At 45.9% G+C, this 121,896-nt stretch overlaps 3 protein-coding genes across 8 annotated transcripts in view; 1 reads left to right on the plus strand and 2 right to left on the minus strand.

Annotated features, from left to right (window-relative positions):
• Positions 1–18,638, plus strand: part of MXD4 (MAX dimerization protein 4) — a 20,990-nt gene extending 2,352 nt beyond the window's left edge. For both annotated transcript variants that reach the window (XM_077930713.1, XM_077930712.1), the window contains 4 exons: positions 6,824–6,853; positions 10,397–10,511; positions 10,834–10,993; positions 16,690–18,638. In XM_077930713.1, the coding sequence (XP_077786839.1) occupies positions 6,824–6,853; positions 10,397–10,511; positions 10,834–10,993; positions 16,690–16,832 (448 nt within the window). In that variant the 3' untranslated portion in view covers positions 16,833–18,638. The remainder of the gene's footprint in view (positions 1–6,823; positions 6,854–10,396; positions 10,512–10,833; positions 10,994–16,689) is intronic.
• An 18,148-nt stretch (positions 18,639–36,786) lies between these two features.
• On the minus strand, positions 36,787–88,540 carry NAT8L (N-acetyltransferase 8 like). 4 transcript variants are annotated; one of them, XR_013393316.1, is made up of 6 exons: positions 86,280–88,539; positions 67,492–67,656; positions 52,813–52,999; positions 52,507–52,559; positions 51,767–51,898; positions 50,963–51,245 (listed from the first exon to the last, which is right to left on the minus strand). XR_013393316.1 is itself a non-coding variant. In XM_077930714.1 (3 exons), exons 1-3 carry the CDS (start codon positions 86,644–86,646, stop codon positions 39,178–39,180), a joined length of 900 nt encoding a protein of 299 aa, XP_077786840.1. In that variant the 5' UTR covers positions 86,647–87,167; the 3' UTR covers positions 36,787–39,177. The 4 variants fall into 4 exon arrangements, 2 of the variants coding, with proteins under 2 accessions (XP_077786840.1, XP_077786841.1); XR_013393315.1 differs by having other exon boundaries at positions 51,751–51,898; XM_077930714.1 differs by lacking the exons at positions 50,963–51,245; positions 51,767–51,898; positions 52,507–52,559; positions 52,813–52,999 and adding an exon at positions 36,787–39,545 and having other exon boundaries at positions 86,280–87,167.
• A 12,548-nt stretch (positions 88,541–101,088) lies between these two features.
• On the minus strand, positions 101,089–119,636 carry NICOL1 (NELL2 interacting cell ontogeny regulator 1). Of its 2 annotated transcripts, none has more exons than XM_028728865.2 (4): positions 119,532–119,636; positions 116,765–116,906; positions 110,233–110,321; positions 101,089–104,682 (listed from the first exon to the last, which is right to left on the minus strand). In XM_028728865.2, exons 1-4 carry the CDS (start codon positions 119,577–119,579, stop codon positions 104,611–104,613), a joined length of 351 nt encoding a protein of 116 aa, XP_028584698.2. In that variant the 5' UTR covers positions 119,580–119,636; the 3' UTR covers positions 101,089–104,610. The 2 variants fall into 2 exon arrangements, with proteins under 2 accessions (XP_028584698.2, XP_028584697.2); XM_028728864.2 differs by having other exon boundaries at positions 116,765–116,911; positions 119,516–119,626.
• Positions 119,637–121,896: the final 2,260 nt, after the last annotated feature.

Here is a 121,896-nt window from a genome sequence, read left to right on the forward strand (position 1 = left end):
CGAGGTACCACTGTACTTGCACTTTGACGTGCTTTCAAACTGCTAGGTTGGCAGGAGCAGGGACCAAGCAACGGGAGCTCACCCCGTCGTGGGGATTTGAACCGCCGACCTTCTGATCGGCATGTCCTAGGCCCTGTGGTTTAACCCACAGCGCCACCCGCGTCCCTATCCTGGTTTATAATGACACATGATTAAAAGTGTATCCTGGGGGCTCTGGATGCTTTACCCTGAGCTTTCCTGCTCTGCTTAACTGGATGTGTGCCTGGATAGAGTGGGATGGTGCCTTTATTCTTTGCTTGTTCAATATACAGTAAGTGTTTGAAAAGGGAGTTTCATCTGGCCGTTTATACTGGTTGTTGAAGAGAGCACCACGGAGGCCTTGGAAGCAGGAACTTGTGAAGCACAAACTACACACACACACACCTTCAAATCCCACCCCCTTGCAGGGACTCCTGTCCTAATGATCAGCTGATTAGGATTGTTTTGCAGACTCAGCAGATTTGTCTGGCTTGCCCCAAACAAAGTCCAGGACACCCCTGCGTGTTAAAGAACGTGCCTGCTTCTTCCTTGACTTCCTGAAATACCCATTCATTGTTCTTGATGCCCTCCTTTGCTTATCCTTCTCTTTGTTCATGCAAAGTGTCATCTTGGAGTGAGAGAAAAAAACTACCTACAAAGGAATCTGAAATAATCGCAAGCGCTCGCCATATCAGACAAGCTTCTCAGTCGCTTGCAGCTAAGAAAACATTGCAGTATAACTGAAATCAGGAATGAGTCTAGTGACATTTCAATGCATTTTTATTACTATAGCCAATTAGATACTTAAGGCACCACAATATATCTGTATTGCAACATTTAATATACAATTAAATGCAGGGCTCCTTTCAACTCATACGAGCCCTGTCGCATTATATCACAGGCCTCTCTGGTCCAGATCCTGTTTCTCACATTAACTACCCAGATGACTCTAAGAAGCCTACAAAAAAACTATGAAAGCACTTGTTGTTGTTTAGTCATCTTAGTCGTGTTCAACTCTCCATGACCTCATCAACCAGAGCATGCCTTGGAAACTCTCACTTTCTTCTCAAAGCTTCTCCTTTTTTATGTCCATGGAGTTTTCTTGGCAAAATACTGGAGTGGATTGCCAGTTCCTTTTCCGGGTGGATCACATTTAGTCTAAACTCGCGGCTATGACCTGTCCGTCTTGGGTGGTTCTGCACAGCATAGCTCATAGCTTCTCTGAGTTATTCAAGCCCCTTCGCCACGACAAGGCAGTGATCCATCCCCTAATATTGCCCCTCCCAGAATCAAAATTAAGTACCCAGTTTTCTTAACCTTGTCACAAACCATCTCTGGGTTCAGGGGTGCCAACTATGGGGGCTCTGGATGTCTGAGCCCCCACAAAATTTTGTAGTGGATGCTCAGGTACCCACACCTTAGGGTTACCTGTGCAACTTCCAAGGTCTCGCACTGGGCACCCGTAACCTGGGACCCAAGTCAGCTCCCCTGTCTGGGTTCAAAGACACAGCAGCAGATGGAAGTTTTAGCCATCGGAAAGGAACGTTGTTTTTTACTTTGTAGTTGGATCAACTCAAAAAATCTGATGTCGAATTTTGTTTCTGGAAGTCCACCTTGTAGATGCTGGAAGACTTTAAAGGAAGAACCCTGGGAGCGAACTCTCCTCAGCCGCAGCCAGCATGGCAAATGGTCAGGGTTGGCAACAGTTGTAGTCCAGCAACAGTTCAGTCACCCTGATACAGACAACCTTCCTCCAGTTGTTTCACTTTCAAGAAATAGTATGCACAGCCTCAAGAAATTCGAAGTCTCTTCTGTGCATTGCAGGGTCACCGTTTCAGATTAGGGAGGTGGGTGGAATTCTCGGCAGGCAGGGTTTTCAATATATTCAGAGTTAAATACCCCGTTATAAGAGGATCTGTTGCATTTTTGTGCTTCATCAAAGCGGTAGCGGTGTAATAATGTCAAACGCATAATTTAGATGTTCCGTATAGATCCATAAAAGGTTGCCCCAATGTACCTTCATAAAAAGAAAAAAACTGCTACGAGAGGGACTGAACAAAATGGGTGCACTTCTTCCTGCTTCAAATTAATCTTTCCAGCTCTTAATTAATCTGCATTATTTGCAGAGGTGGGGGGAAGAAATTTCCCCTAAAATTTCCTTTCCCCAACAGGTGCTCAACACCGGTGCATGCAAGAAATTGTTGCTTGGGGGCCAATATTATTCATTTAGCAATACTGAAGAAGAATAAGCCCTACCTTTCGTTTCCTAACACAAAACACTCGAGGCGGCTAACATCACAAGGAAATGCAAGGTTGAGAACCTCATCCTTCATTTGCAAATGCCACGTTTGCTTCTTTCGTACACCATTTTGTGGAGCTAGAAGACTAGGGTAGGAATAACCTCACCGTGTGAAATTTCTCATGGGAAGTCGCTGAGTACAAGGGTCCCCTCATGGTCTGCAACCTAATAATCCTGAAGAGGCAGAGCAGCCATGGGATTGCCCAGGTAGAGCGATGGAAGCTATATATAACAAACAAATCTGAATTAAACCGCAGTAGGATGAGGGTTCATGCAAATTCATCATGCGAAAGGCTGGGCTGGATGAATCCCAAGCTGGAGGTAAGATTGCCGGAAGAAATATCAACAACCTCAGATATGCAGATGACACAACCTTGATGGCAGAAGGTGAGGAGGAATTAAAGAACCTTTTAATGAGGGTGAAAGAGAAGAGCGCAAAATATAGTCTGAAGCTCAACATCAAAAAAACGGAGATCATGGCCACTGGTCCCATCACCTCCTGGCAAATAGAAGGGGAAGAAATGGAGGCAGTGAGGGGTTTTACTTTCTTGGGCTCCATGATCACTGCAGATGGTGACAGCAGTCACGAAATTAAAAGATGCCTGCTTCTTGGGAGAAAAGCAATGACAATCCTAGACAGCATCTTAAAAAGCAAAGACATCACCTTGCCAACAAAGGTCCGTATAGTTAAAGCCATGGTTTTCCCAGTAGTGATGTATGGAAGTGAAAGCTGGACCATCAAGAAGGCTGATCGCTGAAGAATTGATGCTTTTGAATTATGGTGCTGGAGGAGACTCTTGAGAGTCCCATGGACTGCAAGAAGATCAAACCTCGCCATTCTTAAGGAAATCAGCCCTGAGTGCTCACTGGAAGGGCAGATCGTGAAGTTGAGGCTCCAATACTTTGGCCACCTCATGAGAAGAGAAGACTCCCTGGAAAAGACCCTGATGTTGGGAAAGATGGAGGGCACAAGGAGAAGGGGACGACAGAGGACGAGATGGTTGGATAGTGTTCTCGAAGCTACCAGCATGAGTTTGACCAAACTGCAGGAGGCAGTGGAAGACAGGAGTGCCTGGCGTACTCTGGTCCATGGGGTCACAAGAGAGTCGGAGACGACTAAACGACTAAACAACAACAGGATGAGGGATGCAGGTTAAGCAGCAAATCATGGGCTAGGTATTCCAGTCCTCACCCATCAAAGAAATTGAAATGTCATTGAAGAGGCAAGGCAAGCTCATTGGCAGTAGGTTGAGCACCCGCAGCAGTATTGTTCTCTGTGTTACACAATTTGCTTTTCTGCCTTTCTAACTTGGGCGAACACAGTTCACACATCCGATGAAGCTGACTTCAATTCAAAAAAGCTTCCGCCATATTAAATTTGGCACCACCAGACTGTTGTTTCTGCTGCAGCGACCTAACAAGGCTACCCCTCTGGAAAGCATATTTCTGCCAGCCATGGAGCTTTTAAAGACACAGGAGCGCTGTCGAGAAAAAGGAGGCATTTCTCAGAATAGGAATAGGGGACTTCAGATCCAGCGGCCAATTGTGGCCCTCCAGGCCGCTCTGTCTGGCCCTCTGAACCCACCCTTCTGAAACCCACTCCTCCCCAGCCCTGCATCCGCCTTGAGTGTTTTCCCCTGGCCGGGTTTCATCCTTGGACCTCTTCTCTGCCTGGGTAGTGCACAGAAACAGGTATGCGGTCGTGTAGAAACAAGCTTACTCTGCAAAGATAACCTTCTGCATTCATTGCTCTGCCCATTTTTGGCGCTTTGGGTTAAACCACAGAGCCCTAGGACTTGCTGATCAGAAGGTCGGCGGTTCGAATCCCCGCAACGGGGTGAGCTCCCGTTGCTCGGTCCCTGCTCCTGCCAACCTAGCAGTTCGAAAGCACGTCCAAGTGCAAGTAGATAAATAGGTACTGTTCCGGCGGGAAGGTAAACGGCATTTCCGTGCGCTGCTCTGATTCACCAGAAGCGACTTAGTCATGCTGGCCACATGACCCGGAAGCTGTACGCCGGCTCCCTTAGCCAATAAAGCGAGGTGAGCGCCGCAACCCCAGAGACGGCCACGACTGGACCTAATGGTCAGGGGTCCCTTTACCTTTAATGGCATGGAAGGTTGCTGAGAAGGTTTCAACCCTCAGGTTAAAAAGGTTTCCCCTACCTTGGAGTAAGCTAACCACAGGAAAACAAGCAAGGGAGAAAGAGGCAGATACTACTACTACTACTATTATTATTATTATTATTATTATTATTACTACTACTACTACTACTATTTATTTATTTATTTATTTATTTATTTATTTATTATGGAAAGCACTCAGCTGAACGCATTTTGGTGAGACTCATGCTCTGTCTCATAATACATTGATGTTCCAGACTATATAGCTCAGGCATTTCTGCATTTTCCTACAAAATTAACAATGTTGACTCTCCTCCCTTGATAGGTAGCAGCCTTATAAAGTTGCACCGATAGAATAAGGCACTGGCTTGCTAACGGAGAGCTTGAGGCTAAAGCTGTGTTTTATATTGTAAATTGCTCTGTGATTTTCGGGCGAAGGGTGGTATCAACTTTTTATGCCGTGATTTTTAAAATTAAAAAACAAATCCTTATTGTGACTTGAGAGGTCTTATTATTTTATTTTATTTTTATTTAGGTCTTCAATGATCTAAGTGTGCAATAACATGTGGAATCAGTAACAGTCTTCAGACCCTTGAGATTTTCAGATAGTGGCAGACTTAGTTACTAGCCGATACTAATAATACGCCACTAGATTTTGTGACTGTCACGAGCTGCGGTCGTAAAGAACCTCCTGGCATCTGTTTACTGAGTTGATGTGGAGGGGGAAGACAGGATTAACAAAGCATGGTGGACAGGTTAGACTAAGCTCTTGCAATGTCTGAGGAGAAGAGCTAAATGTTTCGACAGGATGGATAAAGGAGTAGGGACAAAATCCGGGACTTGAGCAAATAAATGTTTGGCAGACAGGGCCAAAGGGGTGGCCAAAGAAAAGGTGAGATGGGGACTAGCTTACACATGGTTAGGGTTAGCGATGTCGCTGCTCGGCTTGTGTGCCAGTAAAAGTTTTGTATAATACTCAGCTGCTCTGCTGCCGCCTGTGTCCTTCGCAACAGCCTGACCCAAAGAATTTGCCTTTTAAATTTCTTAGCCACCTTTCTCAGAAACCACCCAAGGTCAGATTACAGGAAGATAAAATACTGAAAACATGCAATCTTTAAAACCACAAACGGTAAAAATAACAAATCCATATGATACTAAAAGGACACTTCCCCGTCAAAGTTAACGAAATCAAAACCAGCAGAATATACGGTTAACCAAAACAAAACAGAAAAAAATTAATGGTCTTTAAAAACAACCCCAATCACTTGCCTTCACATGCCTGGTGCTGAAGAGACACCTGGTGGGCTTTGCTGGGAGAGCATTCCACAGACTAGTGGAGGGGCCACAACCCAAAAGCCCCTGCCCCCCTGTTGCCGCTCCGTGAGCCTCTCTGAGGTAACAGGCGAAAGTGGGAAGCTTCTCCCAGCCTCTCTCTTAAACTGTCCTGTTTTGGAACTGTGAAATGATGGGCCTTCCCACCATAACAGGGCAAATGTTCTCTTGATAACAGTTGCAGTGATATAGGCTGCGTCTTGTACCTCTTGTCCAAAGTAGGATCTGCCACATAACAGGCTCACATTGCCAGCCATTAGTTCATCTGTTCCCAAAGGAACATGAGAGCATTCTTCTGCTGATCATACGGCTTAAGTGTACTACATTTGGCATTTATTGTAGAAAACATGGTGCCCCCCAGATGCTGTTGGGAAGCAGCTTCCATCAGCTCTGACATTGGTCATGCCGGCTGGGTCCAAAGGCAGCTGTGGTCCAGCAACATCTGGGGGCACCATTGCTCCTACAATAGCTAACTGCCATAAGCAATACAGTGGTACCTCGGGTTACATACGCTTCAGGTTACAGACTCCGCTAACCCAGAAATAGTGCTTCAGGTTAAGAACTTTGCTTCGGGATGAGAACAGAAATCGTGCTCCGGCGGCGCGACGGCAGCAGGAGGCCCCATTAGCTAAAGTGGTCCTTCAGGTTAAGAACAGTTTCAGGTTAAGAACGGACCTCCGGAACAAATTAAGTACTTAACCTGAGGTACCACTGTAGTGCTGTTTAAGAGACATGTGGCCTGCAGACTTCAGTCCTACAAAACCATCTTCCTTTTTTTTTTTTTTTTTAACTATTTTTGTATGCGGAGGGGTTATTTAATTTTGTGAAGTGTGAAATATAAAAATCCCAACCAGATTCAAGGTTGAGCCTTGGGGGAGAAAATAAGATGTGCTAATAGTGTTCTGGATATGTCAAAATAGGTCCCTAAGATATTTTTTTTAATGGATTTCTGACAGGAACTGATTGAAAGTGCATTGTTTTATTTGAATTTCGGGTTATTAGCAAGTAAAACTCTATAATATATCATACTTTCTGTTGTTGTTGTTTCTGTAGGTCTTCACATAATGAACTAGAAAAGCATAGGTAAGTAGTACGAATCAAACAGAACCAGTACGGACACTATTATTCTGCCATGGCACAATCCTGCAAGAGAAACATTTTTAAATTGGAAATAACAGGGAATTATATCTGTTTAACTCGTGTTTATTTTATGAAAGTGTTTGCTGTCAAGTTCCAACCACTCGTTTTCAGAAACAGGCATCTAAACGTTGAACTATACTATGTGAATAATGCTGTTTATACTTAAGGTTTCAATGACATTAAAATATTTCTGAATCTGTCTACTGTAGCTCTTAACGGGCACGTTCCTGGCTAATAATTGGCAGCTCTGTTGCTTGCTGGAGCATCAGAAACAAATGGCGCCTTTCCACAGACACTAGAAAAGTAAGGCAGTGCCTAGCGACTACAGAGAGCCGAGAGAGAAATTGCACATGGTTTCTCACCTCTGACAACAGAACCTCCTACAGGCTGTCTATAGAAGCACCAGAAAGTTTGAGCAGTTAACAGGGTAGGCAGACAGGGCATTTGCAATGCATTCTTCCAGCAAGGGCAGACATTGAGCTGGAGAAATAGGGCTGGAGTGAGGAGAAAAGGAGAGAATCAGTGCAACAAATTGCCTCCCCGTATTGGTGCTGGGCTCCTGGATGTAGGGGCACACACAGTAGAGAATGGAATTTCGCTCCAGCAACTTGATTTCCCCCTCCAACTTAGTGCTAGCGCCCATGCTCCCCCCCCCCCAAACACATGGGTCCCAGATTAAATAAACCAACCTGCTGTTCGTTGTAGTTGAGTCGTTTAGTCATGTCTGACTCTTCGTGACCCCATGAACCAGAGCATGCCAGGCACTCCTGTCTTCCACTGCCTCCCGCAGTTTGGTCAAACTCATGTTCGTAGCTTCGAGAACACTGTCCAAACATCTCGTCCTCTGTCGTCCCCTTCTCCTTGTGCCCTCCATCTTTCCCAACATCAGGGTCTTTTCCAGGGAGTCTTCTCTTCTCATGAGTTGGCCAAAGTATTGGAGCCTCAGCTTCAGGATCTGTCCTTCTAGTGAGCACCCAGGGCTGATTTCCTTGAGAATGGAGAGGTTTGATCTTCTTGCAGTCCATGGGACTCTCAAGAGTCTCCTCCAGCACCATAATTCAAAAGCATCAATTCTTCGGTGATCGGCCTTCTTTATGGTCCAGCTCTCACTTCCATACATCACTACTGGGAAAACCTGCTGTTCACTGGAGCTCAAATAAAAAGGCACCAGTAGGCTGGTGCTTGTGTGCTGGCTGTCTCACTCACTCACTCACTCACTCACTCACTCACTCACTCACAACTCTTTCTGTTTCAGCAGGAGGCAGGGCCAAGGCAGCAGCAGACAGTGCACAGAAGGCATGCTCCGAACAAGAGCGGAGCCTCCTGCAGCCTGGATCTCAAAGCCTGCTGCTGTCAGTCTGTGCAAGCTCAGTGGAGCAATAGCCAAAGGCATGGCCCGCTAATTGGAATGCCGTGACCCTCACCCTGTTCCCTATGTTCAGTGTGTGGCTATCTTAGACGCTAATCCTTGCATCCTGATGGGGTTGAAATGCAAGTCTGCAAGATCGTAGGGTCCAGATGCCCTAGAAAAACGCTATTTTTGAAAAGCAAAACATCTGTCTGGAGATGGGTGGAAAGGACCAGGCCATAACATTGTTCTGTGATTGATTGATTGATTGATTGATTGATTGGCAGATATAGAGAGTTTCTAGGTGGAAATCGAAGGCTATCGATCAGGGCCGTCTTTAGCATATGTGCTGCTGGTGTGCAAAGATGCGCCTCCAAATGTAGTTTAAGGTAAAGGGGACCCCTGACCATTAGGTTCAGTCGTGACCAACTCTGGGGTTGCGGCGCTCATCTTGCTTTATTGGCCAAGGGAGCCAGTGTACAGCTTCCGGGTCATGTGGCCAGCATGACTAAGCTGCTTCTGGCGAACCAGAGCAGCGCACGGAAATGCCGTTTACTTTCCCGCCGGAGCAGTACCTATTTATCTACTTGCACTTTGATGTGCTTTCGAACTGCTAGGTTGGCAGGAGCAGGGACCGAACAACGGGAGCTCACCCCGTCGCGGGGATTCGAACCGCTGACCTTCTGATCAGCAAGTCCTAGGCTCTGTGGTTTAACCCACAGCACCACCCAGTTTAGCTGCCCCCAAATTAACTTTTATTGAGCTTTTTTTGGAATGGGGGAAGCCAAAGTTGTTGAGCTTTGGGGAGAGGGGAATTGCTCACCTGTAACAACGACGCAGCGAAAAAATTTTGATATTTGATGCTACAGACTAACAGAGCGACGGAGGAGGGGAGTGGGGACTTTTGCTCCGTTGCTTTTCACTGCTGCCAATTGGGAGGGACCAGTATACAGTAGGTATATAATTGGCGCCCACCAGAATTTGGCACCCGGGTGCGCTGCACCCCTTACACCCCCTGGTAAAGACGGCCCTGGTATCAGTGTAGGAAGGGCAGGAGAGAGTGGCTTTGAGATTTGGGGTTAATGCTTAGCGATTTCCCCCTGGGCTCTGCCCTGTTGTTGTTGTTGTTTAGTCGTTTAGTCGTGTCCGACTTTCGTGACCCCATGGACCAGAGCACGCCAGGCACCTCTGTCCTCCACTACCTCCCGCAGTTTGGTCAAACTCATGCTGGTAACCTCGAAAACACTATCCAACCATCTCGTCCTCTGTCGCCCCCTTCTCCTTGTGCCCTCCATCTTTCCCAGCATCAGTGTCTTCTCCAGGGAGTCTTCTCTTCTCATGAGGTGGCCAAAGTACTGGAGCCTCAGCTTCATGATCTGTCCTTCCAGTGAGCACTCAGGGCTGATTTCCTTAAGAATGGATGCGTTTGATCTTCTTGCAGTCCATGGGACTCTCAAGAGTCTTCTCCAGCACCATAATTCAAAAGCATCAATTCTTCTTCGGCGATCAGCCTTCATTATGGTCCAGCTCTCACTTCCATACATCACTACTGGGAAAACCATGGCTTTAACTATACGGACCTTTGTTGGCAAGGTGACGTCTCTACTTCTCAAGATGTTTTCTAGGCCTGTCATTGGCTCTGCCCTAGCAACCCCAATAAGTCTTCACTGATACCAATCAATTTCTGAGCAGTCGGGGGGTCTTCACAGGTTCTTATTATAACTGTCAATGTGTCATTTAGCTTTTAGTCCAGGGGAAGCTTCCAACCGTGGAACAAGCCCTTGTTGCATTGTCTCCTCTGCCTCTTAACATTCTGTGTCCTTGTAGTGTGTTGAGTCTTTTACATGGTGCCAGCTGCCCTGGAAATCAAAACAGGATCCAAATGTGTTAAAACAAAGAGTGTGACAATTGGGGGCGGGGGGGGGACTATGACGAGAAAAAGTGGGTTTGATGCTTTGAACTTTGTTCATCAGATCTTTACAAGGGTTGTCATTTTAGTGCTGGGATGAATGTCCTTTTTGCTTGTTTGAAGGTAGCATTGTGCAGAAATCCTAAAGTTATATGCTATCTATTGCACTCTAGTGAGCTAAAGTGCACTGTAACAACACTAAATGTGTTTGGTTTTTTTTTCATTTCAGACGAGCTAAACTACGACTATATTTAGAAGAGTTAAAACAACTTGTCCCTTTGGGAGCAGATAGCACTAGACACACTACACTCAGTCTGCTGAAAAGAGCCAAGATGCATATTAAGGTAAAAAAAAAGCAAGTTACCTTTTATTTTGTTTTACTTAAACAACAATCTGACACGCACACACCCTTTTCTTTTTAGTGAGAGGGCGGGATTGCAGATTTCCTAATTTAAAAGGTGCTGCTCTTACTTAATGGTATACTTTTTTCAGTCTTCGATGCTGATGTGGTAGGTTAAAACCCAAATACTTTAGTGAATGGAGAACTTATCCACTTTTTAAACAGTTTTTTTGTTTTTGTTTTTTAATGAGAGCACCGGATACTCAGTGCAGCCAGAACACTGTTTTTACTGTTAAATTACTGTTAAAATTATTCTAACTCCATAGAAATTGGAAGAACAAGACCGGAAAGCTCTAAATATTAAAGAACAGTTACAGCGAGAACATCGATACCTCAAGCGCAGATTGGAACAGCTCTCCATGCAGGGCCTGGAACGAATTCGCACAGACAGCCTGGGATCAACAATATCTACGGATTCTGAGCAAGGTAGGGGGGGGGGGCTAGAAGTCACCATGGGACTGTTAACTAAACGTAGGCTGTATATTTCTCTAGGGTATATACTGGGCATCCCAAAACAAGCATGTATGTTAGAATGTCCAGCGCCGGAAGTAGAGACAGTTCAAAGCATAATAGTCAATTCTTTAAAAAACAATAAATCAGGGGAATGCTGTGGATGTACTGTAACTTGACTGCAGTAAGGCTTTTGACAAAAGTCTCCTATTATATTCTTGCAGAGAAGCTGGTAGAATGTGGGCTGGACAAGGTAACTGTTAGGTGGATTTGTAGCTGGTTGACTGACTGAACCCACAGAGTACCCATTAATGGTTTCTCGTGACAAGTGGGGTGCTGCAGGTTCTGTCCTGGGTCTGTTATTGTTCGACGACTTTATAAACGACTTGGGTGAAGGTATTGAGGGGATGCTTATCAAATTCACAGATGACACCAAACTCGGAGGGGTAGCTAATGCCGCAGAAGACAGAATTGGGATTCAAGATTACCATCACGGATTGGATTACTGGGCCCAAACTTAACAAAATGAATTTCAGCAGGGACAGGTGACAGGTTCTGCACTTAGGCAGGAAGAACCAGCGGCCAAATGTAAGATGGAGGTCACCTGCAGTGCCAGTAGTACATGTGAAAAGGATCTAGGGGTCGGGAAGAAGATACTATAGCCATATTCATATCTATATATATATATATATTATTAATTTTAACATATTGATTATCATACATACAACAAAACTTCACTTCTTATTATACAATCTTTTTGGACTTCCATCAGCACCTCTGATGATCCACCATTCTTATCACTTCTTCTGCATTTCTTAAATTCATATTGCCTTTAATTATCTTAACTAACAATTCTCCTCTTTACCATTTTTGCAATGATTCAAATAATTCACCTTACAAAACTTCTTGCAAACCTACAAGCGTAATCTGATCGTCACAATTCCTTTTCAAATAGTCCGTAAATTTACACCAGTCTTCTGTGAATCTCTGGTCCCGCAGGTTTCGAATTCTTCCTCTTAATTTGTCTAATTCTGCATAGTCCATCAGTTTCATTCTCCATTCTTCTTTTGTCGGTAGTTCTTCTTGCTTCCAATTTTGTGCCAATAATATTCTCGCTGCCGTCATTGCATATAAAAATAATTTACAATCCTTTCTATTTATATCATCTCCTACAATGCCAAGTAAAAATGCTTCTGGTTTCTTAATAAATGTATATTTCAACATTTTTTTCATCTCATTATATATCATTTCCCAGAAGTTTTTCACTTTTTTACATTCCCACCACATATGATAAAAGGCTCCTTCTTTTTCTTTACATTTCCAACATTTATTGCTCACTTTATACATTTTAGCTAATTTAACAGGTGTAATATACCATCTATACATCGTTTTCATCACATTTTCTTTTAAGGCATATTCAAATATATAAAGGGCTGTCACACGGAGAATGGAGCAAGCTTGTTTTCTCCTGCTCTGGAGGCTAGAGCTTGAACTGAAGAAGCAGAGATTCCAACTAAACGCCAGGAATAACTTTCTGGTGGCAAGAACAGTTGGACGATGTAACAGACCCCCTCTTGAAGACTCTCCTTCCTTGGAGGTTTCTCAGCAGAGGTTGGATGGCCATCTGTCATGAACACTTTAGTTGAGATTCCTGCATTGCAGGGGGTTGGACTAGATGACCCTCAGGGTCCCTTCCAACTCTACAATATACGTCAGTGACGTATCCATCCGATTCTGAGCACAGGTATTTTCAACTTCTGAGCCCCTCTGGGCCAAAGGCAGAAAGCCCAGCCAGCAGCCAAACGTAGCCTCCAGCTGTGGTTCCCACAGCGCAGCAACCCGGCAAAGGGGATGCAGCAAGGAAAACCACCGTCACCTCTCTGCTGGGAAGCGCTGAGCAAAGGCGAGTCCCCAGGCAACGCAGCCGATTTGATCGAGGCATGCAAGCTCCACCTCCCAGTCGTTCTTAGACTCCTTATTGGGTGAGCAACGCAGCCAAGCAACACAGTTGGAGCCTCCCTCCTCCCTGGCCGGCAGGGAGGGAGGAAGAGGAGCTGCTTCCTTTGAAACCCGGGAAATTTAAGGGACATCATCAATAAGGGACAGCAGTGGGAAACGGCACTGGGATAAGGGAGTTTCCCGCCAAGTAAGGGACGGTTGACAGCTATGGACCAGAGGGGGCTTGGAACAGTTTTGTTTCTTGGTGTTCATGGGAAGTCAGAGCTTTGAGAGGGACTTGGAACGAACCATTTCGGAAAGTCCTGCTGTATAGTTTGCAACCATTTTATTAACTGGCTTATAAGTGTAACTGGTCAAAATCCAGAATCAAATATTTAAGGATGTAAGATGAAAACAATGTGGCTTCAAAATAATAATAAAATTTTTTTGTGGAACACTTTTAAGCAGGCAGAAGACGATTGCCAGTAAACTGTCAGTCACTTTGTCTTTTATATTTTGCTTGGGCCAGTCAGCAATTTGGTGTAGGATGTTAGTCATAACGAAAGTAAATATGTGGGAGGATGTATGCAGCAGATGAAATATACAGTGCTTAAATTTGGATCCTGGGTTCTAACAACACATATCAAGTTGCTTTGTAATTACGAACAAAGCTTTTCAGCCCCAAATAGTCAACAAAAAGAGACCTGAATCCCAGCTGGCAGTAAGCAGGATTCTTGATATCATGGTAGGATTTACCAACCACCACTTCTTCACCTCCATATTTGGCAAATTTCTGTATACAGTGGCACCTTGGTTCTCAAACTTAATCCGTTCCGGAAGTCTGTTCCAAAACCAAAACGTTCCTAAACCAAGGTGCGCTTTCCCATAGAAAGTAATGCAAAACGGATTAATCCGTTCCAGACCTTTAAAAACAAACCCTAAAACATCAATTTAACATGAAATTTACTATTTAACAAGACGACTGAACTAGAAAATGAAAGCAATAATGAATGTACTATAAAATAAATAAGACAGTATTGTAGATGATAAAATTAAAATTAAAAAAAATTCTTATCTGCACTGATGATAGTCATCGCTTTTATCCATTGCCGCAGTCACACAATCAATCAATCAGTAGCTGAACTGGGTTCCACACAGTCACAAAAACAAATCAACCGAAAAAGCCTCAAAAACAAAAACAAAAAAAAATAGCAAAAACAAAAGCGCCAAATACAGTTTTTGAACTTAATCCATTCCAGAAGTCCATTTGACTTCTGAAATGTTGGAAAACCAAGGCGCAACTTCTGATTGGTGCAGGCGCCCTGGAAACAATAGCTGACAGCTGCATTGGACATTCAGCTTCCAGAAAAACGTTCGAAAACTGGAAGATTCTGGGTTTTCGGAGTTTGAGAACCAAGGTACCACTGTATTTTTATTGCACCTTCTCAGTTTTTAACTTGCCTTGCCTTTCTATGTAAGTTTTGGTGTGTCTTTTTGGTTTTGTTTGTTTTAAAAAGAAGTGCTTAAACTAATGTAATTTGAGTATCTGAATGGAGACATGACCTATTACACAGGAAAGAGATATGGTATGTGGTTGTGTCTAAGAGACTGAGCTCCGGGTTGGCAAGCCCCTGGTTTGAATCTCGCTCTTCCTGTGAACTTGGAAAGGTTCCTTAGACAAGCCCTTTTCTCCCTGCCCCTGCAAATGCACATTTGCATCGTAGGAATAATAATGACCCATCTTGTTGTTGTTGTTTAGTCATTTAGTCGTGTCCGACTCTTCGTGACCCCCTGGACCAGAGCACGCCAGGCCCTCCTGTCTTCCACTGCCTCCCGCAGTTTGGTCATGCTGGTAGCTTCGAGAACACTATCCAACCATCTCGTTCTCTGTCGTCCCCTTCTCCTTGTGCGCTCCATCTTTCCCAACATCAGCGTCTTTTCCAGGGAGTCTTCTCTTCTCATGAGGTGGCCAAAGTATTGGAGCCTCAGCTTCACGATCTGTCCTTCCAGTGAGCACTCAGGGCTGATTTCCTTCAGAATGGATAGGTTTGTACTTCTTGCAGTCCATGGGACTCTCAAGAGTCTCCTCCAGCACCATAATTCAAAAGCATCAATTCTTCGGCGAACAGCCTTCTTTATGGTCCAGCTCTCACTTCCATACATCACTACTGGGAAAACCATAGCTTTTACTATATGGACCTTTGTTGACAAGGGGATGTCTCTACTTTTTAAGATGCTGTCTAGGTTTGTCATTGCTTTTCTCCCAAGAAGCAGGCGTCTTTTAATTTCGTGGCTGCTGTCACCATCTGCAATGACCCGCCTTACAAAGTTGTAAATATTGCTACAGTGGTATCTTGTTTCTCAAACTTAATCTGTTCTGGGAGTCCGTTCGACTCCCAAAACCGTTTGAAAACCAAGGCGTGGCTTCTGATTGGCTGCGGGAGCTTCCTGCACTCAAGCAGAAGTCGCGGCGGACGTTCGGCTTCCGAAAAAGGTTCGCAAACCGGAACACATACTTCCGGGTTTGCGGCATTCGGGAGCCGATTTGTTCGACAACTAAGCCGTTCAGGAACCAAGGTCCCACTGTGTAGGAAGCCCTCTGAACACTCTATTTTTATTTTTTTAAAAGTTTTTATTATTAAACTAATTCAGCATTAATACACACATATTGCGAATATACAAGCATACAAACATACATTTCATAGAATCCTTAAATATATACAAACATACCTACATTCAGTCCCACAGATAATTCCTTTTCCCCTCACCATCCACCACCCCTCACCCCACCTTTGTGTTAGACTTCCAATCTACTCAATTGCCATTTCTTTCCACTTCTGTTGCTTTCTTTCACACACCTTTAACCTAATTTCATGCTTCTTTTTCTATTACACATTGTTATCCATCTTATTTAGTATTTCAGTATTTAAAACGGAACTTGTTTATTCTAATAGGATGGTTTTGCAAGTATCCTTTAAACACCTTCCAGTCCCTGTCTATCTTCTCTTTTGAGATCCTTCCAATTTCTCCCATTGTTTTGGATATATTGTAATACTCCAATAATTTGGCAAGCCACTCTGTTTTTGTTGGTATAATACCACTTTTTCAATTTTTCGCAATCAGTAGCCTTGCGGCTACTGTTGCGTATAAATATAATGTCTTGTCTTCTTCCTGGTACTATTCCCAATAGAAAACCTTCTGGTGTCTTCCTAAATGAATATCTGAACATTTTTTTCATTTCGTTATATATTGTTTCCCAAAATTGTTTGATGTTTAAACAATTCCACCATATATGCATCATAGTACCTTTTCCAATGTTGCATCGCCAGCAAACATCGGTACAATTTTTATTCATTTTTGCTATTCTTTCAGGTGTTAAATACCGTCTATGTTGTATTTTGAGGTAATTTTCTTTCAATACATAACACATAGTGAATTTCATATCTTCTTTCCACAATTTTCCCCATTCTTCAAACATAATATTTTTCCCAATATCTTGCGCCCATTTAATCATGGATTCTTTAACCAGTTCATCCTTTGTTTACCACTCTTAAGATCAGATTATACAATTTAGATTTATTTTTTATTTTTCTTGTATTAAGTATTTATCGAATTTTGATATTTCTTTTTCAAATCCTAACTTGAACGCTCTAAAGCACTGTATGAACATCAGATGGTTCGGTTCGGCTTATCACAGTTTTGAAACTTCCGTCTTCTCTCCCGTTTCAATTTAGAAGTAGACATCGAAGGAATGGAATTCCCACCAGCTGAAATGGACAGTAGCAGAAGTCCCAGCGATGCGGAAGACAGTTTGCAAGGGAGCTCGAGCGACAGCGGCTACACACATTCGCACAGACTCAATGCCAGGCTTCTGTAGCATCGAAGGGCACCGCTCAACTCAGGACGTTCTGACTAAAGCACTTACACAAAATATGCCGGACTGCCATTCTTCCAGAAAACCTCAGCCCACAGTAATCTGAAAGGAGGTTTCGTGCCCAGGGTTCGCCGAACGACGATTGGTATATTCAATAAATTGCAAATCATGTTTTTTTTCTACAAAATGTGATTAGATACACTTGCGGCTTAAAGTCCTTTATTGTAGCCATTGTACACACTGTTAGTTCTGGGTGGGTGGGTGGGTGCTTTTAAAAAATACTTTAAAATACAAAGTGGGCATAGCAAATATTTACACACGAAGATGGAGATTTTCTGTTAGCCACTCAAAAATGGGTTTGTCTCTGGCAATAGGAACTTCTGTAGCCGAAACGGCGCGTTAAAAGGCTCGTCCACAGTTCTGCTTGCCACAACAGTCTTTCCCAGGAAAACCTGCTTTTTACCGCTGAATCTGATTGGGATTTCTCTGAATTAAGAGTGGGTTTTCCAGGAGAAAGTGGCATGGCAAAGGCAAAACTGCTCAGACCCTCGTTCTTTGGATTTTGGCTATAGTGGACCAAGGATTGAAAAGTTAGTGGGGAGGATATACTTTTTTAAAAGTACATTATCATTTTACCCCAAAAAAAACCCAACAACTTTGGTTAGCAAATATTCCTATAGGAGAAGTTCTTTCGATATTTTTGAGACACACACACACACAAAATGTATATTCTCTTGATTTATCATCAAGTGTACTGTTCATCTTCAAAAGATGAGGGGAAAACTGATTCTAATCAGGACTTAATGTGCAATGACCCTAGCTTTCTATGTTTTTATATAGTGACTTAACTCCGGAAGAAAATAAATCGTGTTTGCTTGCACATGTAAAAAAACAAAACACTCTGCTAACTTTTGAGGGTCAGGATTATTGTGCACAAAGATTAATTGCCTCTCATTTGGTGATTTTTAGCAAGGGTTGTTTATTGTACTCATGTTTTTACTCTCCACGAAATGCTTTGACCGCGTATGTAGCACTCGGCCCTCAGGATTTTCATTTTTTGTATTTGCATTTATTCTTCCCGCCTTCTCAGACCGTGATTCTGATGATTGTGCCACATCCAAATGAGTGAATGTCAATTCAGCGGAGGAGGCCCATGTCTGCAGCTGTTACATATCATATATTATGATGCTTATCTAGTTCCTGTTTTAACTGATGGAAGTGTCAGGTGTACATTGCATTATGCATCTCCATTCAGGTCATTTAAGTCTCACGTAGTCAGATGGGACAAGCTGGATTGGGGCCAACACACTCTTTTTTTTCTAATTGATTTTAATGTTTACCATTCAATATTTCAGTATTCTTTGTGAAGGATTCAGAGCTCGAATGAACCAGAGCTGGATTATCAAATAGTTGTTCAGAAGAAAGCAAAACTGTTTGCTTAAGTTTTTTTTAAAAAAAATATTATATTGCTTTCTGCAGCTGCAAATACACTTAAATGGAAGGCATGGCTTTAAATTACAGTATTCATATTAAACCTTTTTCTTTCTTTCTTTTATATGCTATCATTGAAATTTGAATTCCTTACAAAATGCAAAGAAAACGCTGTAAAATTGCATCGTTTATTTAGCGTTCATCAATATGTTTAGAATATAATTACCCCGATTGTAGCAATACTGCAACCTTGCCTTTTAATACACTTTAAGCTTAGTGAAGTCATTAGAGTTTGGCTTGCTGGTAATTAAAAATGGACCAATCTTTGCATCGCTACTTTAAGGTCTTTTTTAAATAAACAAAAAAGATTGAAAGCTATATAGACTTTAGACATGTTATATTGCCTGTAAATACATTTCCTATTAAATACTCTGTATTATATTTTTCCTAACTCTTCCCATTTGCTCATCTAGAGAAAGGGAATAGTTACATACCTGAATCGGAGTCTCAGGGACTCTTCACCTTAGTCAAATTGTGCCTTGGTGACCATTGATCTATTCCTTTTCCTTTCCTTGTTTTTAAACCTTAGTGTGGTTACTTCAGAAGCCCCAGTCAGCATGTTTGAGTACAGTGGTGCCCCGCAAGACGAATGCCTCGCAAGACGGAAAACCCGCTAGACGAAAGGGTTTTCCGTTTTGGAGGTGCTTCGCAAAACGAATTTCCTATGGGCTTGCTTCGCAAGACGAAAATGTCTTGCGAGTTCCTGCAGGGTTTTTTTCTCCCCCCCCCCTTTCCCCAAGCCGCTAAGCCGCTTATCAGCTGATCCGCTAAGCCGCTTAACAGCTGATCGCTAAGCCGCTAATCAGCTGATCCGCTAAGCCGCTTAACAGCTGATCCGCTAAGCCGCTTATCCGCTAAGCCGCTAAGCCACTTATCAGCTGATCCGCTAAGCCGCTAATAGCGCTAAGCCGCTAATGGGCTTGCTTCGCAAGACGAAAAAACCGCAAGACAAAGAGACTCGCGGAACAGATTCTTTTCGTCTTGCGAGGCACCACTGTATATCATCTTGCTGAACGTGAAGCTCTGAGACCTCTTTTTTTTTCTTTAAAAAAAGATACTTTTAGTGCAGGGAAAATAATCATTCCAACGCCTATACCCAATAATTTAACCCCACTTTAAAAATGTGTAATATTCTCTGATCAGTGGCTTCCAAGAAAGTCATATAAACCCTGTTCCAGAAGTCCATGTGTTCAGATGCACATAAGGATATTTTCTGCTCCTGATTTAAACGGAGAGGGGTCACTCTGTGAGAAAACTATTCTGTCCGTTTAAATTAATTGGGAGACTTGCTCTAGTGACAGGGATCTACTGAGTAGACCGCAGGATCAGGGCCATGCTGTCAGCTGCTACAACCTAAGGCTGCAATTGAATGGTTTTAGCGTTGAACTAAATTTTATACGGCAACGAACTGGTGAGAAGGACGAAACAAAATATTTTGGGTGCCTTTCTCACATCCCAGAGGCACCCTAGGGCAAGACCTGCCCCCATCACTGCCAGTTCCTGCTTCTGAGCATCAATAAACCTTTCCCCTTTCCTTCCTGCTATTTTCAAACTGGGGGTTAACAAGTGGGAATTTTAATATTTTTTAAATCAGGCAGCCTAGACATAGATGGAGGCAGGCATGCTGGTGTTCCGCTCTTCGTTCTGCCAGCTCAAGTCCCAGCAGGATGTAGGGCAAAGCATTTTCCAAACACACCTTAAGATTGCAGCCTTTGCTGCTTCCTTTAATACTCAGCGTATTATTTTCCCCGTGGTGCTCACAATGCAGAAAACAAAAGGTCGGCTATACTTTTGGCAGCTTACAGACCTTGTTAGCCCGGAACTTGCTAACCAAACCAGGCTGCTTCAAAAGTCATCCCTCCTTTAACCAGGGGGAAGACGCCTAAAGCTATAAACCGGCAGCTAAATTGGAAATAAACCTCTGTTAATGCTCTTGCATTGTACACTTTGCATAGGATTAAAACCTTTCGTGAGAAAAGATACACAGCAATATAAGCATTGTGTGTAGTGGAAAGCAGCATTAATTACTAGCTCCTCTTGATTGCATTTAATGTTGAAAATCATGATCTATATTTTTTAGAAGTTTACTTTAACTGTTACTGGGGAAAACAGTTGCGTTGTTGTGTTTCTTTTACTATATAATGAATGGATTCATGGCTTGTAAAATGTTGGCTTTCATGAAAAAGCAGCTCTTGCACAGAACATTTCAAACATAAAAATCTGAGCGAATGGAAAAGAGATCTCATGTCAAACATTGTTGACTTTATGCTACTCTTTAAAAATAATAATGAATGTGTATTAATGAACTCTTCCATGCTGGGTATAAGTGGCTTTGTATATCTTTTATATTTTCAATAAAGATTACTCCAGTATTCTAAGTTGCATATAAAAATGTTTTCCTGGTTTCTCCTTGTTCAATCATTGCTGTGATAACTTCTAGCAAAGCCAAGGCATATTCAGAAATCCCCTAAACGTTTTCAGGTAGCAAAGCTTAACTTAGGACACAGAGTTGCAAAGCCTTCTGTGCACAAGTGGAATTTCCTAAGGAACACTTCCCCAAGATGTTGTGATACTGCCATCATTCCCAGCCACCATGGCCTGTGGTTGCTAAGGGCAGGCGAATCTTGTCCATTTTGGTTTCTCACCATGTCTCAACACCACGTCACTCTAAAGTTCCGTTCTTGACATTTCCACATCAGTGCGAATTTTTCAAAGGTACAGGTAGGTAGACGTGTTGGTCTGCCATAGTCGAAACTAAATAAAAAAAATTCCTTCTAGTAGCACCTTAAGGTGGCCGACTCTGGGGTTGCGGCGCTCATCTCCCTTTATTGGCCGAGGGAGCCGGCATACAGCTTCCGGGTCATGTGGCCAACATGACTAAGTCACTTCTGGCGAACCAGAGCAGTGCAAAGAAACGCCGTTTACCTTCCCGTCGGAGCAGTACCTATTTATCTACTTGCACTTTGACGTGCTTTCGAACTGCTAGGTTGGCAGGAGCAGGGACCGAGCAACGGGAGCTCCATTGTGGGGGTCCGAACCGCCAACCTTCTGATCGGCAAGTCCTAGGCTCTGTGATTTAACCCACAGCACCACCTGCGTCCTGACAGCGCCACCCACCTCCCAGTAGCACCTTAGTAAAGGTAAAGGTACCCCTGCCCGTACGGGCCAGTCGTGTCCGACTCTAGGGTTGTGCGCCCATCTCACTTAAGAGGCCGGGGGCCAGCGCTGTCCGGGGACACTTCCGGGTCATGTGGCCAGCATGACAAAGCTGCTCTGGCGAGCCAGCACCAGCGCAGCACACGGAAACGCCATTTACCTTCCCGCTGGAGCGGTACCTATTTATCTACTTGCACTTTGACGTGCTTTTGAACTGCTAGGTTGGCAGGAGCAGGGACCGAGCAACGGGAGCTCACCCCATCACGGGAATTTGAACCGCCGACCTTCTGATCGGCAAGCCCAAGAGGCTCAGTGGTTTAACCCACAGTGCCACCCACGTCGAGACCAACTAAGTTTGTTATTGGTATGAGCTTTCGTGTGCATGCACACTTCTTCAGATGCACTGAAACAGAAGTCACCAGACCCTTATATATAGTGAGAGGGTGGAGAGGGGTATTACTCAGAAGGGTGGTGGGAATGGGTGATTGGCTGATAGGTGTGGTAAAACTGTTGACCACTGTTAACAACTGCATTTGGTCTTACAGGAAAAAGCAAGAGGTGAAATGGCTAAAAATAGCTTTATCGTGTATAATGAGATAGGAATTCAATGTCTCTATTCAGACCAGGTCTCTCCATGGTTTTAAGTTTGGTAATAAGTTGCAATTCAACTGCTTTTTCCAGTCTATTTCTGAAATTCTTTTGTAATAAGACAGCTACTTTGAGATCTTGTATAGAATGTCCTGGGAGACTGAAGTGTTCTGAAGGCAGCCCTGTTTATGGAAGCTTTTAATGTTTGATGTATTATAGTAATTTCATATTTTTTTGGAAGCCGGCCAGAGTGACTGGGGAAGCCCAGCCAGATGGGCGGGGTATAAATAAATTTTATTATTATTATTATTATTATTATTATTATTATTATTATTATCCTACTGGTTTCTCTGTCTTGTGATTCCTGAATTTTTCAAAGGAAATCTTCATGAAAACTCAAAAGCATCTTAGCGGTAATTTCTCTTCATGGCAGGTCTCCTGTGGTGCCATTTCCCCTCATATACACATTTATTTCCCCTAAAACAGTGCGTTTTGGGATGTCTTCAACAATGCATTTTACGTGGCTGGAAAACGATTGCAAAAATTCAAATGTCAAAGGATGGCTGTGTTTTGGTTCTTGTTCAGGAAAGTGCTGGTTAGGCAAGTCTGCCTTAAGATGCGAAACGAAATGAATTTCCTCTCCCGACCGGTGGTGCTTCGTGAATTCAACAGGATTTCTTCATGCCGATAGAGGTTCTGGCAGCAGCTCTGAAAACCATGGTTCTAAATTGCATGGGGAATCCTCAACCTCTCCCTTGATTGTTTACTTAATCTAAAATAAGAGCGCCTGCAGAGGGCTTGTCTTGCAGAGGGCTTGTCTTGCACTTAAATCTCTAGAAATCTTTTGTGTGCTTTATAAACAACAGCTAGCAAAAGCCCACTTCTATGTGACTTCAAGGTTGATGAATCCTTTTGGAGCCTTGGCCTAATCCCCTTTTGTCTCCCTGACCCACAGACTCCTATCTCCCAAACTTCCATGGTCTTTTTACTTCTCCCATGTCTGTCCAGTATGAAGTTGTGACCTGGCTCTGCTTCCTCCTTAGGTCTCCTCCATCTTTGTCCCAACCACACCTTTTCCCCTCAGGTTCTTTGCCCCATTTCCCTTAGCTGCTGGTTTTGGCCAGGGCTTTCCCAAGATGTTTTGGCACCTGAAGTCGAAATCAGTATGGACCAATGCAATGTGCTCTACGTGGGGCTACCTTTGAAGGTGACCCGGAAACTACAACTAATCCAGAATGCGGCAGCTAGACTGGTGACTGGGAGCGGCCGCCGAGACCACATAGGACCTACATTGGCTCCCAGTACGTTTCCGGGCACAATTCAAAGTGTTGGTGCTGACCTTTAAAGCCCTAAACGGCCTCTGTCCAATATACCTGAAGGAGCGTCTCCGCCCTCATCGTTTAGCCCGGACACTGAGGTCCAGCGCCGAGGTCCTTCTGGTGGTTCCCTCCCTGCGAGAAGTGAGGTTACAGGGAACCAGGCAGAGGGCCTTATCGGTAGTGGCACCCTCCCATCAGATGTCAAGGAAATAAACACTTTTAGAATACATCTGAAGGCAGCCCTGTTTAGGGATGTTTTTAATGTTTGGTGTTTTTAATATCCTGTTGGAAGCCGCCCAGAGTGGCTGGGGAGGCCGGCCAGATGGGCGGAGTATAAGTAATATTATTATTATTATTATTATTATTATTATTATTATTATTATTATTAGTGCCCCACAAAGTGGTGCCTCCCCTACCCCACCCCCAGCCAGGGAACAAGGGGTGAGTGAAGATCTACACCAAGAACAAGGAGGGAATGAGGCCAGCAGGACCTCCTCTTTGCCAAAACCCTCTGTAGATATGGCATTGGACGGCTGCTAAGGAGAAGGAGGCAGAGGGGCAGCAACAGTAGCAGTGGGCAATGCATTCCTTGGAGACAGGATCTGCTGCCCCTGTGGATCCTGCCGCCTGAGGCAGTTACCTCACCTTGCCTCATAGGTGAGCTGGCCCGGGTCCTAGCAGTACTGTTGCCCCACCAGTTTCTCCTACTTGTGCAGTGTTATGTACTGAGTTGAATAGGATCCAAAAGGCAGCAGTCTGATTGGTCCTAGAACAATGCAGCAGTCTGATTGGTCCTAGAACAATGCAGCAGTCTGATTGGTCCTAGAACAATGCAGCAGTCTGATTGGTCCTAGAACAATGCAGCAGTCTGATTGGTCCGCAGGAGCCACCCAATCCAGCTCCAGGTGGAAGTGAATCTGCAACCTGTTTGGCCTACAGGAGAATCCCGGAATTAGCCAATCACGTGCAGCCCATTGTGTAAATAATGTATATAAAGCAGATATTGTGGGGGAACTTCCATTCCTCCTCACCACTATGAGCTGAATAAAGAGCATGAAATCCACTCTCGACTCCAAGTATATTTCATGCAGTCTAACCGAACAACCGTCTCCTTCAGCTCCCAGTTCTCCTCAACAGCCTGCCTGGCGTTCCTCTCTTCCCACCTCCCCTGCGAATGAACACCCTGTGAATTTCACATATTGATTTCGACCAGCCAACCCAATCGTCGTTTGTGTAATCCTTAGGAAATCAGGGTGATGTACTTCAGGCAGAGATAAATTTCCTTATTGGCTGGTGCTGATTCCTTACCGAATTGCTAGGCAACAGCTCTCGGCAGGACCCATAATCCCCTGCATGTGAATTTTCAAACTTAATTCCACTTCCCTTGGTTCCAAGCCAAAGGTCGTAGCATTTCGCTGCAGCCAGAGCAATTAGCAAGGAGCTGCTTCCTCACGCGGCTGAATTACAGCAAGCGATAAATGAAAAATTACCATATCGACCCCTTGGCAACACAACCAATCTAAGTAGAACGGCCATTAAGACACATCTTTCCTGAGGCTCCTAAGCTTTCTCAGTATCTTGTTTCATGCAATGAAAGGCAATACTGAAACAAGCCGGGCAAAATAATTATTACTCGTCGTTTAATATACATGGGGCTTCCCCCTCCTCCCCATAGTGCTGAAAAGCTCGGTACAAACATGGTGGAATGCCCCAGGAAGGGAGGGAGATCTGTCATGATGCTTCAAATTAAGAAGACAAAACACATGCGGGAAGGGACTGAGGGGGAAGGCAGAGAAGGGAGATCATAGAATCATAGAATCATAGAGTTGGAAGAGACCACAAGGGCCATCGAGTCCAACCCCCTGCCAAGCAGGAAACACCATCAGAGCACTCCTGACATATGGTTGTCAAGCCTCTGCTTAAAGACCTCCAAAGAAGGAGACTCCACCACACTCCTTGGCAGCAAATTCCACTGTCGAACAGCTCTTACTGTCAGGAAGTTCTTCCTAATGTTTAGGTGGAATCTTCTTTCTTGTAGTTTGGATCCATTGCTCCGTGTCCGCTTCTCTGGAGCAGCAGAAAACAACCTTTCTCCCTCCTCTATGTGACATCCTTTTATATATTTGAACATGGCTATCATATCACCCCTTAACCTCCTCTTCTCCAGGCTAAACATGCCCAGCTCCCTTAGCCGTTCCTCATAAGGCATCGTTTCCAGGCCTTTGACCATTTTGGTTGCCCTCCTCTGGACACGTTCCAGTTTGTCAGTGTCCTTCTTGAACTGTGGTGCCCAGAACTTGACACAGTACTCCAGGTGAGGTCTGACCAGAGCAGAATACAGTGGCACTATTACTTCCCTTGATCTAGATGCTATACTCCTATTGATGCAGCCCAGAATTGCATTGGCTTTTTTAGCTGCCGCGTCACACTGTTGGCTCATGTCAAGTTTGTGGTCAACCAAGACTCCTAGATCCTTTTCACATGTACTGCTCTCAAGCCAGGTGTCAGCCATCTTGTATTTGTGCCTCTCATTTTTTTTGCCCAAGTTCTTCAAGGCCAGAATAAAGGGGCGAGCTATTTCCTGCATTGCTGGGGGTTGGACAAGATAATAATAATATTTCAACATTTCAAATATACATTTTTTAAAAAAACAGAAGCTTTTTTATTGGGCATTGTAGGGGATGATATAAATAGAAATGACTGTAAGCTGCTTTTATACGCAGTGACGGCAGCAAGAATATTATTGGCACAAAAATGGAAGCAAGAAGAATTACCGAGGAAAGAAGATTGGAGGATGAAATTGATGGACTATGCAGAATTAGATAAACGAACGGGAAGAATTCAAAACCGGCGGGACCAGAGATTCACAGAAGATTGGCGTAAATTTACGGACTATCTGAAAAGTAATTGTGATGATCAGATTACATTTGTAGGTTTCCAGGAAGCTTTGTGAGGTGAATAATTTGAATTATGGCATAATTGGATGAAAAGGAAAACATTATATAAGATAATTAAAAGCAATACGAATTTAAGAAATGCAGAAGAAATCATAAAAATGGGGGATCATCAGAGCTGCTGATGGTAGTCCAAAAATTGTATAAGATGTGAAATTTTGTGGTATGTATGACAATTAATATGTTTTGAAACGAATAAAAATTATTTTAAAAAAGATAACAACAACAACAACTAATACCCCGCCCTCCCCAGCCAGAACCGGGCTCAGGGCCGCTAACACCAGTAAAATTACAGTAAAAAATAATAGGGGAGGGCACCAATTTAAAATACAGGTTAAAATGCAATTTAAAATGCAGTCTAATTTTAAAAGTAGCCCATAGATCAAAACCATAAGGGGAGGGAAACATAACGGTCAGACTGAGTCTTGCAGGCCCTGTGGAAAGATGTCAAGTCCCAAAGGACCCTAGTCTCTTGTGACAGAGTGTTCCACCAAGTCGGGGCCAGTACTGAAAAGGCCCTGGCCCTAGTTGAGACCAATCTAACCACCTTGCGACTTGGGACCTCCAAAATGTTGTCATTTCTGGACCTTAAGGTCCTCCACGGGGCATACCAGGAGAGGTGGTCCCGTAGGTACGTGGGTCCTAGGCCGCATAGGGCTTTAAACGTCAAAAACCAGCCTTAAACCTGACCCTGACCCTGTACTCCACCGGGAGCCAACGCAGTTGGTAAAGCACTGGATGAATGTGATCCCTGATGTCCTTCAGGATCCCCCTCTGACCCTACAATGTTATCATTCTATTATTCTAGGTCATTTACGAAAAGGCCACACAAACCCCCAAGCGAGCGGCAAGAAAAGCAGACATATGAACCTCAACATTATACCTGTGGAACTATTAATTTGGCATTGATGTGGTGTATAAGTGTGCTAAATTTCCAGCCAATCCTGATCAGAATCGCCACCACCAGTAAAAGGCAGTTAAAATGTGCTGATAAGCGACACATTTACTTTATGTGAACGGGCACACCGATTTGGGCGAAAAAGAGCGATGTCCGTTAATTGAGCTTGTCAAAGAAATCTTTCATTGATGTGGGCATGCTCCGAACCATGGCTCAGGTGTTATGATGGTTTTCCTGACCCATGAATGCCTATGACAAAATTAGGCAGTGTGCGCGCAGATGGATGAGAACGTGAAAAGATGCGCAAAATGTAAGAAATGGAAATGTCCTGCAGAGTTATTTGCTTAATTGATATGCAGACATAATTGACTGATAAACTTCCATTCCCACTGACTCGTGTATCTAGATTTAGTTGCATAGGTCTGAAATGTGCAGAGCAAAAGGCGCTGCCTTTCTTTTGTATGCCACAACTGCTGCAAGGATTTTACTAGCAAAAAAATGGAAAACACAAGAACTACCAATGGTAGAAGAATGGCAGATGAAGATGATGGAATTTATGGAGCTGGCTGATCTCGCTGGGAGAATCTGCAACCAGAAAGAAGAGGAATACCAAGAAGATTGGAAGAAATTTAAAGACTATTTGAATAAATATTGTAATATTAAAGATATGTAATCACTTGAAAAAACTAATTAGGCCTAGGATTAAATTAGGATTAAATATATAAATAAGAAAATGTACGATAAGAAAAGTCAGGAAATTGGAATATGACTGTAATGTTGTTTTAGGAAATGATGATATTGTAAACTGTTACATTTAATTACAAGGAAATTCAGATGGATGAGATTAGAGGAAGTCAAGCAATATGTTTATGAAGATGGATTTCAATTAACTAATTGAGTTTTGTTTTTTTGATGTTATGGAATATGGGATGCTGGATGTATTTTAAGCTCTTTATTCCTTCTTTTTCTCCCCCCCCCCTTGTTATTGTATATTTTTTTTTATGTTATGTTTATTTATGAAAATCAATAAATATTATTGGGGGGGGAACCGCTGCCTTTCTCTTACGTGGAGGTTAGGAGGTCCATGTGATTGGGGAACAACACACCCCCCCCCCATTTATGCCAGTGCTTGTGTGTTCGGCTTACTTTTCACACGAGCACCACATATAAGATATGTTGGGGGGCCAGCCCCTGTCGTTCCTCTTTGCTCCCTACAAGCAAGCCATGCGTGAAGGACAAGAGTTTTCTGTCTATTGAATGGAAGATGCCCCCAAATTAAGCCAACAACCGTCTCCATACAAATTCCATAGAGTTCTGCTGTAGCTGTGTTCCTTCCCATGGCTTTGTTGTTATTTATTTTTTGTTCCTTTTCCAGAAGTTTTTCTTTATGGCAGTTTTTGAGTAATACAATTCAAGTAACTTATGAACAAAAATATATATAAAGGGGCAGCCAAAAGAGGAAAGGGGGAACATGGGTTAAATGTGTTTTGGACCATATAAACTGTTGATACAAATATTCTGGACGGCTGACAATGCTACGTATTTCTCAAGAAAAGCCAAATGAGGTTCTATTCCTCTTTGTGCTCAAACAAGAACGGTTAACAGGAATAATCAATTCACTGTTACATGGAAGACCATTACTTCTTCCAGTGTCAAAGCACCAAGTCAGGCTTCCTCAACCTCGGCCCTCCAGATGTTTTGAGACTACAATTCCCATCATCCCTGACCACTGGTCCTGCTAGCTAGGGATCATGGGAGTTGTAGGCCAAAAACATCTGGAGGGCCGAGGTTGAGGAAGCCTGCACCAAGTGCTTGGCTGCCCCACTGCACTCAGGACCTGTACTTCATGGTCTGGTGGTGCATTCAAAATAGTTGGAATCAGTGTTATTTTTGTAGAAAAAGAGGTGCTGGAACTCACCATGAACGCCTCCCTTGTTCTCTTGGAATGGCAATGATGCCCACCTGAGAGGTGCTAGAATTGAGTTCCGGCTGGGGAAAAAAGCCCTGGTTGGAATGCAATTTAACGAAAGATGCCGAACTTCTTAAATGTAGTGCACATTCCAGGACCAAGCCTTCACCAGATAATGGGCCTACAATGAGGTAAAGGTAAAGGTAAAGGGACCCTTGACCATTAGGTCCAGTCGTGGCCAACTCTGGGGTTGCGGCGCTCATCTCGCTTTATTGGCCGAGGGAGCCGGTGTACAGCTTCCGGGTCATGTGGCCAGCATGACTAAGCCGCTTCTGGCGAACCAGAGCAGCGCACGGAAACACCGTTTACCTTCCCGCCGGAGCAGTACCTATTTATCTACTTGCACTTTGACGTGCTTTCGAACTGCTAGGTGGGCAGGAGCAGGGACCAAACAACGGGGCTCACCCCGTCGCAGGGATTCGAACCGCCGACCTTCTGATCGGCAAGTCCTAGGCTCTGTGGTTTAACCCACAGCGCCACCCGTGTCCCTCCTACAATGAGGTAGCTAGTCTTAAAGATAAATTATAACCAATATTCCACGAGCTTTCTGCAAGTTTCATTGTTATATCGTCTCCTCTGTCTTGACCCTGGAAGAGCCCTGAATAGCCATAATACGGCTTTAAGACCAATGCACAGGTTGCGCAATGGAACGTGTCACAAAAATATTGCAAGAAATCAGATCTGGAACAAAACAGGAAATTGTTCAGGAAACATGGGAATGCAAACGGCTAACGGGTGCTCCATTAAAAATGATGGCAACAAAGGATGGCAATTAGCCCTCAAAGGGATTGTGTGGGGAAATCCCACTGCGATGGAGAATTTGCCTTCTGTAAGTCATCGAAAGATCCTGAGCCTCACAAGGAATATAGGGATTTGAGTTTTGTAGGAAGTTGGAAAGTGGTCCACTTCAACCATAGGACAATATGTAAGAAATTAAATTTCCGTTATGATGAAACAGCAAACATTAATGTTTAGTTATGGATACGTTTGCCAAAGACAACTGTCGTCTTTTATAACTCTGCAAGACTCAAGTGTCTGTCTGTTTTCAAAATACAGGAGTGTAAAGTTTACCAGTTTCTTGCACACAGGTTTCCAAGTGCATTCACCTTCCTGACATTAGAATGCTATAAAGGTATTTTTCTACCTTAATTGTGTGCTCAGCCGCCTGGTGAAATGGCCAGGAAGTTCTCCCAAATTTTTGCTCTATAGGAGGAGAGTCTTCATTGCTTGAAGGCATTTCAAACACAACAGAGCCAGCAAGCCAGTTTTAATCCACAATACGAAATAAGTTTTTTTTAAACAAGTGATGCTGAGGAAGATTTTGGTCTGGAATGTCGCAATTATAGAAGATGTGACGTTGACAAAAATGCATTCAAAAATCAAATGGACTTTCTAACGCACCTAGGCCTTACATTATTGGTGCGAGGAATGCAAAAGCCAATGTAAGTGTTGCTTGTGAAAATATAGCCTTGAAGCGCAGTTGCTCTTGGCAATAGCTAAACATTAAAAGCTTCCCCAAAGAGGGTTGCCTTTAGATGTCTTCTAAAAGACTGGTAGTTGTTTTTCTCTTTGACATCTGGTGGGAGGGCGTTCCACAGGGCAGGTGCCACTACCGAGAAGGCCCTCTGCCTGGTTCCCTGTAACTTGGCTTCTCGCAGCCAGGGAACCGCCAGAAGGCCCTCGGAGCTGGACCTCAGTGTCCGGGCAGAACGATGGGGGTGGAGACCCTCCTTCAGGTATACTGGACTGAGGCCATTTAGGGCTTTAAAGGTCAACACCAACACTTTGAATTGTGCTCGGAAACGTACTGGGAGCCAGTGTAGGTCTTTCAAGACCAGTGTTATGTAGTCTTGGCGGCCGCTCCCAGTCACCAGTCTAGCTGCCACATTGTGGATTCGTTGTAGTTTCCAGGTCACCTTCAAAGGTAGCCCCACGTAGAGTGCATTGCAGTAGTCCAAGCGGGAGATAACCAGAGCATGCACCACTCTGGCGAGGCAGTCTGCAGGCAGATAGGGTCTCAGCCTGTGTACCAGGTGGAGCTGATAAACAGCTGCCCTGGACACAGAATTGACCTGCGCCTCCATGGACAGCTGTGAGCCCATAATGACTCCCAGGCTGCGCACCTGGTCCTTCAGGGGCACAGTTACCCCATTCAGGACCAGGGAGTCCTCCACACCTGCCCACCTCCTGTCCCCCAAAAACAGTACTTCTGTCTTGTCAGGATTCAACATCAATCTGTTAGCCACCATTCATCTTCCAGCTGTCTCCAGACGCTCACAAAGGACCTTCACCACCTTCACTGGTCCACTGAACAGACATAAATCCATCCAATATTGTCCCCTCCACACATCACTGGAGAAACGCAGATGGTGGAAGACAGCAGCCTTTGAATTCAGCATATTCTCAGTTTTGGAATATGCCTGGAAGATCTGTTAACGTAAACTGAGAATGCATGCTAGAGGAAACATTGGCAAAAGAGGATAAGCTGTCTTTCTTGCAACTTCTCTGCCTGCCACTAATCATCTGATTGTGGATCTCTTCGTAAGTTTGTGTTGAACTCCCAGTTGGGTCTGAACAATACTACTGGAAATGTGTTAAATCACATATCTAACAGACTTAATACAGAATAGAAAAACATAAGCATTTCTGGTATAACCCTCTAATTTTACTGGTGATTTAAAATATCAAAACAATGTTTGCTCTCCTTTTTTCGTCTTCAAACACAATGACATGATCCTTTTTCTACGTGGGCTTTTTCACTACTCCCCAGAACGTGTGAACAGGTGTGAATTCAATAGTTGTGATAATAGCAGCTCTTGGGGGGTGTATTTGCTTTGGGAAACTCATACATGGGGAACAGGTTACATGCCATGACCCCCGTGCAAATCAGACAATCTGTGACTGCTTTTCAGAAAAGTATATCAGAAGATCCAGGCACAGATGTTAGATGCATTTGGCCCTCACTGTAAGACTTCAAAGGTTTAAGTAAGAAAGAATGAGGTGCGAAAGGAGGCAATTTGCTACAGGTTGTCCCTGCGAGCCTGAAGTGTTTGTTTTTTGTGATTTCAGAAGTCAATGCACTAGTTGTTCGTTGACAGTGGAATTATAGGAGTCGCCGTTTGCCTAAAGCAGAAATATAAAATTATTCCTAACTGAGGATCAAAACTGTAGACCTATGAAATGAGGTTCAGCAATAACGAAAGAGGAATAGTCTGGCAAAGGTGGTTGTGTTGGAGATTTGGAAGAATGGCAAGCGGTATTATGGGGAGTCTGTAAAGATGGGAGATTGTGAAAGGCAGTTCCAGCTCTCATTCGTAGAAAGATTCAGCCTTCTGTTTTGTTATTTGGGCATGCACATATTTGTAAGCAAGATAGGGCCAAGTTTAGAAACCATCTAAGCTAGTGGCAACCCCCGTATTTTGTGATTATGATTTCCGTATTCCAATTCTGCTTCACATGAAGCTCTTCCTTTTGAGTCCTTAAAGGTAAAGGTACCCCTGCCCGTACGGGCCAGTCTTGACAGACTCTAGGGTTGTGCGCCCATCTCACTCAAGAGGCCGGGGGCCAGCGCTGTCTGGAGACACTTCCGGGTCACGTGGCCAGCGTGACATCGCTGCTCTGGCAAGCCAGAGCCGCACACGGAAATGCCGTTTACCTTCCCGCTAGTAAGCGGTCCCTATTTATCTACTTGCACCCGGGGGTGCTTTCGAACTGCTAGGTTGGCAGGCGCTGGGACCGAGCAGCGGGAGCGCACCCCGCTGCGGGGATTCGAACCGCCAACCTTTCAATCGGCAAGCCCTAGGCGCTGAGGCTTTTACCCACAGCGCCACCCATGTCCAAGCCCTAGGCGCTGAGGCTTTTACCCAAACTACAAGAAAGAAGATTCCACCTAAACATTAGGAAGAACTTCCTGACAGTAAGAGCTGTTCGACAGTGGAATTTGCTGCCAAGGAGTGTGGTGGAGTCTCCTTCTTTGGAGGTCTTTAAGCAGAGGCTTGACAACCATATGTCAGGAGTGCTCTGATGGTGTTTCCTGCTTGGCAGGGGGTTGGACTCGATGGCCCTTGTGGTCTCTTCCAACTCTATGATTCTATGATTCTACCCACAGCGCCACTGAGTCCTTAACCTATCACAAATCAGCTTAATCTGAAGGACCTAAATTCTAATACTAAGAGCTTGAAAAGCTTGTTTCTGTCCACTGCAGCCAACCACTCAGTTCATAATTTCTGGTAAACATTCTACTCACTCATGTTCAGTTTAATTGTGCTGTGGTGATAGTTTCTGAGTGGTTAGACAACACTGACATCCTGCACCAGATCACATCTGACAGTTCAAAGGCAGCTCACTGTTCTAAGGCACCATCATTTATCACAACTTTGGTGGGGCAGACCAGACAGGACCTCACAAGTTCAACCAGGGAATTGCCCTCCGGAATCAGGACCACTCTTCCTAGGTTGAAAAATAGTAATGGCGAGGACAGTTTATTTGTCTCGACAAGAACCTGAATCATGGGACAAAGCGATGCAGAGGCTTTTGGAAAACTGTGACACAACCGCTTCCCCCAAGTCATGATGGGAAAGATCAACAGTTGGAAGAATGAAGGACACAACACCATTTACGTTGGGACAACATCATTGGGTGGGGGTGGGGGAGAATTACCATACTCAGGAAGAACCATGAATCCAATAGGAGTACCTCACTTGAAACTTTATAAAGTACTTTTTCACTTTCTTGGGCTCCATGATCACTGCAGATGGTGACAAGGAGAAGGGGGCGACAGAGGACGAGATGGTTGGACAATGTTCTCGAAGCTACCAGTATGAGTCTGACCAAACTGCGGGAAGTAGTGGAAGACAGGAGTGCCTGGCATGCTCTGGTCCAGGGGGTCACAAAGAGTCGGACACGACTAAACGACTAAACAACAACAACAACAAATATATTAACATGAATTGAAACCATAAGATGGTAGCCGTTGTAGAAGGGATTATTATCTTGAAGGGAATGTATTTGAAATTATTAAGCTCTTGGAACACAGAAAATAAAACAAACAAAGAGGAAGCCATCAAATCTAGCACATGAGGAGGCCACTTTAACTAAATTGTAGAATTTGGTATATAAACAATTGGTTTTAATGATTGTATTCATTGGATAAAATTGGCATTGCTATAACAAGACTGTTATTGGAAAAGCAATAAAAATATTTATTCTTAAAGAGAGATTTTTTGCCCTCCACAAATCATGGCGCCACACCTTGTGTAAGTAACCCGTTCATTCCCAGATTTAGGGTTGAAATAATGGCCAGACGAGGCTCTTTAGGTTTGGTTGACTATGTCATCTATACAACGCAACAGAAAGAACTCACATCAGCTGTCACGGCCGTCTTTGGCATTAGTGAGACAACAGCTGATTGTGTGTGTTATGTACTGAAGTTCTCACCCTGGGCCAGCAGGGGGATACTTTTCACCAGGTCCACATATGCAAATAAGGGATCGAAAGTGATGTTCAGTGATTGGATAGTTACAGAAAATGGTTACTGTTGCGTTCTAGTGGAGCTCTATATAAGCAGGCTGGCTGAACCAGTTCAGTTCTGTTCTGGCCTGTGAATAAACAAGAGCTGTTTGAAGAATCGCTGTGTCGTCTGATATGTTCACCTACAACTTAACAGTGTGAGAGAGGTTCTGCTACCGATACGCAGCCAAAGTATTCAACTTAACCAATTCGCCAAAGTATTCCAAGTACCAGCAATTTAGCCACATTATTATTTAGAGTTCTATGGTGGTGGAAGTGGCAATGTCAGGTCGAGGACACTACTGAAAGCCCATAGGTGTACATTTAGGCAGACTTATTAGGGTGGCGTTGTGGGTTAAACCACAGAGCCTAGGGCTTGCCGATCAAAAGGTCGGCGGTTCGAATCCCCACGACGGGGTGAGCTCCCGTTGCTTGGTCCCTGCTCCTGCCAACCTAGCAGTTCGAAAGCACATCAAAATACAAGTAGATAAATAGGTATCACTCTGGCGGGAAGGTAAACGGCGTTTCCGTGCACTGCTCTGGTTCGCCAGAAGCGGCTTAGTCATGCTGGCCACATGACCCAGAAGCTGTATGCCGGCTCCCTTGGCCAATAAAGCAAGATGAGCGCCGCAACCCGAGTCGGCCACGACTGGACCTAATGGTCAGGGGTCCCTTTATCTTTATTAGGGTGCCACTTGCTTTCCGTAAACCGGGGCTATGGCAACCAAAAGCAATGCTCATCGCCAGAACAGTAAAAAAGTATAAGGCAGACACTGCTGAATCTACAAGCCAGATTTGTCTCTTGAAGAAGCAGGGGCAGGTTATACCAAACTTACGGATGAGCAGAGATAGCTAAGTGCAAGGTTTGCTTCCTAGGCCGAGTTGTGCCCCAAAACAGCGCATTGCATAAATGTGTTCAGAGGTTGTTATGCCACCCATATTTGGGTCCTGTTCCAGTGATGACACACACACAAAAATGAAGGCACTTTATGAACAAAATCCATTGGGTTCCACACTAGGAGAACTTAAAAATGGAAAGCGTAACACTTGTGGTCAACAAAAGAAGTTTAAAGACTGTCTAAAGGCAAATCTTTAAAAATGTAGTATAAACACCAACAATTGGGAAACACTGGCCTGCGAGCGCTCCAACTGGAGAACAGCCTTTACCAAAGGTGTCATGGGCTTTGAAGACACTCAAACTCAGGACGCAAGGGAGAAACGTGCTAGGAGGAAGGCACGCTTGGCAAATCCACACCGTGATCAACTCCTGCCCCCCGTGATCAACCCTATGTCCCCTCTGTGGAAGGACGTGTGGGTCCAGAATTGGCCTCCACAGCCACATTCATTGTTAAAACCGTGTTTATGGAAGACAATCTTACTCGGCTCTGAGGCATCATCGAAGAAGAAGACACTAGGAGAACCTTTTTGCCCTTTGAGACGTAAATGTTTGCTTGTAGAGTTGTTGGCTCCCATGGCTACTTCATTCCAGTTATGGTGAGCTGAGCTTGGTATTGTTAACAGTTTTCTATCAGGCCAATGAATAAAACCACAGATGAAGACTACGTCAAAAAGAGTGCCGTGAGATGAACAGTGGCGCCGATGGCCTTTTGTCTTTGAAGACTTTAATGTGTTTTTTTATGGGTTCTCCTGAATGACATGTGGAGCATGCTGTTAGTCTAACATGACGTTGGAAATAATATTCACTTTATAGACTATGGGCCACTCTCATTCCCACCCCCACACCCCCTGCTCATTCAAATTGGGCTATAAAGCATGATTTAATTCTCCAGAAATCATTTAGCGTAGTGACAACACAGGAGGGGGGCGGGCAGAAGATTAAAAGGCACAAGCAGTCATTTTCTTTCACTTTTTTCCTAATACTTTATATTATTCTGTGTTATGCAGTTTAATGAAATCACTGAAAACAGCTAGAAAATATTATACCAATTTCTGTACACTTTACACCTCTATTCTACACCTTCCCACGATACACATTTTAGCTTCAGGAGAAATGTACAGCATAGAAATTTTTAAAAAATACATTCCGTGTCCACACACACTCAGTTCCAAGAAGTACATTCTGTAAATCAAATTTAATCTATATTACTAATCAATTTGTTTTTATTGCTGGGACATAGTTGGATGCTGCCATTCTTAGGTATAGCAACGTCTGAGGCAGGAAGAATACCAACACTGACAAGGCATTAAGTAGTTAAAAATAAAAATAAAAATATTTTGGCTTTTGTGAATTATTCTTACCACTTTATTTGGCTGAGATCTTATCGTGTGCATGGAGGTTGCAATGGCTCCTCTTGCTCTGTGCTAGGAATAGGACTATGGGTGCTTCCAGGGTGTCACTATTTTGGGGCCGAGATTCAATCATATACCTGCAAATTCGGGTTGTGCAATTAAAGTTGATTTGGCGATCTTGCGCAATAAACTCCCCTCCCCTCAGACTGGACTTTTTGCAGTAAGGAAAGTGATGGGGAAATTCAGTGTGGAATAGCCAACTGCCTGATGCAATCTTGTACAACTTCCCCACAAACAAATGAGAATGAATGCTCCGTGAAATCACCAACATCGTCTAACCTCCCTGCAAACTTATGCAAACAAATCAATAAAAAGGTTGTCTGGTAGAGACCTATCAGTGACATTTGTCTTCCATGAAATACACCCTTCTCTTGGATAAGGAGAAAGTAGAAACTGCCTTCTCCGTGTTGGTTGGAGGGCAACAGTTATCCTCATCTTGACCCTACAATTTTTTCTGCATACACAGAAAACATCCCGTCTTTGCGTCAATGGACAGAGATCTAATTTTTGCCCTTGAGCATTTCTGGTTCTAGAAAGAATCACTTCCTCCTTTGAGTTCTTCCCTTATCACATCTTTGAAACGGTACCCTCAAACATTTTACCTAATTTCTATCGAGGCGGTTTAAAAACAAAACGAGGAAATACGTTAAATGGGGTTTCCCTTTAAAAAGCAGACTCTTCTGACCCACCCAAACTCAGTGCAACCAGAAATGTACTTATCATTTCTGATATATCACATTTTAAAGTTTAAAACATTCTGATTTCCCTCGAGATATACGTCATGCAAAGTTGCTGTTTATTAAAGTAAGTTATAGAAGAAGCTGTAACCTTGGTTGTTGTTGTTTTTGTGTGACGGGCGCTACAGACACATGCCAAATCTGTGTTGCATTGCCGCTTGCATTGCACTGTACAATTCACAAATCTGACATCTTTAAAAAGCAGCGGTTACTTTTAACGGCAGGCTGTCTATATTTATGCCACTAGCAGTTGGTTGAAGGAACATTTTTGCTTCCCCTGCTGCTTTCAGCCAAACTTGCCACTTAGAGTTATCTGTCTTTTGCATATTGCTTTTCTGAAGCATAGATTTTGGTGCACATAGTAGCATACAGGTGTGTTGCCATAGAAATAGAAGCCTCCATTTTGCCTCTGTGAAACGAGTTCGGCAAAAGCTAGAGCTTGAATAAAGGAAGCAAAGAATAATAAACAAAGCTATACATGGTGACAAAATAATAATAATAATATAAAATTAAACCAGAAGGATTGCTACTGCATATACAGATGTCTGGCACAGAACTGCAGGTTATATATACATCAGCGCAGATGATATTTCAACAATTTACATATATTACACTGGGCTCAGGGTTCAAAATACTTCAAGTCTTTTTGCTGGCTTAAGAAGGAAACGAGGCTAAAAGAACAAGTCATAGTTATCAGATGCACCGAGATTCTTTCAGACAGTTGACAGAATGAGGTACATCGAAAAAGTGCAAGATCAGAGAGCCTACTTGGCAGTGCTGTGTGTTTGTATGCATGCAAAAACTTCCTTTTCATGCATTATAGCAAGCAGGGTTTTTTTTCACATTTTTCTTTCAGTATTATTAATCAATATGTCATGGTAAAACGAATGCATACCTGTCCATGAAATACTGAGAAATGCATTCAAGTAAAATTTCTGCACTTAGCTGTATCATGAAGTATTACTATACTTTTGTTAATATTTCGGGGGGCGGGGCAGGGGGGGCGGATATTCTATTTACGACACACACCGGACAAGCTATATTGTTATGCGTTTAAAGTTCCTGTGCTTATGTAGGTAACCTGGGCAAGGCAGAGAGAAGGCAGGAGGGGAGAGGGTGGTCCGTCCTGAACTCCTAGGCTGCCGAGCAAACGTACGCGCCTTTAGAGCAGTCCGCCGTAACCTCCTGCATTTAGCACCGTCACTCTACAAGCATGTCAGGGAAAAAGAAGGGAGCCTTTGTTTGTACATCTGTACAAAGCAAATGAAGAGGGGTGGGATGAAATGATGGAACGGGGGGGGGGGGGATAAAACAAAATTTGCAACCTGCAAATAAACAATGGCGAAACTCCCACAAAACACAGGCAGAAAAGATTTTGGGGAGGAACGAAAAACGCGGGGCGGGTTTTATTATTATTCTTATTCTTCGCGCAGCTGCAGGCAGTAGCGGTGGAAGCGTAGCTGGAAAAACATTCGCTCTAGAATAGAATGTGTCATCCCAGGCAGTGTGTAGTCTTCGGCGACACCCACATGCTTGAATCCCAAAGACTCGTACAACTTGTGAGCCGCCACCTTCACCGCCGTGGTTCCCAGTACAATCGACGAGTAATTATTGACCATGGCAAACTCAACCACCTTCCGACCCAGAGCTTTGGCGATCCCTTTTCCGCGGTATTTGGAGTCGACCGACATGCGGCGCAGCTCCACCGTGTTGTCTTCCTCGTTGCCCCTGGCGGCCACGATGCCCACCACGTTGCCGTTCAACACAGCCACCCAGAAGCAGGAACCTGCAGGTACAAAGCAACATGTGAATCTGGAAAACAAAGGACAAAAGGCTTCTTCAAATACACATCTCTGGGGTTTATCGGAAGTTTTCCATATTTCTTTCCGAGCTCACAGACGGACAGTCAATACGAAACAGTTCGCCCTGGAGAGCAAAAACCAAGCAGAGGCGGCACTTTTCTAGAAGGTTCCCTCTAACATTTCTGCGCTTGCGTTCCTGTGAGCTCCATCAGTGGTTCTTGATATCTATTGTAAAAAACAACTGTGATCCTGAAGAACCAGAAAATTGGCTGTGTGACTCTCATCACCTGAGAATCTTATGAATCCCTCTACAGTGGTACCTTGGTTCTCAAACGCCTTGGTACTCAAACGCCTTGGTTCCCAAATGCTGAAAACCCAGAAGTAAGTGTTCCAGTTGTCGAACGTTTTTTGGAACCCGAACGTCCGCTGTGGCTGCCAGCTACTGTTTCCAGGGCGCCTGCACCAATCAGAAGCTGTGCCTTGGTTTTCAAACATTTCAGAAGTCAAACAGACTTCTGGAACAGATTAAGTTTGGCGTTTTTGTTTTTGCTATTTATTTTGCGTTTTTGATGCATTTTCGGTTAATTCGTTTTTGTGGCCCTGCGGAACCCAGTTCAGCTACTGATTGATTGTGTGAATGCGGAAATGGATAAAAGCCCCCCATCCAAACAACGACTATCATCAGTGCGGGTAATAAATAAGTAAAATCTTAATTTTGATCATCTACAATACTGTCTTATTTATTTTACAGTACAGTACATTGATTATTAAGGGACGCGGGTGGCGCTGTGGGAAAAATCTCAGCGCCTAGGGCTTGCCGATCGCATGGTTGGCGGTTCGAATCCCCGCGGCGGGGTGCGCTCCCGTCGTTCGGTCCCAGCACCTGCCAACCTAGCAGTTCGAAAGCACCCCCGGGTGCAAGTAGATAAATAGGGACCGCTTACCAGCGGGAAGGTAAACGGCGTTCCGTGTGCTGCGCTGGCTCGCCAGATGCAGCTTGTCACGCTGGCTACGTGACCCGGAAGTGTCTGCGGACAGCGCTGGCTCCCGGCCTATAGAGTGAGATGAGCGCACAACCCTAGAGTCTGTCAAGACTGGCCCGTACGGGCAGGGGTACCTTTACCTTTTTTAACATTGATTATTGCTTTCATTTTATGGATCAATGGTCTCGTTAGACAGTAAAATTCATGTTAAAATGCTGTTTTAGGGGTTGTTTTTAAAAGTCTGGAACGGATTAATCCATTTTGCATTACTTGCTATGAGAAAGAGCGCCTTGGTTTTGGAACAGACTTCCAGAACGGATTAAGTTTGAGAACCAAGGTACCACTGAATATTGCAGTTATTTCCTCAATATGGTACAGTAGAGCCTCAACCTTTTTCTAGCGAGGCCTGATGAATGTCTTACTCACATAATGCAGAGGGGGTTTGTAGCTGCAGTGATGGACCCGGCGGGACAGGAAAATGTATTTTCCCGTCCAGTGGAGTTTGCAATGCTCCCATTTTTCTCATCTTCAGCTAAGAGTGTAAGATGACAGCCCTCCTCCGCAATACACCCTCATCGTCTGTTTCTATTTAGCTGTTATGAACGACAGACCTCCCTTCCATTAATTTGCTCCTGTTCCTCATTTGTAATGAGACAACGAATTTGTTTTTTGCCAAACTGGCATCAAAAGCGAGCCGTCCTTTTGGGCAGACCGGCCGGGGCCCTTGTTTGTTTTTCCTCATCCAAACGTTCGCTTAACATAGGATGAAACCAGTCACTTGGTCATCACCAGTTGCCTTTCCTGTCCTGCAAACTGGTGAGGAATATCTCACCATACTTCTGCAATAATCAGAAATCTAGGAGAGCAAAAGGAAGATCGGCACACCTTAGCAGGATGATACAGATGGCACCAAGCGATAAATTACGAATTTCCATGTACACCATGGCAAAAACCACAAGGTATGTTTTCCTTCTGCTATCATGTACATACAGCACAGTCTGAATTTCTTTTCAAGCTTTGAGGTTTGTTTGCTTTTTCCTAGAAGTTACTTTGGAACTCAGCTAATGAATGATGCAATTTCTTATATTTCTTAAGCACTTCTGGGTCTGCTGCAGAAACTAATATACTTATACTGATGTTCACTCAAAAGTAAGTCTCATTAATCAACAGGACTTGCTCCCAGGTAAGTGGGGATAGCATTGCAACCTAAATGATATTTTGAGAGCTCTGAGTGAACATGACCCTTTGATATCACGCCACGATTTTATTTTTTGTCTTAGAATAGATTTGAAAGGCAGGAAAAAAAGTTGTCATCCGTTTCTCGCTATCTTGTGCCGTAGTAATCCAGCGCTTCTCACCGTCACAGCCCAAGATTTGAGGCTAGGCCTTGAAATAATATTCACAGGAACTAGAAATGTGTGTACATTTAAATATTATTTCTGCTAAATCAGAAGGCAAACATTACTGGTAATAATATTCGCAAACAAATGAATGCATTCTTAAAGAGTGAAACACCCCTGTGAAGTTTAACCTTGCTTCTTCTCTCTCCTTGCAAGCGATTTGATGGACTTTATTATAGAGGTGCAAAATCTATACGGCCCTGGACCTTATAAAACTCTCCGAGGTCACTGATACATTACACATTGTCCCCCACATCTCAGCACACAATTCAGCCAGTCCATGCCCTTAACGGAGCAAAGAGCATAGCTTGCAAATGGTTCTCTCTCAGTGTTAAGTTGTGGGTGAACATATCAGACAACACAGCGATTCTTCAAACAGCTCTTATTTATTCACAGGCCGGAACAGAACTGAACCGAAGGGTTCAGCCAGCCTGCTTATATAGAGCTCCACTACAACGTAACTGTAACAATTTTCTAAAACTATCCAATCACTGAACGTCACTTTCGATCCCTTATTTGCATAACTATCTACAGTATCCCCCTACTGGCCCAGGGTGAGAACTTCAGTACATAACACTCAGGATCGGTTCCCACATGGTAACGATAAAAAAGGACGGAAGCCAAAATAAAAATAAAGCTTTGTGTGTTCGTAGTTCATTGGGATTGCTTGAGCAGGGAAAACAGCGACGGGGTCAGCATCCTGCATCCTGAGGCAGCTGCTGGGCCACAAAACCTTAACCCGCCCCCCAAATGATGTGCAAAAACTATAAAGCGGGAAGTGTTTTATGAGAGACAATGTACGGTATCGGATCATTACGGTTCGTGTGCTGAGGACAAGCTGTGATAAGAATTTTATGGTCTTAGATATATGGTAATGTTCATAAGTGTACCAACCAAGCACATACATAGATCAGCACAGGAAGACAGACCTGGAACCATTTTGATTCCTAAACTGACCAAATGTTTTCTCTGCAAGGTCAAAGTGGGAAACCTCCCATTGTCTCTTTCCTCACAAATCCTATCTTAAGGACACATTTAAGATATGAATAGGGTGTGAGCCTGTGACCTGGCCCAGGAACTAAGTATTTATCACTACAAAAGCATGGCCGGGCTCCCCAGGCAATCCAATCAAGTAACCTGCCAGACAGGAGATAAACAACAACAGGATAAAAACAATATTCAAATTTCTGTTTCAGACCGCCTTTTCTGTGATGTAGGTGTGATGTATCTGAGAGGTGGTCGTAGGTTACACCCCTTCTGTGATGTATGCATGATGTTTCTGGGTGTGGTCTTGATCTACAGGGTGGCAATTTCAAAAGTCTTTATAAGGCATTGCACACCATTTTTCTGGGTTCCTCCTCCTCTCCTGCATGTGAGGGGAGCACCCTGTTGCAACAGATCAATAAAGATCAGGCTTACTAGCTGCTTTGCTTCTCAATATTCTCTGGTTGGCCTCTGTTATCTTCTCCTACCAATAGGGAACCTATGTAAGGACTCTATATGGGCTCTTGGATACCCCATAAGGGAAAAGGGCAATTTTTATTTACAACAAAGCAAGGCCTGTCTTGCACATGGAAAGTACAGCTCTCAAACACTAGAGCAAAATGTGGCTTTCTGGAGCGGTGTCATAGGCTGACTGAGTTAGTTATTTCTATGCTAACTCCGATTGCTTCGTTAGGCGTTTGCATTTGTATACTTGTGGGAGATTTTCTGGTGTTTGCCTGTTTTAGTCTTCTGCTTGCAGCAGCCAAACATATACCGTGTTTTTCGCTCTATAAGATGCACCAGACCACAAGACGCACCTAGTTTTTGGAGGAGGAAAACAAGAAAAAAAATATTCTGAATCTCAGAAGCCAGAACAGCAAGAGGGATCGCTGCGCAGTGAAAGCAGCAATCCCTCTTGCTGTTCTGGCTTCTGGGATAGCTGTGCAGCCTGCATTCGCTCCATAAGACGCACACACATTTCCCCTTACTTTTTAGGAAGGAAAAAGTGAGTCTTATAGAGCAAAAAATACGGTATATTCTGAGCTTTTACAGTTTCTTTGCTTGTTTTTCCAGGACACGGGAAATCTTAGCAAACTGTTATCTAAAGATAATACTAGAACAAGATGCCTATCTTCACAATAACTGGAGGATCTGGTGCCTTCTTTGCCTGGGGCCGCCTTGACTAGTAGGTTTCAAAGGGAATGGAAGTGCAGGAAAATCCAGACTCACAAAGAACCAGTAACTAAAAGTAGTATCTGGGAAAATGAGACGGATTAAATTGCATACAGCATTCGCTTTGGTCCCCTGCCGTTTCTCAGCTCGTCATATGGAATAGCCTGCTTCATATATGCTTGACACTGATGGAGATGTTATAGTTTTCATGCTACATCAAAATTGTATTTGTTTTCCTATAGATCTGATGGTTTCTTTTGTTTATATTTTATTTTATTGCCTGCTCCTCAGAAACTGGCAAAACCAAAGAGATGTTCCATTGGGAGCTGCAATTTCATTTTTGCATGCTGATGATTTTTTTAAACAGATGGCGTAATGAAAACACATATGTGGCTATTTTGGCATTCTGAAATCTTTGTTCTGGTATTTTTAACGATCTACCCTCAATTTAAAATTATATATATATATAATTTCCCCCCCGACTCTACAATTCTATGATTCCACATATCTGTTTTGCCCTTTTCACTGAGGGAGGATGCAAATAAGCTAGCCATCTTGCAAATGAATTCTAAGACTTGCATACTACAGATTTTATAAAAATCACAGAGAGATTCTATAGGACTTGTTTGGTTTTTCTATACATTTCCAGGTAAGGACTGTTAAAAGCACAATCACGAGTTACCTATCAAAGGCAGGTTGAAACCGACAGCATCCAGGTGTATTGAAAGCTACAGAATGAACTAACTTAAGACAATTCCCCCCCCCCCCAAAAAAGGGGAAGGAGTTGCCTGGGCAATAAACATTTTAAGCAGAGGCCGCAGGAAAGCCTGTCTTCCCTAAGGCCTAATTTGAATGTGATGCATGGTAATTAAGATGTTACTCTTGAAGCCTTGCATGTATCCAGTATTTCAACTGACCACCTCAACTGTGAATGCAGTATTGGCATGCTAGAAATCTGTAGCTTGGTTGGGCATGATAATCATGACAAAAGAAAGAAAAAACCGCAATGTAAAATCACATAGAAAAATTTTGTGCTCAACAGCGCCATCTGGTGTTGCATGTTTAAACACATTTAAAACACTGTTCTTTGACTAATGTAGCCGAGTCCATACCCTCAGTCAGAATGCATCCAAAAGAAATCAAAACCATGCTTTAAGTTTTCAATATACCAAGCTATCATGATTCACAGTTCTCACACTGAGCCATAAACTCAATTAATTTCTAGTCCTGAATCAGTACAACCATAGTCACAAGTCCAAAAAGTTAGGACAGGATGAGCTAAAATAAAAACAAAAATCCTTGCTTCTCCTAACCCAGTAAGTATTATTATTTTTAACCTTTAGACCAGCACCCGTAGCTTTTTCAACCAAGATTTCTGCACACTTGCCACCCAAAATTTCACCATTCATATACTTGCCACAGTTTCCATTGATGGATTAAAAAAACACAATGCTTTACTTATTGACTCATGAATATAACCCAACAAGGTAGTTCATGTAGATCATAGCTCATCATATCATACACCAACAGCACCATTTAAAAAATAGGTGTATTTTAGGAGAGCCCTACTAAGCAAGCAGATATGTTCCCCTTCAGACCATTATCAATATGCATAGTTTAGCTAATTTTTCAAGATGTAAAATACTGAGATATCATTTAAAGTAAGACTACATTAACATAGCACAGGATGAGAATACCTTTTATTATTTCCAGTTGCTCAGCTCAACTGAACGCCACATTTCTCTTTCCATTACTGCTTTGAATATATCACCCCAATCCTGTTTTCTCAAGAAATTGCTTCTTAAATAGCAAACTATTTTTTTAAAAAAAATTAATTTATTTTTTTAAAATTGTACACTCTTTACACCAGAGGATTTTACAAGCCAAACAAACCACAATACAAACAAGAACATGATTTTGCTTTTCATTCATGTTAATCTCCTTCTTTTAACTCCTTGTTCTTAACCTCTTAAATCACATATATTTTCAAATGCTCCCCTATACCTCCCTGCCCCCGTTCCCGTTACTTCCCTTCACCCATGTGCGATCTTCTCAAGCTAATATTGTTTCCCGTTGTGTTAACAAAAGTTTGTATTTGTTGTTCCATACGTTTCATGGTATCGTCTTGTATCCTTGCGCATTCTACCTACTGCATATTAAATTTAAGCTCCAAAACCAAATCTTGCCATGAACTGTTTTTTATGTCTTTATTTAGGAATGTTGCTGAAAAACTAAAGATTATATGAAAAAATTGGAAAAAACAACAACCTTCTTTCTTTTTTAATAGGTAAACAAACCCTCCCCTAGAAGAACTGTCACATGATTGATTGATTGATTGATTGATTGATAGCAAGTGAGGTTGGAAAATAAACTGTGTGGAAACAAAAATATCAACTAAAGGCTTTGTTTTGTGGAAGATCTGGAAAGAAAAAGAGAAAGGCTTTTCTGTTGCGCAGTTATTACTGGGATCCACCATTATGAGACAGACTTTGTTGTGAGATTTACAGTCAAAGGGGGAGGTGAGCCACCATTTTGCTTTCATGTGTGGATTATAGATCTGAATGGGCAAAACTCCTCTGGAAAGACTGATTTATGGTGCAACTGGTCTGGGAAAATTAAGGAGCAGACGCCTAGACTGTATTTCATCGGAATTGTCGAAAATGGCGCCGGCCGCTGGAACAGGACTTTTGGATCAGCGTGAGATGAATTACGGGAGAGCATTACAAAGTTCACACAGAAACATAAATAAGGTTTGATTCAACTTGCCTGTGGAAATACTCGGAGGTTATTAAGAAGAAAATGGATAACAACAAAGAGATGGGAAGAAGGGATTTGTGGACATCAAAGCAGCAGAAATATGAGATGATTGGACCCTTTCTGAACTTGAAGCATGGGTTCCCCCAACAAAAATTTAAAATTCGGCTAAACATTTGGAATTTATTGTGTATTGGTATATAGTGGTGCCCCACAAGACGAATGCCTCGCAAGAAGAAAAACTCGCTAGACGAAAGGGTTTTCTTTTTTTTGAGTCGTTCTGCAAGACGAATTTCCCTATGGGCTTGCTTCACAAGACGAAACGTCTTGCGAGTTCTTGCGAGTTTGTTTCCTTTTTCTTAAAGCCGCTAAGCCGTTAATAGCCGCTAAGCCGCTAATAGCCGCTAATAGCCGTGCTTCGCAAGACGAAAAAACCGCAAGACGAAGAGACTCGCGGAACGGATTAATTTCGTCTTGCGAGGCACCACTGTAATTTGGATTTAATGTGGAATGATTGGTTTGTTAAATGGAAATTTAATACAATTTTTTTTAAAAAAAAAGGAAAAAACAACAACCAAATTCTGTGTTTCTCCTCCTGTCGTTTATCATTACCATTAACTTTTCTCCTAACCGTTCAGATAAGTGTTTACTCTCCACGCAAACATTTCAGCAAATACATTAACCAGTTCCCAGAAATTTAGCAGAGACTCTTCCAGATATACCAGGTACAAGCGATGCCAAATGGGTAAGTTCAAGACCACGTCGTATCGCATTCAGATGAGGGCTTACAACCTGAGCCACAGATAAATTCATTTCCTTACAGTTGGCTTTAGCAGCCAGGATGACCTCTAAACCTGTCCCAACCAAAACCTGGTACAAATTCCAGTTTTCCAGCAACTGGGGCAAAATTGTGGTTTGACATTCAAATAAGTGAATTCAAATAACTCAAATAATAAGAATCCAAAAAGTGGTACTTTTCTATTTTCCAGTGTGTTTTTTCCCAGTGAGAGAGTGCAGGCAGTATATAATTTCTAAAAGTAGCAGATATGTATGCATGTATTTTTTTTATTCAGGGGTGACCAGTTCATAATAGCCAAAGGGGCAGCGGACCTCCAGTGGCTGCCTGTGATGGCCTGAGAATCGGATTCAGAGGCTGAACCTGAGGAATCCCAGCCTGCACAGGATTCCCCGCCTCCAGAACCAGCTGAGCCGGGGCTGGGGTCTGAGCCTGAAGGGTCCTCACCTGTGCTGGATCCTCAGGTGCAGGCACCAGCTGAGTCTGCTCTGGCTCCTGAGGTGATGGAGGACCTACTGCCTGCAGGTGCTCCACTCTCAGCCCCGTCAGGGGAAGCTGAGGTTGCCTCTGGGTCTGGTAACCCTCCAGCCTCTCCTGAGCTGCAGAGGCTCAGGGCAGAGAGGCGGAGGGAACTAAGTTCTCGCAGGAGGAGTGCTCGCCTCCAGGCCAGGAGAGGCGAGTCACCTGTGGACCGGGGCCACCCTATGCCTCGGGGCAGATAAAAGCCAGCCAGCCCCAGTCCCAGGTTGCGGGAGCAACATTGTTGGTAGCCTGTTCCTGCCTGCACCCTGTCCTGCTCTCCTGCCAGAGTTCCTGACCTCACCCGACTCCCTGCCTTGGACCGAGCTACAGCTTTGACGGATAGCCTCCATACCGTACCCTCGACCTCGGACTGGACTCGGACCTTGCCACATGGTTTACCCTCAGGACCAGCAAACTGCCAGTCATTGTCTCCCCCACAACCAGCATATTCCATGTTATAATCCAGGCACAGGCAACCTTGGGCCCTCCAGATGTTTTGGACTACAATTCCCATCATCCCTGACTACTGGTCCTGTTAGCTAGGGATCATGGGAGTTGTAGGCCAAAACATCTGGAGGGCCCAAGGTTGCCTATGCCTGTTATAATCACTCATACACCACCAGTCTCCCTGCTTAGAGCATATTTTGCAATGGCCAGGTCCCATTCCCATAATTCTCCAGAAGGAGAGATTGAGAACATTCTGCCCCCCCTCCCCGGCAATTTCCACTAGAAAACACAGTTGACACAGTGAAAATGCCTAATGATCTTTCAGACAGCCTTCTTTCCTTGAGCAGTGCCAGATTTACATATAAGATAAACAAGCTATAACTTGGGGCCCCACTCTTTTGGGGGCCCCAAAAAAATTTAAAGGAAAAAAAACCTGGATGTACGTTTTCAAAATATAAGATAAAAAACCAAAGAACATAAAACCTACATACAACAACAGTATTTTGTGTTGTGTAGGCTCCTATGATGTAAGTCATGGGCCCCGCCTGCTAGCCCGCTCCGTAAAATATCACTGGTCTAAACCACAGAGCCTAGGACTTGCCGATCGGAAGGTCAGCGATTTGAATCCCCGTGACGGGGTGAGCTCCCGTTGTTCGGTCCCAGCTCCTGCCAACCTAGCAGCTCGAAAGCACAACAGTGCAAGTAGATAAATAGGTACCACTCTGGCGGGAAGGTCAACAGCGTTTCCGTGCACTGCTCTGGTTCACCAGAAGCGGCTTAGTCATGCTGGCCACATGACCCGGAAGCTGTCTGTGGACAAACGCCGTCTCCCTCGGCCTATAGAGTGAGATGAGCGCACAACCCCAGAGTCGTCTGCGACTGGACCTAACGGTCAGGGGTACCTTTACCTTTATATGTAGGGTGCGTACATTCTGTACGGACTGGTTGCATGACAACACGTGCAAATGGCTTTAGATACCTAATATAGCCTATGTTCAACACAAAAAACAGCGACAATTTGTTGTTGACAAAGGACAGCTGGACATATAAAGGGCCCCATTACCTTCAGTAGCTTAGGGCCTCATCAAACCTAAATCTGGCCCTCTCCTTGAGATTGGAAAGCTGGAAGCTGTACGCCGGCTCCCTTGGCCAATAAAGCGAGATGAGCGCCGCAACCCCAGAGCCGGCCACGACTGGACCTAATGGTCAGGGGTCCCTCTACCTTTATTCTGAAAACTAGACTGGAAGGGAGCTATATTAGGGGGAAGAGAGCCAAAATGCTGAGAAGTGAGGCCAACAGCAACTTGGTGAGGGTTAAGTGGGAATACGCTGTAGTAAATAGTCTCTCAGCTCTGCTGCTGCTCTGACCCAATTCAAGTTTTTTCTTCTTCTTTAAGGTTTGGACAGTAATGGAGGGAAGTTTTTTTTAAAGGAAGGAGATTTCACATGCAGAGACACTTCCCCTTCCTTCTAAACCTGGAGGGATGATGGCATTGTGGAAAAGGAACTGAAGGGGAAAGCCTTTAAATGAAAACAACAGTTGTAAGAGAACCAATGGGCGCCCCCAGGAACCAGCATTGCTGGGTCGTATTGCCAGGGTGCCCCTTAATGGCTGATTCTTCGGCGATCAGCCTTCTTTATGGTCCAGCTCTCACTTTCATACATCACTACTGGGAAAACCATAGTTAAAGCCATCCCAGTAGTGATGTAGGGAAGTGAAAGCTGGACCATAAAGAAGGCCGATCGCCGAAGAATTGATGCTTTTGAATTCTGGTGCTGGAGGAGACTCTGGAGAGTCCCATGGACTGCAAGAAGATCAAACGCATCCATTCTTAAGGAAATCAGCCCTGAGTGCTCACTGGAAGGACAGATCGTGAAGCTGAGACTCCAATACTTTGGCCACTTCATGAGAAGAGAAGACTCCCTGGAAAAGACCTTGATGTTGGGAAAGATGGAGGGCACAAGGAGAAGGGGACGACAGAGGACGAGATGGTTGGATAGTGTTCTCGAAGCTACAAACATGAGTCTGACCAAACTGCGGGAGGCAGTGGAAGACAGGAGTGCCTGGTGTGCTCTGGTCCATGGGGTCATGAAGAGTCGGACACGACTAAACGACTAAACAACAACAAATTGCCAGGGTGACAGTATGGTCTGTGATCTCCCCTGAGATCAGAAGTTTCTGCTGGGTGTTCAAATCATCTGTTGCAGGTGTTGCTGACAATCCATTGGCTTGCGATGCAGACAGAAAGTGACGGAGCCAGCAGTCAGTGGAAGAGGGTTACTGCGTACCTCGGAGACAGGGGAAATAAAACTGGCGAAGGGACAAATGCACACACAATCTGTTAAATTGGAAAAAGGCAAACTCCATTTTTAATACAAAAAGAGAATTTCTAATAATAACTTGAAGAAACTTTGAAAGAAAGGAAGTAACGGAGTGGGGGGGGGGAGCCTCTGGAACATATACTGTACAAATATGCATTGCCTTTTTCTGCAAAATAGTCCGTAGAAAATTCTCTGTGCCGTCCTGGAGATTTCCTTCAAGAAAGGCAGGCTCTGTAGGTGTGCTTGGTTCAGCAGGAGCATGGGGGTGGTTCTTGATCTCCCCGTACCCCAAAGATGCTGGTTCTGCAGGAATTAAAAACCCACCGTGTTATTGTTTCCGCTGCCCCTCAACACCAGAATACACTGCTGTGCGCATTTCTATCCCAAAGCGTGTGGTTCTTATTTAAGCTACTGGACTCGGCTCGGAGAACATCATCTGGAAAGCCCTTCTGCTCAGCACGAAACTGCACTTAGCTACTTGTAAGGTGCTATCCTACACCCAGTTGAGGGGCCGCAAGAAGCAACGCCAGGGCCGCTCAGGTGTGCTGGTCAGAACGCCCATGGGACGTATTCTGTGTTCTGCCTGAGATGGCGGCAGGTGTGTTCCAGGTGGTGTTGGCAGCAGGGAGGGCATGGCACTATAGGATCCTAAGCTTCCATGTTTTCTGACAGATGCCCAACCAGTGCCTGAAACAATGCCAGCCCTGGGACTGGTGTGGTCAACTCCCTCCCACCATAGTCCAAGGACGAGGGGAAGAGGGATAGCTGCCTCCTCACACACACACACACACCACCATTTATTCAATACCAGCAAAGTTTGCTACTTCATTGCTCTTAACATCTTGGTTTGAGACGTGAGGGTCTGGTTGCAGCTACAGAGTGCTCTTTGTCCACAAAGCAGACTTCACGTAACTTGTGGTACGGTGCTGGTTCTGTTGTTGCCGTTCTGGCTGCTCCTGCAACACAGGAGAGGAGATCTGGAATCAGTTGCTTTGCCCTGAACGCATTTTGTTGTAAAAACAAACAAACCCCAAAGCTTGCTTGCAAGCAGACGCGCAGTGGATGTCGCCAAGAGTTAAGAGGAAGCCGTCATCCTTACTCTTCCACATCCGAAACATGGCTGTCCAGGTCTGACATGAAAGCGCAAGCATTAGCAAAGGAGAAGCGTAACAGAAAGAGGGGTGCGTAGTTGTAAGCACTAGCCCAGAGCTTCCCAAACTTGGGTTTCCAGCTGCTGTTGGACTACAACTCCCATCATCTCTAGCTATACAGCAGGCATAGGCAAATTCGGCCCTCCAGATGTTTTGGGACCACAACTCCCATGATCCCTAGCTAACAGGACCAGTGGTCAGGGATGATGGGAACTGTAGTCCAAAAACAGCTAGAGACCCAGGTTTGGGAAACCCTGTACTAGCCTGTCCGTGGTCTTTCATTCTCCATATGCTTCCTGCTGCCAGTCCAAAGGTCCAACCCAAAGAACAGCCAAGTTATATCGGCACAAAGCATGTGGCCTGACCCCCTTCCCTTCCTCCTAGTCCCACAACATCCATTTGCAGAAACCTACCTTGGCTCTAGAAGCCAACACTGGAAGGTGCTGTGGCTACTCTTTTTCTCCACCTGAAATGATAGAAAAGAAATAATCTGCACTAGCTTCGAGAATCAACCTCTACTTTCCCCTTATTCTTTCAGGAATCGACTCCTCCCCCAGGCTCATCTCCTCCTGCCTCCAACCATCAAACACGTCCACCGTAACCCATGAAAAACACAGCCTACGTCCAGTTAACCCCAACAAAATCTCACACTACAGTTATGGACTTTCAGGCTGCCCAACCCATTAGCATGCCGACTGCACAATAACCATTGTACTTACCAGTTGGAAGCTGATGGGAGCCTGTCGTCTGCAGCAGAGAGCTTCATACTTGGCCCAGGATCCTGGAAACCCCACATGTCTGAAGGGTCTAGGAGGTCATGGCTAGTGAAAGGTCCACGGTGAGTGGAAGCCATCACCATAGCTGCTGGCTGGGGGCTGTTTTCTCCTCCGTCAGTGCTAATGACTTCTGCAAACAAAGAAGGCCTCTCTACACAACCACTCTGATGCAATTAATGCACAGTGTCCAGGAAGCAAAACGTACACCATTGAGACATGTTGTGTGTGAAATACAGGCCCAACAATGGAACCGACAGGATTCTAAGATGGGTACCTGGTAGAAAGTACAGTGGTACCTTGGGTTAAGTACTTAATTCGTTCCGGAGGTCCGTACTTAACCTGAAACTGTTCTTAACCTGAAGCACCACTTTAGCTAATGGGGCCTCCTGCTGCCGCTGCGCCACCAGAGCAAGATTTCTGTTCTCATCCTGAAGCAAAGTTCTTAACCTGAAGCACTATTTCTGGGTTAGCGGAGTCTGTAACCTGAAGCGTATGTAACCTGAAGCGTATGTAACCCAAGGTACCACTGTAATCCCATTTCCCGCATCGTCAGATGGAATAAACATCAAACTCTCAGCGAGATGTTTCCATGCATCTCGGATGTCCCAAATGATTTGATGGTATAGCCTGAAACTGACCCAAATGTCCTTATCAAGCCATGCTTTCCCTGAAAAGAAAGGAACTGAGGGAGCTTTTTTCACTTAAACTCCTAGTCATGTTTGGTGTGTATGTGGTCTCCTTTCTGATCTCAGTGGGAGGGTGAGGAGAGGGCCTCTCCATCCTAGGCACTGCCTTCAGAGTGAGCCTCAATCTCTCCCACCCCTATAATTACTTAAGAAAACAAGATACAAAGCTGCATGAAATTCAATTGTGTATAGCTGGCCCCAATTCTCGAGTGAGTCACTGGGGGCAATTTTAATTCTGATTCACTGTACACAGGCACACAAAGTCGCATCTTTCACCAGCACTCGGGGTGTGTGTGTGTGTGGTTTGTTCTTCAATAGGCCCCAGTGTAGCACCATCGGCAAATTTTAAGGCCAGGTTGCTTGTGCCTGGTGGTCTCTTAGTGTAGGTACATTGAAAAAGAGAGAGAGAGAGAGAGAGAGACTAAGAGAAGAGAATAGGACCAGCAGCCAAACATTATCTAAGACAAAGCTGACAATTCCTGTATGATTAAGCTCTTTTACACCTTTCATTTAATTTTGCAATGCAAACTGCAGTCCGGGGGTACAGTGGTACAGTGGTACCTCACAAGACGAATGCCTCGCAAGACAAAAAACTCGCTAGACGAAAGGGTTTTTTGTTTTTTGAGCTGCTTCGCAAGACGATTTTCCCTATGGGCTTGCTTCGCAAGACGGAAACGTCTTGCAAGTTTGTTTCCTTTTTCTTAACACCGTTAATACAGTTGCGACTTGACTTCGAGGAGCAACTCATAGAACGTGGTGTGGTAGCCTTTTTTGAGGTTTTTAAAGACTTTGGTGATTTTTGAAGCTTTTCCAAAACTTTCCCGACACCGTGCTTCGCAAGACGAAAAAAATCGCAAGACGACAAAACTCGCGGAACGAATTAATTTCGTCTTGCGAGGCACCACTGTACTTTGGGTTAAGTACTTAATTCCTTCCATGTTATAATCCAGGCACAGGCAACCTTCGGCCCTCCAGATGTTTTGGGACTACAATTCCCATCATCCTTGACCACTGGTCCTGTTAGCTAGGGATGATGGGAATCGTAGTCGCAAAACAGCTGGAGGGCCAAGTTTGGCTATGCCTAATCTATGTGAAGGAATAATTAGGAGTAAACCCTACAAAAATCACGAGTGAAGGCCCCAATAATAATCTTTCTTTCTTTCTTTCTTTCTTTCCTTTTTTACTTTCTTTCTTTCTTTCTTTCTTTCTTTCTTTCTTTCTTTCTTTCTTTCTTTCTTTCTTTCTTTCTTTCTAGTGAAAGGTCCACGGTGAGTGGAAGCAGTCACCATAGCTGCTGGCTGGGGGGTGCTTTCTCTGAAAAGAAAGGAACTGAGGGAGCTTTTTTCACTTAAACTCCTAGTCTTGTTTGGTGTGTATGTGGTCTCCTTTCTGATCTCAGTGGGAGATTTCTTTCTTTCTTTCCCACCCATCTGGCTAGGTTCCCCCAGCCACTCTGGGTGGCTCCAAGAGAATATTAAAAGCACAATAAAACATCAAACATTAAAAACTTCCCTAAACAGGGCTGCCTTCCGATGTCTTCTAAAAGTCAGATAGTCGTTTATTTCCTTGACATCTGGTGGGAGGGTGTTCCACAGGGAAGGTGCCACCACTGAGAAGGCCCTCTGCCTGGTTCCCTGTAACCTCGCTTCTCACAGGGAGGGAGCTGCCAGAAGGCCCTCAGTGCTGGACCTCAGTGTCCAGGCTGGACGATGGGAGTGGAGACGCTCCAAAATGGCTGGATGGCGCCTCTTTCCAGTAACTTGTCCAGCCAAGCTGGTGCCAAAAGTATTGTTCTGCTTTCCTTTGGACCACATCAGCGAGGCTTGGGGCGGCGGGCGGAGTATAGGACAGTATACAAATAATGACGAAAATAGAAAAGCACGGCACGGCACTTTCCTCGGAATTCCAAGGGAATTCTTTGTTAGCTCACTCAGGTGAAGTTCCGGAGAGGTTTCTTGCATTCATGCATGCGCTCAGCCAGTGAGCTTATAGCCCTTCGCTGTTTTGCACAACACATCAGCAATGGACACTAAAATCATCTGCCTCAAAAGATAGACGCTGTTTCTTTCCTGCTTTGCACAGGTAATTCCTACGGCTCCTTAACCAGGTGTTAAGAGATGAGAATGATGCAATATAGCAAACAAGTCATTTGTCGCAAGGCCAAAGTTCCTCTCACAATGCTTAGACGCTCCTGCGGCGCTTTTTCAAACTGCTTTGACCTTTTCGTTTTTTCAAAGGCAGTCAACAAGACTGCTGCTTGGGGGGGTGTTTTTACAGCTCCCAGTGAGAAATGGGACGTACCAGCCATGTTAAATTTATGTCAAGCTGGAAAAGAAGGATGTCTACGGGGTGCGCCCAGCTGCCGCACAATGAGTAGAGCTGAAATGGCAGGTCTGTGCCTCTGTCTTTGATATATGTTTCCGCCATCAGTCAGGTCGCAACTACGCAACGGTCTGGGTTGAAAACATTTGCACATTTCAGATGAGACAGTTGCATCGCATCAATGTTGTGTGAAGCTGCTGCCCGCCCCCCCCCCGAGTGTGAGCCCCCCCCCCCACGGTTGTACAGTCCCTGAAGACCCCTTAACATTGAGAGATACCGTATTTTTCGCTCCATAAGACGCACATAGTTTTTAGAGGAGGAAAACAAGAAAAAATATATTCTGAACGAAACAGTGGATGTATTATTTTTGTGGTTCATGCTGTGGCCACAGACATGATATGTGATTCGACGGCGAGTTTGGGGCGGCCCAATGCAAAAATCCTGAGAATCCATGTGGATCCGTGCCATTGTGGCCCCACGAAACAGTGGATGCGTGATTTTTTGATGCAGGCTATAGGCATGGACAAGCTATGTGATCTGATGGTGAATTTGGGGTGACCCAGCGCAAAAATCCTGAGGATCCATGTGCTTTTACCTCCCCTCTCCCAGGCAGCCTCCTTTATATCTAGAGTCCCTTATCCCTTCCGATCGCTTGCCGATCAGCTGCTCAGCGGTTCTGTTTCAACACCCCCTACCCTCTTTCTAAAAAAAAAAAAAAAAAGGCATGATCTGTTTTTCGCCTCTGGGCAATTCGCCTCCAGGAACTACGCATTCGCTCCATAAGACAGACATTTCCCCTTACTTTTTTTTTTGGGGGGGGGCGACAATCTTGATCTTTCAGATCCATTCTGTAATGAATAGAAGAGGAGTTTGGATTTGATATCCCGCTTTATCACTACCCAACGGAGTCTCAAAGCGGCTAACATTCTCCTTTCCCTTCCTCCCCCACAACAAACACTCTGTGAGGTGAGTGGGGCTGAGAGACTTCAGAGAAGTGTGACTAGCCCAAGGTCACCCAGCAGCTGCAGGTGGAGAAGTGGGGAATCGAACCCAGTTCACCAGATTACGAGTCTACTGCTCTTAACCACTACACTACGAGCAGGTTTTGAGGTGGAGCAGGTATTTGACCACTGTTAACAAAACAGAAGGAAAATGCCTTTTAAAGAGATTTGCCCTTGGGCAAAGCACCAGGGAGAGACAAGCCATTGCCTGGTGGTTGTTTCTTTCTTTATTCCATACTGTCCCAGCCTGGTGGGCACCAATGAGCCACTTCCGCTTATTACAGTAAATTCAACTTGAATATTGCCAGCTGGCTGGACATATTGTATTTTAGTTCCCATCTTTAATAAAGGCAATTGAGATGTTCCTCCAAGACTATTGCCCAAGAAGACTTCTTGATGTTCCCCCCAAAATATATACAGTACATGACTTCTTTTTAGGTAAATTAGGACAAGGGGTTGAAGACAGCTAGGTCTAGCTCCAGGCAGCTTTTCATTGGTCCTGGTAATCACAGTTTGGCTTAAAATGTAATGCGAATCAAACCATTCTCTAACATAAATGTTATCGTTCAGGAGCTTTCCCCTTCATGCAGGTGACACGACCCTATTATACCAAGGTGCACCATTTTTTTAGAAGAAGCAATAGGTTTTGTTGCTAAAACCACAACTTGCTGGGTGCAACAATCTGGGGGTAGCTCTAGAATAGACAAGCTGTATATAATCCAAAGTAAGTTCTTACATAAGGGACGCGGGTGGTGCTGTGGGTTAAACCACAGAGCCTAGGACTTGCCGATCAGAAGGTCGGCGGTTTGAATCCCCGTGATGGGGTGAGCTCCCGTTGCTCGGTCCCTGCTCCTGCCAACCTAGCAGTTCGAAAGCAGGCCAGCGCAAGTAGATAAATAGGTACCTCTCCAGCGGGAAGCTAAACGGTGTTTCCGTGTGCTGCTCTGGTTCTCCAGAAGCGGCTTAGTCATGCTGGCTACATGACCCGGAAGCTGTAAGCCGGCTTACTCAGCCAATAAAGCGAGATGAGCGCCACAACCCCAGAGTCAGCCACGACTGGACCTAATGGTTAGGGGTCCCTTTACCTTTAAGTTCTTACATGCACTGCTGAGTCCAGAAATAATGCACCCAATTCACAATTAAGCGGAAGTAGGCTGCTGTTCTCTAAATGCACGCATTCATAAATCCATGATTCTATAGGTAAAGTAAAGGTACCCCTGCCCGTACGGGCCAGTCTTGACAGACTCTAGGGTTGTGCGCCCATCTCACTTAAGAGGCCAGGGGCCAGCGCTGTCCGGAGACACTTCCGGGTCACGTGGCCAGCGTGACAAAGCTGCATCTGGCGAGCCAGCGCAGCACACGGAAACGCCGTTTACCTTCCCGCCAGTAAGCGGTCCCTATTTATCTACTTGCACCCGGGGGTGCTTTCGAACTGCTAGGTGATTCTATATTCTATGATTCTATACTGAACAACAAAACAAAAACTGCCTAATGTGAGACCTACATTTAGCAAAACTCTAGTTTTCAGGCCTGCAAATAAAGAAGCTTGGGCACAACGTTGTAACTTTCAAAGCAGAGTTACTAAATTTCCCCCATTACATAATTTTTTACAAAACATGCCAAAATGGATTTAGGATTCTGAAGAATTCCAAGTCCTCTGTCTGGTATATGAATCTGAACGCGAAAGGGCTGCTTATCAATGGGAAATAACACCCCCTGTTCTGTTTAGACCTGGTTTTACTCTGCTTAGATGGCAAACTGTGAGCACGCAGTTATTTAACGTGACAACAACAAAAGATTGCCTGCGTAGGTAAACAGGGCCAGATCCAAGACAATGTGTGCCATGCCCTCTTTTTACATATTCTTCACACAACTCAGCCAGGGAATAGATTAGTTGGGGAGTTTCAGAATTAGATGGCTGTGCCTTGCTTGTCTTTGTGAGTTACACCGTAATGGGCGAGAAAATGTCTGACCGAACTTTGCCCCCCCCCCCCCGGGTTGGCACTGTTTATCCCTATTGTACACATTGATGGGACGCGGGTGGTGCTGTGGGTTAAACCACAGAGCCTAGGGCTTGCCGATCAGAAGGTCGGCAGTTCGAATCCCCACGATGGGGTGAGCTCCCATTGCTTGGTCCCTGCTCCTGCCAACCCAGCAGTTTGAAAGCACGTCAAAGTGCAAGTACAGTGGTACCTCGGGTTAAGTACAGTGGTGCCTCGCAAGACGAAAAGAATCCGTTCCGCGATTCTCTTCGTCTAGCGGTTTTTTCGTCTTGCGAAGCAACCCCATTAGCGGCTAACCGGATTAGCGCTATTAGCGCCTATTAAAGGCTTAGCGGCTTAGCTGCTAAAAGGCTATTAGCGGCTTAGCGGCTTAGAAAAAGGGGGGGAAGCGGGGGGGAAATGGCGAGACTCGCAAGACGTTTTCGTCTTGCAAAGCAAGCCCATAGGGAAATTCGTCTTGCGAAGCGCATCGCAAACGGAAAACCCTTTCGTCTAGCGGGTTTTCCGTCTTGCGAGGCATTCGTCTTGCGGGGCACCACTGTACTTAATTCGTTCCGGAGGTCCGTTCTTAACCTGAAGCACCACTTTAGCTAATAGGGCCTCCCGCTGCCACCGCTAGAGCACAGTTTCTGTTCTCATCCTGAAGCAAAGTTCTTAACCTGAAGCACTATTTCTGGGTTAGCGGAGTCTGTAACCTGAAGCCTATGTAACCTGAGGTACCACTGTGGTACTGCTCTGGCGGGAAGGTAAACGGCGTTTCCATGTGCTGCTCTGGTTCACCAGAAGTGGCTTATTCATGCTGGCCACATGACCCGGAAGCTGTACGCCGGCTCCTTCGGCCAGTAAAGCGAGATGAGCGCCGCAACTCCAGAGCCGGCCATGACTGGACCTAATGGTCAGGGGTCCCTTTACCCTTTGATGCATTTATCAAAGCTCTATTAAGGATGATGGTTATTATAATGATCACTCTTACTGTTTACCTGCACATGTCCTGTAGCAGGGTTGGAGAGGAAATATCTTCTCCTGACTGCCCCTCTATTCTCCAGAGGCCTTTCCCATCCCCTCCCTTTAGCTCCATCCACTTCCTTGTTCTCTCCATCTCATCTTTTTTTCGTTCCCCCCCCTTTCCACCCTCCTTCTCCTCATTTTCTCCGCTTCTATCCAGCCACCAACCCTCCCCTCTGCTCCCACACTTTCTCACCTCCTCCAACCAACCTAACTATAGCAGCCTAACTCTCCTCTCCCACCTCCCTGATGTAAGTGTTTGGATATGATTTTAAATTTCTTGCTTGGAGGGATACCCACAGTTTGACTGTCTGGCTTTGTTACTGATCTTTGTGAGCGGCACCGGAGACATTTTCAGGCTGAAGAGAGGGGGTGAAATGCTTCATCTTTCTGCCACTTGAATAGTATGCGGTACAAAAAATATTCACGTCTCGGAACAGTGAAGGTTGGGCAAGGTCCTGAAAGCACTGAGTTGTGTTCACAGGTTAGCAGAAATAAAAAATAAACCGGGCCCAAGAAACCACGTGGAAAGGAGCAGTATTTTTTTGAAGGAGTAATAATAATAATATTTTTATTTATACCCCACCCATCTGGCTGGGTTTCCCCAGCCACTCTGGGCAGCTTCCAACAGAATATTAAAATGCAATAACCTATTAAACATTAAAAGCATCCCTAAACAGGGCTGCCCTCAGATGTCTTCTAAAAGTCTGGTAGTGGTTTTTCTCTTTGACATCTGAAGGGAGGGCGTTCCACAGGGCGGGCGCCACCACCGAGAAGACCCTCTGCCTGGTTCCCTGTAACCTCACTTCTCGCAATGAGAGAACCGCCAGAAGGCCCTCGGCGCTGGACCTCAGTGTCTGGGCTGGACGATGGGGGTGGAGACGCTCCTTCAGGTATACTGGACCGAGGCCGCTTAGGGCTTTAAAGGTCGGCACCAACACTTTGAATTGTGCTCGGAAATGTATTGGGAGCCAATGTAGGTATTTCTGGACCGGTGTTATATGGTCTCGGCGGCCGCTCCCAGTCACCAGTCTAGCTGCCGCATTCTGGATTAGTTGTAGGAGAGTTAGTGGGGATCCCTCTGTAGCAGGCTCCTCTGGGATCCTCAGTGAGGAGATCCGATCACTGGTGTGGGAAGGGGTGGAGGAAGAGGATGCGGTGGGAGAGGGCCGCCACGGGTGTCACCACTGAGGGGGGTGACAAACTGCCGGGTGGCACTCGCTTGAGCCACGTGTCTCTCCTGGCAGTGATGCGGTGGCTTGGGCACCCGCAGCCTCTGCACTGCCCCAAACGGTCTGCCCACCGCCCACCTGTCAGCTGTAGGGCAGCCGAGTGAGAGGAGGCAAGCAGACTCCGCAGAGGCCCCCACCGAGCATCCTGCCCTGGACCGCCCCACCCCTGGGCACAGGGCACACACGTGACCCCAGATGCCCAATCGGCTTGCTCCGCCGCTGGGTATGGGGCATTGCAGCAGCCCTGTGGGGCCCCTTCCTGTCTGCCAGCAGGGCCATTCGAAATGTGAGCGGAGCCGGGTCAGAGGGAAGAAAGAGGGAGAGAGGGAGGCAGGCAGAGGAGGATAAGGAAAGGTGAAATAGTGGCTGAGGAGGAAGTCACTGGAGGAGCCCAAAAGGTGACCAAATGCATTTTTTTGGGGGGGGGGGGTCTGATTCATGGTGCCTCCCAGATGCAGAGGCACTGATATAGCTCCCTGCCAAGGGCACAAGGGAACCTAGGTATTCTCTCTCTTTTTTGGGAAAAGTACCATATTCTTTGCTCTACAAGACGCACCAGACCACAAGACACACCTAGTTTTTGGAGGAGGAAAACAAGAAAAAAAATATTCTGAATCTCAGAAGCCAGAACAGCAAGAGGGATCGCTGCGCAGTGAAAGCAGCAATCCCTTTTGCTGTTCTGGCTTCTGGGATAGCTGCGCAGCCTGCATTCGCTCCATAAGACGCACACACATTTCCCCTTACTTTTTAGGAGGGAAAAAGTGAGTCTTATAGAGCAAAAAATACGGTAGGTTCTCGGGAGGACCTTTTTCTCAAATCCTGTCCTAGCAAAAGAGAAACGTATTCTGATTGAGTAAATGTTTGTGTTCTTTTTACAAGATTCTCTGTGTGGTTATTTAAGGGGGAAATACCAGGAGAATCCCATCTGTGTTAAAAGCATCCTGGATTACTTAAACAAAAAGGCTAAAACCAGCCCCTCAAAGCTTCCCTTTTAAAGCTGTGAAAAGGATGCACTCTGATGAACTCAAAGACATGAGGAAGGAAGGATAACATCTCATAAGTATATCCTTCTCCTAGCATCTATACACATCCCTACAAAATTAGATTTGTCTTGTGTTTATTTTTAGACTGTAAGCCTGTGGGCAAATCTGTCTAGAAATTGTAGGCATTTTATAAGTAAAAGTTTAAAATACAAATAAAATATGAAATCTAGTTCAGGTATTAACAGGCTCTGAAGGAACCAGGTGGCTTTCTGCTTGTTCTTTCTTGCCAAGCGACTTCCTAAACCCAACAAAATTTGATCTCCCATTCCAGGCTTGTTGGAAGTCACAGTGGGCCTTTGTTACTTTTGCAAGTCGAGTCAGCTGTCCAGTTCTCATGTTCAGAACTGGCCCCCCACCCTGAACTAGGACATCCTAAAGAGATTGAGTTTTGCAGGCTGCTATGGAGCCAGGATCCAGGGACGCGGGTGGCGCTGTGGGTAAAAGCCTCAGCGCCTAGGGCTTGCCGATCGAAAGGTCGGCGGTTCGAATCCCCGCGGCGGGGTGCGTTCCCGTTGCTCGGTCCCAGCGCCTGCCAACCTAGCAGTTCGAAAGCACCCCCGGGTGCAAGTAGATAAATAGGGACCGATTACCAGCGGGAAGGTAAACGGCGTTTCCATGTGCAGCTCTGGCTCGCCAGAGCAGCGATGTCACGCTGGCCACGTGACCCGGAAGTGTCTCCGGACAGCGCTGGCCCCTGGCCTCTTAAGTGAGATGGGCGCACAACCCCAGAGTCTGTCAAGACTGGCCCGTACGGGCAGGGGTACCTTTACCTTTTACCTATGGAGCCAGGAGGGAAAATGTAATCCTCATTTCAGCGGGCAACATTTTGCAACTCAGACATCAAATGCTGCGCATTGGTTTTGGATCGCTTTGGTTTTGGAACGGACTTCCAGAACGGATTAAGTTTGAGAACCAAGGTACCACTGTATAATAAATACAAATACTTAGCAATCGGCTGAGACATGAAAAGAGTGAAGTAAGCAAACCTCAGTGGCTTTTCCACTGAGATGGGAAGAAAGTATGAGAAAGAAAGAAAGGATAGTATCTGGTCACGAGTTACTACTTCTGCTTCTCCTTTTACATTATCAGTATAAAACTGCAGACTGTTAAGATTTCTGAAAAACCTGATCTTGCAGTGCAATCTTATGGGCCTTGCTCTCAGATGCAGCCCAAGACCCCTAATGACTCGCCTATAAAACCACAGTAACAGTAGGTTCAAGTCTGAAGCAAATTGGATTGCTTGCATTATATACAGTGCAAACGATCAACTCAGTTTTGTTGCAACAGGGCTTGGAACCGGGGGGGGGGGGGCGAGAATCATATTCCAGATACATTAAGGAAATAGCTCGGCAGAATTATACCTTGAAAGCAGTTGCAGATGGCAGTTGCCGATAACTATACATATATGCGAAATTTGAGAAAGCGCTCACACAGAGCAAATATGCAAATGGTTTTTAAAAAGAACAAGTCATTTTAGAGGTGGCTATCTTTAAAGAAAATCCACATCTTATTTCACTATATGACATATAGTCAGGAATGCAGTACTGTTTTCAAAACCACAACCTTTTCTGGAATTTGCTATGTTCAGGAAACGGGCTCACGCACTTGTCAAAAGAAATCACTGTCAAGTCAATTATAAAATGCATTTTAATATGCTGCAAGTTCACTTCCCAGTACCGTGATCCTGACTATTGCCTGCAACCTCCCCCCCTCAAATCGACATAATCCAAAACAGCCTTACTCCCTTTAATAGAAGTAACGTTTTTTGTTTCTTTTAGGAGAACCGCAATTCAACTGCTTTAACAACTTTGCATTGGACACAAGAACACTGGTTCTCTATTGACATGTGCATTCCTACAATATATTTTGCTTTCAGACTTAAAGGGGAACATGTCAGAGACTGCAAGTATAAAACCTTGATATTCAACATTCCTTCCATGGAGGCAGAAAATAGAAAACAAAGAAAGTATGTTTCTGTTAAGGTAAAGGTAAAGGGACCCTTGACCATTAGGTCCAGTCGTGACCGACTCTGGGGTTGCAGTGCTCATCTCGCTTTATTGGCCGAGGGAGCCGGCGTACAGCTTCCTGGTCATGTGGCCAGCATGACTAAGCTGCTTCTGGCGAACCAGAGCAGCGCACAGAAACACCGTTTACCTTCCCACCGGAGTGGTACCTGTTTATCTACTTGCACTTCGACATGCTTTCGAATTGCTAGGTTGGCAGAAGCGGGTACAGAGCAATGGGAGCTCACCCCATCGCGGGGATTCGAACCACCGACCTTCTGATTGGCAAACCCAAGAGGCTCTGTGGTTTAGACCACCGCGCCACCCGCATCCCAGCAGACAGAGCCACGGATAGGTGGACTGGAGGCAGAGGCTCCAAAGGTCTCAGTCCACCTCTAGCCTCTGTTGGGGCAAGTGCCTCACTTAGGAGCTCTCCATGGTGCTGAAACACATTGCCTGGCCTGCCTTGCCCTGTGGAAATCAGACCCCGAGCTGGAAAACATTCCCCAATCCTCCTCTGCTTCCACTTCTCAAAGAGTGCTTCAAGGCAGAGGGCAGCATTCCACTTTCTTTCAGCTTTTCACTGCAGAGCTCCAGTTGGCACGAGGCACAATCGTCACCCTTGCCAGCTTTCCTTCCCCCAGAATCATCTGGAGGGGGTGGGGCTGCCTGAAGCTATCACAACAACACATCTGCTCTATAGTAAAAAGTTAAAAGGAAAGAAGTTGCAGGGAGTCAGGGAAGGCTGCTGTGGCGCCATGTCCTTGGGCCCCATGGTTCAGCCCCCAAGGATGAACAGAATACTTTGTATACGTAAGTGGCTTGTAATGTTGGAAGCATGTGGTAAATCATGAAGATTTGCTTTGGATCATGTTTGGTGGAGCCAGCAGTCAAAGCCAGGTCTTCTGACTCAGATTAAAGGTGTAACAACCAGATGCAATATGTTATGGCTTAATTTTGCTAATGAGTAATTGTCAGATCAAGTTTACTGATACTCCACATGCCTTCAAATAAAAAAATATAAATTGATTTTATTATTTATTTAGTTGCGCCAGAAGCGGGACTCCATACAATAAGGGGTAAGGGGTAAAGAAACCCAAAAAATGCAAGGAAGTATAAAAGCAAGCAGCACGTTTTTCTTCGTTAAAAAATGCAGGTAAAAATTAAAACCAGAAACTCTTAAGGATTCTCTAAAAGTTGCTTTAGGAATCATACTACCCTGAGACACAAATTTTGCAAACTCATTCAGTTAAGCAGTTAATTTCATGACCCGGAAGGCTGTATGCTACTCTAAAGACCATCCTGGGATGAAAGCAATTGATGGACAAAGAAATCTGCTTCGTTTTTTCTCTACAAAAATTACACAACAGTAACAAATGCAGTATAGTTTCTAACTCTTTCCTAGCACTTTGGCAAACAGGATTTCACATGGAATGCCATTAAAATGTCTTACACATTTCTTCCAAAATAGTTGAGGAAGAACATTACAGCAACTTCATGCAAATGCATTCCTATATTTTGGAATAAATAATGACCCTAAGTAATTAGCTCCTTGTGGAACTATTTTAGAACAAATATTCTGGGCAAAGGCAGTTTTTGGGTTATTGTTATTGGGTTCTGCTCATTAGTATATTTGGTCCATTGTGCCAGAATATATTTTGCCTTATTCAAGTTCAAGTTGGGGGTGGGCGGGGCGGAATACAGTACTGATAAAGCAGAAGTATAAAATTTGTTTTCCAGGGAATTATTCTAATCAATGCTATAAGAATCTTCACACATTAAGTATAGCAAATTAAAAGTATCCTCCAAAAGTGAAAACAGCAGCCAAGAAAACCCAAGCTTTCCTTTCTACCGAAATAAAGCGAGCTTATATCCTAAGCAATGTTAAAGTCACACTTCCAGGAACAGCAAGCATTTATTAAAAAATAATAATACATACCTACATATATATGTGTGTGTGTGTGTGTGTGTTTATACACACACACACACACACACACACCCTACAATACATACAAGTGTCAAAACTGCCTCCAGTTTAGAATTTACACTGACATCCCACTCCTCTCCCCACCCCCAATAATTTTTATTAATTTTTTTCAAAAATCTTAAATACAATACAACTTAACAATACTATTCTCCCACATCCCACTCCTGTAGACCAAGCAAAAGCTGCATTGCTGGAGATGTAATGCTAACTTCCTACCAACCATGGTTATCAGAGCCTGCCACAGAAATTCACATAAATCATCTGCCAGACAAGATCCCCATTCGTACTGCAGTCCTTCCCTAGAGCAAAATCTCTTCCCTCTTCGGTGGGAGCAAAGCAATTCACAGTCATCAGGGTTCACGACAGTTAGATGCTGAAAACATTCACTAGTGGCGAAAGAAACTCATATCCCCCAGATTCCGCGCATGATAGTGTCTGTGCTGTTTCCAGGGTGAAAAACTGAACATGCTTTGATAGCTGGTCACTGATTAAACAGAATCAAGTGTTAGGGGTTTTTTATTCCTGATCCATAACACGGTTGAGCAAAATTACTAGACTTTGAGCTGATAGCAACCCCGTTCCAATGAATAGCTCTGCACATAAATGTGTTACAAGAATTACCTGAGAGGCTCAGTATGCTTACTGAATACAAGCGGGTATATATCGGTAGATATATGAACAGATAGCAGAGAGTTTTTAAAATAATTCGGCACTCTCAAAAGAGAAGAAATGTTTTTAAAACCAAGCACTCAGCTGTTCTTACTCTAGCAAGTTTCTCAAAGGAGTCCTTTATCCCCACAATGAATGAGAGCTGAACACTCGTTGCACAAATCTGTCCCAATTACAGTTGAGGAATTTCCAAAGAATAGCGCCATAGATGGATAAATATTCCCTGTGTCTGGCTCACATGCCTTTTAGATGTGTGGGAGCTGACCTGAACACAGATAATGTACAAAAGAACTGACTACTGGAATTTCCAGGCCTAACGCAGAGTGGCTCTTCCATAGATTTGTGTCCTGAGAGTTTTTTTAAGACTTTGTGTGCTACTGTTATGAAAGACGTACAAATCACTTGAAAGGAGAGAGAAACTGAACTATGTATATTTTCCACTTAATATAACAACAATACAAACCAAGGAGGTTTTAAACTTCCATTTGAACCCAAGTACAAATAAAAAACAGATGAGACGTTTCCACCGATTTTTGGAATCCTGTTTAAATATAAACACTTTTCTTCTTTAGAAGAAATTGCTGTGTTCTTAGCAATTAAAAGAACCCTCCGTCATGACGACACAATGAAAGATGTTCAGTTACTGATCCTTCCATGGACATATTACTCACCTGGCGATTTCATGTAATATTGCTCAATATCAGACATGTCCGTATTCAGTGCGCACTCCAGATAGCTGAGGATAACTTTTCTACTGAAGTAGTACCTCATACCCATTAGAAAGAAGGGCAAACAGCAGGTCAGCAGCAAGGACTTGGTCACAACAAAGCACATTACTATGGAGATAAGGAAGAGAAATAAACGATACCTGTCAGAAAAGAGAATTCAGTGTTGATTTTGGAACACAAACCCAAAAGTCACAGATATTATACAGCAAACATTCTTTGCACAATGTATTTCATTTTGCTTATAGAACAGGTCTTTTAAACATTCTTTAAAATGTGCTGCTTTGTTCACTTAAGGGAGTCTTCTAGCTTCAATTACTTTTTAAAATGCATCATCTCAAAACAGAGGCCTGTTCAATGGTTATAAAAATAAGGCTTTCTCCCTTGAACTGCACATTCCTCCCCCCTCCCCAGCATGGCTGTGAGGAGGAATCTGGGAGCCTCCACTTCTGTTTTAGATTAACCTAGCCCCCCCACCCCATGTAGTTTCAGAACAATTGGATAAAAATAAATTCATGGATTTATTTATTTTTAAATGTGGTTGTATAGCTTGTGGCAAAGACTTTCCCCTTAAGGGTCTGAGAGCAAACTGGGAGCTATGGGGAAAACTGAAGCGGGGTGGATTTTATGACAGATTAGTCAATCCTGAACATTTTAATCTCCAGTTAGAGGTAGGTAGCCGTGTTGGTCTGCCGTAGTCGAAACAAAATAAAAAAAATCCTTCCAGTAGCAACTAAGTTTGTTACTGGTATGAGCTTTCGGCGGTATCTGAAGAAGTGTGCTTGCACAGGAAAGCTCATACCAGAAACAAACTTAGTTGGTTCCCAAGATGCTACTGACTGCAAGAAGATCAAACCTTTCCATTCTGAAGGAAATCAGCCCTGAGTGCTCACTGGAAGGACAGATCCTGAAGCTGAGGCTCCAATACTTTGTCCACCTCATGAGAAGAGAAGACTCCCTGGAAAAGACCCTGATGTTGGGAAAGATGGAGGGCACAAGGAGAAGGGGACGACGGAGGACGAGATGGTTGGACAGTGTTCTCAAAGCTACCAGCATGAGTCTGACCAGATTGCGGGAGGCAGTGGAAGACAGGAGTGCCTGGCGTGCTCCGGTCCATGGGGTCACGAAGAGTCGGACACGACTAAACAACAACAAAGGTGCTACTGGAAGGACTTTAATCTCCAGATCCACCCATCAATGGCTCTGTTTGTGCCAGAATATGACCCCCCTCAACCCTGAGGTTTTCAATGGAAAAAGGGTTGCCCACTGCTGCTAAACTGCCATTTTCACAGCTGGGTTGACATATTCATGGAGCTATCCACTCCAACCCAAAGGTCTTGTTCCTGGCCAGTCACTGCCAGTTGAGACCCCACATGTCTGCACATGTGAAATAATGGTTTGAGGCACCCCCATGTCTGCTTTTACACTTGTTTACACTGAGTGGCATTCGCCGTTTTGCCGCCCGTTTCCTCTGTTTGAAGAGGTCCCTTTAGAGTTCTTCGCAACCTCTTTTGGTTTTAACGCCCCCGAAATATTTCGCAGCATCAGCAAACTTGGCCACCTCACTGCTCACTCCTAACTCTAGATAATTCATGGGCAAGTTAAAAAGCATATTGTCAGGGAACTGCCATCAGCTCAAAGGCGAGAGGCGGAAGGGCAGTGGTGTTACAGGGAGCCTCCGAAGATCTTGCGAAGCAGTTGTTCCTCTGGCGAGGAGGGAAGCCCCACCTCCAGTGGGGAAGGGGCGCAGGGACCAGAAGATGCTAGGGAGAGCTTCAACACGGGGCCTGAGCAAAGGGGAAGGGAGGCAACTCCCCCTTTGCCAGCACCCACGCTGCACAGTAGGTTTGCGTGCAGAGAGAGGAGGAGAAGGATGGGGGTCACACGACTGTTATGCTGGGGAACGTATAAGGACCGCCCACTCCCAGATTCTGCTAGTGACTGAGCAGACATGGACTTGCGACGCTCCGCATTGTAAATAGTTTGTACAGATAATAAAGACTGGAAAAGACAGGTTGGAGTCTTGCCTGTTTGCTCTCGAGCAACCACACCACCACCTGACACATATATACCAAGGGTAGGCAAACTAAGGCCCAGGGGCCGGATCTGGCCCAACTACCTTCTCAATCCAGCCCGTGGACGGTCCGGGAATCAGCGTGTTTTCACATGAGTAGAATGTGTGCTTTTATTTAAAATGCATCTCTGGGTTACTTGTGGGGCATAGGAATTAGTTCTTTTTTCTTCTTCGTCTTCAAAATATAGCTGGCCCCCCACAGGGTCTGAGGCACAGTGGACCGGCCCCCTGCTGAAGACGTTTGCTGACCCCTGACATATACCAATCCTTGGGAGATTCCACTTTGACATTCAGAGAACTAACTGTCCATTAGTCTTCGCTTCCTGCAACGTAACCAATTCCTGATCCACAAAAAGAACTTTCCTCTTATTCCTTGACTGCTAAGGTACAGTGGTACCTCAGGTTAAGAACTTAATTCGTTCTGGAGCTCCGTTCTTAACCTGAAGCACCACTTTAGCAAATGGGGCCTCCCGCTGCAGCCGCCACACGATTTCTGTTCTCATCCTGAAGCAAAGTTCTTAACCCGAGGTACTATTTCTGGGTTAGCGGAGTCTGTAACCTGAAGCGCCTATAACCCCAGGTACCACTGTACCTTGTTCAAAGCTTTTTGAAAGCCTTAAGTCCATAGTGTTCTAAAATCATTGAATTGTAGAGTTGCAAGAGATCACAAGCGTGATCTCGTCCAACCCCCTGCAATGCAGGAATGTCAGCTAAAGCAGTGCTCCCCAACCTTTTTATGGCCGCGGACCGGTAAATGTTTGATAATTTCTCCGTGGCCCGCTTGTTTTGAGCTGAGTCCCCCCCTCCGTGCACTTACCTCACGGCAGCTTCTCTTCAGTCCCCGTGTCTCTGACCTTGAATCCTCAGTCCTCCCGTGGCGCCTCCTCCTCGGCCAATGGCGTGAGGTTTGCCTTTCGGCCAATCAGGAAGCGGGAGGACCCGCTCCCTGATTGGCCAGGAGGAGCACCAGTGTAACAATAGCGAATTTTCATTCGCTATTGTCACACAATGGGCGGGCTTGAGAGGGCGCAATGCTCTGCGCCTTGGCCACCTGCCACAGTGAAATGATTTGAAGTTCCTCGGGCGGCCCGGTGCCGACTGATCCACGGACCGGACCACGGACCGGGGGTTGGGGAACACTGAGCTAAAGCATCCATGACAGGTGACCATCCAAACTCTGCTTCAAAAACATCCAAGGAACTCACCTTCCATCTGAGTTCCACTGACAACTGGATCACCTCTAGCTATCGGCTTGTGGACACTCTCCAAGAACTCTTATAGGTTTTTGAAACAGGACTGGCCCTTGGGTGTTGAGGTCCCCAAGCCACCCTCAAATAAAACACAATTCACACAGAATTTTTGTTTCAGGTTTTTGGCATAATTTCTGGCCACAACTTTATTGATTACAGAATGTGAGTGGTTGCTTAGGCATTGGTTTGCGACTATCTGTTCCCACACCGAGGTAGGAGCAGAACTGACAACCGCAAGCCTGTGGAAGTCAGTAAGAGTAAACATTTTTGGGGAGAGAATAGAGCTGGGCGCCAGGCTTTCACCTCTCCCCAAATGCTCCCAGGGGCTCTTGCGTAGCCCTAGCCCCTTGACAGGGGTTCGGACAACAGCATGGCGAGACCCTGGATTCCTTTAACGCAGCGGTTCTCAACTTGTGGGTCCCCAGATGTTGTTGGACTACAACTCCCATCATCCCTGACCACTGGTCATGCTGGCTAGGAATGATGGGAGTTGTAGTCCAACAACTTCTGGGGACCCACAGGTTGAGGAAACACTGCTTTAACGGAATACGCTTGCAGCAGCAGCAGCATTGGAGGGGCAGGCACAGCCAACCACATCCCCTCCACCAACCAAATTTAACCAATGCCTAACCGCAACCTTACAAGTTGTGACAATTTGCTACGCAGTAGGCAAAAACCTAATCAGCCAAATGGACAAAATTCCTACCAGGCCCCTGCCCCAAAGCAGACGACCCCATGACAGGCATAGCAAGGTCAATGCAAACAGGCCTAAATATAGGGAGGGTGGGCGGGTGATCCGATGCGCGCAGCGAAAAGAGGCAGCTCAACAGGGAATAAATAGCCCCTTGGCCTGTCCATCACAAATTGCAACATCAGATTCTCCCTAACGACCAAGAGGTGCATACAGTGGTGCCCCGCAAGACGAATGCCTCGCAAGATGAAAAACCCGCAAGACGAAGGGGTTTTCCGTTGCGGAGGCGCTTCGCAAGACGAATTTCCCTATGGGCTTGCTTCGCAAGACGAAAACGTCTTGCGAGTCTCGCCATTTCCCCCCCGCTCCCCCCCCCTTTTTCAAAGCCGCTATGCCGTTAATAGCCTTTTAACAGCTTAGCCGCTAAGCCTTTAATAGCCGCTAATCCGCTAAATCACTAATAGCGCTAATCCGCTTAGCCGCTAATGGGGTTGCTTCGCAAGACGAAAAAACCGCTAGACGAAGAGAATCGCGGAACGGATTCTTTTGTCTTGCGAGGCACCACTGTAATAAGATTTGTGGCCATCCAAACTAACCCGCCCAGCAACAGAGGGATGTCTGGTTTGCCCCCACCGCAACACACGCTCTCCATGAAGGAGAACACGCTCTGTAGAAACCACATTGACTCTGGTTCAGCCAAGTGTGTGGCTATTTTATCTTTAAAAATACTTTCCACCAGTTATCCGAGGACGGATGCTAAGTTAATCCGTCTGTAATGTCCAGGAGGGACGCGGGTGGCGCTGTGGGTAAAAGCCTCAGCGCCTAGGGCTTGCCGAACGAAAGGTCAGCGGTTCGAATCCCCGCGGCGGGGTGCGCTCCCGTTGTTGGGTCCCAGCGCCTGCCAACCTAGCAGTTCGAAAGCACCTCAAAGTGCAAGTAGATAAATAGGGACCGCTTACTAGCGGGAAGGTAAACGGCGTTTCCGTGTGCGGCTCTGGCTCGCCAGAGTAGCTTCGTCACGCTGGCCACGTGACCCGGAAGTGTCTCCGGACAGCGCTGGCCCCCGGCCTATAGAGTGAGATGGGCGCACAACCCTAGAGTCTGTCAAGACTGGCCCGTACGGGCAGGGGTACCTTTACCTTTACCTTTAATGTCCAGGACTCCACACACCCCTGGATCCCTTTTGGAAAACCGGTGTGACAATGGCTACTTTCCAGTTCTTGGGCTGATCTGAGGGATGTCTGTATGTCACCTGGACCTGGTGATTTGTCAGTTTTTATTTTGTCTAATAGGCCGATCACATCGAGCTTCTCATCACCAGCATCTGCCCGTGTTCCTCCTGCAAAGGTTAGTGCCAACACTGGGGTCTGCCCTATATCCTTCCATGGTTGGGACAGATGCAAGTACAGTGGTACCTCGGGTTAAGTACTTAATTCGCTCCGGAGGTCCGTTCTTAACCTGAAACTGTTCTTAACCTGAAACACCACTTTAGCTAATGGGGCCTCCCTGCTGCCGCTGAGCCGCCGGAGCACGATTTCTGTTCTCTTCCTGAAGCACAGTTCTTAAGCTGAAGCACTATTTCTGGGTTAGTGGAGTCTGTAACCTGAAGCGTATGTAACCCGAGGTACCACTGTAATTCATTCAGTTTCTCTGCACTCTCCTTAGGCACATCTCTGGCTCTCTAGATATCCAAAGGTCATTTCCTAGAGTGTAGCACCCAGAATTGGGCACAGCAATTAAAATGAGGTCTGACTAGTGAGGAATAAAGTGGAATTATGGCTTCGTGTGTCTTGGAAACCCTGGTTCTAATAATACAGCCTAAAATGGCATTAACCCCCCCCCCCGCCAGCTGTATCACACTGCTGACTCATGTTCAGCTTGTGATCAGCTGCAAAACTGAGATCCTGTTCAAATTTACTATTGTGAAGCTAGCTAGGTCCTCTCCCAATCCTATACACATGCAATGAATTATTTTGCTTTGCCATAACACAGAAGTTTGCATTTCTCTGTTGAATTTGATTTTGTTTGTTTCAGCTCAGCTTTCCATTCTATCCTGATCACTTAATTTATTCCAACATGTTTCCCTCTCCGTTTGACGTCATCTGTAAAACTGGGAAGGAGAGCTAACACCTCTGAAAATCTAATTATTTGTTATTAAAAGAACTTAAATGCGGCCTTTCTGATTTAGAATTTGAACCACCCAGAGCAGCTAAAAAAAAAGTGTAAAAATACAAAAGCGTGAGTCATAATTAATAACTGATAGATGGAGTAGCAAACAGCAACACCCCTACAAAAATAACCTCAGCCTTTATATATATATGAGAAAGTCTCCCTCCTAGCTTCAGGATCAGTCAGCCACATGGAATTGTCTATTAAAGATGTTTGGTGTTTTCTTTTTTGGCTTCTGACTTAATGTCTGCTTTACTGTATTAATCTGCATTTGTGCCCATGTGTTTCTATATTTGAAAATAAACAAACATGTTTTAAAACAAACACACGCAGAACAACAACAACTGAAAGGGTGTCAGCAGGCGAAAAAAACTATTAGCATAAAATGGTATTGAGTATATTACAGAATGTCAATAGCAGGGGTATGATATACTGGGGAAGGGGGTTCTAAAGGCTGGGCGCCACCACTGAGAAGGCCCTGTTCCTTTCCATCTGGGCATCTTCTGCGGATGACCTCAGTGAATGGGCAGCATCATTAAAGGTTCCTTTGGAGTTTGGGGGGCAATTTTGAATTTCATTTGCAAACAGACCAACAGCCAGCGCAATTGATGCAAAAAAGAAGTCAGAGGCACACAAAACACCAGCACCAATCAATTGTCCAGCAATAGCATTTTGTCCTAGCAGCAGTTTCTGACAAAGGAGACCAAGTTACAGTGGTCCAGGCCGTCTGACTGCGGCCAAGTCTGCCATCCCTAGAAACGGGCTCAGCTGGTGAAACTGTGCAGAAACACTCCTGGTCACAGCTGCAACCCGAGAATCCAGGAATAAAGTTAGATAAAGAAAATTGGGAACCTGGTTTTTCAAAGGTAGTGCAACCTTTGAAACAGACTGAGCTTGAATCCTGACAAGAGAGAAGTACTGTTTTTGGGGGACAGGGGGCGGGTGGGTGTGGGGGACTCCCTGATCCTGAATGGGGTAACTGTGCCCCTGAAGGACCAGGTGCGCAGCCTGGGAGTCATTTTGGACTCACAGCTGTCCATGGAGGCGCAGGTTAATTCTGTGTCCAGGGTGGCTGTCTACCAGCTCCACCTGGTATGCAGGCTGAGACCCTACCTGCCCACAGACTGTCTTGCCAGAGTAGTGCATGCTCTGGTTATCTCCCGCTTGGACTACTGCAATGCACTCTGTGTGGGGCTACCTTTGAAGGTGACCCAGAAACTGCAATTAATCCAGAATGCGGCAGCTAGACTGGTGACTGGGAGTGGCCTCCGGGACCACATAACACCGGTCCTGAGAGATCTGCATTGGCTCCCAGTACGTTTCCGAGCACAATTCAAAGTGTTGGTGGTGACCTTTAAAGCCCCAAACGGCCTCGGTCCTGTATACCTGAAGGAGCATCTCCACCCCCATCATTCAGCCCGGACACTGAGATCCAACGCCGAGGGCCTTTGGCGGTTCCCTCATTGCGAGAAGTGAGGTTGCAGGGAACCAGACAGAGGGCCTTCTCGGTGGCGGCGCCCGCCCTGTGGAACGCCCTCCCTTCAGATGTGAAGGAAATAAAAGAACCTTCTTCTTCTTCTTATGCCACCCATCTAACTGGGCGGCTTCCAACAAATTATAAGGTAAAGGTAAAGGGACCCCTGACCATTAGGTCTAGTCATGACCAACTCTGGGGTTGCGGCACTCATCTCGCTCTATAGGCCGAGGGAGCCGGCGTACAGCTTCCGGGTCATGTGGCCAGCATGACTAAGCCGCTTCTGGCGAACCAGAGCAGCGCACGGAAATGCCATTTACCTTCCCGCCGGAGTGGTACCTATTTATCTACTTCCACTGCATGCTTTCGATCTGCTAGGTTGGCAGGAGCTGGGACCGAGCAACGGGAGCTCACCCTGTTGCGGGGATCCAAACCGCCAACCTTTTGATCAGAAAGTCCTAGGCTCTGTGGTTTAACCCACAGCGCCATACGCGTCCCTCTCCAACAAATTATAAAACCACACTAAAACATCACACATAGCAGAGTAGATGTTAGGGAGAAGGGTACTAATCTAAACTTCTCGCTGCCATTCTAGTTTTCTATATGCAATGGTTTTTATAACAGTAGTAGTAGTAGCTGTAATAACAATTGGCAACAACAACAATCTGTACGAAGCGAGACCTTTGTCTCGATCTGCCTACCTGGTCAAAAACCTCTTTAAAACCTCTTTCTGATCCTAGTTCTTGCCCAAGTGACCTCATATTCCCTGTGAATGCTCTACCTATTTCATTCTCCCATTATGTATGTGAATGTTAAGACACCATCTCATCCTATCAGAACCCCATATATTAGAATAATAATAATAATAATAATAATAATAATAATAATAATAATAATTTATTATTTATACCCGGCCATGTGGCCGGGTCTCCCCAGTCACTCTGAGTGGCTCCAAAAAAAATATTAAAAACTCGATAAAACATCAAACATTAAAAACTTCCCTAAACAGGGCTGCCTTCAGATGTCTTCTAAAAGTCAGGTACAGTGGTACCTCGGGTTAAGTACTTAATTCGTTCCGGAGGTCTGTTCTTAACCTGAAACTGTTCTTAACCTGAAGCACCACTTTAGCTAATGGGGCCTCTCACTGCTGCTGTGCCACCGGAGCACGATTTCTGTTCTCATCCTGAAGCAAAGTTCTTAACCAGAGGTACTATTTCTGGGTTAGCAGAGTCTGTAACCTGAAGCATATGTAACCTGAAGCGTATGTAACCCGAGGTACCACTGTAGTTGTTTATTTCCTTGACATCTGAAGGGAGGGCGTTCCACAGGCCGGGCGCCACCACCGAGAAGGCCCTCTGCCTGGTTCCCTATAGCCTCACTTCTCGCAGCGAGGGAACCGCCAGAAGGACCTCGGAGCTGGACCTCACTGTCCGGGCTGAATGATGGGGGTGGAGACGCTCCTTCAGGTATACTGGGCCGAGGCCGTTTAGGGCTTTAAAGGTCAGCACCAACACTTTGAATTGTGCTCGGAAACGTACTGGGAGCCAATGAAAATATTTCAGGACCGGTGTTATATGATCTCGGTGGCCACTCCCAGTCACCAGTCTAGCTGCCGCATGCTGGATTAATTGCAGTTTCAGTGCCAACTCAAGGTGGCATATATGTTTCCTCATTACATCTTCACAACAACCCTGCGAGGTTGTTTAGGCTGGAGTAGTGATGGGCCCAAGATTCAGGCTAACTGGGGATCTGAACCCTGGCTCTCCAGGTCCTAGTCCAATACCTTAACCACTGTACCACACTGGCCTTCCTTGGAGGAATAAAATTAGGTTAAGGATATGGGGGAAACGTACTCTTTGAGGCACAGTTCCCCTGATTCCAATTTCTCACCCCAACTTTACCATAGAATGTGGGGATGGAAAGGTAAATACAGTGGTACCTCAGGTTACATACGCTTCAGGTTACAGACTCCGCTAAGCCAGAAATAGTGCCTCAGGTTAAAAACTTTGCTTCAGGATGAGAACAGAAATCGGGCTCCGGTGGTGCGGCGGCAAGGTACCACTGTACACAAATGAGGAAACAGTGTCTAGTTATGGACAGAAAATAGTCTGTGAACAAGAAAACAGGATACCTACCTATCACACACCAACTGGGCTGGGTACAGTGGTACCTCAGGTTAAGTACTTAATTCGTTCCGGAGGTCAGTACTTAACCTGAAACTGTTCTTAACCTGAAGCACCACTTTAGCTAATAGGGCCTCCTGCTGCTGCCGCGCCACCGGAAGCGTATGTAACCTGAAGTGTATGTAACCCGAGGTACCACTGTATATGGCAATTGCTGAGACTGCTGAGGTTTCTGGGTAGACAGGTAGGAATCTAACTGACATCTTCTATCTCTATCCTCTTTGAAAAATTGGCAATCTGATCTAGGAAGGCATCGTCCAAGTATTCTGACTGGCTTGGCAATCTCCAGCAGATCCCCACAATGATGCTGCTATTATTTCCTTCTCGTTTTCCTTAAATACTCTCAAGGTGGACAAGTGTATTTGTAACTGCGCCAGCCATGTCAATGGCTCGCCTCTCCGAAAGGGTATAGGAGAATGTCTTCCATATCTGCTGTGTCAGGAAGATTCTGGGCATCACGTGGCAGGACAGAGTCTCAGACAAAGATGTGCTCTTCCAAGCCTACATTCCCGGCATGTTCACAGCATGTTTCAGTGACGTCTACGCTGGCTTGGTCATGTACGCAGAATGGAAGATGGCCGGAACCACAAGAATGTGCTTTAAGAACCCAAGAATTACCAACGATAGAAGAATGGCAGATGAAGATGATGGATTTTTCGGAGCTAGACGACCTAACCGGAAGAGTCCACAACCAGAAGGAGGAGGAGTATCAGGAAGAGTGGATCAAATTTAATGATTATTTAGTTAAATATGTTAAGTTAAATTAACTGAAAACAGCTTGCAGATACTTAATTGGCTTAGGATTTTATTTCTGTTAAGTGATGAATTAATATGTTTAATTCCATAATGTGAAGATTTAAGGATGTCAATGTTTAAGTTAAATTTCATAAGAATTGGGATTTGGAAAACTGTTAAAAGGACATGCAATGAAATTCAACCAAGGGGAAGCGAGGAAGTCACCTAACAAAGTTAATAAGTGTAATTTTCAATAAGGCTATGATTTATGTTTGTTTGTCTTGTGTGTGTGTTTGTTTGTTTATAATATTTTGAAAACAACAAAAAAAAAAACATTTTGGGGGGAAAAAAGAATGTGCTTTAAGGGGAGCTGGCTTCAGGCCTGTGGGTTGACCAACTCTGCGTTATAAAGATGCCCGCAAATGGGGCATGAAGGCGGGCAATATTAAGCGTGCTGTGTGGGAATCCCTTACAGGTGAACACCGTGCCTGGAGACAAGCATTCGGGTTGTGCGTCCAGAGCAGTGGCCAGAGCACAGACAGAAGAAACGCCTTGGTGAACCTGTAACGGTGAAACTGGACGCTTTCATCTGCCCCACCTGCAATAAAACATCTCTTTCCCATATCTATATCCATATCAGGTGCTGTGACTCTCCATCGGATTGACTTTACCCCTGGTGGTGCACGGATGGATGGCAACAAAATAGTTTCAAGCAACTCTCCATCCTCAAACCCATGGAATCCTGTGTGTGTACACATCTTTTCCACATAATGAAATTTCTCCTCCCTTCCTGTTGGGTCTAATCCTTTTGAATATAGTTACAGATAGGTAGCCGTGTTGGTCTGCCATAGTCAAAACAAAAAAAAATCCTTCCAGTAGCACCTTAAAGACCAACTAAGTTAGTTCTTGGTATGAGCTTTCGTGTGCATGCACACTTCTTCAGATATCTGGATCTGGCAACTTCTGTTTCAGTGTATCTGAAGAAGTGTGCATGCACCCGAAAGCTCATACCAAGAACTAACTTAGTTGGTCTTTAAGGTGCTACTGGAAGGAAATTTTTTTGTTTTGCCTTTTGAATATGTTATACAGTGGTACCTTGGCTCTCGAACTCAACCTGTTCTGGAAGTCCGTTCGACTTCCAAAACGTTCAAAAACCAAGGTGCAGCTTCTGATTGGCTGACTGGTCCCGGAAACAATGCCGACAGCTGAAACAGACATTTGCCTTCCAAAAAATGTTCAAAAACTGGAATACCTACTTCCAGGTTTGCGCTGTTCAGGCGCCGATTTGTTCGTCAACTAAGCTGTTCGGGAACCAAGGTCCCACTGTATCTTTCACTCTCTACATTCCAAGCATGAGTCTCATCCCATCAGGTTTCAGTAACACCTATTGAATCATGCTGGCCTTCCTATTGAGTAGTAGTAGTAGTAGTAGTAGTAGTAATAAAATAATAATAATAATAATAAGAAGAAGAAGATGATTATTTATACCCCGCCAATCTGGCTGAGTTTCCCCAGCCACTCTGGGCGGCTCCCAACAGAATATTAAAAAGACAATAAAACATTCAAACATTAAAAACTTCCCTAAACAGTGCTGCCTTCACGTGTCTTCTAAAAGTCAGACAGCTTATTTCCTTGACATCTGATGGGAGGGCGTTCCAATAGGCGGACGCCACCACCGAGAAGGCCCTCTGCCTGGTTCCCTGTAGCTTCACTTCTCGCAGCAAGGGAACCACCAGAAGGCCCTCGGAGCTGGACCTCAGTGTCCGGGCTGGACGACGGGGGTGGAGACGCTCCTTCAAGTATACTGTGTATACATATACTTCTCTCCCATATTCTGTGTTTTCGCACAGACACTGCAAACCATGGCTTCTACACTCCAGCCTCCGCCTTGTTGTTTTCCCTTACATACTGGAATCATAGAACTGTAGAGCTGGAAGGAAACCTGAAGGCCATCTAGCCTTACTTCGTGCAACACACCTTCTGGTTAAGAGCCAGATGCACCAACTCACTTTGCCCGTTTTCAGTCACTCACCAGTACATTTCCGAGCACAATTCAAAGTGTTGGTGCTGACCTTTAAAGCCCTAAACGGCCTCGGCCCAGTATACCTGAAGGAGCATCTCCACCCCCATCGTTCTGCCCGGACATTGAGGTCCAGCTCCGAGGGCCTTCTGGCGGTTCCCTCCCGACGGAGTGGTACCTGTTTATCTACTTGCACTTTGATGTGCTTTCGAACTGCTAGGTTGGCAGGAGCAGGGACCGAGCAACCGGAGCTCACCCCGTCACGGGGATTCGAACCGCCGACCTTCTGATCAGCAAGTCCTAGGCTCTGTGGTTTAACCCACAGCGCCACCCGCATCCCAAGAGTAAGGAGTTATTAAAACACCTCACAGTAGCTGGCAATAAATTCAAAACTGCGTCTAGAAGCAGATTTTGTTCCCACGTGCCTCAGCAGGGAGGGAAAGTGGTCCGTGGACTTGATGAACCTGGTCTAGCTTTCTGGCACAACCTGGACAACTCCTGCAATTAAAAATATGATTTCCCTATGCCTCTGCATGGTAACGGACCAGGGCTCAAACTTCATACCGTTCCACAGGCCATGGCTTGCTAACCACCGTGTTGATAGTTCCTATTTTCAATTTTCATTTTATACCTGCTTTCCCGACATGGGTGGCGCTGTGGGTTAAACCACAGAGCCTAGGACCTGCTGATCAGAAGGTCGGCAGTTCGAATCCCCATGACGGGGTGAGCTCCCGTTGCTTGGTCCCTGCTCCTGCCAACCTAGCAGTTCGAAAGCACACTAGTGCAAGTAGATAAATAGGTACCGCTCCGGCGGGAAGGTAAACGGTGTTTCCGTGCGCTGCTCTGGTTCGCCAAAAGCGGCTTAGTCATGCTGGCCGTATGACCTGGAAGCTGTACGCCGGCTCCCTCGGCCAGTAAAGCGAGACGAGCGCCACAACCCCAGAGTCGGCCACGACTGGACCTTTACCTTTACCTGCTTTCCCAGCTAGAAAAGCCAAGGGCTAAAGCAGACACGAGAAGAGATCTGCTCGTTAAAACGCAGAACTTAAGAAAGAATATAGAGATGAGTCTTGTTGGATTAAGCCTACCAAGTTCAAACTCCTGTTTGTTTGTAACCAGAGTTCTCCAGATGAGGATGTGAATGCAAAGCACTTTCTGCTTTGTTCCTTGGCAACTGACATTCAAAGGCACGCTGCCTCTGAACTTGGGAGGGAGCAAACAGCCCCTGCGCCTAGTATCCATTAATAGCTCACTTTTCCATACATTTGTCCACCTCCCTCTCTCCCACATACACAACCCTTTGCATCGAAAGCTAGCCAAGATATATAAAGCAATGGGGCTTTAGGTCTTAACTTCCAAGAGATGCTAATTATATGTTGCTTGATTATGATGACATATCACTGTTATTTATTACTTCCTCCCCCGTGATTACTCTTGCCAGGATCTTGAAGAGCGCTCCTGCTTGCATGCAGCAAGTCTTAGGGGCCAATGGGAGCCTTTCCCTAAGCCTATCAAATGGGGAAGGGGTGGGTAGGCTATGCTTGTAATTAAATAAAGAAAAACTGGCTGCAAGCAATGAAATTAGTGTCAAGTATAGTTAGGCCCTTAGGAGCAACCTCAGCATTATCGTATAAATTTAACTCTTTCGATTCCGGCCTACAATTAGTTCTGTGTACAGTTTAGCCCCAGTTATCTATTTGGGTGGACGAGGGTGGCGCTGTGGTCTAAACCACTGAGCCTCTTGGGCTTGCCGATCAGAAGGTCGGTGGTTCGAATCCCCCTGATGGGGTGAGCTCCCGTTGCTCGGTCCCTGCTCCTGCCAACCTAGCAGAAAGCACATCAAAGTGCAAGTAGATAAATAGGTAGCGCTCCGGCGGGAAGGTAAATGGCGTTTCCGTGCGCTGCTCTGGTTCGCCAGAAGCGGCTTAGTCATGCTGGCCACATGACCCGGAAGCTGTACGCCGGCTCCCTCGGCCAATAAAGCGAGATGAGCGCCGCAACCCCAGAGTCGGCTACGAATGGATCTAATGGTCAGGGATCCCTTTACCCTTTACCTATTTGGGTACTTGCAGCTTCATCTCTAATACTGGGCATATTTGTAATCATTGCTTGAATAAAACACAGCGTTTACACTTAAAAAAAACAAAAAACCCTCACACATTGTGATTTTCTCGCTAAGTTTATACATTCGCAATGCATTTCATGTTCATTCTGGGAGAATCCTGTTTACATTTACTTGAAAGTAAGTCCAAATGGTGTTTAACTCAGAGTGGCTTACTTCCATGTACAGTGGTACCTCAGGTTAAGTACTAAATTTGTTCCGGAGGTCCGTTCTTAACCTGAAACTGTTCTTAACCTGAAGCACCACTTCAGGAGCCAATGGGGCCTCCTGCTGCTGCTGCTGCGCCGCAGCCCGATTTCTGTTCTTATCCTGAAGCAAAGTTCTTAACCTGAAGCACTATTTCTGGGTTAGCGGAGTCTGTAACCTGAAGCGTATGTAACCTGAAGCGTATGTAACCCGAGGTACCACTGTAACAGGATTACCACACTAAAACAGTATATTAAACTGAGGTTGGAAAGAAATCGAGTACATCCATCATTCAGTCAAAACAAAATCTTGGCTGATTAAATACTCAACTAATTTGACACTTGAATAAAAGCGAATTGTTCCGAAGCAAAAACAAGCTTCCTATATTCTGTCATTATAGCAGGCATTATTTTGGAAGAAGCGTCTTCTCCTCTGTAGGAAAGGGGGGAATTCCTCAAAAGGGAACTTTTGCAGATACTTGCATTAAATAAAATACTTGAAATTAATTGTTGCTCAATTAGTCAGGGTACTTTTTTAGACAATCACTTGGGATAATGGGGTGTGGAGAGAAACGTGACTCTGTCGGATTCTCCTGGAGCGTTCAGTGCCTTTCGTGACTACTGATTCTGCGTACAATATCCTTCTAGGATGCCTTGCAAGGGTGAGGAGGCACTGTTTGGCAGTGGTTCCACTTGTACCTGCGAGGCTGATCCCAGAAGGTGTGCTGGGAGACTTAATGTTCCACCCAATGGCCAATGGCTTCCAGCTTGCCACAAGGTTCCATCTCGTCTCCCTTGCTTTTCAACATCTACATGGAAACAGTGGGAGAAGTTATCCGAAAGTTTGAGCTGAAGAACCATATGTTTGTGGCACCTCTCATGTTTTTTTTTTATAATGTTCTATTGTGTGGAAAACCATAGCTTTTACTATATGGACCTTTGTTGGCAAGGTGAGGTCCGTATAGTAAAAGCTATGGTTTTCCCAGTAGTGATGTATGGAAGTGAAAGCTGGACCATAAAGAAGGCTGATCGCGGAAGAATTGATGCTTTTGAATTCTGGTGCTGGAGGAGTCCCATGGACTGCAAGAAGATCAAACCTCTCCATTCTGAAGGAAATCAGCCCTGAGTGCTCACTGGAAGGACAGATCCTGAAGCTGAGGCTCCAATACTTTGGCCACCTCACGAGAACAGAAGACTCCCTGGAAAAGACCCTATGTAGGGAAAGATTGAGGGCACAAGAAGAAGGGGATGACAGAGGACAAGATGGTTGGACAGTGTTCTCGAAGCTACCAGCATGAGTTTGACCAAACTGCGGGAGGCAGTGGAAGACAGGAGGGCCTGGCGTGCTCTGGTCCATGGGCTCATGAAGAGTCGGACACGGCTAAACAACTAAACAACAACAACAACAACAACAAATTGTGTGGAGGCAACAGAAGCAACACTCAATTAATTCAGGAATGAGCAAGATAAAAAAATGGAACTTGAACCATATAAGATGGAGGCCCTATTGGAAATTTGTGCGAAGATTTTTAACCTATTCTGAACGGGACTGCACTACTCCTGAAGCAGCGGAGGCGTAACTGGAGCTGGTTGTCTATCTGTTTCATTGATTTAGAGTGCAGATGCTGACCTTTAAAGCCTTAAATGGCCTCACAGAGGCCAGGTTGGTTCATATGGGGGGTTTTGAAATAAAATGTGGTGTTGTCGTCCCCCAGAAACTCCCATATGAACTCATGAAATTGAGGCAAATGGGGGAGAAAAATGCAGTCTTCTGGGTTGTGGTATTTATTCTCTCCCAAGTGAAATCCACTAGGCTCCCTCTTATTTTTACAGACAAGCAGGATGAAAATATTAGACTATCACTATTCTTTATGGAGAGATGAGAGGAAATCAATCTTCCTGCCCCACAACTGAACTGACGCGCTGGGGAGTAATTCAGAGGCATTTTTACTTGTTTCAGGGTGGATGCAAATACACTTATCCTTTCCCAGTCATCAGAGGCATCTGAAGTCTTTGCACCCCCAGAATTGAATGCACCAGAGCCAGGGTAGATCCGTTCTGAAATTGCCCCTCACAACAATGTTGTCAAATGTTATCTTCCCTCCTAGCTCAGAGAAAACCTTTTCTGCCAATCTGGCTGGTAGCTGTGCAATCACAAATTCTCCTCTCCCCCTCTGCCCCCCCCCCTCCACAGTCCTCAGAGCAGTTTTGCCATTTGCTACAAACTTCAGTTTTCCTTTAAATAAAATATGTCTATTAAAATTAAAAGCAGGCAAGTCTGCTGGCAGAACGGAGGCAAAAATAAAGACTGAAATGCAACCAGTAAGTTCTGGACACTAATCGACGGCTGGGGGGGGGGGAGAGAACTGCGCCAAAGCCCCTACAGAATGATGGGACCATGAAGGTAGGTCCCATTTCTCAAGATCTTTCCTGCAAATTATAATGTGCAATGCTGGATTTTCTAAGGAAATGAGCAACCCAAGCTCATTTGCTGCTCATAATCAGGTGGCGTGGAGGGGAGGATAAACTGTCTGGAATAGTCAACGATAATTAGTGCTTGCTGCAGTTTGTGTGCATAAGCTTTAACAGGGCACGGTTGATCTGTTTAACTAGCAAGGACTTGGCCTTTACAAAGGGATGCTGGTCCTCATATAACACTTTGAGTGATCACTATGGACATTTATAACTGCTAGTTAGCCAGGCAAGACATCGTGGTCCAGGCATCCTGGTGTGGCTGGTAGCGTGTCCTCTCAGGTCTGTGCTGAAAAAGCACCTCTCTCTGAGCTCTTGCACCAGCTGGGGGAGGCGCCTGCCATATGAGGCATGCACAGAGCACATGTAAAGGAGGCATGCACAGCCAAAGAGCTCCCCTCCCTGCCACAAGATGCGTGTGCTGCACAGAGCATGTAGCGGTTTGAGCACACCTGCCAGAATGGAATGTGCATGGATTTGGCTCCGATTGCAAAAGCTAACTCGGGGCCGCAGTGCTTGCATGCTCTTGGCCGCAGGAGCTTCCTCCCCCGGAGGCCGCTTGCCAACTTTGCACCTCCGCGAAGCGAAACCTGCGACAGTCCCCGCTTGGCTGACCCTGTCTGCGCGTCTCTGCAGCCTGCAGCCACGTCCCTGGGAAATGCGAGACTCCTAGACACAAGGCGGCTTCTTTTGGCCGGCAGCTGCTCTGCTTTTCAGACATGCTGCCCCCTCCCCCAAGCGCAGCGAGGCAGGCTCGCTGGGCTTTCCGGCGGTAGGAAAGTGGCAACGCTCGCCTGGCGCGCGTCACGTGTGAACGCTGCCCCGCGAGGGCTAAAGGTGCAAGGACTTGCGAAATCCAAGTTCTGCGCCGAGCCGCAGGAAACTCGCGCAAAGGTCCCTTCGCCCAAGTTCCCCTGCCCTGCCATTGCTGCGGAGTGACTCCAAATCGCTGGCGTAAAGAGGAAGGCGCGCATCTTCCGCAGGAGGGACCTTGCGGAGGAGATGCTCTCTTTTCTCCCACCCGCAATCAGGAACGTGCCCGGCGCAGGGGGAGTCTAGCCCCCGATCTGGAGGCGATCAGGCCGGCTTGGCCCGGAAAGGCGCCCCAACCCCGGCCCGCAGAGGGCCCCCATCTGTGTCTGTGCGCGCTCCGGCTCGGCGAGGGAGCTGCAGCCGGGCGCGCCGTCGGTGCTGCAGCGAATGGAGCATCCGCCGCCTCCTGCCGGTACCGCGAAGGCGCATCCAGGCTCCCCCGATCGTCCCTGCTGTGCACCGGGAAATGCGTTGGGGGGGGGGAGTTAAGGCGATCGCTTCCGGTTCTTTCCCACCCCCCGTGTCCGCAACCGCGATCGCGCTTACCGGCCATTGTCCCGTAGACCATCTGCGTCCAGGGCTGGTCCTTGAGCCCTCGGAAGGCGGTGTTGGGGATCCTTTCCATGATGCCCTCGTAGAAGATGCGGCGCACCGCTTCCTGCTCGGAAGGGTGAAACTCCCTGATGCAGACGCCCTTTTTCTGGTCCTCGCCGTCGGGCGCGGGGCTCGGCGGAGGGGGCTGCGGCTGCAGCTGCGGCCCCGCGGCGGGCGATCCGGATCCGGCCCGAGAGGAAGGCCACATCTGAGCGGACGAGGAGACGAGCAAGCTCTCCTTTTTGGCTCCTGAAATCGAGTCATGATCTTCCGCCACTATCTTAGTCTCACAAACCATTTTGGGAGACAGACAATGCATGCAAACCGGCCGAGGAGGGGGGGAAAGGGGGGCTTAGGAAATGTCGGATGGGGTGGGGGGGAGAAAAGGAAAAGGGGGGAGAAAAAAAGGGGGGGAGAAGCTTGCCTGCCAAGAGGCTGCTCTACGATCGCAGCTTTTTTTAATGGTGCGGAGGCGGCGGTGGCGAAGGGAGAAAGGAGCTCCGCCGCATTTTGGAGAAGTATTTATAATGCAGCAGAGCCGCTTGCAGCTTGCAAGGGGGTCTTTCCCCCCCCCCCCCGGTCCTAGCGCCCTTTCCCCATTGGTTGGCTCGTTGGCTGGCTGGTGGGGCCGGGGGCGTGTCGGGCAGGGGGAAACGCCTCCTCTCCCGGTGCTCTTGGTGGCAAATTACTACAGGCTTCGTTGCCCCCCCCACTTTGATGTCACCTTTCAGCGCTCCGAGTTTCCTGCTGAGCCTTACAGAAATCCTGTGCCAAACTGTTAGATGTGGCGCCTCGCTGGGGGCGAAGAAGGCGACTGACTTCGCTTGCCCGGGTGGGGGGGGAAGGCGGGAAGGCTCGGGGGGCGGGTCGAGGGGGGCTGCAACTTGCTGTGTTTCCACTTAAAACGACACTCGAGCAAGGGAAAAGGGAATCTAGGAACAGAATGCTGCAAACGAACTGCATTTTTCATTTCAGCGCGAGGACATGCATGTATATGCCTGCGCGACTTTTGGATTCCGTGAACGAGGGGGAGACAATTTATTCGAATGCACGCTTCAGATATAAATCAGATCCGCAGCCGTTTTTTTTTTTTTTTGCAAATTTTTTGCTTTGAAATAATTTCCTGCCGTGGGGATATAAAAGATACATTTGTGGTATTCCAGAGCGGATAGTGGCGCTCTGCAGGTGTGGTTTGACTACTTCTTTTTATTATTATTATTAAAGATTTTCTTGTTTTACAGAAGTATGTGTAATGTCTCTCGTATTTTTTCCGTGTAACATTTTTTACAAATCAGTTTCATTTGTTGAGACATTGGGGGGGGGGAGATGGGGGGATCGGGTGGCGATGTTTCTCTTTTGCTTAATGTATGTAGGGTTTGGTCTCAGCGTTTGGTGGTGGGACTACTTCTAAAGCCCACCACCACTGATCATCGGCCACGCTAGCAACATCTGGAGCTGCCCCTGGGCCAGACTCCACATGCAGCAAATCCCTCCCCCGCGCGCGCCCTTGACTAGCCCGGATCCGTTCGCGTCCACTTGGTTAAGTTAATCCATCTAAGGTGAGCGCGCGAGATCCTCGTCTGAAAGGTTCCTTTAGGATCCGCGCCCCTCTTGAGGCGATGATGAATCCCACCCCCGTGGGGTTCCCACGAGTGAAAGTGACAGCGCCTATTCTCTTCCGCGGAGACTCCGATCCCAGCTGCTCTCCTCCGGCTCCGCGGTGATTGGATGAGTCATTCACCACTGCGGTAGTTCAGAAGGGGCTGTTAACGCTTTCCTGCGCTTGTGCGCAAAAACCCCCGGGGCTCGTCGCTGCTGCGCAAGGCTCCAGAGAGCCGGGGGGGAGGCAGACCAGGAGACCCTCTCCGCGCGCGGCGAAGGCGGGGGGCGGGTTGTTTTCTTTATTTTATAAAAGGTTACCATAGAGCCTTTCTTTCTCCTCTATGCCCAGCAGAAACCTCGCCGGGTCACCCGTTTTTGGAGAGCCCGAGACCTTTGCGAGCCCAAAGGCACAGGGGCGAAGCGAAGCTCGCGTCTCCCTTTGTCTCCTCAGGAAACGCATCCCGGACCCTCGCCCGCCCGAAACCAGCTCTCCAAGGCGCGGGCTTTCTGTCTTTGCGCTCCCGGGAGCGAAATAAGAAAAGGCTCCTCTTCCTCGCCCGCTTTTTCCCCTCGCTCGGGAACCCATTTCTCCGCTCCCGTGGGGTGGCGGGGTCACCAGCAGGCGAGCTGCGGGTGGAAAGGGCGCGGGGAGAGCGAGGCGACGCGGAGTTGCGCGGACCGGCCTCCTCCGCGCGCCTGCTTTCCCTCAGAGGCTGCGGAAAAACACTCGGCGGCCGGTCAGCTCTTAGTACATGGAGGGGGGGCGCCGAGCGGAATCTCCTCCTTTCCCTCAGGCAGCGCCCCACAGCCCGGGCAGCGCCGCCGAGCCGCCCCCTGTAACTTTCCTTCCAGCGTCCTTTGGGACAAAAATCGCCAGCAAGGAAGGGGCGACTCCTCCGGGATTCACGGAGGAGGCAAGGAGGGTCTCTTCCCCGCCGCTTTGCCTGCGCCTTCCTTTCCCAGGCGCCCCCCTCCTCTAGTATGTGGCCCACTTTATCTCTGCCGCAAAATCCAGCGGCAAAGCGTCGCCCCCCTCCCCAGGACTGTACCACTCCGGGTGACGCAGGGGTGCCAGCCTGAATAAAATATAGGGGGGGGCTGAGCAAGGTAAGCCCCACCCCGCGCTATCGACCACAAGACGCTCCATTCGAATGGCGATGCCCATCGATTTGGGGGGGAAGGGGCGGCAGCCCCCTCAAATATTTTATGGGGGGGCGCGAAGTGACCTCGACCCCTAGGAGTTGGCTCCTATGAGCGCGTCCGAAAAAAGGCCCAGCCCCCTGGAAGCCCAACCTGTCGCCTGCTTGAACCGGCTTTTATTTCTGCTGCAGGTATCGCTGCGCTGGGGAGTCTCCCCCCGTCCAGCTCCCTCCTGCAGCTGACAGGCCAAGGCGCATGCGCAGCTTTGGTGGGGGTCCCGAGCCCCGCCGCCTGCCTAGAGAGGATGCGGCGCTGCCGCGGGAGAAGGCGTGGAGTGGGGAGGGCGCCCTCCCCACTCCACGCCCTCTCTTCCCCGCCCGCGTCCTGCCGGCCGAGCCTACTTCTTTGCGGAGGAGCGGCAGAAAGCCGCCTCCTCCCGGGCGGGGAGCATGCGCCTTGGCGGGGGGGGCGCTGCCAAGATGCTTGTTGTTGGTTAGTCGTTGAGTCGTGTCTGACTCTTCGTGACCCCATGGAGCAGAGCACGCCAGGCACTCCTGTCTCCCACTCAGTGGCGTAGCGTGGGGGGTGCAGGGGGGGCCGGCCGCACCGGGTGCAACATCTGGGGTTAGGGCAAATCCACAGGTTAGGGGGCGCAAATCCACGGGTTAGGGGGCGCAAATTACTTGCCTTGCCCCGGGTGCTAACAACCCACGCTACGCCACTGCTTCCACTGCCTCCCGCAGTTTGGTCAGACTCATGCTGGTAGCGTCGAGAAAACTGTCCAACCATCTCGTCCTCTCTCGTCCCCTTCTCCTTGTGCCCTCCATCCTTCCCAACATCATGGAAACATCATGGGACTCTCAAGAGTCTCCTCCAGCACCACAATTCAAAAGCATCAATCTTTCGGTGATCAGATCCCATGGACTGCATAGAACAAAGCTATCCATTCTGAAGGAAATCAGCCCTGAGTGCTCACTGGAAGGACAGATCCTGAAGCTGAGGCTGCAATACTTTGGCCATCCCATGAGAAGAGAAGACTCCCTGGAAAAGACCCTGATGGGGTCACAAAGAGTCAGACACAACTAAACAACAACAAAAAGGGCTAGTGATTACGGTGGTACCTCGAGTTACAGACACTTCAGGTTACAGACGTTTCAGGTTACAGACCCCGCTAACACAGAAATAGTACCTTGTGTTAAGAACTTTGCTTCAGGATGAGAACAGAAATCGGGCGGCGGCAGCGGGAGGCCCCATTAGCTAAAGTGGTGCTTCAGGTTAAGAACAGTTTCAGGTTAAGAACAGACCTCCAGAACGAATTAAGTTCTTAACCCGAGGTACCACTGTACAACTACAGTACTCTCCTCTCTTTCTTTCTCTTATGCTTCTCCTTTGATAATGCTTGTGCTGTCCTATCAGACATGGACTACCATGTTTTGGATGTGGAAGAGTAAGGATGACAGCTTCCTCTTAACTCTTGGCGACATCCACTGTGCGTCTGCTTGCAAGCAAGCTTTGGGGTTTTTTTAGTACAAAGTGCGCTCAGGGCCGAGTTTGCCTATGCCTGTCCTAGGGGGCCAAGGTCCCTTCAGCACCCCACCTCCAGTCAATTATTTGAGGGGGCCGGGCCTCCCCAAAGTTGATGGGCCAATGATGTGACTGTGCTGCTTCTTGTGATTGATTATGCAGGGCGGGGCTTATCTGCCCCCTGTGGGGATGTTCAGGGTGCCAGGAGAGGATATATTGTTTATTAAGCAAGTTCCTTTACTTAGCAGACAGAGTGCATTCCCCTTTACACGGTGGATAGCTGGTTGCAGGCTCGTTTGAGCCTCTCACTATTATACAGTTCAATCTGTCTCAGATTGAATTGTGAGTTCCTGGTAAGTTCCCTTGAATCCCTTGAATAAAGACACCATATTCTTATTCAGAGTTAATAAAAGAAGTTTACTCACATCAGTTCACAGTTGGATTCCTGGAGGCAGGCTTAGTTACAAATATGTATATGTGGGTCTACCCCATATGGAGGAATAATCCCAGTGCTTCTGCTAGCTGAAAAGCAAGCAGAGCATTCCTAGCTAAAAAGCTGGTCAAACGTAGAGGGAATTCCCAAAAGAGAGAGTGCTTCATGCCTCATCTTTTTGTTACCTGGACAGGTAAAATCACACCCACCTGCTATCACATGCAAAAGGAAGGATGTTCCTTTTTAAAAAATAATTTTTATTAGTTTTTTTAACATATCATTTTCAACAGTAATTAAACATACTTTTACATCTTATTCAAATTTTTGACTTCCATCAATCCTGTCTGAAAATTTTCCAATCTAATCTCTCGGTCTGCATTTCTTATCTTCCCTGTTACATTTCAAACTCATAACCAATATCTCTGTCTTTTTCTACTCTGTAACACTCTGTATATTTCTCCTTCTTGTAGTCCTACTAGCGTAATTTGTTGATTACAGTTGCTCTTCAAATAATTCATATACTTCTTCCAATCTTCTGTAAATCACTGGTCCTGCAGGTTTCGAATCCTTCCTGTCATTTTGTCCAATTCTGCATAGTCCATTAATTTCGTCTGCCATTCTTCTTCCGTCAGAATTTCTTCTTGTTTCCATTTCTGGGCTAACAATACTCTTGCCGCAGTTGTTGCATATAAAAACAATTTAACACCTTGCCTATTAATGTCCTGACCTATAATACCAAGTAAAAATGCTTCTGGTTTTTAAAAAAATGTATATTTCAACAAAAGGAAGGATGCTCCAGCCAGGAGGAACAGGAAGTTTCGACTGGCTGGACCACACATTCCCTCGCATGTCTTCTCTAGCATTTCAAGGAATGTTGTACTTGACTGCTCCTCGTGGATCACATACCCCCCCCCCCAATATTTTATTCACGCTGGCACCCCTTGATATAGACGGGTATATCTGCCCTCTCAGCCAACACGGTAACAATTGGATCAGTAGTAATTCCTAATGAATCCCTATTTATTTTACTTCTTTAAAAAATGAAAGCCATTCATAACTATTCCCTAAGGGTCCTGCCTTCCATGCAGCTGTTCTAACTGGTTGATCTTTATAAATAAAAAAAAGAAAAGAAAATATGATGACTGACCGCACGACTGTGAGGCAGGTGCAGAAACTTGACACAAATAGGTGTAGTTCTTGATTATTACTGTATTTTTCGCTCTATAGGATGCACCGGACCATAGGAGGGGGAGAACAGGAAAAAAATAATTATCCCCCTCTCTGCTCAGCGCCCCTTCAGCGAAGTGGCAGGAGAAACGGAACCCCTTCCATTTCTCCTCCCGCTTCGCTGAAGGGGCGCTGCGCAGAGAGGGGAAACTGTGTAGCGCCTCTCCAGCGAAGCGAAGCCTGGAGAGCAAGAGGGATCGGTGTGCACCAACCCCTCTCGCTCTCCAGGCTTCAGGCGGCTATCCGCAACCCTTCGGAGTGCAGCGGGAACTCCTGATGCGCTCTGAAGGCTTGTGGATAGCTGCCTGAAGCCCCCAGAGCGCAGCCTTTGAAGCCTCCGCAGAGCGGCGGGGTGAAGGCACCCCGCTGCCCTGTGGAGGCTTTGTGCAGCCATCCCCAAGCTAGAACAGCAAGACGGAGCGCTGCGCAGCGCTCCATCTCCCTGTTCTGGCTTTGGGATTAGCCGTGCAGCCTGCATTCGCTCTATAGGACGCACACACATTTCCCCTTCATTTTTGGAGGGGGAAAAGTGCGTCCTATAGAGCGAAAAATACGGTATTTTTTAAATGCAAGAAGCTCTTCGCTGTTTATTTTTTAACTCAGATCACCTGAAATCCAAGTCCAGGGTGTCTAACAAGCCAGTGTGGCGTAATGCTTAAGAGTGTTGGGCTATGACCTGGGAGACCAGGGTTCGAATCTCCACTCAGCCATGAAGCTCCCTGGGTGACCATCTCTTAGCCAAACAAGCTTGTTGTGAGGATGAAATGGGGAGGAGGGGAACTGCGTAACCACTTTGGAAGATAAATGTACTAAATAAGAGTTATTTTGGCTGAAATCTGGGACTGCCTCCAGCCCCCTTGATTAGGAACAAATTAGGATCACGCTAGCAGGATTTTCCAACAGTATGATTTTTCAAAACAGTATTCCAAGTTCTGTAGTTACCAGTGTGAGAAATGGTCACATTAGTCTGTTGCTGCAAAAGCAATAAAGTCTTGTGTCACCTGAAAGACTAACAAATATATCGTTGCAAACGTTTACGTTGCAGTAAATTAGTTAGTTTTTAAGTTGCCACAGGCCTCTGTGTTGTAAGTTTTTAAATACTGCTTCTGCTAAGACTTCAGCCCTGTATAGCCTTTGAATTCATCCAGAGCGTTGTGCTTGCAGGTTGAAATTTATCAAAAATTCAAAATATCAGCATCCAAAGTTTTTTTTGCCTTTCATTGCATGTCAGGTATTTCCCCTGGTCTGATGCTTATTAAACAGTATAATCGTCGTTCTGCAGATTACTTAATTTGCATAGTTTATGCAAATCAATGGAAACATTTATTTCGTCTTCCTTTCAAACTATTCTAGTTATAACCATAGCCCACCCTGATCATTAGTGCTACCCTGGAAATGTTTTTCCACTTACCGTAATTCTGCTGGTATAATATCACTAGCATATAATGGAGCCCTTGAAAGTGGCTTTGATTTATTGACATCAAATTCAATGACATCAAATGTGTTGTTGAGTTGTTGTTCTGGGAGTGTATTCCTTCCAAGCCAACGGAGGTGTGTCCCAGTTTTGACTGTTGCAAAGAAGTCTGGAAACAGGAAACGAGATGTCTTGAAGATCTCATGCAGCTTTGTGAGATAACCATCCGCCTAGTCCTCTTATCACTTCCTGAGGTGGAGGGAAGGTTGTGCACACACTAGCCTGGTGTAGATTGGACTGCTCTTTGATGGAAGGGCAAATATCACTCTTTAATAACTCCTTGGTGTTCTTTGGTTTGGGACAACTGCTATGAAATTAAGACTGAGGCTCCCTTTAAGGAGCCCATGGCAGAGTCAGAGGACTGTTAAGAGAGCAGTGCCCACAGAGAACACAAGCCTTGCAGACCTTAAAAGTTTGTCCTTCTGATTTGAGGCAAGAGTTTATTTTGGAAGCGGGATAGGAGGAGGGGGAGAAGGAGGAGTTTGGACTTGATATCCCACCTTTCACTCCCCTTAGGGCAGGGGTCAGCAAACTTTTTCAGCAGGGGGCTGGTCCACTGTCCCTCAGACCTTGTGGGGGGGCTAGACCAGTGTTCCCCAACCTTGGGCCTCCAGCTGTCTTTGGGCTACAACTCCCATCATCCCTCGCTAGCAAGACCAGTGGTCAAGGATGATGGGAATTGTAGTCCAAAAACAGCTGGAGGCCCAAGGTTGGGGAACACTGGGGTAGACTATATTTCACAATTGCACTCAACTAAAGTCTCTAATTTTCTCTCTGCTATCTCTTCTCTTATGTCACTTCCTCTAACTGAATCTCAACGAAACATAATTCCGGCCTCTCAGTGATCTTACTCTTCACTCTCCTACGCATGCACGCAACTGGTGGTGTGATTTCGATATTTCCCTTCCCTAAAAGAGCCAAACTATGTTTTGTGGCAAAAGTGCAAAAGGCACTGAACAGGGCCAGCTCAAGACATTTTGCTGCCTGAGGCGAACCAGAAAACGGTGTGTGTCCCCCCCCCCCCCCGGGAATTGTAGTTTGTTAAGGGGGCTGGATAGGGAATATTAGGCTCAGAGACCAAATGCAGCCCTCCAAACCTCTCTGTTGGGGTTTAGACCATCCTGCTATGCACCCTCCTTGAGGTGGGTTTTTTTTTGGTTTTTTTATAATAATAATAATATAATAATAATTTATTATTTGTACCCCACCCATCTGGCTGGGTTTCCCCAGCCACTCCACAAAGCTTCCACAAAGACCAAAAATACACTAAGATGTCACACATTAAAAACTTCCCTGAACAGGGCTGCCTTAAGATGTCTTCTGAATGTCAGGTAGTTGTTTATCTCTTTGACATCTGATGGCAGGGCATTCCACAGGGTGGGCGCCACAACTTCTCGCAGTGAGGGAACCACCAGAAGGCCCTCAGCACTGGTCCTCAGCGTCCGGGCAGAACAATGGGGGTGGAGACGCTCCTTCAGGTCTACTGGGCCGAGGCCATTTAGGGCTTTAAAGGTCAACACCAACACTTTGAATTGTGCTCGGAAATGTACTGGGAGCCAATGTAGGTCTTCCAAGACTGGTGTTATGTGGTCTCGGCGGCCGCCCCCAGTCACCAGTCTAGCTGCCGCATTTTTACTGACTGTAATGTGTCTGTGGGTGGAGAGAGGGAACTGTGATGGTGATAGGGTGCTCATCTCACCTCCCTTCCTTGGCCCCCCCTTTCCATTCCACCAACTGACCTCTCTCTCGCCTTTGCACCATGGCATACCTGTTAAGTTGTGGGTGAACATATCAGATGACACAGCGATTCTTCAAACAGCTCTTGTTTATTCAGAGGCCAGAACAGAACTGAACTGAAGGGTTCAGCCAGCCTGCTTATATAGAGCTCCAGTACAATGTAACTGTCACAATTTTCTAAAACTATCCAATCACTGAACGTCACTTTCGATCCCTTCTTGGCATAATTATCTACAGTATCCCCCTGCTGGCCCAGGGTGAGAACTTCAGTACATAACAATACCGGCTGGAGATGGGCGCTGCTCTCTTGCAAAGCTGTGAGCTTGCCTGTCTGGGACAACTGCACATGCAGCACAGCTCTTGCGCGGGACTCTGTGGCTTAGTGGTTTCATAGGGCTATGGAAAGAAAGATGCTGTGAAATGGGGAGGATAAATGCTGTGGGGAAACAAAGGGGTGAACTGGGAAAGAAAATAGGGAGGGGAGGAAAGGGAAAGCAGCAGAGGGACAGCGAGTGGTGGCAATGGGGGGGGGTACAGTGGAGGAGAAGGAGGAGGCAACAGCCATAAAGTGCAGGGTGCCCTCCACACAGGTTGAATGTGCTGCCCCTCCCAGCTTTCCGAAGCAGACCACCTTGAGGCAACTGCCTCACCTTGCCTCATGGCCTGTAAGGGATCTTTGGGGTAGGAAACCAGCAAATTCCCCAACTTCAGTCCTGTTCTGGGCCCTACAATTTAAGAAGGATATTGACAAACTGGAACGTGTGCAGAGGAAGGCAACCAGGATGATCAAGGGTCTGGAAACCAAGCCTGATGAGGAACGGTTGAAGGAGCTGGGTATGTTTAGCCTTGAAAAGAGGAGACTGAGAGGAGATATGATAGCCATCTTCAAATATCTCAACGGCTGTCCCATGGAAGATGGAGGATGGGTAGGACTCCAACCAATGGCTTCAAGTTACAAGAAAGGTGATTCTGGCTAAATATGAGGAAGAGTTTTCTGACAGAGCTATTTGACAGTGGAACGGACTCCCTTGGGAGGTTGTGGATTTCCCTTCCTTTTTAAGCAGAGGTCATGGATGCTTGCATTCTAGGGGGTTGGACTAGATGACCCTCAGGCCCCCTTCCAACTCTACAACTCTGATTTTATGAAGCTGCTTTCCAGAGTTGCTTATCACCCAACTCTGTGCCTGGATAGCTCAGTTAGTTAGAGCATGGTGCTGATAATGCCAAGGTTGGAGGTTTGATCCCCGTATGGGACAGCTGCATATTCCTGCCTTGCAGGGGGTTGGACTAGATGATCCTCAGGGTCCCTTCTAACTCTATGATTCTATGATTCATCCTTTCTTGCTTACAGATATTCACATTCTTTTTAAGGATGTTAGAATCATAGAATCATAGAGTTGGAATAGACCACAAGGGCCATCGAGTCCAACCCCCTGCCAAGCAGGAAACACCATCAGAGCACTCCTGACATAGGGTTGTCAAGCCTCTGCTTAAAGACCTCCAAAGAAGGAGACTCCACCACACTCCTTGGCAGCAAATTCCACTGTCGAACAGCTCTTACTGTCAGGAAGTTCTTCCTAATCTTTAGGTGGAATCTTCTTTCTTGTAGTTTGGATCCATTGCTCCGTGTCCGCTTCTCTGGAGCAGCAGAAAACAACCTTTCTCCCTCCTCTATATGACATCCTTTTATATATTTGAACATGGCTATCATATCACCCCTTAACCTCCTCTTCTCCAGGCTAAACATGCCCAGCTCCCTTAGCCGTTCCTCATGTTAATGTTTAAGTTAAATTTTATAAGAATTGTGATTTGGAAAACCGTTAAAAGGATATGCAATGAAATTCAACCAAGCGGAATGACGAAGTCACTTAACAAAGTTAATAAGTCTAAGTTTCAATAAGGCTATGATTTATGTTTGTCTTATGTGTTTGTTTGTTTATAATATTGTGAAAACCAATTTAAAAATTGGGGGGGGGGGGGGGAGATACAAATATTCACATTTTCCATCACCATTCGTGATTACACATGTCGTTGTTTTTAGGGGGGGTGACAAAATGTGAATTACATCCCAGCCAGGGGCAAATTGTTCTTCACTCATTAACCCACTTCAGTTAAATGGACAACAGATAGCATAATTATAGGGACTTCGGACTCTCTCAGAAGCCAGGCTTATATTCCACTAGAATGTGGGTGTAGAACAGCGAGTACATTGTTAGAAGTGTTGAAAAGCTTTGACGGGCAGCCCGCAAAGTTGTGGTGCTGGGCGATGCCGCGCTTTTCACCACGCCTTGGAATGCAAGAGATACTTGATACCTTGTCGGGAAAGGGATATGGCTTTTTATTTAAGACAGAGATTGCTAGAAGAATGTCGACTGGCTTGGATGAAACAGCATCCCACTTAATGTCATCTGCCATTCCATTTGTTTCCATTCAGCATTTGGGAGAAGGGTAACCTTTCACGGGCTGCCTGTGTCAGCATATGCAAGGCTTTGGAGCATCGTCGTCGTTTTTTAACTCTCTGCCCGACTTCTTTTGAACTTTTGCTGAGCTATCTCATTCCCCAGACCCCAGGCTTTTGGACTGTGAGAGGCTACCCCTAAAAGGCATATGGAATACCAACAGGGGGGCATTAGTTTCCTAGGAGAAATAAGATCCAAAGACACGGAGGAGTCTTCCTTTCCAAAACCATGGTTTGGTGTTGCAGTCACTGCTGGCTTCCAAGAGAGAGAATGATAGCCTTGGATTAAGAAATGCCATGCGAGTGCTAGGAATGAAGTCCCAAGAAGGAAAACCTGAAGGTCCTGTGACTGTGTTTTAGGGAGACGGAAAAGGGTGATTTTCAGACCCCACTACATGAGCAAAATGGAGCCATCAGTTTATGCAATGACAACACCAATGTAAAAACCAAAACAAAACCAGTAAAAAGAAGAAATAGCAGAGGAACACTAATGGCCACCTCCAGAGCAGGAAGCCTGCCATCACCCATCAATCACAGTGTTGCCGTCTGGCAATGTCACATTTTCTAATGTTAATAATGTTTCAACTTATACATGTTATATACCGCTCTCTGAGCAGTGAAATGTTTAAGGCAGGGGTAGGCAACCTATGGGACGCGGGTGGCACTGTGGGTTAAGCCACAGAGCTTAGGGCTTGCCAATAAGAAGGTCAGCGGTTCGAATCCCCGTGACGGGGTGAGCTCCCGTTGCTCAGTCCCTGCTCCTGCCAACCTAGCAGTTCGAAAGCACGTCAAAGTGCAAGTAGATGAATAGGTACCACTCTGGCGGGAAGGTAAACGGCATTTCTGTGTGCTGCTCTGATTCTCCAGAAGCGGCTTAGTCATGCTGGCCACATGACCCGGAAGCTGTACGCCGGCTCCCTCGGCCAATAAAGTGAGATGAGTGCCGCAACCCCAGAGTTGGTCACGACTGGACCTATTGGTCAGGGGTCCCTTTACCTTTACCTTTAGGCAACCTAAGGCCTGGGGGCTGGATGTGGCCCAATCACCTTCTCAATCTGGCCCACGGACGGTCCAGGAATCAGCGTGTTTTTACATGAGTAGAAAGGTTCCTTTTATTTAAAATACATCTCTGGGTTATTTGTGGGGCATAGGAATTCATTCATTCTTTTTTTCAAAATATAGTCCAGCCCACCACATGGTCTGAGGGATGGTGGACCAGCCCACAGCTGAAAAAGCTTGCTGACCCCCGGTTTAAGGGGTTCCGGCACATACCTTGAGTTTGGTTTCCCTTGAAGGTCACCTGAGAAAGCTCAGTATACCTGAAGGAGCATCTCCACCCCCATCGTGCACTGAGGTCCAACTCTGAGGGCCTTCTGGCGGTTCCTTCTCTGAGAGAAGCCAAGTTACAGGGAACCAGGCAGAGGGCCTTTTCGGTGGTGGCACCCGCCCTGTGGAACACCCTCCCACCAGATGTCAAGGAAATGAACAACTATCTGACTTTTAGAAGACATTTGAAGGTCGTCCTGTTTAGGGAAGTTTTTAATGTTTGATGTTTTTATTGTGCTTTTAATATTCTGTTGAGAGCCGCCCAGAGTGGCTGGGGAAACCCACCCAAATGGGAGGGGTATAAATAATAAATAATTATTATGATTATGATTTGCACGTACACTGGTTTGAGCATAAGATGAAAACTTCACCGCATTAACCTCCAATAGATAAGGTAAAGGTAAAGGGACCCCTGACCATTAGGTCCAGTCGTGGCCGACTCTGGGGTTGCGGCGCTCATCTCGCTCTATTGGCAAGGGAGCTGGCCTACAGCTTCTGGGTCATGTGGCCAGCATGACTAAGCCGCTTCTGGCAAACCAGAGCAGCACACAGAAACGCCGTTTACCTTCCCGCCGGTGTGGTACCTATTTATCTACTTGCACTTTGACGTGCTTTCGAACTGCTAGGTTGGCAGGAGCAGGGGCCGAGCAACGGGAGCTCACCCTGTCGCGGGGATTTGAACCGCTGACCTTCTGATGGGCAAGCCCTAGGCTCTGTGGTTTAACCCACAGCAATAGGGCTGCCCTGTTAGGTTTCCAGGGGCTACTAATGCCACGGTATTGGATTTTCACTGACCACAAATCAGACCTCTCTACCTCTCAGACCCAGTTCCAAGACTGCCGGTCTACTGCACACGCGGCATTTTAATGACATCACCTCGAGCTTGGCAGGCGCTGGGAGAGAAGGAAAGCATTCAGCCTTCCAGAAGGATCTCCATGGTTTTTTTTTTAGTTTCCGTGGCAGAACATCACCTGTACTTGACCCTCTCTTTAGTTATGCAACCAAAGAGAATCTGCCAGGCTATGGTTATCCTCCAGTTCGACCTCATTAGATTGAACGGGGAGGAGGTGAGAGAAGGCTCAGATGCGGGAGAGAATAATAATGGGGGAAAGAAGAGAAGAACCTTTGTTTTATGAACAGGTCTGCGGGGCTGTAGGACCCCTAAACCCCACAAAGTTCAATTCCAATCTCATTACAATGAATTTGTGTGCAACCCTTCAGCACAAACATCAGAGGCTGTGATCGTTTGGGGTAGTTTTGTTCAGTTCTTTGGTTACTTAGAGGAGCGTGGGTAAAAGGGGGGGACTGTGCTGGCACCCATGAACGTGCAAGAAGAAGAGTAAGCATGTGGTCGTGGTTTTGTTCAATCTAGGGTTATCAATGCCTCTATAATTCACACAGTAAGGTAAAGGTAAAGGGACCCCTGACCATTAGGTCCAGTCGTGACCGACCCTGGGGTTGCGGCACTCATCTCGCTTTATTGGCCGAGGGAGCTGGCGTACAGCTTCCGGGTCATGTGGCCAGCATGACTAAGCTGCTTCTGGCGAACCAGAGCAGCGCACGGAAATGCTGTTTACCTTCCCACCGGAGCGGTACCTATTTATCTACTTGCACTTTGACGTGCTTTCAAACTGCTAGGTGAGCAGGAGCAGGGACCGAGCAACGAGAGCTCACCCTGTCGCGGGGATTCGAACCGCCAACCTTCTGATCAGCAAGTTCTAGGCTCTGTGGTTTAACCCACAGCGCCACCCGGATGAACTTAAACTCTTAATAGGGAAAGGTGAATAAGATTTAACAGGCATTACTGAAACCTAGTGAAATAAGACTCGTTATGTGAATGTAGGGTTTGGAAGTTACATTTTATTGAAAGGGAACAGACCAAACAAGAAGGGAGTTGCATTATATACAACAGATGTGTTCACATGCAAGGAAATACATGAAATCGATGGACAGGCCAGTTGTCCCAAGAGCCCAACAGCCAAGTCCGGGGCTGGCAAAGCTGATTTTTGCAGGAATTGTGGAGAACTTTTGTCATGCAGCAGATCTGCCCCTACCTGCCCCACTCCTGACGTCACATAGGACATCAGGTGTGGGGCGGGTGGTTCAGGAATACAGCCTCATGGGCCCAAACTGGGGCAGCTGCATCAAAAGAACTTTCTGGTGGAATTTAGATTTGAAAGGGTGATACGTAGCAAAACCAAAGGAGGGGGAAACCCTCAAAATAAGTACAAAGCTTGTGAGGAAAGTGTCTGGAGTGTATTGACTATCCTAGACTGACAATATGGGAGAGGATAAGCTATAGAAGGCGAGACTCGGAAGAGAGCGCTGTATAACACTAACTCGCCGACTTGAAGGTTGAAGTTGGGCCCAGACCAGAATTTACAATTGCAGTATCTGCTGTATGACAGCAGCATGTCGGAGCGGATTGACGTAAAGCAAGGCGATTTAAATGAACAAATCACCGTATTTTTCGCTCCATAAGACACACCTCACCATAAGACACACCTAGCTTTTAGAGGAGGAAAACAAGAAAAAAAATATTCTGAATGAAACAGTGGATGTATGATTTTTGTAGTTCATGCTGAGGATCCATGTGGATCCATGCTTTGTAACCATGTTTTTGCACCATTGCGGCCCCACGCAACAGTGGGTGCATGATTTTTTTTGGTGCAGGCTGTAGCCATGGACATGCTATGCGATCTGATGGTGAATTTGGGGTGACCAAATGTAAAAATCCTGAGGATCCATGGGCTTTTACCTCCCCCCTCCCAGGCAGCCTCCCCTAGCGTCCCTTATCTCTCTTCTGATCCCACCGATCAGCTGTTTCCTTTCAACATTCTCTTCCCTCTTGTTTGCCTTAGTGTCTTTTCCTTAGCTGGAGAAGTTTTTTTGCTCCTCTTCTTCTAATTTCTCTCCTTATTACTTTAGTCTTCTTGTTTCCCCCCTTTGCAAGTTTGCTGTCTTTACCTCCCCCCTCCCAGGCAGCCTCCTTTATCTGTAGCGTCCCTTATCTCTCTCCCCGATTGGCAAACGATCAGCGGCTTTGTTTCAACACCCACTTCCCTCTTTCAAAAAAAGAAAAAAAGAAAAAAGCATGATCTGCTTTTTGCCCCTGGGCAATTCGGCTCCAGGGACCACACATTTGCCCCATAAGACGCTCAGACATTTCCCCTTACTTTTTAGGAAGAAAAAAGTGTGTCTTATGGAGCAAAAAATACGGTAATATTTAAATCAGCTATAACACTCCAGGAGGTGCTCTCAGGGGCTAGTCTCTCATCCTAGGAGGTACCTGCCAACACAGCCAGCGTTGAAGAGGTGGCACAGTCCCAACAAGCCAAGGTCAAGTACAGTGTATCGATCTAGGTCTAAACATAATCCAGAAACAGGATCAGGCAATTGCAAGGTCATTATCACAGGGAACTCAGGCAATATACGTCACAGCAAGGTGCTGAGGACAGAACTATGAGCTAGAGACCTGGGTTGCTTCTAGCAAGACTCGAGAGGAAGACATTATATACTCCAGAAATTGTGTGAGTTTCTTGTAGAAACAAAAAAATAATAATCAATGAACTGGATTTTAAGAAGTATTAGCTCTCCGTTTTTGGAGGGCTGGTGTTCTTTCATTTTGGAAACTCAAACTGGGAAGTAATGTTTGAAAATAAGCGAAACTAGTGGTAGAACATCAGGTCAGTCACACTCTTTAAGTCCATCTGTGTAAATCTGTGGAAGTTAACCAACAAAGTGATTAGGAGACTATACGACACCAGGATGGCAGAGTACACCATATATCCAGGTACACAAATATTAGCAACAACGTGGTTACAAGGGGACTTCCATACATGTGTGATGAGACGGTGGAGATGGTCTTCCAGAGCAGGCTTTCCCAAACTTGGGTCTCCACCTGTTGTGGGACTACAACTCCCATCATCCCTAGCTAGCAGGACCAGTGGTCAGGGATGATGGTAACTGTAGTCCAAAAACAGTTGGAGACCCAAGTTTGGGAAACTGCCTAGAGCCTAGAGGACCATCCCCAATAACTTCTGAAAGGCTGTAGGCTGCTCAGTTCCTGAAGACCCACCAGTTGTTTTAACATTCACTTTCTTGTGATTCTGGAGGATTCTCAAAATACCCTCAAGCCAATAACTACTCTTAGGATTTTTAAAATAGTTTCTACAGCTGTTCTTGATAGCAAGTAGGGCCCTAAAGACTTCCAACAGAATATCAATGGTTACTGAAGTGGCAATTTTTTTTTATTGAGAAATCTGACTCATCACTGTTGGGTTACATTTCTTTATATTAGTGCAGTCATAAAGGATCTGTGGTTTGGGGGTTTTCTCTCTCTTCTGCGCCACTATGACAGCAACAGCTTCCTTGGGAGCAGCAGCAGATGTTTGGTGCAATGTAGTGACTCAGAGCATCAATTCCTTATTTTATTATTATGATTATTATTTATTGAATTGATATACTACCCTATACCTGGAGGTCCCAGGGTGGTTCACAGAACAAAAAAAGTTCAAACTTATTGGAAACAATTACCATATTTTTTGCTCTATAAGACTCACTTTTTCCCTCCTAAAAAGTAAGGGGAAATGTGTGTGCATCTTATGGAGCGAATGCAGGCTGCACAGCTATCCCAGAAGCCAGAACAGCAAGAGGGATTGCTGCTTTCACTGCGCAGTGATCCCTCTTGCTGTTCTGGTTTCTGGGATTCAGAATATTTTTTTTCTTGTTTTCCTCCTCCAAAAACTAGGTGCGTCTTGTGGTCTGGTGCGTCTTATAGAGCGAAAAATACGGTAATCATATGAGTTTTACTATTTTGATCAATTAATCTATCTAGAATTTGCTCATGGGTATAAACAATATTTTTGAAGCAACTAGCATTTTTGAAGCCACCATGTTAGACGGCATAGTCCCCATCTTGCATGTGAGAGGGGGGAAAAGGCTTTTCTAAAATATTAGAGGGAAATGTGTGTTAGGAGAAGAAATCCCAGGAATAATGATGTCCTCTGTGTTTTGCTTTTCGTGTGGGGGGGAAATGTAAAGTTAAAAAACCCCAGAGCTTCCCCAAATAAGATTTTAATATTTTTGCAATAAATTAGAACTGCGCCCCTTCCAGCTTTTCCCTTTCTTTGGAAAATATCTTAGAGCTCATGATGACATCAACACAGGTGAAGACAAAGAATTACACAAGCATTCATACAGGAGAGACACATCAATATCACACCCAAATCCTCCACCTAGTTGCGTAAGTGCCCTGAAGCTTACATGTTCGCAGTATTTTATTTCCTAAATCTGTCTGCATTAACAGCAGCATCTTAAAAGCTGTTGACGAACCAGCGGCTGCTAGGTGGGTCTCCAGTATTCAGTTCAGTGCATTTGCAGTTAAACAGTCACACAGAGTCCTCTTCTCCACTTTAAAAAGCAAGGTCTCCGTCTGTAGGAATAGAAAGGGGGGGGAGAGAGAGGAATAAACGTTGGGGGGCAAACTTAGCATAAACCGATTGCATCACAACCTCCTGCATTTTGTCACAAACGAGGAAGCTGGAGAAAAGGAACCAAACTTGTCATTCATGGATCCGAGTGGTAAGGTAAAGGTAAAGGGACCCCTGAACATTAGGTCCAGTCGTGACCGACTCTGGGGTTGCGGCGCTCATCTCGCTTTATTGGCCGAGGGAGCCGGTGTACAGCTTCCGGGTCATGTGGCCAGCATGACTAAGCCGCTTCTGGCAAACCAGAGCAGTGCATGGAAACGCCATTTACCTTCCCGCCGGAGCGGTACCTATTTATCTACTTGCACTGGTGTGCTTTCGAACTGCTAGGTTGGCAGGAGCAGGGACCGAGCAATGGGAGCTCACCCCGTCGCAGGGATTCGAACCGCCAACCGGGATTCATGGGCTGCTTAGGACCAGTCTCCCAACCAATCATGACTGCTGTTGAAGATCGAACTTCTACTGGCATCTCCCCAGTGCACTCTTAATTCTTGACTCCCTCATTTCTCAAGTTGCATGGAGCTCAATGTGCACTGTGTACAACGCAACTGAGTTTATCAACACAACAGCGAGCAGATGAGTTGAGCAGACAACGAGAGAAGTCAGCATTCAGCCTTACGAGCTTTGGCCAGCCACTCGCTCTGTGTGCGCGCATGTGTATGCACATGTACACTTGGAAAGAGTTGAGAGGAGATTGAGAAGATGAAGGAGATGCCTGCTACAGTTGTGGCAAATAGAAGGGGAAGAAATGGAGGCAGTGAGAGATTTTACTTTCTTGGGCTCCATGATCACTGCAGATGGTGACAGCAGCCACAAAATTAAAAGACGCCTGCTTCTTGGGAGGAAAGCAATGACAAACCTAGACAGCATCTTAAAAAGCAGAGACATCACCTTGCCAACAAAGGTCCATATAGTTAAAGCTATACGGTACAGTAGTGATGCATGGAAGTGAGAGCTGGATCATAAAGAAGGCTGATCACCGAAGAATTGATGCTTTTGAATTATGGTGCTGGAGGAGACTCTTGAGAGTCCCATGGGCTGCAAGAAGATCAAACCTATCCATTCTGAAGGAAATGAGCCCTGAGTGCTCACTGGAAGGACAGATTCTGAAGCTGAGGCTCCAATACTTTGGCCACCTCATGAGAAGAGAAGACTCCCTGGAAAAGACCCTGATGTTGGGAAAGATGGAGGGCACAAGGAGAAGGGGATGACAGCGGACGAGATGGTTGGACAGTGTTCTCAAAGCTACCAGCATGAGTTTGACCAAACTGCGGGAGGCAGAGGAAGACAGGAGTGCCTGGCGTGCTCTGGTCCATGGGGTCACGAAGAGTCGGACACGACTAAACGACTAAACAAAAACAACAGGGAGTTGCACATTGAATCACCCAATCTAGTCCAGACAGACTCTAACGAGAAGGAATCAGCTAGCAGCAAGTACCGAACCAGACAGTAGGACGGTCCTTGTGGATTTAGAGACCAAAATAATTCTGAATGGAACTGTGGCATTTTCCCTACAGCCCAATCCTTTCGTTTCTGTAAACTCAAAAGATGACATTTTCATTGAGCTTTCATCTTGGTGTCTTGGCCCTTTTTCAGTTTGCTGAATGAGAGATCTGCCCCTGCACACAAACCCTGTTCATTTTCAGTTGTGGGGAGGGCGTTATTTCAGGGTTTTCCTACAGAGGAAGAAGATCAAGTTGATGGGTCTCCTGCTGGCTCCAGGTGTGGTTGCAGAGGAGCTTTCAGCCCTGAAAGCAACTGCATTGCAGCACAAACCTATTCAAATCGACTCAGAAATAATCCCCCAAATCTGTATAGGAATGCAGCTCTCCTCAAATACGCTGTGATGCTAACAGTATGTGCCTGCTTCTGGTTCTCTCTCTGTCTTCTAAGCACTTGCCCAATTATTTAATCAAGATGAAGCTGAATTGAAGGGCACAGTAAGGTTACTGCAACGATGGAGCCTTGGCCTGACCAAAGATAAGGCAGCTCTTTCTCTTTCCCACTAAATGTGCTCCTTTGAAATGCAGGCAAGGTGAAGTCCTCAAGTTACCATCTCAGTGGCATAACAGAAGCAGGGAATTTTGACTCAGCATCCCTTTAGCTACCATGTAAATGAGCTCCAAGAATGTGTCAGCAGTTTTGTTGCAGGAGTTAAAATTGAGGCAAACACGCTTGTCTTGTTTGCCCATCTCGCCGGACAGCCAACACAAAGCACATCTAGGGTGGTGTTCAGTGAAGTTTCACACAGAGTGGACTGTCTGAAATGAATGGATGTGACTGCTAGGTCCACTAATATCAATCCTCTGAGTAAAACATACCGTATTTTTCGCTCTATAGGACGCACCGGACCATTGGACGCACCGGACCATAGGAGGGGGAGAACAGGGGGGGGGATTCTCCCCCTCTCTGCTCAGCGCTCCTTCAGTGAAGCGGCAGGAGAAACGGAGCCCCTTCCATTTCTCCTCCCGCTTCGCTGAAGGGGCGCTGCGCAGAGAGGGGAAACTGTGCAGCGTCTCTCCAGCGAAACGAAGTCTGGAGAGCAAGAGGGATCGGTGTGCACCGACCCCTCTCGCTCTCCAGGCTTCAGGCGGCTATCCGCAAGCCTTCGGAGCGCAGTGGGAGTTCCCGCTGCGCTCCGGGGGCTTCAGGCAGCTTCAGCGAAAGCAACGCAAAGCCTCCGGAGCCCAGGGGGAGCTCTCCCTCTGCGCTTCAGAGGCTTCGCGTTGCTATCGCTGAAGCCAAGGAACCTGCATTTGCTCCATAAGACGCACACACATTTCCCCTTAATTTTTGAAGGGGGAAAAGTGCGTCTTATAGAGCGAAAAATATGGTAGTTGGATGCAACCAATAAAATAAAATAAAATGCCACCTCTGCTAACTTAAATAAGATTCTGCTGTGAACTGAACTGAATTATGACATGGGCACAGAATTCATCTGATAAGCTGTGTGTACAGTTTCTTTCTTTAAACATTTGTGTAATTTAAGGGGCAGATCTTTATTTTAGATGACTGTACTTTTATCCTCCTAATATTAAACCTATTGATAGAGATTGTGAAAAAGGAACTGTTTAAGAAGGCCCAGGAACATAGGAGCCAACTCCTAGGGGCTGAGATTCCTTTGGCCCCCTTAAACATTTTTTTGAGGGGCCCAGACCACTCCCAAAGTTGATGAGCATTGCCATTCAAATTGTGATCAGTTATGTGGGGGCAGGGCTTACGTGACACTTCTCCAATATTTTATTAAAGTTGGCACCCTTGACCAGGAAACAATGTTCATTTCCTTCAGCTTTCCAGTAACCTGTGGTTATTTTCCAGGGAGAGCCATAACTCTGGTTAAAATTCAAATTCTACAAAATGCTGCATATGCAAATGCTAGGCGATTTTATGTCCCTGGGCCCAGACCTTTTGAGAACCTTGTAGTGTCCCTGCAAGGAACAGCATTTATGGAGAAAGATCACTAGATTTAAGTGAAAAGAGAGGCCATGAAAGGTGTTTGTTCTGAACTCTTGATAGCATCCCGTGTTGCAGATGAAAACCTTCTTGGTTAGTGTGCAAAGGAAATGAGAATAGATCAAGATTGCTCTCTAGGAGAGAAAAAGGAAGGTGGTGGGTTGACTGAAGCTTCTTTCACTTACTGCAGGCATAGGCAAACTCAGCCCTCCAGATGTTTTCGGACTACAACTCCCATCATCCCTAGCTAACAGGACCAGTGGTCAGGGATGATGGGAGTTGTAGTCCCAAAACATCTGGAGGGCCGAGTCAGCCTATGCCTGACTTCCTGGCTCTACACTAATGGCCAGGTTTTTCATGGCTATTTTTTTAAAAAAGAAAATCCTCTCTTAGGGCACTTTAGTCTGGACCGGAAAAAAGTACCAAAGTGGCTTGGAGCAGTGGTTGAAATGAGGAACTGATTTCCTCTTCCCTCACAAAATAAAGTTGCTATCTGCCCTGGAATTCCTGTTCTTTAACTCTGGTGACCAAAAAAGTACTTTGCACATGCGTTGGCAATATTCTAAATTATTAGTGCACGTATTCCAGATCTCAGTTTAGCAGCACATTCTGGGTCTCATCCAGTCAACAAATTAAATTCCCATAGCCCTGACCTTAGGCACGGAAAAGAGTGAAAATCCAGCTGATAAGCTCTAACCAGCAGCATTTGTGGGAGCTGAAATGTGGCGTCTGTGGTAATCCACTCAGCCAATGGAGGGTGTGTTTGCAGCCTCTCCTGTTGCCAGGCAAACTCTGAATCCAGTTAACAACTATAGTAACCATTGCTGTTCTGTTTAATTGAGTATGTACTTGAAAGCAGCTTGGGGACCAATACTGAAATCAGAGAGTTAGACGAAACCCCCATTCTGTGAGAACTACTTATTGTTTTCAGAGCAATGTGTTGGGGCTATGTGGACATTTTATACCCCAATTTCATATCTGTTTAATTCTTATGGCGTCTGGTTGTAGAACGTTTGGGATTATTTTTGTGCAGCAGCCACAGCTATCAAATAATAATTCTCCGCATCCTCAGCAAACTATGCCCCCCTAGGTTCTTTCAGGAAAGTCACGTCAGGTTAAATTATTTGGAAACTGGCTTCAAAACAGTCTGCAGGCAGATTGTTGATGAGTTCATACTTTCTCCCTGCTCAGGTTTCACAAAGGGCTTCCTCAGCTTCTGCCTTCTCTGAATATTAAACAGCAGAACCGAAGCACATAGTTTAAGAAAAAGTCATGCTTGCCTGAAGGTGCAGAACATGAACACGCATAATAAATAAATAAGCCAATAATCCCCCAACACAGGTTTTCTTTTTGGCTGGGCCTGGGTACCGTATTTTTCGCTCTATAAGACGCACCAGACCACAAGACGCACCTAGTTTCTGGAGGAGGAAAACAAGAAAAAAATATTCTGAATCTCAGAAGCCAGAACAGCAAGAGGGATCACTGTGCAGTGAAAGCAGCGATCCCTCTTGCTGTTCTGGCTTCTGGGATAGCTGCGCAGCCTGCATTCGCTCCATAAGACGCACACACATTTCCCCTTACTTTTTAGGAGGGAAAAAGTGAGTCTTATAGAGCAAAAAATACGGCAAGTCTTGAGGAACACACTGGAACTCACTAAGAATTTTTGCTTTTCTCATATTGCGAGCCTCCTCACTTGCATGTTAGATGACTTTGTTCCACATTCAATTCTAAACACTTTAAATTCCAAACCAGTCTTTAAAACATTTCGCTTTTTCCGGAGCTGGCGTCGTGTGCCGGTTTGCAAACTATTCAAACCTTTTGGATGGTTCACTAATTTCTGGGCATGGGCAAGAGAACCTGAGGCAAGAAATGGGCACCAACAGGGGTAGAGACAAACAATTAACGTGGGAACAGAGAGAGAGAGAGATAAAGAGGACAGGGGGAAAGATCACCCCCCCACACACACACACAATTGCTCTCTTTTGGCAGAGCGTTAAAAGAAACAAAATCGTGTTGTGCCCAGATTAAGGAACAAGCCTTACCCGTGAGTCTAAGTTGTATGCCGTTTTCTTTAAATCTTGCAAAGCCCTCTGCATGAACTCAAACGCATGGCAGTCAACACATGGGCGACCTAAGGGTGGAGAAATGTTGGCAGACAAGCACGAAATATTATTGGAAATGAAAACAACGGGAGAAGAGCCTGCTGGGCCAAACCAAAGCTCAAGCATAATCCATCCTGTTCGTCTCACAGGGACCAACCAGATGCCTATGAAAAGTCCACATGCAGAACCACAGCAGAACATCACTCGCCCTACTTGTGTTGCCTGGCAAATGGCTCGCTGAGACGCATCACTTCTGACAGTGCAGGTAAAGGTAAAGGGACTCCTGACCATTAGGTCCAGTCGTGACCGACTCTGGGGTTGCGGCGCTCATCTCGCTTTATTGGCCAAGGGAGCCGGCATACAGCTTCCGGGTCATGTGGCCAGCAGGACTAAGCCGCTTCTGGCAAACCAGAGCAGCGCACGGAAACGCCATTTACCTTCCCGCCAGAGCGGTACCTATTTATCTACTTGCACTTTGATGTGCTTTCGAACTGCTAGGTTGGCAGGAGCAGGGACCGAGCAACAGGAGCTCACCCCGTTGTGGGGATTCGAACCGCCAACCTTCTGATCGGCAAGTCCTAGGCTCTGTGGTTTAACCAACAGCGCCACCTGCGTCCCCAGTGCAGGTAGAATATAGCAATTCTGGCTACCATACCCTCCAACATTTTTCTGATAAAAATAGGGATGTCCTAGTCAACAACAACAACAACAACAATAATAATAATAATAATAATAATACCCCTCATCTGACTGGGTTGCCCCAGTCGCTCTGGGTAGATTCCAACATATATAAAAACATAATAAAACATTAAACATTTAAAAAACTTCCCTATACAGGGCTGCCTTCAGATGTCTGGGGGGTCGGGTAACTCCAAAGCCTCCAACGAAAATAGGGACGTCCTAAGGAAAAGTGGAGGGCACAGGTGGCGCTGTGATCTAAACCACTGAGCCTCTTGGGCTTGCTGATCAGAAGGTCGGCGGTTCGAATCCCCGCGACGGGGTGAGCTCCCATTGCTCGGTCCCTGCTCCTGCCAACCTAGCAGTTGGAAAGCACGTCAAAGTGCAAGTAGATAAATAGGTACTGCTCTGGCGGGAAGGTAAACGGCGTTTCTGTGCACTGCTCTGGTTTTGCTAGAAGCGGCTTAGTCATGCTGGCCACATGACCCGGAAAAACAGACTGCGGACAAACGCCGGCTCCCTTGGCCAGTAAAGCGAGATGAGCGCCGCAACCCCAGTGTCATCTGCGACTGGACTTAACTGTCAGGGCTCCTTTACCTTTAACTTTTTAAGGAAAAGCGGGGCATTCTGGGACCAGATCAGAAACTGGCATGGCTTCTGTAAAACCGGGACTGTCCCTGTAAAATAGGGTCTGGGCTAGTAGGCTTGGTAGCGTTATTCTCAGCGAATTTGTCTAAACCTCCTTTTAAGCCATCCAAGTTTGTGTCTGATTTAAAGCCATCTAAAATTGGCAGCAGATTCCGTTGTTTTAATTATGCACTGAAGAAGTACCTCCTGAGTCTTCCAACATTCACAGGATGACTTCACAGAATGACTTCCTAGTATTTGGACAGATGGAGAAAAGCACTCTATATACCCAGTTTCTCTCTATTGATGACTTCACTGGTTTGACAAAAACAGCTTTCCACAACTTGCCTGCCTTACAGATGTTCCGAACTACCTCTCCCATTCACCCCAACCATCAGAACTGGCAGGGGTCCAGGCTGGGGAACAACTGTTTTAGTCAAATAACCAAAGCACATACAGAAATATGTAGTGTATCAATATAGGGCAATCTGCCTATGACAGCATGAGTCCAATAGCTTTTCCATACTCATTACAATTTCAGCTTTTGTTTTTGAGTCCCTGTGACACAGCAGAAAATTGCACAATGCCCAAGAATGTCTGCAAAGACCTCAGCATGAACTATCCTGACATAGCAATTTTGCCACTGGGTCATGACTTTGCACAAAATAACATCCAGGTTCCGCTCAGATTTGGGAAGGAGTCCCTGACTCACAATCTGAGAAACAGCACGTGCCTCAAATGCCCAATTAAATTGCTACCTCTAGCTGAATTGCAAAATATAAACAGTCTACCCAAATATCAAAACCAAACTTGAGCATGCAAACTAAATGAGTACAGTACCAGCAAAAGTTAGAAAATTGGGAGTTTTTAGCAACTGAATTTGTTGGCTGCAGTCTGGAGAATGTCACCAGCACAGAGCTGGGAAGAGATAAATATGATCAAAGCCAAAAGCTGCAAAATTATCATGTGCAGAGCAACAGGGCAAGTTTATACCTCTTTACAAAAAAAAACCTTTAATATTTAAAGCAAATATAAACTGTAAAATATATTCAGAGCTATGCTTCACGGTTTTAGGATAAACTTCCAATAACAGTGCAAATGAAGTGTTTTGGGCAGTACTTTCACTCAATTTCCTTCCACGGTGATGATTTCCAACACCTCCCACACAGACTCTCCCCTCCACCCTCATTTTTGCTACCATTAGGATGTTCCTAATGGTGCTGGAGGAGACTCTTGAGAGTCCCATGGACTGCAAGAAGATCAAACCTCTCCATTCTGAAGGAAATCAGCCCTGAGTGCTCACTGGAAAGACAGATCCTGAAGCTGAGGCTCCAATACTTTGGCCACCTCATGAGAAGAGAAGACTCCCTGGAAAAGACCCTGATGTTGGGAAGGATGAAGGGGACGACAGAGGACGAGATGGTTGGACAGTGTTCTCGAAGCTACCAGCATGAGTTTGACCAAACTACGGGAGGCAGTGGAAGACAGGAGCGCCTGGCGTGCTCTGGTCCATGGGGTCACGAAGAGTCGGACACGACTAAATGACTAAACAACAGCAACAACAACAAAGGACGTTCCTTGTGATTTGCCGATGGGATACATGCACATCCAAAGGATGTTCTTGGGAAGCTGTCCTGTGCCTGGGAATTACGGTAAGTGTGCATACATGCAAAAATCTCGCCTCGAAACAAAAGTTAGCTATATAAAAGTCATGGGAAATACAAAAGCTGGTCAGACAGGCAGACATACCCAGTGCTGCATTCCCTTTCGCCACCCTGAGTTCAGATAAGCTCCTCAAAGTGGTGCATGCAAGTTTCTGCCTTTGGGCAACCCACGTGCAGGATTCAAGCACACCTCTGGTCTCCAGCAACTCGTATTCTCCAGCTATGGAGGCAGAGCTTAGCCATCATGGCGAAGTAGCCTTCAATAGCCTTCTCCTCCATGAGAATTTGTCTAATCCTTTTTAAAAGACATCTAGATTAGTGGTCATTAGTACCTTCTGTGCACTCTGCATGAAAAGAAACTTTGTTTTATCTGCACTGAACCTTTCAACATGAAGCTTCGTTGGATTTGATATCCCACTTTATCACTACCCGAAGGAGTCTCAAAGCGGCTAACATTCTCCTTTCCCTTCCTCCCCCACAACAAACACTCGGTGAGGTGAGTGGGGCTGAGAGACTTCAGAGAAGTGTGACTAGTCCAAGGTCACCCAGCAGCTGCATGTGGAGGAGCGGAGACGCGAACCCGATTCCCCAGATTACGAGTCCACCACTCTTAACCACTACACCACATTGGCTCGTTGGATGTCCAAGAGTTCTAGAGTTATGAGAGAGGAGGCGGGGGGGGGGGGCTTTCTCTCTCGCTCCCCTTTCTCCATGCCTTGCGTGGAGAACTTCATAAACTTCTATCGTGTTTCTGACTTGCCTTTCCTCTAAACTAAAAAGTCCCAAACGCTGCAACCTTTCCCCGTAGCGAAGTCGCACCATCTCCCTAGATCTATGCTGTAAGCCACCCAGAGTGGCTGGGAAAACCCAGCCAAATGGGAGGTGTAAATAATAAAATTATTATTGTTGTTGTTGTTATCTTGTTGGTTGCATTTGCCATTTTATTGCCCATTCACTCTGTTATGTACTGAAGTTCTCACCCTGGGCCAGCAGGGGGATACTGTAGATAGTTCAGGCCCACATATGCAAATAAGGGATCAAAAGTGACATTCAATGATTGGCTAGTTACAGAAAATGGTTACTGTTGCATTCTAGTGGAGCTCTATATAAGCAGGCTGGCTGAACCCTTCAGTTCAGTTCTGTTCTGGCCTGTGAATAAACAAGAGCCGTTTGAAGAATTACTGCGTCGTCTGATATGTTCACCCACAACTTAACACACTCAGTCTGGAGAGATCCTTTCAGAGATCTTCGCAATCTCATTTTTGTTTCAACAACTCTGAACACATCCGCAAACTTGGTCTTCTCACTGCTCGGTCGTAACTCCAGATCATTTATGAATACGGTAAAAAGCAGAGGTCCAAACACCAATCCTTGTGAGGGACTCCACTTTATTCTTTATTCCATTTGGATAACTGTCCCTTTATTGCTACCCTTTGCTTCCTGCAGCTTAGCCAGTTCCTGATCCACTGGAGGACCGGACCTCTCCTCTTATTAGCTGGAACCAGGGGTCTGCCTATGTGAAATTCAGCAGTTTGCTTGGTATCAGTCCTCCCCTCCCTGTAGTAACTGCACAGATAAGAATTAACGAGCAGTTGATAGCTTTATAGTCCTTTTATTACGGCATCATGTTGCAAGCACAAGCACACAGCTCTCCGCAAGGAAAGAAGGGCAGTTGGCTAGTCTATTCCTCCTTCCGGCTTCTGCAGCATTTTGGGTGCCAAACGGACGTTCCTCGCTCCCTCTGACCCCTTTGCTCTCTGGTACATTCAGGCTTCCGAGTCCATGGTGAGGGGGGGTCCCCTACGCTCTCAAGTGATGTCTCAACTAGCTGCCCCCTCCCTCCTGGTTCTGTTGTCATTATCTCTTAACTGGGTAACTCCTTCCTAAGCTGTTCATCTCCTCTCTCTCTCTCTCTCTCTCTCTCTCTCTCTCTCTGCTTCTGAACATGCTGTGGACAAGGGGGGGCAACTCTTCCTCCTCCAGCTCTCCACCGGAAAGAAGCTGGTCTGCCATAGAATGCATTCCCCAGTCCTCATCTTCAGGCCGTTCCGACACTTGGGAAGGATAGCAGAAGGCCTCAACATTTCATGCCAATAGATGGGAAACAAAGACAAGCAGGAGAACAAGTGGAGTCTTCCACTGAAACACACGGAAAGCCTATAAGGATGTGTGGTGGGTTCGATCACGATTTGTAGCTTATGCAAATCGCTTTTCTGATAACACTCGGACTATGTATAATGTTATCACATCACATGGAAGTGTGGCACCATAGATATTCTTCTACTACAGAAGAATACGAATCAATTGAAATAGTTCGTATATAACTTGAGATATATATGCATGTCTGCAGTGCTTTTTTTCCTTAAAAAAATGTTTAGAGGGTACTCTCATTTTCCTACTCATATTGAAATACTGTCCCTCAATGAGGCCAAACTTAGATTCACAAAATGTTTAGGGGTATGCGTACCTCTGCGTTCCCCCCAGAAAAAAGCACTACATGTTTGTGTCTGTGTAATATAATTTGCACCGACAGAAACAACCTCCAGTTCTGAGGGCCTTCTGGCGGTTCCCTCCCTGTGAGAAGTGCGGTTACAGGGAACCAGGCAGAGGGCCTTTTCGGTGGTGGCGCCTGCCCTGTGGAACACCCTCCAACCAGATGTCAAGGAAATAAACAACTATCTGACTTTTAGAAGGCATCTGAAGGCAGCCCTGTTTAGGGAAGCTTTTAAATGTGTAATGTTTTATTATGTTTTTATATATGTTGGAAGCTGCCCAGAGTGGCTGGGGCAACCCAGTCAGATGGGCAGAGTAGAAACAAACAAACAAACAATTATTATTATTATGGCTTATTGGCTTATCCAGAGTTCACAAATTTGTTTTGCATACTGATACTTCTTCTGAAGGATTTGGGCAGTGTTGTATTGGCAGCAACAGAATAAATTAGGAGCTGCATGCAAACATGTGTACCATAGACACACACACAAGGAACATACATATAGGAATCATAACTGAGTGGATATTCAAGCAAGGAGCTGCAGCCAGTGGCAAACTGTGATTTGTGTGAAATGAGCCTTGGGGTATCAGCATGAGAGACTAGATAGAACACAGTTACAGATAGGTAGCCGTGTTGGTCTGCCATAGTCAAAACAAAAAAAATTCCTTCCAGTAGCACCTTAAAGACCAACTAAGTTAGTTCTTGGTATGAGCTTTCATGTGCATGCACACTTCTTCAGATACACTGAAACAGAAGTTGCCAGATCCTTCTATATAGTGAGAAGGTGGGGAGGGGTATTACTCAGAAGGGTGGTGGGAATGGGTGATTGGCAGATAGCTGTGATGAGCCTGTTGACGACTCTTAACGACTGCAATAGGTCTTACAGGAAAAAGCAAGGGGTGAGAAGGTGAAAAATGGCTTTGTCATGTATAATGAGATAAGAATCCAATGTCTTTGTTCAGACCAGGTCTCTCCATGGTTTTTAAGTTAGATAGAACCCAGTACGTACTTTCAGCAGGGATTGTTGTTCCTGATTCTTCTTCGGCTGTAGCTGGCTTGGTAGAAAAAAGCCCAACTACAAGCATTAAAGGCACTAAAACGATCACTTTGCTTATGCAGGGCTTCACCATTTCGCTAGTGGCGTCTTCCTCCTTCACTAGGGAAAACAGGAATTCAGAGACAAAGTAGCATTTTGAAGTACAGTATTACATTATTTGGATGGCCATCCTGGTAAGCAAACCCAAGTTTTTATCTACCGAATATCCAGAACAGCATCAGGAACACATAAAAATCCCCAGCTAATTCCAAACATCTTAATTAGCCCCCTCTCTAGTCACATCCATGAAACTGAAACAATTTAACGCGGGTTAAAGGGACGCGGGTGGCGCTGTGGGTTAAACCACAGAGCCTAGGACTTGCTGGTCAGAAGGTCGGCAGTTTGAATCCCCGTGATGGGGTGAGCTCCCGTTGCTCGGTCCCTGCTCCTGCCAACCTAGCAGTTCGAAAGCAGGTCAAAGTGCAAGTAGATAAATAGTATAAATAGCAAGTACCGCTCCGGCGGGAAGGTAAATGGTGTTTCCGTGCACTGCTCTGGTTCGCCAGAAGCGGCTTAGTCATGCTGGCCACATGACCCAGAAGCTGTACGCCGGCTCCCTCGGCCAATAAAGCGAGATGAGCACCACAACCCCAGAGTTGGCCACGACTGGACCTAATGGTCAGGGGTCCCTTTACCTTTACCTTTACTAGTCATATCCATGAAACTGAAACAATTTAATAACTGACACAGGGCCAAGCAAATATCATATGGTTTCTTAGCCAAAATACAATACTACAATTTTGTCTAGCCCTATACTATCTGCTACTTTGTCTACGGTTGCATGGATGTGCCTGAAGATGTAGGTCGATATAAATCTCTTAAGGGTTTGTTAGTAAAGGTAAAGGGACCCGTGACCATTAGGTTCAGTCGTGGCCGACTCTGGGGTTGCAGCGTTCATCTCGCTTTATTGGCCGAGGGAGCCGGCGTACAGCTTCTGGGTCATGTGGCCAGCATGACTAAGCTGCTTCTGACGTACCAGAGCAGCGCACGGAAACGCCGTTTACCTTCCTGCTGGAGTGGTACCTATTTATCTACTTGCACTTTGACGTGCTTTCGAACTGCTAGGTGGGCAGGAGCAGGGACCGAGCAACAGGAGCTCACCCCGTCGCGGGGATTCGAACCGCCGACCTTCTGATCAACAAGTCCTAGGCTCTGTGGTTTAACCCACAGCGCCACCCGCGTCCCGTAAGGGTTTGTTACAGGTGACCAAATTGTTACCTGAGAAGCTGTGAAACTTCAAGTCTTACAAACTTCACTGTGCAATTTTATTTATTTTTAATTGAACTGTTAGATTTCACAGGTACAAGTATCACAAGCTGAAAATGTGTTTCAGCACTGCACAAACGTTTCATGACACCAAAACATCAGGTGGGTTTGAGGATAATAATCTCTGCTGCAAACTATCCTAACTTTTTTTAAGCCAGCAGAGTGCTACCTACATCCATGGAAATCTGCATGTTCAGTATTTGCTTTCAACATTTTAGAAAGGAATTGTGACAGACACATGATGTAGCAAAACACCACTGTGGCAACTCACCCAAACTCTAAACGTCTTGACACCTGAGATACTTGAGCAATTATTCATTTACAAACCCAGAATATCAACAGCGTGCTACTATTTAGTTATTTCTTAATACACTATTAACCCCTCCCCTTTCCTCATAAAAAGCTCAAGGTGACAAACGACAAAATCAAACCACAGTTTTAAAGTTACAAAAACAATATACATGAAGTTCTTGTGGCATGTGAAGGGGCATTGTTTACTACGACAGCTGGTCATTTTAAAATGTCACAAACTTTCAAAGCTTGTTAGAATGTTCTTCAGCCACAAATGTTCAAAGCAAAACGATGGAACGTCTTGCCATGGGGGGGGGGGTCCTCATGTTCAAAAGCCATGAAGAAGTGCTGTGAGGGAAGGCAGCGTCTATACATGATGATGTTATATAAGAATGCTCATTTGACATGCACAGAGGGCAACGCTGGAATTTTCCCCATTTTATATCGAGAGCAAAGATGCATTTAAACAACTGCAAAGGCAGTTCTTCCAGTATGTGGCTTCAGAACCACAGCTGCTGCATGAAAACACACGGCCGTCAGTGGTACGGCTACCTGCAAAAGCCCTAAGAATACCAATTTTGCAATTCCAAATAAAATTGCTTAACACAAACATATTACTTCGCATAGTTTTCGTTCTTTAAATAATATTGACTGAAAACCTGAGTGCATTTTAAAACCAGCCGTTTGCCAATATATTAAATTTAAGTCCTCACTATAATTCTCTGCAAAGGCAGGGGTTTCTCCTACCCGTATATGTTAGGAATGACGATCACTGCCTAGAAGTGACTTGAGCTTCGTGGAAGTCTTTGTTGTCTGGAATGGTGAAAAAGCCTTCTCACTGCACCCGTAAAACAAACATTGTCTCTGTTTTTCCAAAGAAGCTCTCAGTCCCAGCAGGCCGGCTCATCACAAGAGCTCCGGCAAGGAAATATGGCAAGAAGAAATCACCTGTTCCCTGCCAGTTACCTTGCCGTTTATTTTTTGCACAGCGAGCGATAGCTATTCAGGGACAAATTATAGCATACGATGAGCCAGTGCACGACATCTTTTCAGTTTTATAAAACAGGGGGGGAAACCCCTTTGCAGCAAATCATAAAATAGAAGTACCTGGTGTCTCACTTGCCTTTGTGATGGTCTCTTTGAATGGCTGCAGCAAACTGCTAGTGAGCATCTCTGAGCATGTGCACTGGCTCTCTTTATCCTTCCCTGAAAGGGGAGAGGATCTACCATGGCAACGCCGCTGCAGAGCGCTCTACTCAAGGAGAGGCTTCAAGAACAATGGGCTGGGGATTGCTGCTTTATTATGAATGGTATCACTTTAAAGAGGGAAGCAACACCCCAGTGGAAAAGTCAACCAAGACTTGCCTTAGTTTTAATCCCAAAGCCGCAGTACTGTAATATCTCTACCAGGACTATCTAAAATATGGCAGAATCATGAACAGTTTCCCCCCCAAGTTCTCCAGAACTCTTTATCAGGCAAGATGCTGAACCTCCTCACCCCCACCCAAGGATGGAAGAGAAAATAGGGGGAGGGATTTTATCCCTAAATTTGCTGCTTTTGAGATGGAGCGTCCAAGAGGTAATGAGTCACAACTGGAACGGAGGAATAAATTCAGTTTAGCTATCTTTTCTTGCCACCAGTCCCTTAACCAATCAAATCCAATATTCAGAATGCTTTTTTTATACACAATTACACCCCCAACCTCTGGATGTGATGGATGAAAGAGTCAGCAATTGTAAAAAAAAAAGCATTAAAAATTGTAAGAGAACCCTCTGGATTTCATGAAGTCTCCACATTGGCCATCTGATCCTGGCCCCAAAGCGTATATGTTGCTTCCCATACATGTACAGAGTCAGAAATATACTGTATTTTTCCATCTATAAGACGCCCCCTATTTCTGGGAACTCAGATTTAAGAAAACAGGGGGAGTTACAAGGGTAGAAAGTTTTATGCTAAAGAAAGATAAAGGTAAAGGGATTCCTGACCATTAGGTCCAGTCGTGGCCGACTCTGGGGTTGCGGCGCTCATCTCGCTTTATTGGCCGAGGGAGCCGGTGTACAGCTTCCGGGTCATGTGGCCAGCATGACTAAGCCGCTTCTGGCGAACCAGAGCAGCGCACAGAAACGCCGTTTACCTTTCCGTCGGAGCGGTACCTATTTATCTACTTGCACTTTGACGTGCTTTCGAACTGCTAGGTTGGCAGGAGCAGGGACCGAGCAATGGGAGCTCACTCCGTCGCGGGGATTCAAACCGCCGACCTTCTGATTGGCAAGTCCTAGGCTTTGTGACGCTGCAGTAAATTAGTTAGTTTTTAAGTTAATTAGTTAGTAAATTAGTTAGTTTTTGACGTGCTTTCGAACTGCTAGGTTGGCAGGAGCAGGGACCGAGCAACGGGAGCTCACCCCATCGCGGGGATTTGAACCACCGACCTTCTGATAGGCAAGTCCTAGGCTCTGTGGTTTAACCCACAGCGCCAGTCAAATAATGGATCAAGTTGTCTGTGTGGTGGTGTTTTTTTTTAAAAAGCTTTATTTTATTTACTTGCCTTTTACCATAATGAATCAATGCAGGTTACAGTACAGTCTTTCCCCCACTTTTGTGAGTGTTAAGTGAAAATCACGTAAATAGGGAGCACCCTCAAAACACCCTCTCTGTCGGTCTCTCTCCAATCCAGACAAAAAATACTGTATCCAAAAATATCCACAACTAGAATTGAAGCTCTGGGACCAGCTGCTACCAGCTGCACATTAGTGGCTAGGCAGGGAGGCTGAGCAGCCTAAACAAAGCCCCAGGGCTCCTCCAGTATCTTTGGGGCTTCCTCTGCCCTCACTGACGTCCTCTTTGGGTTTGGGGGAGGGTCTCCTCGTGAGCTACGAGGACTTTCCAGTTCTCTCCTGCCATTTCCAGGTTTGAATTGAATTTTTAATTTATTTCCCAGCACTGCTCGTATGCGCAGTCGCACGCAAGTAAGTTGGGGGGGGGGCATGCGCATGGTGTAATGTACAGTTGCAGAAACAAGTGACACTGTTCCAAATTTAGAGTTCCCTCAGGACATGAAGAAGAAGAAGAAGAAGAAGAAGAAGAAGAAGAAGAAGAAGAAGAGGAGTTTGGATTTGATATCCCGCTTTATCACTACCCTAAGGAGTTGGTGGCGCTGTGGGTTAAACCACAGAGCCTAGGAGTTGCTGATCAGAAGGTTGGCAGTTCGAATCCCCGCAACGGGGTGAGCTCCTGTTGCTTGGTCCCTGCTCCTGCCAACCTAGCAGTTTGAAAGCACCTCAAAGTGCAAGTAGATAAATAGGTACCGCTCCGGCAGGAAGGTAAACGGCGTTTCCGTGTGCTGCTCTGTTCGCCAGAAGTGGCTTAGTCATGCTGGCCACATGACCTGGAAACTGTACGCCGGCTCCCTTGGCCAATAAAGCGAGATGAGCGCCGCAACCCCAGAGTCGGTCACAACTGGACCTAATGGTCAGGGGTCCCTTTACCC

This window comes from Podarcis muralis, chromosome 6, assembly GCF_964188315.1.
Source record: "Podarcis muralis chromosome 6, rPodMur119.hap1.1, whole genome shotgun sequence".
Lineage (NCBI taxonomy): Eukaryota > Metazoa > Chordata > Lepidosauria > Squamata > Lacertidae > Podarcis > Podarcis muralis.

Bases quoted from the DNA above. Each gene is read 5' to 3' on its own strand.
- NAT8L (XM_077930714.1), bottom strand. From the start codon at position 86,646: ATGCATTGTCTGTCTCCCAAAATGGTTTGTGAGACTAAGATAGTGGCG. The intron at 67,657-86,279 runs GTAAGCGCGATC...TTATCTCCATAG, and splicing joins GGTCTACGGGACAATGGCCG to TAATGTGCTTTGTTGTGACC. The intron at 39,546-67,491 runs GTGAGTAATATG...TTGTACCTGCAG, and splicing joins ATATTACATGAAATCGCCAG to GTTCCTGCTTCTGGGTGGCT.
- NICOL1 (XM_028728864.2), bottom strand. From the start codon at position 119,579: ATGCTCACTAGCAGTTTGCTGCAGCCATTCAAAGAGACCATCACAAAG. The intron at 116,912-119,515 runs GTACTTCTATTT...TGTTTTCCCTAG, and splicing joins AAAGGCAAGTGAGACACCAG to TGAAGGAGGAAGACGCCACT. The intron at 110,322-116,764 runs GTACGTACTGGG...CTCCACCCTTAG, and splicing joins AACAACAATCCCTGCTGAAA to GTCGCCCATGTGTTGACTGC.